The sequence below is a fragment of the Cydia splendana genome, chromosome 9, assembly GCF_910591565.1.
Source record: "Cydia splendana chromosome 9, ilCydSple1.2, whole genome shotgun sequence".
In the NCBI taxonomy this organism is placed as follows: Eukaryota; Metazoa; Arthropoda; class Insecta; order Lepidoptera; family Tortricidae; genus Cydia; species Cydia splendana.
In genome coordinates this window covers 12,239,494-12,355,217 of record NC_085968.1, presented here as the reverse complement: position 1 = coordinate 12,355,217, position 115,724 = coordinate 12,239,494, and the positions used below count along the sequence as shown (strand labels likewise).

General features: G+C 39.0%; 1 protein-coding gene across 1 annotated transcript; it reads left to right on the top strand.

The window, feature by feature from the left end:
• The first annotated feature begins 20,148 nt into the window (after positions 1-20,148).
• On the top strand, positions 20,149-94,111 carry LOC134793591 (rho GTPase-activating protein 100F). Its single transcript, XM_063765213.1, has 21 exons — positions 20,149-20,663; positions 63,701-63,820; positions 75,677-75,760; positions 76,355-76,453; positions 78,038-78,314; positions 79,236-79,371; positions 80,401-80,565; positions 81,388-81,528; positions 81,609-81,736; positions 81,828-82,290; positions 82,485-82,570; positions 83,068-83,219; positions 83,674-83,917; positions 84,321-84,580; positions 85,094-85,279; positions 85,900-86,122; positions 86,748-86,948; positions 87,542-87,823; positions 88,938-89,018; positions 90,650-90,762; positions 91,201-94,111. Exons 1-21 carry the CDS (start codon positions 20,577-20,579, stop codon positions 91,747-91,749), a joined length of 4,077 nt encoding a protein of 1,358 aa, XP_063621283.1. The 5' UTR covers positions 20,149-20,576; the 3' UTR covers positions 91,750-94,111.
• The last annotated feature ends 21,613 nt before the right edge of the window (positions 94,112-115,724 follow it).

Below are 115,724 nucleotides of genomic sequence, written 5' to 3'. Positions count from 1 at the left end.
TATACGTAGGTAAATTAGATAGATATGTAACATCTCAACCCAATGGGGAACTATAGGAAGTGGGTCAAAGTCGAATAAAAAAACATCCAGACCTTGTGATATTATACAGACAGACCCACTAAACTAAATAGATAAACCATACTGCTCATATTATGTTCCAATCCAGATAAATCATAATTTTGATAACCTCATCTGCAAATAGCGTCATACTGATTACTCATTTGCTTCACGCTTATTATAATAAGTAATCATGTAAATACGCACATATGTTTTCCAAACTAGGCTTTGTGACGAAGATAATAAGAGCCGTGGAAATCGCATCATGATCTTAAAACTGTACAAGGCTGTTATTCATTCTCACCTAGCGTACTCAAGCCACCCACTTTAAGTGTGAACTTTAACTCTGTAGAGTTGTTATCAATGTGGAGGTTAAATTATACTAGTTATTAGCGCGACAGACATTTTTTGTGAATTAGTTTGCAGTCCTAATAAGATCCGTACTTATTGAATAGGATGTGGAAAACATCGTCATTTACTTGTTAGTAACGCTCGTACATCTCACAAAGAACGTGGATTCATTAACGACGAAGATGAAGACCTGTGTTTTGGTGTTTGTGTTTTGTTTCAACTTGTGGTGTGCAAGTTTGGCAGCGCCTGCCGCCGAATCGAATGTTGTCGAAGGTACGTAGGTAATTAATGTGTTTTACTTATAAATGTTTAATGCAAATATCTTTATAAAATCAACTCTTAATTAATGATAGCAATTAACTTTGCTTTAGTTATTTGCTTCAATACGGCGTAACAGCTTTGTTTTTCTGTTGGGCAATTATTTGGGCAAACAAAGCGAAATAAATTGATACCTAGTTCAAATGTATTTATATGTTTATCTACCTACAGAGAAAGGGGGCGTAAATGGATTTTAAGTTGTAATGTGTAATATCACATTTTAGACACTAAAAGTCCCTAACTATTACTTTCATTATCACGGAATAAGTTAATAATTTAAACAGACGAATGAAGTAATTGTGCAGAATTAAATATTTTAATTGTACATAATTTATATTGTTTATTACCATTTTTACGCAGTTCTTTGGCCTCTTTGTACTCGTAAGTCTATCAGAGGACTTACCACAAAAAAAGGAAAATTCAAATTTTGTTATCTGCTTCTCTATCGCTCTTCCATATTCGTGCCATTAAGATCCAGATACTTAACGAAATTTCGATTTTAGTTTTTGCGGTAGGCCTTTATATAATTTTAGCGCGTTGTTCTATCTGTTACTATTCACGCTGACTGTACTTGACGGTTGCAGAACATATCTACACCGGCTACGGTTAGCTCATTAAAAAAATCGCACCTACAATAATTTATTGAGTCAATTAATATTATGATGCCTATAATATATACATTTAGTGTAATTCGTTATATAGCAGAGTAAATATATTTGAAGCTGATTTTTTTTCTCCAATTAAGTAAACCGGCTAGGTATAGCTAATACAATAGTCACGAATTGGTTACATCATAGCCGACATAGTAAACGACGTAGCAAATTGTAGGAAGTAGTTGGGTTCAGGTTGGGTTTCCCCGACCGGTATGGAAACATGAGTGTCCATCTTTCTCAGGGTGATCGCAAGGTTCATATATCCTAGTCGCGTTATTTAAATACCTGTAGGTATTATATACTATATACTATTATCCATAGGTATCCTCACATTCGCAGGTACCTATTTATAGTGTAGGTAAAGTTAGTGGCGCTTGCAAGTCGAAAGTCTAAAGATTATAAGTAGTAAGTAAACAAAATTAAATACTTATATCTTTATTACCTAAGTACAATTGAAAGTCAAAATGTTTAGCTATCTGAATACAGTCAATAACAAATATTTAAAATCTCTAACTACGACTACTTGGTAAACCTGTAGACCTACATACTCCATATGCCAACATTTGCTGAATTTCTGGCTGCATTCCTACTCATTAGGAGACATTACTAATTAAAGCGCTATTTGATAATTTAATAGATAAATCGAAGTCTAAGTCAAACATGTAAAAGTGCACTTGACTCCTACCTATAGAATTTTGAATCGTGAATGTAAATTCCAGATTCCGAGCAGTGCCCGCCAGGCGAGTACCACCCCGGCGGCCCCGGCTGCGGATTGGAGCCCACCTGTCCACCTCGGGGCTTCCATACCGCCACGTGGCACGCCAGTACAGAGTGCCAATGCTGGTGCAATCCCGGTTTATTAAGAGACTGGGATACTAAGCTGTGTATACCGAAATGCGACTAAACACGGTGTATTCTGATTGCCAGCCGAAGGGCATACTCACCACGTGGTACGCCACCACTGACTGTGAATACTGGTGCAACCTCGTATAAATGACTGGCATTAAAAGTGTAGTTAACTATTCAATACCTACTTGGTTACGACGTGACACTGTATAACACTTTCAGTTACCTATTATTGAAACCAAAAAGAAACTCGCGTGCACTTACTGTTATTATGCATCCTGGCGTTCCGAACGTGATATTACGTTCTTGGAGGCAGACTGGCGACTTCCAGTTATTTTAAAGAAGTTAAAAAGCCTGCTCTGAATACAAGGGTAGCAGATAGGTACTTTTGGCGCGTTGTTTTAGCCTCTGCTATTGATGCTTATGCTGTAGCTGTGCTGAGGTTAGGTATCTACTGTTATATAGGTAGGTACATATATTGTAAAGCCGATTATGTATGTAAAAGACAAAAGTAATAGGTTTTTGGCTCAGCAGGGCAGAATATTGCTGTAAAGTAAAAGATAATAAAACTTTTGATCATATAAGGCGAGCAATTAAAATTGAACAATGAATAGTAATTCGAAACTATGGCACATGCCTACGGAGATTTGTTCTCAGGATCAAGCCGATTTTAGAAAATAAAACTGCATTCAACGACAAAAAATTAAGCCGAGTTTCTGTCGGGAACAAATCTATAATAAAAACTCTAAACGCATGTTGTTTTGATCGTTGCTATAATCCATGACTAATTTCATGAAAAAACGAACCTTTAGGTACAGTTGCCCAGGGAGGCCAATTTTGATTTAACATTTTTGTTAATTTTGATATTTTTTTCATACGAACTTGAAGATTGCTTATTGGGACAATGAAAGTCGTGTGTGAAATTCACACCAATCACCAAGACTATCGTCAGGGTCGTATCATAACAAGCTCAAACCATAACAATTGGTAAATCAGGAATCGGCCCAGCGTCCCTTATATTAGGGGCTGTAGTCTGTATCTTTAGGTATTTAAATAAAAGTAAACAAACATTTTTTCGGGTAGTTATAAAATTTATTGGTTAACCAACCAAATACAAAAACCGCCTGGATCTGTCACTGAACGACCTGATTTAACCTACATTATTAGATCATGTAATGTTTTCATCTACTGGCTTAAGGAGCCATTTGAGGTTAGATTTTCTTTACTTTTATTTAAATACCTAAAGATACAGAGATAGTAAGAGGCTTTCATTAAAATTAAGTAGGTACTCCTTTGTACAAAATACCGTACCCAATTTTCTTTAGGTTGTTTTGGATTTAACTTCGTCCCATTTGGATTACTCTCCTTCATTAGAATTAATTCTTTCTTGGAACCAAAACGTTACCTAATCAAAACGATAGTTGCTAGACCGTAGATACCTACTCTAAGTAAGAATAAGTAAATTATGCTTAATGAATAAATTATTATTATTATAATTCTTTTAATTTATTTAACTAGGTTTTGTGTAGGTATATATACTTAATTGACTCATGTAAATGGCAAAACATCCAGTTTTATCTACTCATCACTTACTAGAGTTAGACCAAGACAAGTCTGCAACGATTTTGATAGCACACGCAGTGCAAGTGTTATCTATAAGTCATAATTTCATAGAAGTTTGACTTTTAAAATAACACTTGCACTGCGTGTGCTATCAAAGTCGTTGCAGACTTGTCTTGGTCTAACTCTAAAACGTTATGAAAGCTCGGTAAAATAAATTTTCAAACTCAAACTAAACGTAAAACGACTCGATCGTGTAAACTCAGCTGAAACGTCGGAATTAAAGGTAAAAGCAATGAAATTATATCGCGGTAGACCCGTTTGTGTAATTAAATATAAAATAAATTTTATTGATTCTGTCCAGTGTTTAGCTAACCTAAGTCAAGACCCTTTTTGCCCTAAAGATTTTAAATTCGTCCTAGAATCTAAGAGATGGATCTTACTTAATTTTAAGGTAGGGTCACAAATTCGCCATAATGTTCGAGATGTTCAGTGTTCAACATTACTGAAACTCCGATAGACTGACAGCGAAGTTTGACGATACGGGTCCTAAGCAAACTAAAGTTCTGTAGAATTTGTCAACTTGGTGTGTGTCTAACACTCCCGGCGCATAAGTAAGGGCGTTTATAGGAAGGATATACTGAAGTATACATTGGAGTTTGAACGTTTTGAAAAGTGTTAGCCCGGCACGGAAAATGGAGTAGGGCTGACCATGTCAGTAGCAATTGGTAGGGGTGACAATAAATTTGAATTAAAATTTAATTTAAACTTAAAAATTGGGTATGATCAGTGGGGGGACACTCCTCCCTTCGGTCATTCTCGGCTCCGTTCGGCTCAGCATTGCTCCGAGCAATTATTAGGGTGGGCACAACTTGACGTCCCTTTGCGTGCACGACCACAGGTAAGATAATGACTTGAATTTTGACAACCCTAAATAGCCGAAAGGGATAGTGCCATACATTTGAAAGGGACAGCATGATTCGACCCTGAATCGCTGTCAAACTTCGGTTTTGTAGGAAGTGTCCTTTCTGTACGTTAGTAGGTATAAATAATAGTATTTATTATGTGGCAGGATAAAAAATTACTTAGAATTGTGTTAGTGCTACATAATGTGATCGCCGTCGATGACTTAATTAGAAAAATTGGTTCCTGATTACCGATTAAAATTCACCGTGTAGTGAATAGAATCAGGCGTTACTTTGCGGAAATCCATATTAATTAAAACCAAAATATTACTTTGCTAATCCGCGAAAAGAAAACGTGCTAGTCAATCAGTGCTAACCCGTTATACTTACTTGCGTATTTTTACATGCAATTAATATTCCCACCGCAAAAATAAATACACAAATAAATATAACAAACCACCACCAAAAGAATAATCCTCGACACGTGTTTCGCCTCTCTACGAGGCATCCTCAGGAGTTGTTAACGGTCTGACGCCCGGCAACGGAATGACCTGTCTAGAATGGTCGGCCATATTTATACCTTGACCACTCCCCCTACTGTGCAAGTGTGAGTGAGATGGAAAAAATCGTAATAACGGCGAAAACATAACATTCAAGTGTTCGTTAAGAGTCATGCCCCTATTGTTGTACCTAATTATTTCCAGTTGTTCCAGAACACCCAAACGCAATCCCTGTTCGCAAACAAAAGCTTTTTGTTTTGCTTCTGGAATATTAATTGCATGTAAAAATACGCAAGTAAGTATAACGGGTTAGCACTGATTGGCTAGCACGTTTTCTTTTCGCGGATTAGCAAAGTAATATTTTGGTTTTAATTTTTTTAATTCACCGTGTACTTTATATTTGTTATTGCCGCGTTTCAGGCAGACCGAAAAGGAGATAGCGGGACGACTTGGACGCATTTTATCCGGATTGGCGGGAAAGTACAAACGACAGGGTTGAGTGGAGGAAAGGAGGGGAGGCCTTTGCCCAGCAGTGGGACACTAAACCTGGCTAACTAAAAAAAAAACTTATATTTGTGCAAGTGACGTCAAAGCTTCAAGCTTTAACAGAAAATATGTTAAGTCATCTGATAAAAATGCTTCCTGGTTCGACCCGAATTACTGTGTCACCATCACCATTGTAGATATTTGGCTGGGTGCACTGATTCGCTGCCAGCAACAGCTTAGGGTGTGCGTCCACCTGAGCTGTGCAAGGTTGCAGAGCGGAGCGAAGATGCCTATCGAAACTATGAAACGATGTGACATGTGTGCAAGTCTACTCGTGCCCGAGATGAACGAAGTTGAGCGGAACGAGTAGGTATGTGTAGAATCCTTCCACTTGTGTTTGACGTGAGTTTTCCACGGTTTACTATGCAATCGTGTTAGCAGGAGAAGTCTAGTGTAACATGTAACATATCCACCAGCACCAGCACATCACCGCCGCATCAGCACCGGAATGTGATGTATTTGCAAGTAGTTGGATGGATCTGTGTAAAGAATGTATGAAGTTCTGTGAGGCGTTGGATAAGCGTGAATCATCTGTCTTGTATTAGTTTTTCTTTCTGACATTTTGTTCTGTTTGTCCTTTCTAGACTGTATCATGTAATTCATGTACCTTGTTTGTATAAATACTGTCTATTATAAATTTCACAGTGTATTAGTCCGCTGTAATGCTGTGTAAATTTTATGAATCAACAAAAAAAAAATAGACGACGGAGGAAGATTGGTGGCCGCGAGAGGCAGGTGCTTGGATCGCACCATACGGAGTCGCACAGACTTCGCTCGCGTCGGGTTTGTTTTTTCATATATCATTCCCACGCATTTCTTACTTGTGAACTCTTAAGTACATAACCGCACTCTATTAAGCATGACTAAGCCCATGTAAGTACCGAGCTGCGTTATTCAAATTCAAAAAAATTCAAAATTATTTATTTCATGTGATTTAGGTACACACATAGCAATACACAACAATAAACAATAAACTTACAAGAATTACACATAAACACAACATATACACATTAAAATTGACACAAGATATACAGTGCTAGCCAAACTCTTAATTTTTGCTACCACTGTATCACACTTGTAGGGGAATGTAGTCCCTCACAGTGGAGCATTATGGGACAGTCTGGTTTTCCGCTATCATTCTCAAGATGGTGTTGGGACTGTCCAGTGGCGGTACTTCCATACAAGCCCAAAAGCCGGGCTTGCCTTAGTTGCCTTACCGAAATTACGTAGTGCTAAGATCAATAATCAATATGGATTATTTTTAAACCGCGCGCCAAATGAACCCGTATTATTAAAATCAAGCCACAGGCGCGCGGACCGCGGCGCCAGCGTGTTGCAAATATTTGCCGTGGTGGCGCCTCGTCCGCGCGAAAGAAATCAGGCGTAGGATGTTCTAGCTATCCTGCTCGCACTCGTCGGCTTGCAACCGGGCTTGCTTTTTCGTCCCGCTCTTGGCGATCTTAGCCTACAAACCGCCATATAACGATGTAACTATTTGTTGGTATGTATAGCAATTTTATAAGGCGATTTAAGCCTGGCTTTTGGTGTGAAGTTAGCTGCATAAGTTCGCACGGGCACGCGTTTACTTCAAGTGTATTATTATTTAGTTGAGTCAAAAATAACGAAAGCTCAATTTATTTAAATGAATTTGAATTAAGTAGTGAATGTGGATTTGTTTGTTTGTTGTGACGTTTATAAGTCCATTGTTAAATGGATGAAGTTGTTCCTTGTGACGGTATGAGATGCGTCCACGTATTACTCAACGAAGACAAGGTAAAATCGTTAAACTTTGTAGAAAAATGGGATATCATTTCCAACACCCGACTTGTGTATTCTCAGGTAAGTCAGTCGCATTAAGAGAAACTTTGTACGGCCGTTTACAAAACACAAGGATTGTTGGTTTACTCCAATTAAGGCGTAATTATAGTGACCGAGAAAGAAGCATACAATTTGCAAACTTCAGTGTTCGCGGTAGGCCCTCTGTTATGATTTTTAAGTAAAATTCTATCTAGTAGTTATAGTAGTACCTAGTATGCCCTGTGCGCTATGATAGCTCGCCGCGATACGCTAGCAAATTCATTTGAGTCCAAAGAGTGAGATTGGACATTTATTACGAAAACATATCTTTCGGCTTGCCTTACTCAGAAACCCTAGGCACGCCACTGGGACTGTCCCGCACCCGGCGCACCAGGGATGCGGCGCGCACACGCAAGGTCGCCTGAAAACAATCGACGCCCGCCTCAGCAAACATCCCTGATGCGCTACAGAAGCGAGGCAGTCCCATCATCACCCGGAACGCGTTATTATATTGGACTCGAAGGGCCCTATAAGCCCGTTGCGAATACTGAACCCAAAGGCTGCAGGTATACAGGGAAGTACAGAACGCTCTAAAGAGAGTGATCTTTACCCCCCTGGAGCAACCCGCGAACCTTCGTGCTATCATATTTGCCCGCACCGACAAGGCCCTTCGTTCCCTTTCAATATCTATATCGTCCTTGAGGTTATTGGTAGGTATGTAAAGTATGCATTTTTTTCCTAGCGTATTGACTGCTACCTCGCACAACTGCTTAGTGGATGCTTTCCTTATACATACATCGATGTAAATTGAATCCACAAATTGCTTACAACAGAGAAATATACTTGTGATGATGCTCTCCTGATCGATTTCGGCCACAGCGACTGTGTGCTCTGGAGTAGGCAATTTTTAACTCGTGTTATTAGAGTGTAGCTGATCCACTCTCTGGTGCGCCCTTAAGTGGCTATCTTCTTGCTAAATACTCGAGCGCATTTTGGGCACGTCAGCACACCACCTATTTAATTGTAGGAAATTGAGGCTGGCGGCCGAGCCCCAAGCTCATCTCGTTTTTTGTCGAGCTCACTGCGGCGTTCACCCTCAAAAACGCCAACTCGATCACGAATGAGGCGCCGCCATTCGGGCCGCTGCGCTGCCTTCCGCTCCCAGTCAGAGGGCTCTAGTTTGCATCTCTTCATATGTCTTTTCAGAACATCCTTATATCGTAAGTACTGGCCACCGCTTTTACGCTTACCATTCTGGAGTTCTGAAAAGAAGATACGCTTCGCCACTCTGTCTTCTGACATCCGAGACACGTGCCCACACCACCGCAGCTGCCGCCTCATCAGATACACCTCAATGCCTCCGACATTTGCGCGCCTCAGGACGTTTGTGTTTCTGACCCGGTCCGTCCATTTGATATTCATAATGTCTCGGAGGCATTTAAGGTGGAATCTGTCAAGTGTACGTATATGCTTACGGTAAAGGACCCATGTCTCAGATGAGTACAGCAGGTTCGGCAGCACTGCTGCCATGTATACACTAATTTTAGTGGAGATGAGCTTCAGGTCATGAGAGCGAAATACCTTTGACCGGAGTTTCCCAAACACACCACACCCACACCACACGCCACAGCTGCAGCACCAATTCTAGCATTTATTTCAGCATCTAGGTCGTACTTTGCTGTTATCGTGCTACCAAGATACCTGAACCTCTCCACCCGTTTCAACATCTCGTCACCGATACATACACTCGCAATTGGTCCGTTGTCAGGGACGTTGGCCATGACTTCCGTCTTTTTGACATTTATTTTAAGACCATTTATTTTTTAATATACTTGTACTTAGGTAATAATACGTATACCTACTCGTACCTGACAATAAAAGCCTAATACAAAATGTAGACCAACGATAAATCACTATGTAAAACCACCAACCATATTGTAAGTATCTACCATCAAGGCTACTTATTCTTTTATACCAAGTGAGTGCCGAGGCTCGTACATCTAATTTTAGCACTTTCCACCCCTTTGAGACACCGGGCGCGGGGCAATAGGTAATGAAACACCTCAGCCGATCGATTGGAAATAATGGATCCATAGATCGACATAATTACGTACGTAATTACAAAAACATTGTCCTTTTCAGGCGTATACAGCGTATACTCGTGGGTTGTTAACTAGGCAATCTAGGTATCGACATAGGCTAGGGTAGGTACCTACCATACCTACTATAGTTACGTAATAAATGGCTTAATAAGAACTGCGTTATGGTGGGAATGTAATATTCTTGATGGCTTAAAGTTACGTAGGTACCTAAGTAGTGTAAGTAAATACTACGAGTATTTGATTTTCACGGTTCTTCTTATCTAATTCTACTTACGTTTAAACTAATTATTATTTTTCACAATGCTGTCGAATACTCTACGTAGGTAATTCTCTTTAGTTCATTTTTAGTGTTCACCCAGTTCACCCTGAAAACGCAATAAGCTTTAAAAAGCTCTTTGACAATTACCTGAAGAAGTCATGGAACTGGTGGTTGAGAAAACATTTACGTATTTAACGGCATGTCTCGGCGCTAAGCGGATCAAGAGTGGCGGTTGACACGGTTTCAGTGGGCCTACCGCAAACCACGTTCGACGTGTTGCGTCTCTGTCGCACTTGTAAATTCGTACGTAAGTGTGACAGGGAGGCAACACGTCGAACGTGCTTCGCGGTAGGCCCTTTGAGCTTGCGGGGCTTTCACAAAACATACCGGGACTCTCGGTACCTCAAGCGAGAAACTCTAGTGACTCAAAACAATCGTGATCTCCTAGTTATTTCACAGATTTTCCGCAAATCTAGAGGCCGCCATACGCTAGGAACGAGCTCCAGATATAAAATGGTTTGCGAATTAAGTAATCAGACGTCCTGTGTTCTTAGGCATAGGTAAATATTGGTCTCACGACGCAGGTGAAATCACGTAGGTACCTAATGCTCGTATGTAAATCTTGTGCGATGACGCTGAATTAAGACAATTTAACAGGAACGAAAAAAGAAGACAGAGATGAATTATGAATACCTAATATGTACTTACTGAAAAATGTGATAAAATATAGAGTGGCTATATGTAGAGATAAGTTTATTAAACATTCGTGTGTTTGACTTACTTATATTTGTATATTTTACAGCAGAGATTTGTGCATCTGCTACTAAATCATAGAATTACTAATAATGTTTTAAATGCATGGAAAATGGCACATTAGGCTAAAGGCCTCCTAACAAGCATTTGCCCAATCCCAGTAGAGTAAGCTCGTAGAGACTGATGAAGGTGATTTTATTTTATTACTCTAATAAGTAACAAAGCAGTATAATAAAACCGAGGCATTGTGAAACTACAAAATAAAATACTATACAAAGAAACAATATACATACTTAAAAACAAAATACAAATGAAACATTAGATTTTGGGCAACGACGTTACAGCGTGACTCGGCGTGGGACTCTGCAGGTTGCCCCGGAACCGCCGAAATACCACACCCTTTTGATGTATTAATATTTTAAATGTTTATACTTAATAAAGACTTTCAAGTAAGCTAATTACTTTATAACTTTAGGTCATTAATATTACGCTGAATGGCCACAAGCTAAATTGAAATTTCCCCAGCAAAGAGCGTTGTCAACATGGCATAACCGTAATATTCCGGAACCAGCCAAATCGCTCCCTTGCCTGACAACTACGATTATATAGTAGGTATACATATTTAGCCTAACAACATCACGGAAAAAGTTTAAGAACAGGACCACACGTAAGAAAAGTTTTGTTATAATCTGAAGTCATAATGTCATAAATCTAAAATGATGTCGCTAACTTAACTACCTACATAGATTATTTACCTATGCATGAATAACGTATCTGGGTATGTTGTGCCCATGTCTAATCGAAATCAAGTTATGAATTATAAATAAATAAGGGCGTGACAATACCTACTACCGAAAAACTACTAACTAGACATAAACAAGTACGTGTAAATAGGTACTGAAAAACTGGTTTGATTTTATTTGTTTGTTTATTAGGATCACCAACAGAAGATACAATTTTACATACTATTTAAAAGGCCACATTTATTATTGATCCCCCACTTAAAGGCAATCACTGAATGCATTTAATTTGGACATTAAGTTAACACTCAGAAAAATACTTAGTATAATTTAAATTAATAAGATAAGATAAGATAAAAAATAGTTTATTCAAGTAGGCATATATATTACAATGCGCTTATGAACGTCAAATAAAGCTATACCGGCTCCAACCGTACACCTCTGCCTCGAGAAGATTTAAATCCCCCCTCAATTGGAGGAGGGTATCCCAATACGGGACCGGCAACAAACTCGGCGGGACACATCTTTTCAAAACATTATTACATCTTATAATTAACATGCATTACGAGTAAATAAGAAAAATACTAATCTAGAAGAAGTACTTTACCACCTATAAAATACTAATTAACAAAGCACCTACTTAATATTAACAATAAATTTTCCACACAACGTAACTAAGGTAAGATGAGCTAGCTGAGCCTCTACCATCAGTTTTAACATTGACATAACGCTCACGTCTACGTAATTTACTTTCTGTACATCTCGCTTGCACTATTGCTCGCATATGCGAGTACGAGCGAGATGCATAGAAAGTAAGTTACGTAAACGTGAGCGTTATGTCAATGTCAAAACTGGTGGTAGCCGTACTGAGGTTGTCAACAGATAATAAATAACTAGAATGCGAGACGTTCTCGTCTCGCATTCAAGTTATTATGAGGTTTATCGTAAAGTTCGTAAACAATTTAGGTACAAAAGCTGTTTCGGATTTTATCTGTGGTTTAGAAACTAGTAATCCTACAGTGAAAGTTGGTTTATTTGATATTTGTGTTGGAGTCCATTTAAGTTGACTCTTCACCGTCACGGCATGCGACAGAGTGTGGAAGCGCCAACATACTCGTAAGCGTAAGGCCGCGGCCTGAACGCACGAGACCAGCGGTGCGGCAGGCGGTAAATCAAGGCGATTCATACATTTGGTCCAGCGAAATATATTCATTAAGATCATGCAGTCCGCGGCCTAAAATTCGTATGAAAGTATGACGCTTATATTAAACTAGCTGTGCCCGCGGCTCCGCCCGCGTGGAATTCGGTCTGTGTCAGTAAGCGGCTAATTTCTAATCCTAATTTCTCTCCCTCTACCCTGGAGGCGGAACTTGAAGTAAAGTTGACAGATGGATATGCTAGAGTACTGTAGTCCAGATAATAGTAGTTTATGTGACTGCTACATAATGAAAGGCATTAAAATACGAGTGTGGGTTTATGAAACGAATGAAATGAGTTTCATAATAGTATCACACGAGTGTTTTAATGCCTAATTATGTACAGTTACATACACTGCTTTATCTACACACATATTATAAACTTTCTATGATATATTCACTAACCTCATATTACAGCCGACATTGGGGCACTTTCCTCTCTGGCGGAACTCGCGGATATGAGATGGCGTCTCCGAAATATCTTTATCGTACATTTTACACGAAACTTTTGTATAGTTACTTTAAAAACAACAAAACAAATTATTTTTTACTTACATACTAATTAAAAGATAAACTGTACGTCAAATGGCGGCAAATGAAAACTTTTTTCACGCATGTCACGCATCCGTAGTTTTTTTTTTAATTCAAAGACAAACTAGAGTCGGGGTCGATTACCATATCGTCCGATACCAACTTACAAGCGAGATTTGTCAATATTGTATGCAATTGTCATTTGATTTCGAATAAAACGTCATCTCGACTGATATTAGAATAGGGGTCAAATCAAATTGCTTTTTTTTTTCAGAGATGTTCGAAATTTGAATGTCATTACCAAATCGATTTTGATATAGTAATGAAGCTATTACCACATTTTCACAGATAAGAAATTTGCTGTAACAAAACAGTTTATCGTAATGTGGGCCATTATTTACGGATTTTGAAGGTATCATAGAGAGTTTATGATATGTGTGTAGATAAAATATTTTACAATTAGGTACCACTAAATAAAACTGTACACTCCAAAATCAATCGTTTTTTTCGCCCTTATTCAAATTTTACACGGACGATACAGTAAGGTAATAGCTAATAGCCATACACGTACGGATTTGCCCGCCGGATCTGCCTGAAAGATGTGTGAGATGTGTCTGACGGGCACATCCCGATCCGTTGGTTTTTAGCATGGACAGCGGACAGACATCCGGCGGACAAATCTGTGTCTATTTCTCGCCACACATTGACGGATGTGCCCGTCAGACACATCTTTCAGGCAGATCCGACGGGCAAATCCGTACGTGTATGGCTAGGTATACGCGCGCGAGCGAAAGCAAAGCGGCCTGCCTGACTAGAGCGCAACTCACCGTGGTCTTCTTCAGACTCCTGAGGAAGACCACGTGCCTCTTGTAACCTCAATGCGTTGCGAGACTTTCGCGAATGATTCGATTTTTTTCTGGAAGGCATGGTAATGCGTATAAAATGCGAGTCCCAAATCGTTTGACTCCGCCAACGACCAGTGCCGGATTAAGATATTTTGATGCCCTAAGCATTTCTAGACCATGGTGCCCCCTCTCCCTAGGGTCATCAAGATTACATTGAATATTTTTGGTAAATTGAGTGACGTTCATTGCCGCATTACAGCTGAGAATGGAAATCAGTCACATCATTTTATCACGAAAATTGACAGTGCCGCAGTAGTAACGTTGCAACAGAGAAATGCTGCTGCAGTCGCCACCCGAATGTCACCTTTATCATATGTCAGAAAGTTATTGAAAATGCGAGCGAAGCGAGTGCGAAAAAATTTCTATATAAAAAACGCAATTTGATAGACAGTTGTAGGTACATTTTTACTTTTAGTCCCAACCAGGCGCGAATCCAGGATTTCATACAGAGAAGGGATGGGACAGTTTTCAATCAGCCTAGCTTCGCATAGGGCTCGATATTTAAGGGTCTCAGCGAGGTTGTTTTCATACAGAAAAGATGAAAGAAAGCAGAGCTTGGAATTGACCAAGTGAATTAAATTGGCGAAGTGTGAGCAAGGCAGAAGGCCCAGCTGCGAAAGAGGAAAGCTTGGATTTGGATCCACGCCCAAGTGTAATAATTAAGGCAGAAGATCAACTTTGCCGTAAGGCAGAAGGCCTTGCATAAGACCTAACGCCGAACTGCAAAAGAGTCGCTTGAAATCGAATCTATGCATGTACTCGTAATCACGACTCTTCTACTGCTCGCTCTTGACAGTTTTAGGTCTCAGGATCGCGGCTAAGGAGCAACTCGGCAGCTAATAAACCTTCAGTCAGTCTCAGTCTTAATGGCGCAGCGACCCAAAATGAGTCTTGGCCTCCGATACAATTGGCGTGTACTCACACGCCAATTGTCTCGATCCTGAGCCATCTCCCGCCAGTTATCGGCATGCAGACCGCGCAAGTCCGCTTCAACCGCATCGCCCCAGCGATACCTGGGACGTCCGATCGGCCTCCGCCCTACCGAGCGTCCCAGGTATGCCCTTTTAGCGCCGCGATCCTCCTCCATTCTCAAACCAAACCTTCATTAATAAACCTTCCATACAAGTGATTTTAACGATTTAAGATTACGATTACTGACGGTTCAGTGCAAAAAACTGACACTACAGATGTCAGGAATTGGTACAGTCGCCTGCATTCTGCAATAATAGAATTAGGTATATACATATTGCACAATGACGCACGCAAAAATGCTTTTATAGCCCTACAAACAAGATCGTGTCAGATATTTCACGCGTTTCATAGTGCAAGAACATAGGCCTCCCCCTTCCCCCTTAAGGGGGAGGCCTATATGTTCAGCAGTGGACGTCTTATGGCTGAGATGATGATAGTGCAAGATACCCACAAACATACACGGTGGCTAAAAAATAACTGCATTCCCGTTGCTAATTTTTTTTCGCGATTTCGGGGTTGGTCCCTTAATAAAAGTTGCTCAGTATAATCCCAAAACCTCCCTGGCAACGGGAATGCAGTTATTTCTTAGCCACCCTGTAGTATATACCTATGTAGTAGTCATTTAGTAACGACACAATTGACTACTCAATCCATCAACCTTGTGATCAAGATAACGAATGGGCTGGTGCTGGGATTGTTCAATTATAAAAGAAACCGGTGTTGGCTTGTTTTTTTTAATTTTCCCAATTTCATTATGTTTCTGTTACATTAAGCATGGTTTTCTTTGTTTCTGGAAGAAATCCTTTCAATTACCTATGATTATTATTCGCCCTATATTTATCTTTCAGAATGTAATGTACCTACTTTACCTAGAAATAACCGAGAAAAGAGAAGATTTCAGAATAATATAATTTGTACGAGATAGGAATTTGTAGGATTAGGTATAGGGATAGGATAGTTAAAACGCTAATAATAAAAGTCAATTCCGAGTCAGCGATTAAATAAAATCGTTAAAAGTAAATCAAATATTCTCGACTTCAAGTTAAATAGCTGCGGATTGCTGTGTATATATATATATACTTGTTAAGAGCGCTCTTACAAGAAAAGTCGAAATAATGCAAAATTGATGATACTAGTCGACGAAATTCAGGACTTTGCGCTCATTATTAGAAACAATGAGTACTTGTTCCAGTAAAAGCGTCTTCTTATCTTTATAAATATCGTTGTAAATATTAGAAAAAGGACTTATTAAATTAGTAATGATTTTTTTTCTGATGGTCGTTTCCGAAAAACCCCGTGAAGCACTGAATGGCGAGCTCTTATTTGGAAATGTTGAGAATTTTACTCTGCTAAACCTGGCTATTTTGTATTACTAATACCCTGTACTTTAGGCATATCAAACTATATTTTTCCTACATACCTTTGAGAAAGAGAAAATCAAAGTAAAACGAACTCGATTTTCTCTCCGAAACAAGTGTCAATTCCTACGAAAATCTACTTAATATCGAAGTCATTTTCATACTCAAGCAATCTGCAACGTTTGCTTATACTGTTGGTATACATTAGTGTTTATGAAATTCTACTATAATTTTTTGGCAATTTTTTGAAAACTACTCTATATTACCGATGACGCGCGCTGCGCCAGCTCAGTGCCGCGGCAGAGCTTGTAGAGGCAGGACGTGTGTCGGTCGGCTCCGCACATTTTCAACGGCGACGACGAGGTTTTTTATCATTGTGTGCGGCGGGCGCCGTGTAAAACGCTATACTGTGTGCGTGTAAACCGCAACGAGAGACTTTGATCCTAGCACTGTTTTTATAGCATTATAATTTATAATGGTACAGTTTAATAAACTACCGGACAGGATTAAAAATATTTGAAACGACCTGACATTCTATATGTATTTATTTGACTCAAGATAGTACTCAGGGTCTGATGATGGAGCCGGAAGGTGGTCACCGGTACCAATCAACCATGCAACTAAACCACTTCGTGTTTAGGCTCGTTTTATTCATCTCAACAAGATCTTTGACACAAGATAGTACTCCGGGTCTGATGATGGAGCCGGAAGGTGGTCACCGGTACCAATCAATCATGCAACTAAACCACTTCGTGTTTGGGCTCGTTTGATTCGGCTCAACAAGATCTTTGACTTAAGATAGTACTCAGGGTCTGATGATGGAGCCGGAAGGTGGTCACCAGTACCAATCAACAATGCAACTAAACCACTTCGTGTTTAGGCTCGTTTTATTCGTCTCAACAAGATCTTTGACTTAAGATAGTACTCAGGGTCTGATGATGGAGCCGGAAGGTGGTCACCGGTACCAATCAACCATGCAACTAAACCACTTCGTGTTTGGGCTCGTTTGATTCGTCTCAACAAGATCTTTGGCACAAGATAATACTCAGGGTCTGATGATGGAGCCGGAAGGTGGTCACCGGTACCAATCAACCATGCAACTAAACCACTTCGTGTTTAGGCTCGTTTGATTCGTCTCAACAAGATCTTTGACACAAGATAGTACTCAGGGTCTGATGATGGAGCCGGCAGGTGGTCACCGGTACCAATCAACCATGCCACTTCGTTGGTTTAGTTGCATGGTTGATTGGTACCGGTGACCACCTTCCAGCTCCATCATCAGACTCTGAGTATCACCTAGTGTCAAAGATCTTGTTGAGACGAATCAAACGAGCCCAAACACGAAGTTGTTTAGTTACATGATAGACTGGTACCCGTGGCCACCTTCCAGCTCCATCATCAGACCCTGTGTATCTTCAGTGTCAAAGATCTTGTTGAGACGAATCAAACGAGCCTAATCATGTTACTACATGGTTGATTGGTATCCGTGACCACCTTAATCATCATCAGATCCTCAGTACCAGTTCGTTTTTAAACCCTCGTTGATACAAACTTTACAACCTATAGGTACCAAATGCAATGACGAAACATGTAAATAAGCAAGTAGGTACCTATAATTTCTTTCGAGTAATATACCTTCATAAGTACGAGTATGGGGCTATTCATAAATTACGTCGTTTCAAATGGGAGGAGTGGGGGGGGGGGGGTCTGGACATCGGATGATGGTAACATGACGTAGGAGGAAACAGATTCATCCGAAGCTTGATTTTTGGATGATTTAAGGGGTGGGGAAGGTCAAAAATCGTCAAAAATAGATGACGTAATTTATGAACAGCCCCTATGTACATTTGCACTGCATTTAGTATTTTCGTACTTACCAAATAACAGTTTTAGAACTTTAAAAGTTAAGTACAGTTAGTGTTGTTATGGTTGATTTCAATATGCTTCGCGAAGGATCAAGAATGTTTAATCCATCATTGTAGTGCGAGTGTGGCAGAAGGGATCGGCATACTGAGCTCGCACGGACTGCCGCAGCGCGTAAAATACCTAAACTCGCTCAACGCCGAAATGTAATAGCGCTCTTAAATCAAAATCAGCTGTCAAGTCCAATACTAGTATTAGTTTTATGGTTTTAAGTCTTATCTTAGTTTTATTTATTTTCGAACTTAAAGACCAATTAATTTATCACTATTTTCCGCCCATTATAACATTTGACATTTTTTTTTCGGCATGTCTTGATGAAACGGTAAAAATACTCTAATGGTAGAAATAATATAATTTCGGGACTTGCTACAAGTAATCCGGTCAACACACGGCGCACCACGCTATCCCCAAATTAAGGGCTTTGTCGTATTAGTTGGATCATTCATGATATCGTTTATTTTCTTTTGGAAATAAGTAGGTAGAAGCGGCTTTGGTATCATACCTGCTGTCAAACGAACAAAACGGAATTTCCATACCAAAAGTTGAATATCTATACATACTTGAACTTCATTACAATGATACATATTTAGCTATTCCCTATATTTCATACTCATACAACTAATAAGTAATTACTTTAAGTGGCAATTCCATAAAAAACATATTCACTTAGTTCACAGTTATTGCGCGGGTGATGGATGCAGCGTTTCTAAAAGTTTCAGGCTAAGGATTTTGTTTTTTACTGTGCACAGAGTGGTCGTTGAAATTCCATTAATCTGAGTAGAAAAGTGACGGGACGATCTCAAAGCGGCCGTGAATTTGATGAACGTCAGAGTGGCTGGACCATATTTATTTCAGTACGTTATTAAATCGTTTTCTTACCTAGCGGTAGCGAATAAGAAAAAATATTACAATTTAAGTAGCCAGCCATACAGCCTGACATAAGCTTGACGACTAGTTTAAATCTAGTAGTAATAATAGTAATCACTTTATTGTACACAACATAGGTTTACAAAAATATAAGGGATCTCTTCCAGCTAACCTTCGAGTAGATGAGTGGAAAACTCTAGTCAAAAATTCTAGTAAATTATTTACCGAATCTTATACCTTTAAACGAGCAATTCTTGTATATTTATTTATTTATTATATGTATTTCGGGGATCTCAGAAACGGCTCTAACGATTTCGATGAAATTTCCCATATGGTTTAGGGGGGCAAAAAAACGATCTAGCTAGGTCTTATCTCTGGGAAAACGCGCATTTTTGAGTTTTTATATGTTTTCCGAGCAAAGCTCGGTCTCCCAGATATTTAAATTTTAAACGAGCAATTCTTGTTTATTTATATGTATATAATATATTTCGGGGATCTCGAAAACGGCTTTAACGATTTCGATGGAATGTGCTATATGGGGGTTTTCGGGGGCGATAAATCGATCTAGCTAGGTCTTGAAGGAGAACATAGACTTAATATGTATGTATAGAATATAATTATACTTCAGTCTACATTGCAAATCTTACTGGTCCTACCATCTAGATGCTCTCCAAGTTCGGTTCCTTATGCGGTTTCCCCCGTCTGCGGGTCGGTCCTTTAATATGTACCTCATTATGAACACATTGAATCATTCTTTAATCATTATGTTCTTAAAGATAATTAAGCCTAATCACATTTGCAAGAATTACGTAGGTATGTGTGATGTTTGGGCGAGAAGTCCATTTAATCGTCATTTAAATTAATGCAAACCAATCAAAGGTATACATTACAAAAAAAAAGGTAGTCTTTCGTAAATATGTATGTACATAGTAAGTGTTATTAACTGGCCTCAACTGATATCTATCAGTGGTACCTATCTAGATAAATCTACGAGTTTGACTCAAGCTGGCAATTCATTGACATCACGTTTTACTCACATCTAATCAGAGTTAGCACTTTAACGTGATCCATGCATTCATCCCTACATTAACGGCACGGCGCTTATCGCCGGACGTAGGCAATTAAAAGGTCGTCTGCCTTCGTCTCGACTGCACCGCGACGGTCTAGCGACCGGAAGCGGCTCGCACCAAATAGCGGCATCGATCGCCAAAAAACTAACCCACATACGCACTGGCAGCGTAGCCGGAATTATTAATCGCAGAGGGAGTAGGAGGGTGGTGTGAGCGAGGGCGGTGTGGTCGGGCGGCTGGCGCGCACGCGCGGGCGGCCGGCGGGCACTCCGCGAGGAAGGCTCGCGCGCTCCGCCCGCGTCCCGGCCGCGATGCGCGAGTCCCCGGGCCCGCGGCCGCGCCGGCACGCGCCGCGCTAACAGCACCCATGCAGTGGCGAAAACTTACCAGGTTGAAGTCTTCGCCGGGCGGACAGTCGCGCGCTCGGAGGATGCTTTGCTGCGGCCGCAGGAAGGTATGCGATCCGATCGATAGCGCGCGCCGAAACCGTCGCCCCTCCCGGCCCGGACGCCGCCGCTTTATACCCGTTCGACGACCCCAGCGATATCGCTTCTAACTCGTGGATCCTCTCGTCCCGCCGGTCTGCCGTTCTCGCATCAGATTCTGACGTGGTCTAGCGAAACGTTAACTTTGAAACTGTCATCTTATTCAAGTTTCCGACCTCAATGTTCAAACAGAACCCAAGCATAGAATGGTGGTAGCACTGGCGGATGGGTCACGTAAACATGGTGCATGGTAGTAAATCGATCAAGTTTCAAGTCTCTGCGGGATACTATTTGTGCTTCACGTTAGATGTATTTTTGTAGAGAGAAATTCGTACAAAACTACGCATGCATAGAAACCGACAAATTAAGTATATTGAAAATGCTATAAATAAACTTCAAACTTACATTATAATCATCACTGAAACATTCAAGTAAGAGTTTAAGTTATCATTTAGCGAAAAACCTAATTTTAAAGTAGTTAGTGTTGATTTGATAATGGGTTGTGAGTAAGTAGGTTACTCCGGGATTTGCAGCATCTTTCGCCATCTTGTCTCAAGACTAACTTTAGCTACCTACAAGAAACTCTTCTATTAATATTTGCTTATGAGTATAACTCAAAGTGTCTATTACACTCTTATTGATTATTAGATAAACTTGACAATGTATGAAGAGTGACCAGGAACTTAAATTCTTCTTGCTGGCTTTTCAAATCTTTATATGAATGTTACCTTTCTAAGAAATAAAATTAGTAAGGTAAACGTGGTAAGGTAAGGGAGCGGTGGTGGCCGAGTGGATATGACGTCCGACTTTCAATCCGGAGGTCGCGGGTTCAAATCCTGGCTCGTACCAATGAGTTTTTCGGAACTTATGTACGAAATATCATTTGATATTTACCACTAGCTTTTCGGTGAAGGAAAACATCGTGAGGAAACCTGCATACATCAGCGAAGAAATTCAAAGGTGTATGTGAAGTCCCCAATCCGCATTGGGCTAAGCGTGGGGACTATAGCCCAAGCCCTCTCGCGCATGAAAGGAGGCCTGTGCCCATGATGATGATGAAGGTAAACGTACCAGTGCTCGACATGCTAATGCCCAATAGATGACACCCTGCTGTCACCTCTAATGACAATGACTTAAGTTTCAAGATGACATGTAGGTACTGGGACCGCGTCGAGCACCAGTACGTTTACCTTACAGGGGACATTTCAAGTTAGTGTCTCATTTCTTACATTTGTCTGCATTCGTAGTACCAAAGTAGCACCTACTGGCTTACATTTATTGAATTGTTCCATTAATCCATTTTAGTATCTTTAACACTGATTAATGATATTAATATATTTCGAATTCGCAGACGTCGTCGCTTAAGCGTTAATAATCTTAATTTTTTTTTAAATAACGTTAGTAACAGCTATGATTCCGGATCTATTCATCAAAATTCGCCACACATTGCACCAATTGCCCGTAAACAACATCCTATCGGTGGAAATGCATTGAATTTCCCGCCAGAGGCGTGGTTTTAGTTTTGATAGATAATGCGTTTGCGCAGAACCGCGTTGAAGTCTTCTCCGTATCCGGACTCAAAGTAGACGCTTTTAAAGCCATTGAATTTTACTATTTTTAATTGATAATAAAATATTGATGTGAGCCTTGATTTTCGAAGACGGCTGGATGACTCGACAATAAGATTTTTATTTTAAAATGCTTAACATAAATTCATATTTAGAGGAGAGTGGACCACCTTATTCTCCATACAAACGTAGTTCTCACTCTCCTCTCTTAATATTAACTAAATATTTTTAAACAGGTTAATGCTTATTAACTTCAGATGTTTATCGATTTTTTTTAATTATTATAAGTGACGAACTTTCACGCAATCAAAATTTTTCGCTTTTATTGAACATTCGATTTCACGGAGTAAACATATTTTACATTTCGTTTCCTCCTCTCACGCAGTTATTTACTACCGTAAAATGGGGTGAGTAGGTTTCGCGGGGAGAGGTGGGTTATGAATGGGGAGAGAAGGTTTGAGAGGGGGGTGAGAAGGGATTTTAAGGCTACTGCTACAAAAATAATGTATTCCAATTTAAAATGGAGCTATAGTAATACGCATAATAAAAAAAAATCGATCCAACAATCTTCCAAAATCACTTTTGTATGAAAACCCCTTCTCACCTCAAATACGAGGCACTAAGGGGTGAGGTGGGTTTTCCTCTTTATCGTCAAAGTTATGAAATGGAACTACCCAAACTAGAATACAAAGGTCCGGAACACTTATTATATACACCATTCAGTTTTCATATGTAAAAATAAAATGTTATCGAGGTTTGAATTTCAGTTTTGACCCTACTCACCCCATTTTACGGTACTAAACAACTTTCATGCTTTTCAGGCCCATTTGCATTACAATAGCCATGAAATTAGGTTACGTGATAAAAGTATCATTAGTGTACAGTGGTGAGTAACTGCCCGATTCGAAGTTTAAGAGCCCATCAACGTGCACACTAGCGCCACTGCTAAATAATCGTGATTATTTCAATTTAACGACAGGTATTTAAAAAAAGGGGGCCGCTACGTAGTGTAACTATTGTGTATTTAAGTACCTTTTGAATACATCAAACTAGTTTTTATGTTGCTGGATACATCGATCTAGGAACTCAAAACAAAAACGGCCGTTTTAACTTTGGACGCATAGATTGACGAATCCCGATTATTTAGCAGTGGCGCTAGTGTGCACGTTGATGGGCTCTCGATATGGATTACATGTGTCAGTGTCAAAAGTGACGTTTCCGTTTGAAGAAACGTCACATTTGACACTGACATATCTAATCCATATCGCTTCTAGATCTATTAACTGTCGTATCTTTAAGTTCGAATCGGGCCGTATAAAAATGTTGTATATCTTTTCACTGACAGGGTGCTTTATACATACATAGTTCGAAAATGGGAAAGAAAGGGCGGAATGTATTGAGAAACTTGAATTCCTTACATAAGGTAAACGTACTAGTGCTCGACATGCTAATGCATAATAGATGACACCTTGCTGTCAGCTGTCACCTCTATTGACAATGACTTAAGTTTCAAGATGACATGTACTGGGACCGCGTCGAGCACCAGTACGTTTACCTTAGTTATACTTTAATATCACTGCCTTGTGTCTGACACATTTGAATTTGTTTCAAGAGACGAAACTCACCCAACCAATACTTACGGTGCGATTCGGGAAATGAATTAGAGATTAACTAGATACGATATAGTAAACATATGTGACGTCCTACGGGTAAAGGTACCTTATAGCGGTTGGCGTTTACGCTATTATTAACGCCGCTCCAATATTAATGCGGCGCTATGCGACGTAAGCGCCAGCCGCCATAAGGTATCTTTTGCCGTGGAACGTCACATATCTTTACTGTTTCATATCTAGTGAATCTCTAATTCATTTCCCGAATCGCGGCGCCAGCCGCCATAAGGTACCTTTTGCCGTGGAACGTCACATATCTTTACTATATCGTATCTAGTTAATCTCTAATTCATTTCCCGAAACGAGCCGTTAGGCATGTTTTTCGATTTAATTTCGATATGCCAGATACATGTGAGTAGTAGAATAATTTGAGAATTGGTATCTAGAGAAAGGGGTGCAAAGTGTTAAAAAGCGTGAGACGATTCAATTTTAATTAAGGTCATTATGTTTATTTGTATTATTAAATATAAGCAAAACTTGATAAGGGATTATTATGTTATACAATCTTAATTTACCATCTTTACAAATGATATTTGTCCGTCAATGGCGAACAAAACCTATGGGCAAATTGTAAATTTGAAACATTATTTTGATTTAAATTATGTGTGAATCAGTATATAAAAGTATACCTAACTCATTTTCTTGCATACTTACTTACTTACACAAGCAGCTATTTAAAATATTCAACACTTCAAAGAGCGTCAGTAGGTACATAAGCACAACCTCGCCCTTGTTCAGACAGCCTAAACGAAAATTACAATATTCCCTTGCCGTACAAACTTCCTCCAGTGGTTTTGTTGGTACATAGTTGACTGTAATTTGGGTCTAGCGTTGTTGACATAACTAGCGAGGAACCTAGTTACAGCAAATTGAGTGGAGTTGTCGCCGCAGAACCCGTTATGATGGTCGGCCTAATGTGACTTCATAAAATCACAGATTGTTGATTTTCAGGCAACATAGTTGATTGTGCACATATTACTAGCAGAAGTTAAGCCAACGTAATTATTGGATTGTTATTATTACAGTGAACATTAATATGCCGTAATCCTGGACCCCTATTCGACAAGCGACGTTTGACGTATCGTGTTGATCTTCTGTTGATGTGGAAAAAATCATAAGTTCTCGAATACAAAATTTGACATTACGAGTAGTAATTCACAGTTAGGTGACAACTAAACCAAACCGAACCACCCCGAGTTCAGAGTTGAGTTTTGGTTGTACCAAATGTATTATCCACAGTTGATCTAATCAACACTTGATAGAATCAACATGCAATAAAATCAACTGTTGATTTTACGTGGATGCGAACGCTGACAGGTTGTACATGTCGAATTTGGCCCCTGTTACAAACCTAGGAACCTATTGAATAATATTATCCAAAACTTATTTCTTAATGTAAAAGTGCCACAAGGAAATTAGTTAAATACGTATAATTAGTCAGTCCCATCAATTTCTTGTCTAAATACAAGGTGCTCACGAGGAATGCGAAAGATTTTAACCACGCATTGCTGATGTCAAAAGAAGGAAAATATGTAATATGAGTTTAGGTAAAATTCGCAAAAAATATTTTTTTTGTGTTTGTTTTTATTTTTAAATTTTTTGAATGTATTTAAATGTTATCGGTAAACTTGTCACTTAAAATGGATTTTTTTTTGTAAAACTTAGGTTTTTGCAAAGTATTACTTGTCACTTTTTGACATCTATCAAAAAGGTTATTTAGACTTCGTCCCATAGTAGCAACATCACCATCAAAAAGGCGTTTTGCACTATGTAAAAATAAAAACTTTTTTTTAAATTGGTATTAACTCTGTAACTAGGCGAATTTCAAAAAAGTTTATGGGACATATTTGTCTCTAAATACGATCAGGAATACGCTGTTAAAATTATTCGGTTTCCTCATGTTACACCGTGTATAGAAGAATGAGATAATAGATAATTAGAGTGAGATAATATGAAAATCTACAGTCGATTTATCAAAAATGTGTCCACGTCATTCCCAATGGTTGAAGCCCTCAAATGATTATCTGAAACTTTGCACCACTCTATAGGAGTTATAAGTAGTTAACAGGGACAGACTAGTACACATTTCACAAACAGCCTTCCTATAATCGTATAATACACTTTTTGAGTCTATTATATTCTCGTAGCAACCACAATCTCGTTAGACGGTTATTATTGTGCACATTTACCACAGACGCCTGAATGCTACGTATTTTTAGCGACATTTTATTCGGGTTGCTTTTAATGTGTCATTTTAGAGGTCGTAGAGTATTTTTGAGGTTTTCAACACGTGTAAGCGGTTTAAATGATATTTTTTGGATTTCGTACTTTACAAATATTGCAGATTGTTTAGTTAGTGCAAGTACTTTAAAAACTGACTTAATTGTAAACGAAATCAAATAAGTAAGTAATTAACTATGTATGTATATCAATATGGATTGGTTAGAAAATATAAATGGAAAATTAATTGGTAGGTACTCATATTGCCGAAATAGAACAAAATAAATGATGGACTCTGTCAAATCTTAATATAACAATACATAACACTAAATATAACTTCTCTTAAAGTTTTGTTCTCGTTTTTAAGCACTAATATAGACTGTAGACCTTTAATTTGACTGACATACAGGTTGCGTGATTAGTTCATTTGTAGAGACAATGAAGTGTCAGCCAGGTGTTTTACTATGAACATTATTCATTAACACAGCGCTTAGTTGAGCTCCTTTTATCGCCCCTTAATAATAGGAAGTGTTGTTTTATGATAGTGTGCGCCTGATAATGTTGTGCACTCTTGTAATGACGTCAAAGCTGCGCTGCCTTAAACATTCAGCGCTAATCATGTTATCGTCAAGTCCTTATACACTGGATTTCCGCTCACGACACGGACATTTTAACAGGTCCCTACAGTTAGGTACCTACTACAGTTCAGCGCTATGTGCAAGTTAGTAAGTAGTATACCTGTGCACACAGAAATGAAAAAGAAAATCGGCCAAGTGTGTCCAACCACTCATAATGGAGGGTACCTTCATACGGTGTATTCCCATTTGTTCCCGGCCCGCTTGACCGCCGCCATACATAAGGTGGGGACAGATGGGAATGATTCATATTAAGCATCTATTCCTACCTGTGCCCGGCGGGGACAAATCAGAATTCACCCATCATACAATACAAAAAGGCATACATGCAAAAGGGCGTATTTTCGCTGCACTTACGTCGTTTTAATAAGAAGATAAGTTTTTCAGAAAAAACTCATTAATGGCTCAACCGATCATATTCAAAATGTTTCTTGTTTTTGTTTTTTTTTCTAATTTTTGCATGCCCGTTCCAAAAGATGACGTTCAGAGCGATTATTTCTAAAATATTCACTAAATCAATAAATGATTTTAGTAACCTTGACTTAATTTTGAAAGATCTATCAAATTATGCCACCCGTTGATTTTACTTAAAAAATAATTAAAAAGCAATTTTTATATATATTTTTTTAGTAGCGGCTCACAATATACCTACACCTACTTTTACAAAATGGCTGTGACATACAGACAGACGGCCATGACGAAACAATTTATTTTTGTCATTTTTGCTACGGTACCCTGAAAATGATACCAGTTTGATTAAGGTTTCAATGTATAGCACTCGCAGCAGTAAAATTCTAATAACGATTTCTTTCTGTCTAGAAAGCCTAGAAGATTTCTTGCAAACCGAACAAAACGTGAAAAAAACTTATTCCAGGTATAAAATGAAAGGCTTCTTAAAGGAAAACAAATTACAAGACAAATTCTTTTGTTTTGCATTTTGACAAAGGCTCTAAAAAGCTGATGTTTCACTTTTCTTTGTGATGTTTTTCGAACAATACGGTCCATTTAAATAACTTGTGGGAGATTATTGCTTTCGAATAAACTGAATAGAACCAGAAAATATATAACGTTGTTTTTAGAGTGAATAAGTGCTGATTCAATCATGCCTGAGTTTAAATACGTAGGTAGTGTCGCGGTATGTAAGTGAATGGGTTTTGTGTCGTAGGTGGTTGATAATAAAATGTAATTTGAAATAAGATTCGTTGGGACAAGTTCAGATCAGGGCAAGGAACGGTATTATTTATTATTAGGTATTATTATTTTCAAATAATAATACAATCTTAATGACACGTGTCACGTCTTCGAGCAACACGGAAGGGAGGCGGCATTCGCACTATTTCCCCTCTGCCGAGGTACAAGATTAGCGCGTCAATATAATCTAGCGCGGGTAATAAAACTAGTTGCACTCATAGTCTAATAAAACATGGTCTTCCATTCCCAGAGTGACACGGGCCTACGTCACAACAACATGGCCGCTATATATAGCGCTATCGCATATTATCATATAGCGCTGTCGCATGATGACGTAGGCCCGTGTCAGTTAGGTGACCTAGAAAAGACGGGAATGGAGTACCAGGCGGAGTATATTATTATACCATGGTTGCACTTGGATTTTTCACTAGACCGAGTCCAGACGCGCGCGTGAACACTGCTGCACAAAAATGCCTGTTTGCTCGGTTTTTTGTTATAAAAAGAGGTCGGGGACATCAAATTTACAAAAAGAAAGTGTTACATTTCACATGTAATATTTTTTTTTACATATCATACGTTTAATTACATTGAAACACAATTATTATATTTTAGTCTCATGTAATTGTTGGATTTATCGATTTTGCTCGCTCAGTACAAATTGCGGATCGGTCGAGCGACAAATCCGACTTCTCATCTCTCAGAATACAATAACATACTTCAACGAAAATGTGTTAGTGTGCGTGTTGTGACACTTGTCACTCGTCCGTACACAAAAAGAGATCGAGGTTTGCAAGATTTGTCTTTGACGTGTGTCATTTTCTATGTATTCGTGTCGTCATTACAGATTGGATTTTGTATGTAAGTGTGTGAGAAGTGCGACTGTGTGCACCTTTCCCCCCGCGAAAAATGGCAGAAAGATTTGTACGGTGAGATATCGCTTGGGCCCCTCCCTTCCGATGTGTCGGAAGCCGGTGTTGCTCGAAGTGTCACGTAGTTCTTCCAAAAAGAAATGAATGAAATGGTTCTCAAACACTATTTAATGCGACAGATTATTTTTACAGGCTTTTGGTATCAGCAGTTCGATTTGTCTCTTTAACTACTTACACAATTATAAATATCTGGGAGACCCACCCAAGTAGCATGGAAGTGTCGGCAACATCAATATACCAGCCAATTAAGAACTTAGAGTGATTTAAGGGACGTATAAGAGTGTCAGAAAAGATTTAAGCTGTATAAAAGGTACTTTACAGACATTATACAGCTCAAGCTGTATAAAATCATTATAAAGGATTCTGCGGAAGCATGGGGTGCTTTATCAGAATATAAAAAATCTACTATAAAACTAAAAGTGTTGTGAGAGACTACAAGCTAATTCTATCGTAAAAGCTGTATACAGGCTGTATTGTAGTAACACTTGGCACTTTTAGCTGTACAAAAGTATCTGTCAACTCCGTTTTAAAACATTAAGTGTTATGAAATACTACAAGCTAATTTTATCGTAAAAGCTGTATACAGGCTGTATTGTAGTATCACTTGGCACTTGTAGCTGTACAAATGTATCTGTCAACCCCGTTTTAAAGCTATTTCTTATGGCGTAATCTTACTCTCCTATAAGAATAGTAGTTGTATAACTTCTGTCTGTAAGGGTATTATAAAACCAAATGAATAAATGGCAGCTATAGTACAGCTTTTTTCTGTATTACTGATAGAGTCGCTTATAACAATCTTTTGGCGTAATTTTACACTCGTATAAGTATAGTAGTGTAATGATTTCTGAAAATAAGTGTATTATAAAACTAAAGGAATATATGACAGTTACAGTCTTCTTCTTCCTCGCGTTATCCCGGCATTTCGCCACGGCTCATGAGAGCCTGGGGTCCGCTTGACAACTAATCCCATGATTTGACGTAGGCACTAGTTTTAGTTTTTTAGTTATTACGAATGTTTTTAATGAATGACAGTTACAGTACAGGTTTTTTATTTGTTATACGGATCTCTAAAGAGAATTATAACTTATGTACGGAGAACCGAAATACAGCCAAACGAATACAAATATTCTATTATAAAGCTGTTTTAATTACAAAAGCTGTAAAAGACACTCCATTTATTACACAGCACAGCTACTAAGATTATAATGCTCTCCAACTATCCTGTAGGCTGTTTAAAAATTGTCGCCATTTTACAAGAAAAAAAAAACGTATTTGTAAATATAATTAAAGAAATACTTGCAAATATTTAGCACACTAACGCCGTGTTATGATTACCAGCTAAAATAAATTGTTTAGCCTTAGAATTAATATTTATAAATATTTTTGATACTCTAACCTTAAAAACAAACAGTAACTTTACCGATTTTTGATGTTTTCCTTATGGTTTCTCTTTGTTATTTTGCAGGCGCGTAAATATTTTGCCAGAAAAGATACACACTTACACAGGTTCACAATAAATAATAATCCGCACTTACCAATAATGTAAAATTCCATTCAAGTCCTGTATAATATTTACTTTTACTTTTACCATCCACTATACCACTTTATTGTCGCCATTACTATATTACGAATGAACAAGATTAAGACATTTTAGTTTCTTAAATGATTATTATTCTCTTGTAATTCTTTCTTATAACTCATTTAAAACTTATATTCTTATATCGTACTTATAAGAGATTATCTGTAGTGTTAAGGTTTCCTGTTACACCGAAATATAGCTGTAATGCAGCTATTATGCAGCTTATGTATTGCTTATACAGCTACTCTACAGCTCTAATAACGCCAAAGGCTGTATAATTTGGGCCCTTTTTTTACTTATAAGGGCTGTATAAGCGCTTATACAGCCTTTGTACAGCCTAACTGTACAGCTTATAGTATACAAATAAACTTTAATACAGCTTATATACAGCTTGCAATGCTACTTGGGCAGCTTTGCTCGGAAAACATATAAAAACTCAAAAGTGCGCCTTTTCCCAGAGACAAGACCTAGCTAGATCTATTTACGCCCCCAAAAACCCCCGTATAACAAATTTCATCGAAATCGTTAGAGCCGTTTCCGAGATCCCCGAAATATATATGTTGCAGTCAAAAGTGTGAACTGGTCAAAAGAACTTTTAACCGACAAAAACAGGCAAAACTGCTTTTGACAGAGCATGTTGGTCAAAAGTAGTTTTACCTGAAAATCATACCTATTTCTGGCAGCAGTTTCGTTTTTAGGGCGTAGCAAAAAAAAATAACCCTAACCTACCTATCACTGGGAACAGTTTCGTTTTTAGGGCGTAGCAAAAAAAAAAAACCCTAACCTACCTATTTCTGCGAGTACTTTTGACTGATAGTAACAGTCACAATTACTATTAACCAATGATTTTCAGGTAAAACTACTTTTGACCAACATGCTCAGTCAAAAGCAGTTTTGCCTGTTTTTGTCGGTTAAAAGTTCTTTTGACCAGTTCACACTTTTGACTGCGACTTAGCCGTATTTGCGTAAATTACTCGTAAAAAAAACAAACATTAACACCACATACTCGTATACTTACCTACAAACATCCAGACTTGTATTATTAGATGGATTTAAGTAGGTATAATTTTATTAATGGCTGTATGCATTCACACGACGTGTTATGATAATAACTGACTATTTATACCGTTTGCCTCTCTTATTATACTTACTAGACCTTATTGATATAATAGTGTTAAGGGTTATATAATGATAGTTGATGATTCCAGGGGTTGGTTATCAGAGGACTGCGGTCTCACAAATCGACTTATAATTGCGGAGAACTCCCATGTCTGGGTAAAAGAGTTTTAGATCCCACCAACGATAACGAAGTACCTAGGTAATTGATTTCCAACCACATTTTTTTTTAATTTGTTTATGTAGATATAGATCAATTTAGAAACAACGATAAGTGATAACTTTAAAACCCACAATTAATTAATATATGAAGAATATAAATTACTAAAGGACATAAACAGGAATATAAAACTAAAACTAACGACAATTAAAATAACTAAAACTAAAAATTAAAAATACCTGTCATAATTTGGTGCCCTCGGGAGGGTGTCCAACACGCAGGCAGCGTTCCCGCGCTGGAGTGCGAATTATTTATTTATTAAAATGTTAATTAATTAACTTGAATTATTTTTGTACGATAGAACAATTCCGTTTAGTAAGGAAGCGTAGCGCTACGCGTGCTACGAGTAGGTACACCTGCTAAGAAGCTACGAGGATCAGATAACGAACGATGTTAGGTAAGTACTTGTTATCTAATTATGATGACGGCATTGCATAATCCATTTTTTAATTATAGTTAATCCCGAAATCATGCATCTAGCCAACTTTGAGAATTGTCAAATGTGGTGAAAAACATCGCCAGATTCAGTACCGTAAAACCACCCAACTATATATATATCCAATATATATATATATATTGGATTATTCTAGTAGTACAACTATGATACAAGTTGAACACGTAATTAAGTATCAATACCAATCTTCTTTTTGGTGTTGACTAAGTTAAGGATGACTCACGTTAGACCGGGCCGTGTCGGGGCCGGAGCTTCCGGCGCTTACTTTTCTATGACATGGTTGACGATCACGTGATGCTTTCCATAGAAAACGACGCGCTGGAAGCTCCGGCCCGGACATGGCCCGGTCTAACGTGAGTCATGCTTTATTCTTTCCTTTAGGGAAAATACATATTTGGCGTTTGGACTATAGTTAGGTGGTTCTACGGTACTCATATAAATCTATATAATTTTACACTCAAAGGTGGTTGCAAGTGTTGAGCCCAGTTCATACTTATTACTTTAACTTCACCTTCGTCAAAGGGAAATCTTCCGATATCCTTCACAATTGAAAAATCGGGTTACAAGCGACATAAAAGCGATTCTTAAAAATAGAATCGTAAAAATTCTCTCAATACCGCCATTTGGCACCGAGCAAGTATAGATCGACAATCTTATTTGTTGCGTGCTCGGTCCCTCCTTCTGTGATCAGATAGGGTTTGAATTCGTTTGATTTTAATACAAGTGTCGCATGCCCCAGTTCCGAGTCCAGTCGTCCCGGCTCTCCACGTTCTAGAGTGCTTGAGAGTTCGAGTTGGCACCAAATTTTAGGTCTCGGCGCTTCTCATTAGGCTCTGTTCAAAGGAGACAGACGTGAACGTTGAACGCAGATGGGAGGGCCACCCCCCTCCCAGTATTGGAGCGACTGCAGAGCTATGAGCGACAACCATGCCTTGAGGCACTGCTGCGTCTAGCTGTTATTAAGATTGGTGAAAACCGGCAGTGATGCTTATGTTCATTCGATATTTAAAAGGAGTTTATAAATTATGCATTTCACAATCGCTCGTGGGCTCAATTCGACTCGGGATAGTGACATGTGGCTGAAAATGCCGGGATTTTCGGGGTTAGCATAGCAAGTCGCTAATTCATCACGACGACGACGACGACGACGACAACGACGAAATGACATGAATACTTAAGGCAACTTGCGGATTTGAACCACGTGTCATGTCACCTTTTGTCTCGTTTTCGAATCAAATTCGACAATCTTGTTATTATATTGCCGCACATCACAAAAATCAGGACAGGATATCATAGCCATGTTAGAATCAGCTACATTTCTTCGCTGTACTCGCGTCTCGCGCTCGTCAGGTGTTAGAGCGTGAGTTATGCATTGAGACGAAGCGTTTTGTTTCTCGGCTCTTTGTCTGCGGACAGTACTCGTCGCGAGTGACGCATGGGGTGTGTCACTTAGTGATATTAGCAACGCGCGTGGATGGTTGCGAAGCAATACAGCCTTTTATGGCTTCCATATTGTTTACACCTCACAATTGTCTGCACTTAATGTGAAAAAATAAGCTTAACACATTCACTGCCCCCGACAGACATGTGCTTCCACCGTCATACAAATTTGTTCCTAGGCCACGCCTCCTGGTAGTGAATGCGTTAATGTAGGCTGAGGCTGATCTTTGAAATGTTAAATTACATTTTATTTCTAGGGAACTTTATGTAACCTTTCAACCAATTAGTAATGTTCCTAGTCAGCCTATCAACCTATCAAGTCTTTGTTAATTCCTAAATACCTATGTAATGATTTTGCTTTAAACTTGTTTTTGGTACTTTCGTCATATTTTGTTAAATTTTCCTATTTCCTATTTTCTCAAGGGTCGACGCAGCATGTCTTTTTCTTCCATACTTCTCTGTTGTCCGTCATCTCATCCTACATCTGCTTTCTTCTCATATCATCTCTCACACAGTCCATCCACCCTTTCCCGGGTTTGCCTTTTCTCTTAAACCTATCCACATTCATTCCTAATTAGTAAGTTTTTTCCTGTTACAAACAAAAAATATTTTTACCGAAGTGTAAACTTCAAGCTTTTGGTGCTTCTCGGTAAAATAATATAAAATTCCTGGTACTGCAGTCACGTTTCAAGAACTTTAGAAAATATAGCACGGTCGGGAAGCTATAATAAGTTTTACAAGAAACCTTAGCTTAGGTTCTTGAACAGAAACTTAATTAGTTCAGTTCAACAGAACTTGGACAACAACCAACAAGTTACATGCAAAGGAAACGAACACTTACGGATGAGTGAGTACAGTAATAGGCAGAGTAACTATACTGGTTCAGATTGAGAAGAACATTGAGATGCATTAGAACTAGAGATGCACCGGATATTCGGTAACTATCCGGTATCTGGCCTTATCGGCCATTATTTTAATATCCGGCCGGATACCGGATAGTAACATTGCTTGATTTCGTAGTAAACAAAATTGGATTTAAGAAACAGTCACGGTCATAAATTCATAATCGTACTCGTTTATTAATATAAAAAATTTTAAACATTCCACTCACTTGCGCGCACACTCATTTCGAACCTAGAAATGAATCCATATCAAAACCTGCACAATGCGCACCTGAAATACCGAAATGTAGGTATAGTTCCGCCGGCCGAATATTCGGCGGTCGATACCGGATATCCGGCCGATGGGCAGGCCGGACATCCGGTATCCGGTATCCGGCCAAACTACTATCCGTTGCATCTCTAATAAGAACATTAATTTTTTTGGGAACAATATATATATAATGCATAAATAAAGAATAAATAAAGAAGATATAATGCAGCATTCTTCCTCGTACAGCAGCTGTAAGTACAAGCAGCAACACTCCTAACTGTACATCGGTGGACCTTATTACAAAAGGCCGATGTATAGTTAACAGTTTGAGCGATGGTACTTTACACAAAGCGATAGAGTTAGACCAAGAAAAGTCTACAACGATTTTGATACCATACGCCGTGCAAGTGTTATTTATACGTCATAATAGAAGTTTAAAATAACACTTGCATTACGTGTGCTATCAAACTCTAGTGTTATTTATAAAAGACTTTTCCTATATTAACGTAACTATCCTTTACTGTAATGAACATCTAATATATTGATGCCTAGTCTGCTCAGCGATGAAAACCCAGTGATTTTCACATCGTTAAATTTATCCGCCGACCGCGTGTAACGCAAAAGTAGGCGTGAGAAGTCTGGTTCGGACGGGGGCGTTCTTAATGAACTGTGACGTCATTAAGAGCCCCACGACGTGATCTTTATTACAAAGCCGTGAACACTGTTTCACGTTGACGATGAAGGATCTAACAGCTATAGACAGGCTTTTAGAACTTTAGAGTTTACTCGCCGGTCGTTGGTGGTTAAGCTACACTTTTCATGTAAAAAGTTAATGGTATTATACTAGACAGAATATTAATGTTGGCAAAGTCGGGTCGGGCTTAAATAAAATTTTAGAAATAAATCTGAAAGCGAGGCGTGTACACAACCTACGGGAGTGTTTGATGTTAACTTATTTTGGCTATACATCTATGAATAATCTAAGTATGTGTACATGTATGATGTTGTACTGTGTATTTATGCATGATACTATTGTTCTGTTTCTATCTGTTCTGTTTCTGTATTCGTTTTAAGTTTTCGTTTTTAATTTTGGGTGCCCTGAAAACCAGCGCCGTGTCTTACAGACACTGCTTATGCTGAGCGGCATCGTATTTGGTGTGCGTTTCTTTATTTAATTGGCTGTTGGTTGCTGTTGTACCTAATGTATGTTTTTACGCCAAATAAATATTTTCTATTTCTATTTCTATACCTCACTTAGCGCGAGCAGCGCCACTATTTGTAATAAATAAGTAAATAGTTACAAAAATACAATTTTATTTTATAATAATATGTATTAACTATTTAAGAGATATCCATCTCGAAAATTACGAGTAGTTATGGAAAGAAAATATATATTATGTATCGCAATAAAATTAACACAATTGCCACCCACGGCATCGTTTGACCTTCTTACATTGTGTGGGATGACTAAACGTGAGTTAATAATTATTAAAATAGCGCGTCCTTTGACGACATCTATTTAGCCCTTCAAGTGGCGCCAGCGAAAACGCGAAAAGTAGTCAAGTGGCGCCGCGGATTTGCGCAAAAGCAGTCACGTGGCGGGGCCCCGGTGGGTGGTCAGCGCAAATTAAAAGAATTTTACAAAATCGTCGATTTAAGCTTTTCTATGTTTGAAAGTATATGAAATCACATATCGTTATAATCAGCGTTAAATACGATATTTGAATATAGCAATTAAATTATTATAATGTTTATACATTTGGCCAAGACCTAATCAAACTCCGGATAAGGACAGTTTTCCAGTTTCCTTGTTAAAAATTAATAAAACAAATTGATGATTGGTGGTGATTGCTATTTAATTATCAAATTAAGACTTTTATATTTAAGATCATATCATTAAAAGGACCTAAAATACAATTTAAATTACAAAACAACCTCTTAAAAATCAAGACTGTACTTGGACTAGGCGGTCGTTCCCGAATGAATGGTCCTCACCAACAAATTTTATACCAAGTGTATTTGTTTTTCTTACGGTATGCTATCCTTGTCTAACTCGCTACCTAATTTTGGGCGCTACAAGAGCGTTACTATACTTAAATGCGTCCAATTTCAGCTCTAAATACGGCAACACATCATTAACCACTCACTGGTGGCCGACAGTTTACTGGTTTTCGCATCGACCATTAACGGGTTGACCGCCACTTGAAGGGATAATATATTTCCCTTAAGAATTATCACCGATGACATTAACAACCCACTTAGTTACATTAACCAACAAAAGCACCTTCATCCAAATACCAGACAAAAGAAGCGAAAATGTTGGTTTTAACCACAGTCTAGTAAATAAAGAAGACTAACAACCCCCACCCCCATACAACGCCGGGAGTATCGTCAATGTAGATAATATGACAATGAATATTATTTTTACGTTTTAATTATTTGTGTATAAAAACTGCCACCCTAATAAATAAAAAAACAACGGGTTGCACTCCGGGAGTGCCGACAGAAGTGAAAACTCAATGACTAGTCCAAAATGTCTGCAGCACTATGATAATTGACCCATCCTCCTTTCTATTGAAAAACGTTAGTTCCGAAATTGGCCACAGTGAGCTTAAATTTGTAGCGTTAATTGTTTAAAATTCGAATAGAAATTTTAAAGTTACCTTGCAGACCTCGCATCTAAATATATTTGGTCATGATATTTTGAGTTTTATTCACCAGTACTAGAGTTCACTTTTATTAGCGATTTCATCAAGATGTAGCTTTATTGAATTATATTGGAGTGATATAAAGTTAACTTGTAACTGTAAGTTGTAACTGTGAGATCCTCGTATTTCAGCCCGTACAAGATTAGAACATTGAGCTTTATTGCTTAATATAAAAGTCCAGTTTTAAATAATTGACCTGATTATGATACGTTATGACTAAAGTTCTTTGGTGAATAACATTGTCCGTCACACATGACGTCAGCGCGTTACGCGTTACGCGTTACGCTGTCTCGAGTTTATCATTTTTTCCCCACCTCAAAAAGTGCTCAGCGCCGCTAAAGAAGTTTTCACTTCAAAAACAATGGGTTGCACTCCGGGAGTGCCGACAGAAGTGAAAACTCAATGACTAATCCAAAATGTCTGCAGCACTATGTATAATTGACCCATCCTCCTTTGTATTGAAAAACTTTAGTTCCGAAATTACTGGTCAGTGAGCTTGTTTAAAATTCGAAATTCAAATTTGTAGCGTTAATTGTTTAAAATTCGAATAGAATTTGTAAAGTTACCTTGCAGACCTCGCATCTAGTAACTATATTTGGTCATGATATTTTGAGTTTTATTCACCAGTACTAGAGTTCAGTTTTATTAGCGATTTCATCAAGATGTAGCGTTATTGAATTATATTTGAGTGATATAAAGTTAGAATGTAACTGTGAGATCCTCGTATTTCAGCCCGTACAACTACACTATATTTGGTCATGATATTTTGAGTTTTATTCACCAGTACTAGAGTTCAGTTTTATTAGCGATTTCATCAAGATGTAGCTTTATTGAATTATATTTGAGTGATATAAAGTTAGAATGTAACTGTGAGATCCTCGTATTTCAGCCCGTACAAGATTAGAACATTAAGCTTTATTGCTTAATATAAAAGTCCAGTTTTAAATAATTGACCTGATTATGATACGTTATGACTAAACTTCTTTGGTGAATAAAAACGAAACAGCAGGCTCAGGCATACATTTTCGCCGCGCGGTAGAAAGAGAGGAGAGACGCCTTACGCGTTACGCGTTACGCCTTACGCTGTCTCGAGTTTATCATTTTTTCCCCACCTCAAAAAGTGCACAGCGCCGCTAAAGAAGTTTTCACTTAAAAATTTTACAACCCTATTATAAAAGATATTTAATTACACAAATGGGTCTACCGTGATATAATTTCATTGTTTTTACCAGCTGAAACATCGCAGCTGGTGCAACTCAGCTGAAACGTCGGAATTAAAGGTAAAAACAATGAAATTATATCGCGGTAGACCCGTTTGTGTAATTAAATATGCCTATTAGAAAAGGTTTGAAATGTTAAAACTATACGGCGCCGTTAAATAAGAATATGCCGAAAATACTTTTATTATGCTTAAATTATACCTTTGTGCGTATGAAAGCAGCCAGGAGAGTCGCATTTTATGTTTAGAAGTCATATATAGCAGTAGTCGACAGATTTTATACGTATAAAGCTAAAATGGAATAACAGTACGCGATGACCGCAGTGTTGTATGGAGGTTGTCCGTCTTGAACATTTACTAGTCTCTGGTTCTAACTGACCGCTTTGATCTAAACCCAAATAATAATACGGAAAGGGTTTTAACTGGGTTTAATCTATTTCTACTGGACAGTTTCAAAGAGCTTTGCTAGTGAACACAGTATTTGGGTTGGTACTTGGTAGCTATCGATGTAAGACAGGTAGGTAGTTAGAATTAACGATAGAGTTTACTAGTGTACATAAGCATTCACTAACATCATGCCAATCCTGTGAAAGGTTAAAATAATGCAGCAGTGGCAATAATATTTAATATGAAATATCTGGTTAATTTGAACTTCATGACTTCTCTTCTTCTTCTTCTGCGTTTTACTTGTGAATTCATTCAAATGTTGTCCATACAATCTTTCAAGTCACTGTTCCTGCATTATTCCGTATTGCTCGAAGCGAATACATTATTTGAAACTTTTACATTAATTACCGTAAACATTGACGCGACTATGTTCGTTCGAGGGATACTTAACACTACCACTACTTTAAAAACACCGTTCTATTGTACCATCACACTCTGCGATTTTAAGCCATTACGGGTCCCAGCTAATTGGTTGTTTAATACTTACGGCCCGATTCGGATTTTGAAATAGACATCTATTAGATATCTTTTAGACATCACCAAGATACGATAACGATATGTTTAAGATCTAACCTGTCAAATTTGACATTTGCGCGATTCTGGAGATACTGTTGAACGATTTCCACAGGATATGACTTAGAGATCCAGTTCACATCTAATAGATATCTTACTCTATCTAACGTAAAAGTGACATTGGTTGCCCGAATTGCGCTGCAAAAGAGAACTAGTTGATATCTTAACTATAACGTATCTAGAATGGATCTAGTACGATTCGTCTCTTGTGAATATCTTGAAGTTCGAATACGGCAGCTAAGCTATGGAATGTCCAATTTAGATAGAACCCTAAACGGTTCAGGCGGAGTATGTCACTTTCTTAGGACGTCACATTCTGAGGACGTCACATTCTGAGTTCGTCACTTTCTGAGTACGTCACTTTATGAGAACGCCACTTTTTGAGGACGTCACTTTCTGAGTTCGTCACTTTCTGAGTACGTCACTTTCTGAGTTCGTCACTTTCTGAGTACGTCACTTTCTGAGAACGCCACTTTCTGAGAACGCCACTTTCTGAGTACGTCACTTTCTGAGTACGTCACTTTCTGAGAACGCCACTTTCTGAGTACGTCACTTTCTGAGGACGTCACTTTCTGAGAGCGCCACTTTCTGAGGACGTCACTTTCTGAGTACGTCACGTTTTTTAGCATAGGTACGATATCATCATCATCATCATATTTCCAAGCAGATGAAGTCGCGGGTCGAACTTGCGCAACATATTATCTACAGTCCGTAGATATAAATCTCTCCATAACTCTCAGAATGACCTTCGGATTTTAGAAAGATACATCGGGTATCGGCGGTAGCACGCGAAGGTGATACTGTTGTTCTGCTTTCTTACTCACTCGCAAAAAGTTAGGGATACCTATTGTCTCAATGTAAAACAAGCCCTAATTTAATGACGTTATGCTTAATATTTGGTTGATGACTATATTGCGATTTGACTTTTTGTCATAATCTAAATAAAATAGAATCAGAATTTGAAAGCAGAACGTCACACCGTCATTTACTACTTCTCGCTGAAATTATACAGAGTGGTAATAATAACAGGCATATTTTTTTGTAGGTAAGTATATTTTTTATAGTTTGTGTTTGTTTTTATTTAATCTCTAGTTTTAATTAAAATTTACTTTAACATAAAAAAGTAAATTAAAACAAAAATTTTAAATTTAATTTGTAAATAATTTTACAGTATTAAAAGTCACATATTTTAATATGAATATAAATATTTACCTACTCTATACAGGTTGGTACAAACCTCGATGTCCAAAATTTTTAAGTGAAAACTTCTTTAGCGGTGCTGTGCACTTTTTGTGATGGGGAAAAAATGTTAAACTCGCGACAGGTCACGTGACCGTAAGATTCGTAAGACGTAAGACGGACACGTGACCTGATCGAAAAACTGTTACAATGTCATTGAGTTTTCACTTCTGCCGGCACTCCCGGAGTGCAACCCGTTGTTTTTTTTTTTTTTAGATTCTTCACTACGTGGGCTATCAGATTACTAATTTGGGAACTTTCCACCTCGATTCCTTTGAGCGGTGACTGTCAAATTATGACTATTGTCACTTTTTTTTACCTTTAAAAAAAACTTAGGGACTAGCAGTTTCTAAAATAACCAAAAGTCGTTGAACTCGCATGTTTTTTTTTAATTAGGTAAAATCTAAACTTGACCTGCTTGAACGTAAAACTTTGACTTTTGTCTTTTTTTCCAACTCGCAGCCAAGTGAGGATGCTGATTTTTTTAAGCAACTGCGTCATTTGTAAAGGATTATGTTATAAAAAGAAACATTCAAAAAAGTTCAATAATTTTTTTTAAATAAATTAATTGGTTCGGCCCGGAATTTCTTAACAAAAGTTAAAAGTTCAAAAATTCATAACTCGAAAGCTACGAAAAACCGGCTAACATATTCTATAATTGAATTGAGGAATCTAAAAAAAATTTGGACGTCGTGGTATAGACCACCCTGTATAGTTTTGAGTGTTGGATTGCAAGTTGCAACTAAATCAGTACGACGCTGTCATTTTCTATTACGCGAATACGTCCGATTTTACCCGAAAAACGAAGTTCATTCTGAGAGTTAACGGACTGTAAGTGGTCAAACAAATTTGTCATTAAATAAGAACAATAAAAACTACACTCATCCTTTTCTTTTGGGTGCTAGTACTAGTGTAAGACAAAGATAGTATGTTTATCTCTGTCTATGTTTGAAATGAGACAGTCCTTTGACAAACTTTATAACCTTTTTGTAGTTTCGGATTTTAAATAGAAAAAAATCAGCGATATCAAATCGGCGACATGATAGATTTTAATTGTCAGGCTAAAAGTACAATGTAATATTAATTTAAAAATTCATCGTGTAACCTATATAGGAAGAAAACAAACAAATAAATTACATTAAATATATGCAGAACATGAGAACTATGAGAGTATGGATCACTCCATACGCAGAAGTGATTGATGGCTGAACATATATATATTCTGAATATGCCGTTGCCGATATGAAGAAAAAATCCTTTGACGCCTATTCTCCACAGGTGACACGAGAAGAAATATTGTCTGAACCAAAACTGCAAGAGCTGATTTTTATACGCAGATATCCAAAATTTACACTATCATCAGAAAAAAAGACGTGAGTTTATGGAGACATGACAGAAGACGCGGTATGTTGAAGAATATGTTGTCACGAAAGGAGCGGCAGTTCGTTTAAATGGAAATATGTGGGAATGACCTTCTACTGGTGTCAGCGAGCTTGCCATGATACCTTCACCAGCTAATCACAGCGGCGAATGATAAAATCATGGTTCCTACTGTGCGAAACATTTATGTGTATTGAATCGAAGCTGTTGCCGGCCTAACTCCAATCTGTGGCTAAATGTTTTGGTGCTTGTAGTTTCTAAGTATTCTGAATTAAATAATGATTTAAACATAATTAGATTGTTTTTTTATTATTTATTTCTCTATTTTTCACTTTATTGCACGAAACATAGGACGTTTTGCCAAATGGAATTCTCTACCAGTCAGGCGTAAGGCAAACAGAGATTGGTATTGTTATGTAGGATATAAAAGCGACCGTATGTCGAACAGCTAATCTGGTTGCTGGCAGTATACATTTTTCGTGCAGGTATATTATACTGTTAAATCGTACCTATGCTAAAAAACGCGACGTACTCAGAAAGTGACGTCCTCAGAAAGTGGCGTTCTCAGAAAGTGACGTCCTCAGAAAGTGACGTACTCAGAAAGTGGCGTTCTCAGAAAGTGACGTACTCAGAAAGTGACGTACTCAGAAAGTGGCGTTCTCAGAAAGTGACGTACTCAGAAAGTGACGAACTCAGAAAGTGACGTCCTCAGAAAGTGGCGTTCTCAGAAAGTGACGTACTCAGAAAGTGACGAACTCAGAATGTGACGTCCTCAGAATGTGACGTCCTAAGAAAGTGACATACTCCGCCTGAACCCCCTAAACGGCTCAAAAATTACAGAGCGTGACTGTACATATTGCAGTGACGAAGTTCTGTAATGCATACCGTCACGTCATTTGAAAAACTCATTATGAACAACTGCAGGTGTGACTGCGTCTCGTTCATTCCCTGTAGCGTTGCGTTGCAAGTAATATCGTTGATTACAGACATGGCAACAGTAGTTAGGTACATAACATAATAATATTTTTTTCTCAAACATGCAATGAAATATTGATGTTATGTTCCTTATAATAGGCTGCGAAGTATGACGTTTCAGGTGCGGCTAGGACAAAAGGTCGTTAATGGAATTTCATACACATCTTGCAGGCCTAGGCCGGCAAAGTCCTCTTTTTTAATTTTCATTTCACAGATATTTGTGACACAGCATCGTGGCATTCATCCATAAAAAAAAAACTAGAGGCAGTATTTGCTTTATGGTTCGTAATGACACTCTGCCACTACGCCTATAAAAAAAAAACAAAAAACAATGTTTGCTATAATTTGCAGTTTTATTTGTATAAAATCAACATGAACTTAATAAATAATACATTCAATAATTTTATAATTTTAAATTATAAATTTAACTACACAAATAATAGTACATTATTGTCGAGGCTCGGAAGTAGCTACTTGCAGGCTGAGGATTCGTTTTAAACGGACGACCTTGGGAGTCCGTTTAATTGAATCCGAAGCCAGCAAGTAGCCTTCCAGCCGAGTCATATATAGTGCTTTTCTCAAAAATGGTGCAAGAAATATAAATATCATAGAAATATTTTACAAAAGCAACGTTCTTAGGTATATATTTTCACAGAGAAAAGTAGAAACAATTGAAAAAATTAGCTTTGCCGCCTTTTTATTTTTTTTAATAAAAAAGTAGAAGTGTATTTTTCTGCCGAAAATACGCCAACCTATTTGAGACAGGTAAATAGTCGCGGTACTAATCATCTGTTTGGCTGTTTAATGGGCCTGTGCCTTCATTTGATATGGCCATTTCAACTTTTAAAAAGTTTGGAACTCGACAAATAATGGAATTTGTATGCAACATTGCAGTCCCAAAATCGAGACTGCAATGTTTTTAACTTTTTAATTTTTGACTGACCATAAACTACGCGCTTCGCGACCTATTTTTTAAACGGCAAAGTCGACTTTGCCGTTCATTTTTGAGAAAAAACATTTAAAATATTTCATCTAAACGTTAGCGGTAAAAAGGTCTACTCAAACACGCGTAGTTATATTTTTTAAATTGTTATGGAGGTAAAGTTGAAAAATATTCATTCTGTTTTATTGGATTTATGGTGCGTTGTTGATTTTTTGACTTTAATATGAGTTCCGACGAAATAATGAAATTAATATTAATTGTAATCGTAAGTAGGTGTTGGAATTGGCAGCGTAAGCAGAATTGATTTTAATAACTTGCTGCCTCTGCCGCCAAGTCAAAGACGAAGTATGTATATGGTTGCTTATGGCAATTTTATTATTCGAGAAACTAAGAAAAATGCCTTACAGTTTATTAGAAACAGTTTTGTGGCATATTTTAAATGAATGTAACTACAAACTTGTCAACACTGTGGAAATTATACTTATTTACTTACTCCATGCATAAAGCAACGATGTATGTGAAACATGATATCAACATGAAAGACTATGTAAACTTATGTGACGAAAACGACAGTCAGACGGATACAAGGCGAAAAAATCAAAGATACATGAAAATATACGGGTAGTAAAAATACACGACTCGTGTAAAACATACGCGTGATAATGATATAGGTACGTGTTGGTTATATTTTGGGTGTAGTTTACTTTTAGTTTTGACATTGGAAATGTCTTTTCGTTCGCTCCAGTATACGGTCCGATTTCACGAAAAAGTGCGATCCCCTTATATCTCGGAAAGTTGTGAAGATATGATATTAAAAAATAGGCTCAAAAGACGCATAATCACGAGAGCTGTAAGGTGCAAAAATAATTATTCGAGAAAGTCAAAAACAAAAAAAGTTATGGTCGAAATAGTGAAAATGAAATTCAATTTTTTCCGAATTTTTGATTTTGGTGCTCGATAATTTGGAAACGAAGAATGATATCAAAAATTTGAGAAAAACGGCTCTGGACAATTTAGTCAGCTACAATTTGAGCCTAAAACAAAGACGATCGGGTTAAGGGTTTGCCCTGTAGCCTAACCTTAAAATAGTCAAAAAGTCAGAACGACATTTTTCACAGGACATTTATGACTTCATGTTTCGCAGAGTTCGTTATCGGTGTTTGTTGTGAATTATCGGGATTATGACGGCAGAATAACACTTGCACTGCGTGGGCTTTCAAAATCGCTGCAGATTTTTCTTGGTCTAACTCTATCTATCCTGTTTGAGACGGGCGTAGATAACGCACTATTCGACAATCTATGCATTCTTGTGGTGGTGGAAATAGAAATAGAGGCAGAGGTAGAGTGAGAGGGAGAGGGAGAGGGAGAGGGAGAGGGAGAGGGAGAGGGAGAGGGAGAGGGAGAGGGAGAGGCAGAGGCAGAGGGAGAGGGAGAGGGAGAGGGAGAGGCAGAGGGAGAGGGAGAGGGAGAGGGAGAGGGAGAGGGAGAGGGAGAGGGAGAGGGAGAGGGAGAGGGAGAGGGAGAGGGAGAGGGAGAGGGAGAGGGAGAGGGAGAGGGAGAGGGAGAGGGAGAGGGAGAGGGAGAGGGAGAGGGAGAGGGAGAGGGAGAGGGAGAGGGAGAGGGAGAGGGAGAGGGAGAGGGAGAGGGAGAGGGAGAGGGAGAGGGAGAGGGAGAGGGAGAGGGAGAGGGAGAGGGAGAGGGAGAGGGAGAGGGAGAGGGAGAGGGAGAGGGAGAGGGAGAGGGAGAGGGAGAGGGAGAGGGAGAGGGAGAGGGAGAGGGAGAGGGAGAGGGAGAGGGAGAGGGAGAGGGAGAGGGAGAGGGAGAGGGAGAGGGAGAGGGAGAGGGAGAGGGAGAGGGAGAGGGAGAGGGAGAGGGAGAGGGAGAGGGAGAGGGAGAGGGAGAGGGAGAGGGAGAGGGAGAGGGAGAGGGAGAGGGAGAGGGAGAGGGAGAGGGAGAGGGAGAGGGAGAGGGAGAGGGAGAGGGAGAGGGAGAGGGAGAGGGAGAGGAGAGGGAGAGGGAGAGGGAGAGGGAGAGGGAGAGGGAGAGGGAGAGGGAGAGGGAGAGGGAGAGGGAGAGGGAGAGGGAGAGGGAGAGGGAGAGGGAGAGGGAGAGGGAGAGGGAGAGGGAGAGGGAGAGGGAGAGGGAGAGGGAGAGGGAGAGGGAGAGGGAGAGGGAGAGGGAGAGGGAGAGGGAGAGGGAGAGGGAGAGGGAGAGGGAGAGGGAGAGGGAGAGGGAGAGGGAGAGGGAGAGGGAGAGGGAGAGGGAGAGGGAGAGGGAGAGGGAGAGGGAGAGGGAGAGGGAGAGGGAGAGGGAGAGGGAGAGGGAGAGGGAGAGGGAGAGGGAGAGGGAGAGGGAGAGGGAGAGGGAGAGGGAGAGGGAGAGGGAGAGGGAGAGGGAGAGGGAGAGGGAGAGGGAGAGGGAGAGGGAGAGGGAGAGGGAGAGGGAGAGGGAGAGGGAGAGGGAGAGGGAGAGGGAGAGGGAGAGGGAGAGGGAGAGGGAGAGGGAGAGGGAGAGGGAGAGGGAGAGGGAGAGGGAGAGGGAGAGGGAGAGGGAGAGGGAGAGGGAGAGGGAGAGGGAGAGGGAGAGGGAGAGGGAGAGGGAGAGGGAGAGGGAGATTAAACATAAACACACGCTGTTTTGGTCATCGGACTCGTCTCGATGAGCACTTAGGAGAGTAGTACCCAAGATAGAGCTGATGCTGAACCCTGGCTGTACCTAAAGGAACTCAGGTTTGTTGCAACATAGGCACACGCTGTTTTGGTCATCGGACTCGTCTCGATGAGCACTTAGGAGAGTAGTACCCAAGATAGAGCTGATGCTGAACCCTCGTTGTACCTAGCGGAACTCAGGTTTGGTGCAACATAGGCACACGCTGTTTTGGACACCCGACTCGTCATTAGCATTACCCAAGATAGCTGATGCTGAACCCTGGTAGTACCTATTGGAACTCAGGTTTGGTGCAACATACACAAACGCTGGTATGGTCATCTCTCGTCGCGTCAAACTGCTGTCAAGAAAATTTCATATCTTGCAGCAAATGGGCCGCTGCCGATCACCACTTCTCGAGTTGACTACGGATTTGCCGTGTAATAATTTTCTTGTACTTTGAACATTAATATATCCTGCTTATTAATCGAAAAATGAAATATGTACTTATACTTATGCGCCACGGCGACAATTATTCAAACTTGGATACGCGTGTGGAAATTTTGCAATTTGTTTGTTCACATGCATTATGTCCAGGATACTTGTGTTAGTCTAAGAATAAAATAATTATCATTCAACGTTGTAGTTTTATTTTGTAACTTTTTCCTTATCCAGACTTTCTCGTCGCTCAGCGACAATATTTTTTCGAATTCCGTAGATTCATTTCCAATGTGCTCGATAGTCGTGTGAGGCACGAAATCTGTGAATTTTTTCTATAAATAAAACTTGGGTTTCGTGGATTTTTTATTTTATTTATTTCATTGCATGTTTGAGAAAAGCACTATACATACCTCGGCGGGAAATGGGGTTGCCCGCGCTCAGACCTATCCGTCTTCTTCGTCTATATGTCTTCGGCCGGCAACCCCTTTCGTCCCGGCCTCTGTAGTAATGTACTATTATTAATTGCGAACATGTTTTTTTGTTTTAAGTACAAGCACTATTAAGAACGAGTATTTACCACGTAAATATGCTTTTGTGAGTTGAGAAACCGTCTCTTTTCAATTTGTGAACTTATATACTTATATAAGCATATATAGCTTACCAGAGAGGTAAGCTGGTGAGCTTACCTCTCTGGTGTCCACAGTTGAATCGTAGCTTCCCAGTTAAAGTTCTTATACCTACAAAAGGTCCTTGCAAAAGTTCCGAATTTGTTGGAATTGACAATAATAAATCCCTTTAGTTACAAACAAACTTCTTAGCAGTCAACTGTCTCTGAAGCTGACTGTACCTAAATGGTAAATACGAGTACGACGTTTTAAATAGTATTTTATACAATCGTGATATAATAGAGAGCTTTTCAGTCGAGTACCGTGTTTAGACAACGAAGGTTGCTGAGTTGTCTAAGTAAGGTACGAGATTGAAAAGCTTGATTATATCACTATTGTATACAATACTTTTTCTACGCGACAACAAAAATAATACTTTAAACTAGTAGAATCATAAAAACAAACCAAACCAAAAGCTATACGCGAGCAGCTGCGATACCTTCATACTGGTACGCGCCCCGGCGGGCTGGTCAACAACACCTCGTAACTCATGAGGCCCTGGTACTTGCTCCGCGCGCTAAATTCAATTTTTAGACAGTTGTTTTCTCGATTTCGGCCACCGTAGCCTATGGAGACTAACAAGCAACGCTAAGTGGTTTTCGTAGTCTATGGACGTTGCTATATCAAGGGTGTCACATGCGCGTTTCTGACTTATGAAGCAATTGTTTCTACTATACAACCTAAAATAAATAATTATTTTGAGCTATGGTTTTGTTTCGTCCTCATGATCGCGGCGAGCTGTGATTGGTCAATTTCATTATAGTTGACTAAACTGTATCGAAATGAATATTATAGTTGAGTTGGGAGCTCATACATTAAAAATACCCAATAGCAGTTTGGTATATGAAATCTTAATTCATTCTTAATACAGTCGACTAGTAGAAAAAGTACCTATTTGAATCAAACACATTTTAGAAAAAGTTCACTTCTGTGGAAAATACAATCAAAGCTAACGACTCTGGTACATAGATATCTCGTGTTTCTTATTAGTCTCAAGTACTGAAAATATGTAACTCGCCTGTAAAAGTGCCGAGTAAGAATTAGCTTTAGACAGGGGTGCGAAACTCCTGACTTCGGCCAAACTCGGCTCCGCTCGGCTCAGCATTGCTCCGAGCAATTATTAGGGTTGGCACCACTTGACTTCCTTTGGCGTGCACGACCACAGACAAGATAATCACTTGAATTTTGACAACCCTAAATAGCCGAAAGGGATAGTGCCATATATTAGAAAGGGATAGTATGATTCAACCCTGAACCGCTGTCAAACTTCGGTTTTGTAGGAAGTTTCCTTTCTGTACGGTAGTACTATTATTTATTCTGTGCTTTAGGTTCCCTTATATTTGCGATGTCTACAGGAAAGATGCGAACGAGTTTGCTAAAAAACGTGAATGACCATTTATACTGTGAATGATCATTGTTGGCTTGAAAGCGTAAATCTTTTTTGTTATATTAGGGGTATCTTCGCATAAAAACCATGGCACCTAAAATTCACGATCGGTATAAAATGTTGCATGATACTCTAGACCCAGCTTACGCTCCGACCGCCAACCAATTGGCCATAACCTATAAAATATACAAGATCAGTACGAACCCTTTTTAACGCCAGTGGCGTCTGAAATTCCCCGCTAAAGATGTAAGTCTCCTTGAAACTTTGTAATGGCATCGACGTGGAGCGTAAGTGAAGTAGCCTTAATGGCAACATTTTGAATATTTAAGATATTTAGTTTAAGGGATGCTTCGCATCAAGATGGTACTTATAGTAACCTACAATCCTAATGATGAGATATTTACTGTGATTCTTGGTTTCAACTAGCTTAGATAATGTAGATATACTTTTTAGAAGATGTGTTTACGATGTTTACGATTAGATGACACTTTTTTGCAATTCAACATATTCTGATGAATGGCAAAGATTGCACACATTATTCAACAGCTGTTAATTGAAATGAAAAGCTGAGGAATACCTATAATTCGAAGTATAATGAATCACAGTCTTGAATTCCTATCGTCTTCAATGTATGAGTCATGTTAAACTAACACGATAGCCGTTAAAGGCATAAAAAGAATACCTATGTCTATTCTAAACAAAAGAAAATTATTAAAATGTAAATAAATGATGTTTTAACAATAGAACATAGGTACCTACGACCTCTATATATTGTATGTAAGCTGGCGCGTTACTGCCATGAATTATAAATCTCTTATTCAATTATACACAATGAGCTAAACTAAATTATAAAAGTTTCGGTTTAACTTTGCAAGTAAAATAATCTACAAAACAATAAATACTTTATAATAATTATAAGAAGACGGTGAAGGAGGAGAGAGATTAAATAACATTTTTTTTTCTTTTCTTACATATTTATTTTGTTTGCGAGGTTGATACACGGCTGTATATACACATACCTACTTATATTTATCTGCCTTTAAAGCAATAGGATTATTCCGAGATAGCAAAGTATGGCAGCAATCTGTCTGGCTCTCGTTATATGTAAATAAGGATCCGTTCTGAATAAATTAAGTAGCTACGAGACAAAGAACTAGACTTTTTCATGGAAATCTAATATTACGAACTCTATTCATCTCTATATTTAATCCTGCCGCGAGGTAAAAGGCATTTTGTGAAATGGGGACATAAGGTACTGCCTAGGAATATTTGCAGTACTTAATAAATGTAATGCACAGCAAATCTTTATCTTAAGTGTACATCGTGAATAAAATACTGTGTAGGTATATTTTTGATACGACCACATATTCTAGGGTAGTTAGAACTATCATATCTACTATTTACTAAAAAAATATGACTTTTACTTTTTCCTTGTATTATAGTTCAGTATACAATGTATCATTTAATTTGTTTTTATTCGAAACGTCGTCGCACTTACTGATACGACGTCACAAGTGTCACAAATGATGACTATGTACGCAATAGGGGGCGTGCATGAACTATAGGGGGCAGCAAAGGAGCCGTAAGATTTTTGTCGCGAGGCATAGGTATAAATGTACGTTTATGCTTCCGATGTAGCCCACAAGATGGCAGAACCTACTATGCACAAGGAAACGTACCTACGAGAACGGTAGATGGTAACACTTGCTTTGGCAATGTACATGTGCACATATGTTTCCGATTCAGGCCACAAGATGGCAGACCCGCGTGACCGCGCACGGTCCCTATACTCGAAAATGTTTTGCACTCTGTTAGTTACCTAATGCTAAATTCAAATTTCCCATTAAATTAATTTCATACACTGAAACCCACGCCTCGTTTCGATTTACGGTTATATTAAAAATACACACTGGATGTCCTATCGCCTGTCACAAACAAACTTTCGGTGGTGAAGTACTTTACCTCGTACTTTATTAACTCGAGTTTCGTAAGTCATTATTTGATCGGGTTTGAGCTGGCTTAAATTAAATTAGATTAAACAAACGCTTAATTAGTCTTTGAGCGTGTCTGTCTTACTTCAAGTCCTAAAAGAAAGTTCGAAGTATTTAAGCTTCGAGAGTTTTCCAATAACAAATTACCAATATTGATTATACCTAATTTTATAGGGCCCCGTTTTGTTTATTCTTATAAAGTATTTTATTTAATAATTAGGATTTCTTGCTCGTAATGCTTGTTCATATTTATATGAACAAAAGCAGGTTTGTAAGAACAGTAATTTTTCATATAAATGCGTCTGCAATATTGTCTTCGGTTACCGCGATAGTTACTCATGAAATTAAAAACTATTGAAACGGATTATATCACGTTATTCATACAACATCCCGACGTTTCGAACCCTTTTACGGCGTTCGTGGTCAACGGGTGACTGAGGAAAAACTACACTGTGCAAAAACTCTCTGGTTTAGGAAATTGTTGTTCTGTGTTGAGTGGTCTTTTAATCTTTATTCGTATCCGTTATAACTAAAGAAATATGAAAACTTTTCCTTAAATTTAAGTGTTAAACTTTATGAGTGTCTGACTTCCATATTATGAGACAAAGATCATTAAAATCTTCTTGGGTCATACACATTTTATAGTACGATTAACTCGTTCACGTCTTTCCTGTAGACATCGCAAAGTTAAGGGAATTTAGAGCTAATTTTTACGCTGCACTGTTACTTATATTTTATTTCAGTACTTTAATAGTAAATTAGGATATTCATGAACCAGAGTCGTTAATTCTTAATATTATTCACAGAAGTGTCATTTTTGTAAACTGTATTTTATAAACTGCTTCTTTTAAATCTTATTATTAAATTGTACAACGGGACTTAATCGCGTATTTAGAATAGAATAGAATAGAATAGAATAGATTTATTCGTAAGCACAAACAATCGGAACAGTACATAGTAATAAAGAAAACACAAAATAAGATTAAAGTGCCACGAAATGGCCCCATCTCAGCATGTTGCTGGTGGCTTCCAGCGCTGATCTTCCGATGAGACCATCAAGTGAGAAGAAACACGGAAGGTAAAAGGTATTTAAGTTTTAAGATCAGACAGAGTAACATCACTAGTGCGAAAAACGTTCATACTGATAAACAAGACCAAGTGCGGGTAGTTCGAAAAACTCGCGCGGCTAGAAGATGTCGATGTCAACTTTAGCCAGTCTCATGGTATAATAATATACTCCGCCTGGTACTCTCTTCCCGTCTTTTCGTGGTCACGTGACTGACACAAGGCTACGTCATCATTGGACAGCGCTATATGATAATAGGCGATAGCGCTATATAAAGTGGCAATGTTATTGTGACGTAGGCTTGTGTTACTCTGGGAAGAGAAGGCCATGTTTTATTAGACTATGGCCAGTCTTCTCCGAGACCACGGGGACAATGCCGTCCTCGAAACGTCGGAGGTAAATCTTAAAACTTAAAGCGTTGTACAATAAGTCCTAAGTCCCGTTGAACAATTCAATAATGTGGAAATATCGAGATAGTTTACATCAGTGTTTTGCATTAAATCTATAGGAGCATTCTTATCTTACGCCAGTGATATGGAGTACTAAATAATGACGTCACTACCACCTACACTACAGCAAATACCAGTGCACCGCAAATATCAATAAGCCGACGTCATCCCGTGAATGACAAGTTAATAACGGTTGCCGGTCGGCTGTCGCCGTCTAGACGTTAGCCTTGGCGTCCATATTGCACCATTACGAGGCTGACTGTACTCCGCTGTATTACAATAATCCTATTCTTAGCAGTGCCTTCTTACTTGGACGGGGATTGCATTTTAAATTACTTTGCGTATTACGGTTTAGTTTCAGTCTTCGGAGTTAGTCATATTGACATGTAGTTTCTTACCTAGTCTATGCATATGTATCTACCTTCCAATATGTTTTATCATTTTTGTTTAAATTCACGTTGGTATTTATTAACAGATTTTTCGATCTGCGGGCGCATCATGGTTCCAATTTTATCGCCTATCACTATGCCCGTCACTTTCGCACTTACATACTTGTTAGAACGTGACAGCCATGGTGACAAGCGACAAAAATGCGACCGTGCTACCGCCGCTGGATTAGATAAGGGATCCTGATCTAATTCTATTATATATTAAATATATATATATATTATTATAGGACATTTTTTACACAAATCGACTAAGCCCCACGGTAAGCTCAAGAAGGCTTGTGTTGTGGGTACTTAGACAACGATATATATAATATATAAATACTTAAATACATAGAAAACAACCATGACTCAGGAACAAATATCTGTATCATCATACAAATAAATGCCCTTACCGGGATTCGAACCCGGTACCATCGGCTTCGTAGGCAGGGTCACTACCCACTAGGCCAGACCGGTCGTCATAAAACTACTGTAAAACGTTGTACATTACACATGCGAAAAGGTAATTCGCAACGAGTGGCGATAAATTGAAACACGACCGAAGGTAGTGTTTTAAATCGACACGAGTTCCTAATTTTCGTAACTGTACACTTGTATCGTAATGTACTATTAAAATCAGAATAAACCCGTAACTCATCTAGCGCGAGGTAGCGCTACGCCGTAGCACACCGTAGCACATACTCTTAGCAGGTTATTTTACAAGTAAATAGGTACCTAGAAGAAAATCTACCTAGACATTGTAATATCTATAGAAATACCATGGTTGGAATAAATAAATATGATATGATATGATATGAAATTAGTCGTAGCCCCACCGTAGCTCCATGAGCCTATTAGATTAGATAGGTCAGTGTCAAAAGTACCTTTTTAGGGTTCCGTACCCAAAGGGTAAAACGGGACCCTATTACTAAGACTCCGCTCTCCGTCCGTCCGTCCGTCTGTCACCAGGCTGTATCTCACGAACCGTGATAGCTAGACAGTTGAAATTTTCACAGATGATGTATTTTTGTCGCCGCTATAACAACAAATACTAAAAACAGAATAAAATAAAGATTTAAGTAGGGCTACCATACTACAAACGTGATTTTTGACCGAAGTTAAGCAACGTCGGGCGGGGTCAGTACTTGGATGGGTGACCGTTTTTATAGATAATGGTACGGAACCCTTCGTGTGCGAGTCGGACTCGCACTTGGTTTTTTTGGTTTGAAGAAACGTCATCAAATATTTGACGTACCTAAAAGTTCGAATCGAGCCGTGAGTCTTGAACGCTGAAAGAGCTTCCTCAGTAACAGCCGTACGTTTAAAAATATACCATCATGTCAGTTTAAGGTTACCTTACTTATTCATTGGCTGCGGTTGTAAATGTCAAATTTGTCTGTACCGCCCATTTAATCACAGGTTTTAGGTCTGTTACTTGGAGGTCGTCTGTGATCTCGGAGTAATTAACAATGGAGCCGCCATTAACAGGCGTTCCCCTCTGTCGAAAATAGGCGGCCAATGGTCAACAACTTGTCAACCATATGTATGGACTGACGTTTATCTGACATGACGTACCTATACATTTGATGTGCCCCTCCCCCGCAAAAAACGGCAGACTATTTTGTACCGAAAATTTTAGACATGGCGTCTCCGTTGGTTATATCCTCTAAGTCTGTGATAATCACTGTTGTTAAGACTACTAGTTACATACCCAAGCCAGTATAATATACGGGTAGGTATCCGTCTATTATTATACATATATTGATTCTAGTCTGATGTAATAACGATCTATGGAGGAATTGGGTCAGTAAAATTAAATGAATGCGAACTATGTCGGTTGGGGTCTAAAAAGGGTTTTGTCGAGTTTGATTAATCGGACTACGGATTATTGGAAGGTTTGATTAAATAGTTATTTATCTTAGAGAATATAACCAAACGGAGTGGTCATTAACAGGCGTTCCCCTCTGTCGAAAATAGGCGGCCAATGGTCAACGACATGTCAACCACATGTATGGACTGACGTTTATCTGACATGGCTATGTTTACGTTACGTATACATTTGATGTGCCCCTCCCCCGCAAAAAAACGGCAGACTATTTTGTACCGAAAATTATAGACATGGCGTCTCCGTTGGTTATATCCTCTAAGTTATTTATAGATAGATTTCCTTTTTACAAATGAACGCTTAAATATTTTCTAGTTATGAAAGTCAGCGGTCGGTATCTTTTTAACTTTCGCCATTACGAAAACGGTAATGATAATGTCAATAACGAATAACTTCTTGCAGTACTTTCTGTTATTTTTAATGGAGTTCTTACAGACATTTATTTTTTAGATAGATACTTGTCTTACCTACACTAATACAATAAGCCTATGAACTACTTACGGCCCGATTCGAACTTTAAGATACGTCAATTAATAGATCTAGAAACGATATGGATTAGATGTGTCAGTGGCAAATGTGACGTTTCTTCAAACATAAACGTCACTTTTGACACTCAGTTCAGTCACAAGTCAGTTCGAATCGGGCAGTTAGATTAACCTATAGCCGCCCAGAGGCCTATTAAAAGGTCTCCCGTTCCATTCCAATTTGAATCTTTATCTTGACAGATCAAAATTGCATTTGACTTGGCACGTTTTGACGTCTGGGCGGCTAGAGGTTATGAATTTGTTTCTTAATTTCTAGTCTAAACTGTAACTATTTAATACTGCTTAATGCAACAAAGTTATTCCAAAACTTTTATAAGCGTAAATACGAATGGTTACTGCCTGCAATCACCTAGCAATCTAGGAGCAAGTTTTAAATTTAAGTACCTACTCTGATTTTTATGCATTTATGCCTGGATTGGATCATAATCTGGCCAGCTGGCAATTTTATAGATATTAGACACCATAAAATTTGATATATTAAAGCGGCCGAGTTGGGTAATGGCGTTTCCTTGCTTATTTACTTAGTAGCGATTTGCAGAATGCCCGCAGTAACTTGGCCGTCGGCGTGGGTTTTGTCCTTAATTCGGATTTCAAATTTAGATCTTTTCGTTATTCGGATTTATTTTTACTAGTAAATTTTCATGATGCCATATTATTTAACGGACAAAATTCTATATCAATGCGGACAAAAGATAAATATTACAGTGAAAAAAAAAAACACGATAAGGACAAAGTTTGGTAAGATGTTTGGAGAGATATTTATTTATTATGAGAGATAAATATTTATTTTATTTATTATGAAACAAACAGACATGCAAATAATATGATTACAATAATGTAGCACGAGAAAAACAATGTATCTCAAATCTTAGTCTACCCAAATCTTATCTAAGATATATTTAGTTTAAATAATAAATAGAATCCGTTTTAAAATTGTTTCAATAAAGCCCAAATCTTAGTTACCTATTAAAGTCTTGCGAAAAGTTAAAGTTAAAGCGTTTCATAAAACAATACGCATCCCTTCATTATAACCGCCCAATATGCTAATGAAGATCATTATCGTTTTTCTACACTACTATGCACCCTTGAGTGCAGCGAAGGTTGCTGTGGTGCATTGACTCCGAACAACCGGCCAAATCCAGTTCCCCCCAACATAAACGCTAGTAAAACTGGCGGGAATCTTTTCGATTTAGCTAGGTTATAAATGGGTGGTAGTACTAAGCAACAGGTGTTGGTGTTGCGCGTTACGTAAGGCCACCGGCGCGCGCATTCCATTGAGGCGGTTGTACGGCGCTATCGATTAGGAGTACGGACCATGCCCATCGACCCGGCAGCCGGTGTATGCCGCCCTAAAGCGACTTGCTCAGTCTTAGACTAACTTGTTTTTAAAGTTGTTCTAAAATGTTAACTCTTTATAGTTGAATTTGTTTCCAAGTAATTTGTTTAAATAAAATGTTATGACATGATCTCACCATACATTTATTGTGACTGTGTAAGTTTGTTTAACATGCTCTCTGCTTTATAGTTGCACACAATGCACACGAGCTGCTCTAGCACCGTATTTTTAGTTAGTATCTAAGCTTGGCGCTCCTGACAGCCGACCGCGTGGGGCGCACGAGGCGCGGGGGCGACCGCGACATCCGTTACGATACATTGAGTTGAATATTGAAGTCACGGTGACTTCAAGGTTTCTTCAAAAACTTTTCATAACGGGGTATTAACGCATTCACTACCAGCATTAGCTACGCGGTACGATTTTCCGCTTTGTAGGGAAAAGCGCCTATTACGAACAGAGAACTCGCCTAGAAAGTCACTGGCAGTGAATGTGAACTACCTGACAGTTCTAATTAATTAAATTATGAATAAGATAATTAGCAAGTCAGCTTGAACGCTAAGCAATCTCATACTAATTATCCATAAGAATGCTACTTAAGAGCACAATATTTTTTTTCTTTGCATGCTATGACAAGCGTGAAGAAAAGTTAAATAATTATGATTTTTTCCACGATCATTTATAAGGATGCTTGCTTATAAAACCCCTTTGTGTAAGGTTTCTCAAGAGTCCATTGAAGTCTTCCGCAGGAAGATGTCCTCATAATTTATTTGTTATTTAATTTCGTTTGATAATTTTGAGGTCCTACTCTTCTTCTTTTCTATGTTAGCTTGGTGGTCGTCGAAAAGTTGACACTTTTCACCGTTCACTAACCCGGGGTTAACCGGTTAAACCTGAAGTTACCATGGTTACCAATTCAATTTGACACTGGGTTAGCGTTTTAACTGGTTAACCCCGGGTTAGCGGGATGGTGCAAGTGGCGCTTAAAAAAGCAAGTTTAACTAATTCCTTTCAGTTTGGCATATATAATTCTGTGATTATATTTTATCGTATTTTATACAATCGTGTGAAATTAGTAGATTGTAAAACAAGATCATAAAACAACCCATTTCACGGTACATTTATCGGTAGGCAACGAATAAAACCGCGTGCTGGGGCGACGACTTCTGTCACTACAATTTTTTCGATAACTTTTATTTACTTGCTTATGTATTTATTAAGTAATTTTGTTTGTAAACAAAACTGAAGCAATCCAAGGTCATTGGCAAATTGACAACTCAAATAATTTTGATCAATTCCATTTGCGATTATATTGCCGTGCCGTATTGCTGCCGGCTTTATCGCTCAATCGTAATGTTTTTGATAAATGACATATCCTTATAGGAAACATATTCAACAATTAATAAAACATTTATTTACATACAATATATATACAGTGGTACTACTAAACGAAATTAGTAACTAGCTTAAATCTAAAATAGGCCCTTGAGGCATTGTACCAAGGATGCTGGCGGCATTTCCTCGCTGTATCGCAATGCTGATACGTTGTGCGAGGTAGCCGCCAGCTCTTCGGTCACCAGTTACGTCAACCAGACGCTTCGCGATTTCTGCGAACAACTTATGCGCGCTGGGACCCCATGGACCTAGAGTTTCAACACCAAATGGTACAAAATGGTACTCTCTACCGAGGCTCTTATATTTGTTACGTTTTAGAATTTCGGCGCTTTCCGCCGCTCCGCCCGCTTTTACAGTAGTCCGTTGGAGGTGGGACGGTGCCAGTGTGTCTACGCAGGTAGCATCCCACACCAACATCCGTCCCAAGCTCCAAGGAACTAAGGACACTCCATCGGGCCTCTTGCCATCATCTCTGATAATGCCAGTCGGCTCAAGAAGAGCAGGCACATTGATGGTGGCAAGAGACCGACGGACTATGTCATTAAGCGACGCATGTCTCGAAAAACGGCCTGCACTTTTTTGACAAGATAATCCGTGGTGTCCCAGTCGGTCCACGTCCGTGCCACAAGAGCATATGTGTGGCGTACACACCGAAGATAAAGCACCATTAATAAATATGTTCATTGTTCCATTAAAAATATAGTTTTGCAAAGTATACCAGACTGCTAGTTGTTGAGTTTAAGAGTAGATACCTACCCTATTTTTTACCGGAGTGGCATGTAACATAACAACATCAATTTTAATGACATTATTCTTGTGACGAAGAGCCTTTGTACGGTAATTATATTCCGAATATAGACTCCATTTGGGCCAAATTTAATTTTCACGTAGGTTGGCGGTGTACGGAGTATATAACCGGATCTTTTTGTTAGATAAAAATAAACGAACGAATTTTTAGACTCTGAAAGAGTGTTAGGGAAAGCAATATTGTGCGTCATTTAGTATTAAATGTACTTTTCTCAAAAATGGACGGCAAAGTCGACTTTGCCGTTTAAAAAATAGGTCGCGAAGTACGTAGTTTATGGTCAGTCAAAAATTAAAAAGTTAAAAACATTGCAGTCTCGATTTTGGGACTGCAATGTTGCATACAAATTCCATTATTTGTCGAGTTCCAAACTTTTTAAAAGTTGAAATGGCCATATCAAATGAAGGCACAGGCCCATTAAACAGCCAAACGGATGATTAGTACCGCGACTATTTAGCTGTCTCAAATAGGTTGACGTATTTTCGGCAGAAAAATACACTTCTATTTTTTTATAAAAAAAATAAAAAGGCGGCAAAGCTAATTTTTTCAATTGTTTCTACTTTTTTCTGTGAAAATATATACGTAAGAACGTTGCTTTTGTAAAATATTCCTATTATATTTATATTTCTTGCACCATTTTTGAGAAAAGCACTATATATGACTCGGCTGGAAGGCTACTTGCTGGCTTCGGATTCAATTAAACGGACTCCCAAGGTCGTCCGTTTAAAACGAATCCTCAGCCTGCAAGTAGCTACTTCCGAGCCTCGACAATAATGTACTATACCTACTTATAGAATTTCTCGTCGAGTTGAATTCCAAGCTAGGTCCGGTCCTAGCGACGGACATTCCCGGCGATCAAACTGGTTGGTATTTATATAGGTAAGTAATTATACAAAAGGGCCTGACAATCATATCTATTATTTCCTTCGAGCTGGAATAGGAGCTAAGCTGTTTCTACTTTTAAATGAATGGATGCTATTGATTAAACCTCATCGGCGTGACCGCTATCAATATTTTTTTCCGGAAGTGTTGTTATCGTGCGTAATGTTCATATCTTAAGTTTGTGGACTTAGTTTGTAGTCAGTAGACCTCTTATAATAAAAACATTAATGACCTTATGAAATACTTTTTTGAGTATTAGTGTTTAAAAAGAACTGGAATATTTGGCTCAGTAAGCAATTTATATTTGAAACCATACAGGAAGATAATTTACCATTTCCGACTGCATATTCAGATTGCAATCTGCGACTGAGATATAGCGTGATGAATAGTACCTGCACGGTATTTCAATTGTTGTGACGTCCTGGTAACAATAAAGTTGGATTTTTAATCAGAACGGTTCGCTTATTTGAAAGTGTGTCGTTCTGCATCGTAATAAGTCTTAATTTAGAATGAGCGGGGGCCGGTTAATGCGCTGTTACTGAATGCACATGTGGTTGTTCGTTACATGGGGAGGGTCACGTAATTGCTTTGTAAACAGAAAAGGTTGAAAAAGTCCAGTGGAACGTAAATACAAGTCGCGGCTCGGATTTTTCCAGTTGTTTGTCTATTTTTCGTTACGTGCACGGTTAGGGCGGTTCTGTTGGAATGAATCAACAAATCGAATGAGTTGGCGTGTCTATTAACGTTACGATTTTATTAATTCACTGCCTTTAGAAGCAATAAATATTTAAGTTGTTTTTCTAATTAACCTTTAAAATAAGCTTCGTTAAATAAGTGTATGATTAGGAACTGTTTAGACTACGACCTTTGCTATCATGCGTGCAGGGCCCAATTTTTATGAAACAACAATGGCGATAGTAGCATAGGTTAGCTACGAGACGATTCACGTTGTGGGACAGTCCAGTCACCTCTGCCTTGTTCGGAGGCTTGCAACTGCAGTACAGTGACCTCGTGTGTACGACCGGGGCGGGTCGGAACTGGGTCAGGGCCCCTTGCGCCTCCCCTCACCCCCGCACTCGATCGACCGCCAAATTCCTAACGCATTCGCGGGGAAACAAAATACTCTCGAGTCGAAGGAACGGATTATGGGCCATAAAATCCAGAACGTAAAAACGGAACTAGGCCGTGTGTTGAATTATTTAAAATAACGGTTACATTTTTAAACATGTCACGTTTGCGTACTCCGGGATCCCATTCGTGGGAGATTTTCCACCTAGACACTATCTATAGCCATTCTTATTATTTAGGTTATCTACAAAAACAATCGGTGTTTTATTTTAAATCATCTGCAATTTGACCCTTTTCCTATAACATAGTTTTTCATACAAATTCAAGTCTGGAAGGATTTATATTTAACATACTTGCATTTATTTTGTCGAGTGCAAGAGATACAGTATAATAGTTTACATAATTATTCGATACTCACGGGAAATCCCGAATTGATCTTGAATATTTTGTTTTCTTCATCAAAGTAGGTAGGTACTTGTATGAAAAGGTTCTATAACAAAAAATGTAAATATAAAAATACCCACATAAACTTTATAAATACATGGGTATAATAAATCTATAATAGTCTTCATTCATAATTAAGTATTCCATAATAGCCTATAAGGAAAAAAATACAAAGAATCCTTAAAAATTTTCCATGCACACTGCCGGTGAAGGTGGCACGACTTCCGTAAGCCAAGTTAATCGTACTAATTAGGACTTTTTCGCTTTGACACGACATTATTAAGCAGGAAAGTTCAGCGCTTTTGGTTTATACATTTCTTTGTGTTTTTACGCAAAACGAAGATCGATGGGGATACTAGCATGTAAAAAAGCATAGGTACCTACATTATTATTCGCTTAATGTTTTTCGTATGCAATTGTAATTCACTTTATCATTATAGTAACAGCACGCGACAAGATAATTCACGATTAATTATTTAAGCTAAATGATTAGCCTCTGTTTCAGTTTTTGAGGGGAAAGCAATAACCTTAATTTCAACTTTAGGATATGTCTTTAAAAGCATCTTCAATATTTAAATGCAGCTAATATTTCTTAATAAATCGAGGGGTGAGCAGTCAAACCCGATAAGTCGAGATATTTTGTTATTTAAACTCCACGCACGTCACATATTGTTCTATTAGAATGAAACAATATCTTGACTTATCGGGTTTGACCGCTCCCCCTCGAAATAATATGTAGGTATTAGCACAAGTTAGTACCTAATACCCATATATACCATATACATAATCGATGAATCTTTGCGATCTAAGACTTGTGCCAAGTTAACTCGCAACACATTCAATTGGTAGCATGTGGTCGCGATCACATTGCCAAATAGGTCATCATGTAACAGCATTCTGCTTATCCCCTATTTTTCCTGTCACTTCTTTATACAAACATAAATCGTGACTAGGAAAGCAGCTCATGAATAATAATTTATGTGTTTTTATTTGATTAATGTTAAACATGTCATTTTAGATAAAACTTCGACGTGCACCCATTATCAGATTGTAAGTGATTCTACAAAATTAAGCACAAATGTTAGTTTTGAAGGTGAACAATAAGTTAAGCGGGGCTAATTGCTAATTTAAAATTTTAGTTTTTATCCCACGAAATACATTTTCATGTAATATTTTCCCAAGATGAGACCATATGGCTCGCACTGTCAAAAAGTTATCAGATCTCATGGAGGGCCAAGCTTCTAGCTCTACAAACTTGGCGGTTTCGTTACTACAAGAACTATTGTATAAGAGAAAAGTAACGAACAATGAATTTATCACCTTACGCCAGCTGTGTCAAATACACAATATTTAACTATGTATGTAACTATACAATCAAAAGGCAAAGATGTCGAAGCCAAAGACGACCAAAGGCCAACTTGCCAATAGGCCTTTCAACATAATAATATTTTCTTTAAGTCATATCTTGATGTTAAGACTTACAGGCCTATTCGGATTTCGAGATAATCACAAGATCTTGAGACGATTTAGAGGTCAACTAGATCTACATTAGATATCAACTGGATGTGACTTCGATATCTAAGTCATAACTTGTCGAAATCGTTCAAGAGGACCTCCAGAATCGCGGAAACGTCAAATTTGACATATCTATCTTACAAATATCTTTAAATTATCCGTATCGTAACTTGTTGAAGCACTCGAGCCGTTATATACCAGGTTTCTTCGTTTGTTCCAATAGTTTCATATATGTATGATACGTACGTTGATACTGCCAAATAGGTTATCATGTAAAAACATTAAGCGTTTGGCGTGGATACGATCTAGTGGATCTACTGTGACCTTTCCTGTTTTTGCTAGTAAAAATTCTACTCTATTTTTTTCTCAATAAATACCTCAATTATTTCCTTTTTATCTACAGGAGAACGGCCGCGCGGCGCCGGACCTGACGGCGTCGCCGGGCCGCGCGCCGCCCGGCCCGCCGCAGCCGCCGCGCGCCAACCATGCGCCGCCCTGCGTGCTGCAGCCCGATTTTAGAAAGGTGACCTTTCTTTTAAGGGTTGCGTTTAAAAGCGGGAGTCTATTACTAAGACTCCACTGTCCGTCTATCCGTCCGTCTGTCTGTCACCAGGCTGTATCACATGAACCGTGTTAGTGGAACAGTTTGAAACTTTCACAGATGACGTATTTGTGTTGCCACTATCACAACAAATACTAATAACTGAATAAAATAAATATTTAAGTAAGTAAGGGGCTCCCATACAAAAAACGTGATTTTGTTTGCAGTTTTTGCATAAAGGTACGGGCGCGAGTCCCACTCGCACTTGGCCGGTTTTTTTATTTATAAGATAATGTTATCTTTTCCTTTTATACTCGTAGTTTACATTATTCGACTCTAATATGAGTCCAAACCAGGATTGAAAATGGAAACTTAATCTTAATCACATTAACATGATTGCGAATTCAATCATGCGCTCACCAGTCAGTCGAATTCGATATGATTAAATCTTATTATTTTAATTATCAGTCAAGATTTTGAATAGTTATTCAATCAATCAATCAAAATATACTTTATTCATGTAGGCCTAGCAACAAGCTCTTATGAATCGTAATTAATCTTAATCTAATTATCAGAGCAATTTATTGATGTTAATATTATTCCATAATAAAATTGGATTATTATACATATCAAATTTAACACTAAGAATTTCACAAAAGGATCGTCAAACATTAAAAAGATTGTATAAAAAAATACTAGTCTAGAATTTCTAGAATAAAATCTAAATGTCAAAAAAAAAGCATAAGTAACAAAAGAAGTAGACAGTATTACATCGGAATATCCATTTCCTCATCAATAATCAAATATACCTAATAAATAAATAATCATTTCGAATAACAATTAATCCCACGTTGTAATATCATTCATGTAGTCTTGTGTGGTATAATAAGCTTTAGAAATAAGTTTACGCTTTACATAATTCTTAAATTTATTAATAGATAATTCAGTAATATGGTTTGGAAGTTTATTATAAAATCTTACACAATTACCCATGAATGATTTTTTAATTTTATGGAGCCGAGTGAAGGGCACTGCGAGCTTATGTTTATTTCTAGTATTAATATTATGAATTTCACAATTTTTCCTAAAATTTACAATATTTTTATGTACATACAGAATATTCTCATAAATGTATTGACAGTGCACTGTCATTATGTCAATTTCCTTAAATTTATCTCTAAGTGAGTCTCTATGGTTCATTTTGTATATTGCTCGAATAGCCCTCTTCTGCAGAACAAAAATGGTATTTATCTCTGAAGCACCGCCTCACAGTAAAATACCATATGCCATAATGCTATGGAAGTAACTAAAATATACTAATCGAGCTGTTTTCACGTCAGTTAACTGACGGATTTTGCTCACTGCAAAAGCTGCAGAGCTCAGTCTATTCGAAAGAGTAGCAATATGGGGACCCCACTGGAGTTTAGAATCTAAAGTTATACCAAGAAAAACTGTACTATCAACTAATTCCAATTCCTCATCCTTCACAATGACACTTGTTTGCACATGCCTTACGTTACTACTAGTGACAAACTTAATACATTTAGTCTTTTTCTCATTTAACAATAAATTATTAACATTGAACCAATTTACTACTTTTGAAATGGCATTGTTTACATCATTGTAAGCTTGTTGCTGTCGTTTGACTTTGAAAATAAGTGAGGTGTCGTCTGCAAACAATACTATATCATGGTGGGTCTTAACAAGGAATGGCAAGTCATTTATGTAGATAAGGAACAGGAAAGGCCCCAATATTGACCCCTGTGGTACACCCATAGAGACCAATGACCCAGGTGATCGCTGTCCATTCACATCGACCTTTTATTCTACCATTTAAGTAGGACTTAAGTAAATTCAGTGCCGATCCTCTAACTCCGTAATAATGAAGTTTTCTGATTAATGTTTCATGACAAACACAGTCGAAGGCCTTAGATAAATCACAGAAGACACCTAAAGCATCTCGTGACTCCTCCCAGGCATCGAAAATATGCCTAATTAGCTCAACACCGGCATCGGTTGTTGAGCGACCCCGTGTAAAACCAAACTGCTTATTATGCATCAAATTATTAACGTTAAAATGTCGTACTAATTGAGAAAGAACTAATTTTTCAAAAATCTTGCTAAATGTTGGTAGCACAGATATCGGTCTAAAGTTAGTGGGGTCAGAGCTGCTACCAGATTTAAATAAAGGAATTACTTTACTATATTTCATTAGATCTGGAAACTCGCCGCAATCAACACTGTTGTTAAATATAACTACCAAGTCAGGCGCTACAATTTCTACTAAGGATTTGACAGCATGGACAGAGACTCCCCAGAGGTCATTAGTTTTTTTGACATTAATTGATTTAAACGCCTTTATTACATCTGAGGTACAAACATGTTCAAAATGAAGGTCTCCACAACACTCTGGAGCGTTATGTTTTAATAATGTAACAGCAGATGAGGGTGATGAATTTAAATCCTTAGTTGTGGATACTGGTACCTCGGTGAAAAATTTTTCAAATTCTGTAGCTACTTCTAAATTGGAATCTATAATTTTGTTATCAATGTTTAGTTTAAGCTCTTTAATTGTGTGTTTAGAGCGACCAGTCTCCACATTTATAACTTTCCAGGTTGCTTTAACAATGTTGGAACTACTTTTTATTTTCTGACTTAGATAATTTCGCTTAGCTATATGACAATCTACTTTAAACTTCTTCGAATACTCCTTCACATGTTCTTTAAATTCATCACTCTGATTAAACCGCCGTTCCTCATATAAGGCATACAGTTCACGTCTTCTTTGATGTAAGTCCGCAGTAGCCCACTCACTAAAAACTGATGCACCACTAACTACGACCGATTTTGAGGTGAATATCGCATTATAATGATCCATAAAAGTGTGAAAGAATGAATTATACATACTATTAGGACTCATATCGGAAGACAAAAAGGGTAGCGCCTGAACTAAACTTAGCTTCATTCTTTCCACGCGGTCCGAGGTTATTGGTACAAAAGTTATTTGTTTTCTCATGGTATTTTTCCTTAATGCCTCAAATACCATTAATTGACCTAAGTGGTCTGATTCTAAATTGCTGATAACTTTTTTAGCAATAGGAAAAATATCTGTGAAAATATTATCTATACAGGTTGCACTAGTAGCAGTCACTCTAGTGGGCTCCATAAACATGTGGTTGAGATTACAAGATTTAAAAAGATTCAATAATCTACAAGACATTGTTGAATTTTCCATAATATTTACATTAAAGTCGCCGCATATAAGCAATTTCTTACTAGAAGATGATATTTTAAGTAGGGCAGATTCCATTATGTTTTCAAATAATTCAAAATTACTTAATGGCGGCCTATACACACAGACAACAATAAATTGCTCTAATTCTACTGCACTTAGTTCTATAGTCCGTTCAACAGACATGGATACAATGTCCTTACGTTCCTTAAATTTTAACTGACTATTTAATATAATTAATGACCCACCATGTATGGAACTAAGTCTGGTGAACGAACTTCCCGCCTGGTGATTATTAAATTGGGGCATTAATTCATTATTATTTAACCAATGTTCAGTAACACATAAAATATCAATATTAAAATCATTCAAAAATAGTTCTATCTGTAAATTTTTTCCTCTAATACATTGAATATTTTGATGCACCAGGTGGATATACTTTCCATGTTTGCAGTATTTTTCATTATATTTATTTAAAACTGAATTGCCAGAGACAGAATCTTTTGTCTTAACACCTAGTGTTGGTTGTAATAAGGTTCACTTTAACTATTTTGGATTTTTGTATTTAAATAAATGAGAAAGACGTGTGATCTTGTACGGGTTTATTAAGCGACTAAAGGACAGATATAAATAGAAAGAGAAGGCGGGAATATACTTAAACAGGCATGCATAAGGTTCAAATTTAACACAACATACCGCCCACCAAAAGGACACTTACGTCCTTTTCATAACTTCACAATAGTACAATTTAACTTCAATCAAATTGACATTACAAAGTTTCAGTATCAACGGGCAACGCACATAATTTTGATATAGATCGTTTCACTACAGCACTACCAGATTTAACACTGTACACTCTAGTAAAACCGTCTTCAGCAGGATGTTTGTCCATGATGCGGCCCAGTGACCATTTTCCTGGAGGTAAGTTATCAGTTTTGATAAGTACTATGTCCCCTATTTTAAACTCTTTTTCTTTTTTCAGCCATTTAGGTCTTTGTTGCAGTCTGGATAGGTACTCATCTTGCCATCGACGCCAAAAATCTGCCAACAGTTTCTGCGTGAGCTGCCAGCGTGACAAGGTATGTATTTTACATTCTTTATAATCTGCTGCTGGAACAACGATAGGGGCTTCACCTATTAAGAAATGTCCTGGGGTGAGTATTTCAGCGTTTTCAGGGTCTGAGTTATCGATAGGACATAGGGGCCGGGAATTCAGGCAAGCCTCGGTCTCGGAAAGTACGGTCGTCATCTCTTCGAACGTCAAATTTGTTGTCAGAACTCTCTTTAGATGGTATTTTACGGATTTGACGCCGGCTTCCCAAAGGCCACCAAAGTTAGGGCTGTAAGCTGGAATGAAATGCCACTGTGTGCCTTCGATAGCAAGTGTCTCTACTATTGGTCCGGTAAATTTCAATTTAGCTTCATTCCAGGCTTCTACAAGTTCTTTGTTAGCGCCTACGAAGTTTCTACCCTGGTCGCTCCACAGGTGAGTACATTTTCCTCTTCTAGCGACAAAGCGTTTGAATGCTGCTATGAAAGCTTCTGAGGTAAGGTCTCCAACCAGTTCAATATGAATTGCTTTGACGGCCATGCAGATGAAAATAGCTATGTACGCCTTCACAGTTTTTCCTCCTCGGCCTTTGGACGTCAATATCTGGTATGGCCCTGCAAAGTCTACTCCACTGTGTAGGAATGGTCTCGAAGGAGTGACTCTCGTCTCCGGTAAATCTCCCATGAATTGCGGTTTCGACGTAGCATTTTGTTTTGCACAAGTAAGGCATTTCTGTATGTGTCTTTTGACTAAGGACTTTGCTCGTAATATCCAGTACTTAGGACGTAAGTAGCATAGCATTTCAGCCAAAGTGCCATGAAGCGTTCTTGTATGTGCATCAGCAATTATAAGTGGCACTAAAGAGTTCTTGTTTCCCAGAATGATTGGATGCTTTCTGTCTTCATCTATATTTGCATATCTGAGGCGACCGCCCACCCTGAGGAATTTGTTTTCATCTACGTATGGGGCTAGGGATGTTAGGGAGCTCTTTCTTTTTACTTGTTTATTTGATGTCAAGCGTTCTATTTCTTCTTGATACTCTTCTTGCTGTACCTTTTTTATGCAAATATTCATGGCGTTTTGTAATTCCATTGTAGTTATATCCTTATCAGTATCATCTGGATATGTCTTGTACTTTATGAATCTGAGGCAATAGACAATACTTTTAAGTAGTTCAGTTAGGTTATCAAAATCTCCAAATTGTGTAGTCAATGCCTTTTCTTGTTTTTCCAGGTCTTCAATATTCAGGTAAGTTTGAATTTTCTGTACTTTTATTTCTTCATCTGTTGTGAAATCTTCTTGTGTACTAATATTTATTTCTTTTTCAGATAACCAGCTCGGGCCGTTCCACCACAGATTGCAGTTCTTAAGTGTGGTCAGCTTCATCCCTCTTGAAGCGATATCTGCAGGATTATCTTTAGATTGCACATGGTACCAGTGTTTGTTGTTCAGGTTCTCGACGATTTCTACGACGCGGTTGGCTACAAACGGTTTCCATCTATTAGGTTCTCCACAAAGCCAAGCGATTACTATCGAAGAGTCTGTCCATGCGAACATGTTTGTTGTTGGTATTCTCATCGCTTGTCCAATCTGTTTCATTAGCTTAGACAGGAGTAAAGCGCCACATAATTCTAAGCGTGGGAGGGAGATAGTTTTCAAAGGCGCTATTCTCGTTCGTGCAGCGATGATTTTGGTTGTTATTTTGTTCGTGCTTTCAACTCTTATATATACGACGGCAGCGTATGCGCGCATAGATGCGTCGCTAAATCCGTGTATCTGTATCTTTTCTTCTTCCGAGTCTGTTGTGCTAATCCATCTATCCATCTTTATATCTTTGACATTTTCAAAATCATCTCTTATCTGTTTCCATTCTTCTTCGAGCTCAGGGCTGACGCATTCGTCCCACGACACCTTTTCAAGCCATAACCTTTGCATTAGCATCTTCGCCATGACAGTACTCGGTGCGATCCAGCCTAGTGGATCGAATAGCTTTTGTACATCTGATAATATCCCACGTTTAGTTGTAGTCTTTGGCATTGGTGATAGTGACAAGTTGTATTGAAATTGATCTGCACCAAGGTTCCATACAATTCCAAGCGCCTTTATAGTTCCATCAAGGTTCAGTTCCATCTGTGCATTCGCTGATCTTTTATCTTCATCAATAGATTTCATAAATTCCATGTTATTAGAGGACCATTTCATGAGTTGAAATCCCCCTTGTTTCAGAATGCGTGTTACTTCTTTAGCTATTGCAATAGCTTCCTCAGCGGTTGCTGCCCCTGACAGCATATCGTCCATATAAAAGTCTTCTTTTATTGTTTTGATTGCCACTTCGTTGTGGTTGTTTGTTTGTTTATCGAGTTGTTTCTCTTCTTCATCGATAGCAATCTTCTGAAGTGTCTTGACCGCTAAGTATGGAGCTGGAGCGGTACCGAAAGTGACTCGAAGCATACGATATTCTTTTAACTCTTCAGACTCGTCTTGTCGCCAAAGAATGCGTTGGTAATTTGCGTCCTCTTTTGTTACCAATATTTGGCGGTACATCTTCTGGACATCTGCCACGAAGCAAACTCGTTTCAGTCTCCATCTCATTAAAAGATTTCTTAAGTCATCTTGTAGTTGTGGGCCAATCATCAGTTCATCATTTAATGAGACGTTGTTTGATCCTTTGCAGGAAGCGTCAAATACGATCCGCGTGCGCGTGGTTTCTTTGTCTTCGCGAATTACAGCGTGGTGTGGTAGGTATACTGATTTATCTTCTTTTTCCCTTTCAGGTACTTCTTCTAGATGTCCTTCTTCAAGGTAATCATTAATACCTTTTATGTATTCTGTTTTCAGGTTCGGCGAACGCTTAAACCTTCTTTCTAGTTGTATGAATCTCTTTGTAGCTATTTCTTTTGTATTGCCATCAAGTACTTTAGGATTCTCAGTCTTAAATGGCAGCTTCACAATGTATCTTCCTTCTTGGTTTCGAGTGACTGTTTTTTCATATATTTCTTCACATAGCTGTTCTTCCTTGGTGTATTTTCTTTTAGTGTCTGGATCTATTTCCCATAGAGACTTCAGTGTATCTTCTATATCGACTTGATGGTGCATGACGAGGTAAGAATCTTCTTGTGGTGTGCTATCACTCTCTCCAAAAAGAATCCAGCCCAGGTCAGTTCTTTGTGCGCATGGTGTACCTGGTGGACCTTTGACTAGGTCTGCTTGCAGAATTCTAGCGTATACTCGGACCCCTAGCAAGAGATCTATGGGTCCCGAGTTGTTGTAGTTAGGATCCGCTAGCTGTAATCCTTGTAGATGAGGCCATGGTTGTTGAACAATATGCTTTTTGGGTAACTTCTTGGTCAGCTGTTTCGACATTACATAAGCTTTAACCGGTAGGATAAATGTTTTATCCCACTGTGATTTTATTTGTAGCTCACAGACGTGGTTGATTTCTGTTTTCATGGGACCCAAGCCCGTGATGCTTCCTCTTACATGTCATCGGTCAAGCTTTAGTAGTTGAGCTGCTTTCTCGCTTATAAATGATTCTTCGGAACCCTGGTCTATTAGCGCGCGCAGTGGAATGATGTGACCTTGATTGCTTCTTGCTTCCACCACAGCAGTCGCTAGTAGTGCTGATTTCTGTCTAGTATTGAGATGTAACGCGATCACTGTGTTTGCTTGCACTTCTTCTATGTCTTCTACAACATGTAATGATGAAGCCAGTGGTTGTGAGGGACTCGTAGGGGCCACAGGCTCAGGCTGCTTTAGTTGATGTAGAAGGGAGTGATGACGTCGGTGACATATTCTACAGGACACAGGTACTCGACATTTTGATGCTGAATGCCCTGGTACTAGACAGTTGTAACATAAGTTGTTATTCTTGACATATTCGCTTCTCTCCGTAGGTTCCATCTTGGTAAACTCCTTGCAGTGACATAATGTATGACTTTCTTTACACATTACACAATTCCTGTTCTCAAAGGTAGGTGTGGCAACATGGCATGTACTTCGCTCCTTGTTTGACTTCACTTCCTTTGTATTATTCGTCAGTAGTTCCAGCGTACGAAACTTGGCCTCTAAAAACTCCTTAAAATCGTTCCACTTCGGTAAGGGTTCAGAGTCACTCTTATACGCATGCTCTTCCCAGTCTTTATGCGTCTCTGGGTCCAATTTCTGAACAAGCAAAAATATCACAAGTGGATCCCAAGAGTCAACAGAAACATTCAGGTTTTGAATGTTATGTAGACACTCTGACGTTGTATCTAAGAGTACTTTCAGTTGAGCAGCTGATTGTGTGGTCATTTTACGCTGGTTAACCAGTTTCTTTAAATTATTGTTCAAAATTAATCGTTTGTTGCCATACCTTGTTTTCAGGATCAGCCATGCTTGTGAATAATTATCAGACGTAATTTGAATGTGCCTCAGTAACGACGACGCTTCGGCAGTAACACTTGTCTTCAAATAATGTAGCCTTTGTACGTCACTTAACATCTTGTTGTTATGCACGAGTGAAATGAATAAATCCTTGAACGCGGGCCACTCTTCATAACTTCCACTAAAAGTAGGTAACTCGATCCGCGGTAAACGTACAAAGTTGTTTTGTGTTCCTGCCATAGCATAGCTTGAGTTAGCAACAGAAGTTTCCATCAAAGTCTCTTGCACTAAACTTGAAAGTTTATCCGACAAATCTCCTCTGAGTACGTTGTACAAATCTTCGTAAATAAAAAACTCTTCGTTCAAAAAATACGGCAAAACACCCCTTTGCTCCGTAGGTGTAGCCTTGACTAACTCTTGGTGGCTGTTGTTAAACGTAGCCCAGTATTCGTCAATCATTTTAATCCGAGACTCGATGTAACCCTTGGTTAATCTCTCTTTAGGGCATTTCTTTAGGTTAACTTGTGTTTTCCGAAGCACTGTAGCACTATCTTCAAGCAGGGCGAGTAATTGTTTTTGTTTTTCAGTCATTGTTAACGATAAAACACTGCAATTTCACGTACAAGTCTATAAAACGTCGTTATAACTTTTTGCAATAAAACTTGTTAATAATCAAATAAACTCATTAGGTTTGAGGTGCAATTCGTTAGCATCTGGCGGCTCCTTATCTCTGGAATGCGGCTCGCTATTGTTCTCGTTGCCGGGCGGCCGGTGTCCGATGCACTTATTGATCCGGTTCGATTGCGACCATATGTTGGTTGTAATAAGGTTCACTTTAACTATTTTGGATTTTTGTATTTAAATAAATGAGAAAGACGTGTGATCTTGTACGGGTTTATTAAGCGACTAAAGGACAGATATAAATAGAAAGAGAAGGCGGGAATATACTTAAACAGGCATGCATAAGGTTCAAATTTAACACAACACCTAGTTTAAATCTATTAAATCATTGGTTATGACTGGAACCAATTCCATGTTCATACTGGGCTGCTCAATAGGAGCAGAATTGTCTGCCAAATTCTTGGCAAACATGTCAAGTAAATATGATAGCGATAAAGCTATTTGTCTTTTGTAATAATTTGAAAGGCAACACTTGCCTTTAGTCAAAAACACCATAGGCATATGGTATTTACTAACAAAATTGTTAGTGTCAATTATGCTAAACTTACTACTATATGTACAAAGATTATATAGAGATATATTTAACTTATGTCTAGTGGTATTTTCTGCCTCTGACATTTGCTCACAATAGGGGAAAATTATGTAAAGTATTCGAGTAGATGGTTATTTTTCTCATCTGTAGAGTAATACATAAAAACTAAGTGAATTTTGTACGAGTATACTCTGCAGAACCCTTTAGGTATATAAGTACTAAAAAAAAAGGAAATACATATTAGACTCTTTTGCCGACGCATGCCCGAGGCAGGCAATAACATATAAATATAATACATATTTCAAGTTTTCGAAGAACTATTCCTTACAAAGGCGTTGAGTTGAGGTAGCTTAATATTTATATCGGATTAATATAATTTTAGATTTAAGCTAGTTATTAATTTCTTTTAGTAATATCACTGTATATATCTTGTTTGTAAATAAATGATTGCCTTATAAAAATATTACGCTTCTTTGTAATTGTTCAGTCATTTTATGGCTTATATGAAAGTGGCGCCCCCGTGTCTAATGTAAGGTATAAAAGAAGTAACTGTACATAAAATACATCGTCTGGAATGAAACTTTACGTAGTGCATTGCGCCATTCAGTAATGTACTTTAAGGCCATAATTTTAAGGTGCAAATTACTGTGAAGATTTATTTTGCGCAACGATGCACCTGAGCGTGTAGTTGCGATTCCTGAAAATGTTAGATACATTTTCCGACTTACACGACTTCACGCTTGCAGCTAATATATACTCTATGTAGACGTAAGTAGGTACTCGTACGTGTTTACTTCACCATTGTTGTAAGTATAATGAACATAACAAGCTTCTATGTTGAAAATATAGATAAATGTACAAAGAAACATACCTAGATAGAGAAATGGAGAATATTATATATTTAAATAACTGAGTAGATCTCATCTAAACCATAACGATTCTCATTCCGCGGTCTTTTTTTAATTTGTAAGCTCCTAATTAATTAGGTTCAATATTTTTACTAGGTATTAAATATAAATTTATTTGTGATTAGATTATATTAGGCCCTAGATGCAGTTTAAGATCTTAATAAAATATCTAAATTTGATGATTGTAAATTGTAACATTATTTGTAAGTATCTATCTCACTCTCGATCGCGAGTGAGATACACTGAGAGTATTGTCACCACGGTAACAATTTGTAAATTTCCTATAAGTACCCCGTTTTTTTTCAGATTAGAAATTATAAAACCTTAAAAGAAGTGATAATTTTAAATAATATTTTTTTTTTTTATTGGAAAAAGGTAAACATTTGACCACAATCTCACCTGATGGTAAGTGCCGATGCAGTCTAGGATGGAACATGCTTACCTAAAAGATGTCTATTCACTCTCGATTTAAAGAGATCAAAAATATTAATAAATAAAATAAAATATTATGAATAATAATAATTTCAGCCTATATTCGTCCCACTACTGGGCACTGAATTATAGTGTCGTTTACATATTATTGTACCTACCGCAATATTAGATACTATGATAACCCCATTTTGGAAGAAAAAGTTAATTATCATAACTTTATAAGTTAGAAAAATTCTAATCTTAAAAAATGGAGTAGGTTAGTCATTATGTTCATTGTACGCCACGGTTAAGCTTATACTGCCCGATTCGAACTTTAAGATACGTCAAATATTACGTCTCGATACGATATGGATTAGATACCTACGTAAGTGTCAAAAGTGACGTTATTGTTTGAAGAAACGTTACTTTTGACACTGACATATCTAATCCATATCGTATCTAGACGTAATATTAGACGTTTCTTAAAGTTAGAATCGGGCCGATAGTTAGGTACGTGATTAAATCTTAAAACTATTAAATATTGCTGACTTATCCTACCTTATTACTACCGCTACGCCATATTTTGCTACGGCGTAGCACCCTCTACACCTCTACGACTTCGGGTTATAATGCGATTACAAAGTCTGCTTTCACGTTCCAGGTCTCGGGGGTTAGCAATGAGATATTCAGGCAAATTGAGATGGTCGAGAACGACCACGACGCGACCACAGCCGCGGCGCTCGAGGTTGGTATTTTCGATTATTTAATTTTATGTTAAGGTTGTACTCATTAATTACCTAAAGCCAAGTAAAACAAAAACTCTATAGATGACGTACAAACTACTAGACTCCTTGTTCATTGTTACTGCCAAGTCAGTGCAAAGTAATCGTGGTTGGAGTGTGGTGAAATACACAACAACATCAGTTTGACCCTATTTTTGTATTGTTTTCAGATTTATTATTGTCTTATGTTTTTCTAAAACAACTTTTTTAATATAACACTTTAAACTCTCGCGTTTTGTACACATATTTAATTACACAAACGGGTCTACCGCGATATAATTTCATTGTTTTTACCTTTAATTCCGACGTTTCAGCTGAGTTGCACCAGCTGTGGTCACGGAAAGACACCCGTCTTGGTGGTTGGTTGGTCTTTCCGTGACCACAGCTGCTGCAACTCAGCTGAAACGTCGGAATTAAAGGTAAAAACAATGAAATTATATCGCGGTAGACCCGTTTGTGTAATTAACTTTTTTAATATACGTTCCCACAATTAGACTACACGTGATTTACATTGGTAATAATTCATTTTGACATATCATTTCAAAACTGTGTTGCAGGCGGTGGAGCGCCGCGGCGAGATGATCGTTCGAATACTGGAAATACGACAAGTCGGCCGGAACAATATTGAAGCCGCCAAGAAATTCTTCTCGCTACAGGTAAACTTATACTTAAACCTATTTAGATAACTCCCAATTCACCCTGAAGCAATTTATTCGATTGATCTGTATTACTCAAGTACTACATATTTTCTACTGTGCCCACGATTTAGTACCTTTCAGGAGCATTCTAATCATATAACTGTTATGGCTATTTCGCTTTTTAATTTGCCGGGAGTTTGCCGTCATTTCGAGTTTCCTGGCAACTAACTACTAGTCATTGAACAAGACAAAGTTTATGTATTTGAGAATAATATTAAAAGAGTTAATTTTGCTAACCTCTCGTTTGCTGAAAAATTAGATTATCTATGCTGGAATTTGGTAGGAGTTCTTCTTCTTCCTCGCGTTATCCCGGCATTTTGCCACGGCTCATGGGAGCCTGGGGTCCGCTTGACAACTAATCCCAAGAATTGACGTAGGCACTAGTTTTTAGGAAAGCGACTGCCATCTGACCATCTAACCCAGAGGGGAAACTAAGCCGTATTGGTATTAGTCCGGTTTCCTCACGATGTTTTTCTTCACCGAAAAGCAACTGATAAATATCAAATTCGGTAGGAGTTGCTGGTAGGATGCTCTACAGCAACCCCAGCTTCATTTGGCTCGTGCTTTCAAACTAAAGATGTACAATTTTTTTCAAGCGTGTACAAATTAAGTATCAATTGTATTCTAAATCCTCAAATAATAAAAAAACCAAAATGCAAAGTGGAGTTGCCAGAGAGCATGACTTGATAATCTACCGCGGCGAGCTTGTTTAAACAGTTTTCCCGTATACGTTAGTTCAGCGAGGGATTAACCTTAAAACGTCACCCTTCATTGACCTGATTGCTCGACTCGTAACCTAGCACAGAACCCCGTGAAAGAACGGTACTCTAGTGATCCGTATTGTTCCCGGCGGTGCCCTAGATAACGGGAATGCCTCGCACTGCGAACGCAATCTAGACCGCACAGGTTGTTCACAAAACATTATCTACTACCGAAGCCAGCACGACTAGAACCCCCGATTCATAAGTACTATGCAGAATCCTTGTAGAGAGTTATACTGGTCTACATCTGGCGTACGCGGTCGATATGCTATGTGAACAGCCCTGCATTGTCGGGAGGTACTCGCGTTTGCGGTGGAGCGGTTTGATTGTACGCCCATTTGAATGCGAGAGATAGATTGGGGCTCGATTGGACAGATCAATTCGATAAATAGCTTCAGACTGAATTGAGAGTTTACGTTTCCGTGAATAAGATTTGCCGAATTTATTTGCAGCTTGACTTAACTTTGTTAAACTTTAGGCACCATTATGTCTGATAAGACTGATGCTCTGTGGGCGCAGCACGGTTCCATTTTTATCGTCTATCACTATGCGCGTCCCTTTCGCACTTACGTACTTGTTAGAACGTGACAGGCATGGTGACAAGGGATAAAAACGCGACCGTGCTAAGCCGCCTGGTTAGACCAGTATTGTACTTGCCATTGATTATCTACGAATCACTATTCTTTTAACGGTTGTTTTAGCGTTCTCAGTAGTAATACTGCCTATGAAGCTAGTTTAAGTCAAATTTTATTGAAAAGAAATGTTTTATTGTCCAACCCAGGACGCCCGCCACATAGTCCAACTAGTGGAAATTGTGAAGCGGCCAGGCCAGACCCTTGGTCTGTACATAAGAGAAGGCGACGGAGGCACGCGGACGGACGGCGTGTTCATCTCGCGGATAGCTCTCGAGTCGGCCGTGTACAACAGCGGCTGTCTCAAGGTCGGAGACGAGATCCTCGCGGTCAACCTCGTCGACGTGAGGCGGATGTCGTTGGATGACGTGGTCATCATCATGTCGATACCCAGGCGGTTGCTGCTCTGTACGAGGCAGAGAAAAGGTAAACAAATTACCAATAAGAAAATTTGTTTTTCGTTAATTTTCATATGAGTACGTAACTTTGAAAGAACTTTGAAAATATAGTTTATTCTGATCTTATAATAAAATTGCATGAGAATTGCTTAAAACATTATTTTTTTACCAATGACAAGACCTCAGAAAATGCTCTGGACTAGACGAGAACATAATTATGCATCGAAGCTCGTAGTTAAGCCAAATTAACATGTCCGTGGATCAATGTACCGTAAAATGAGGTGAGTAGGCGCAAAACGACATTCAAACCTCGATAACATTTTATTTTTACATATGCAAACTGAGGTGTATATACATAATAAGCAGAGATCGGCGGGGGTGAATTTGACATGTCTTACGTCATATTACGTCATATTATAAGGCAAATAGCTCACCCCCGCCGATCTCTGATAATACGTGTTCCGGACGTTTGTATTTTAGTTTTTATTTTATTTTGGGTAGTTCCATTTCATAACTTTGCCGATAAACAGGAAATCCCACCTCACCCCGTAGTCCCTTGTAATTGGGGTGAGATGGATTTTCATACAAAGGTGATTTTGGAAGATTGTTGGATCGATTTTTTTTTATTATGAATATTACTATTATATAGCTCCATTTTGAATTGGAATACATTATTTTTGTAACAGTCGCCTTAAAATCCCATCTCACCCCCATTTCATCCCTTCTCTCCCCTTTCATAACCCAACTCTCCCCGCGAACCCTACTCATCACCCCATTTTACGGTATGAGCAAAAGTTTTTATGTTTTTTGATCATATTAAATTTATTAAGTTTAAGTAATATACTCCTACGTACATAAATCACCCCACCATACCTATGGCAACCGGTACAACATCTTCTTTCTTTTATGATTTAATTTAATAACATAAGATACCTAATCTTGTCACCAGGTAAATCAGGGCCAGGCTCGCCGTCCCTGCCTCGTTCGGAGCACAAGCCGCCGCCGGTAGTCGTCCTGAAGCGGGACTGCCGGGACGACGACGACCGGGACCGGGACCGGGATCGAGTTGATGGACTTTACTCGCAGTAAGTGATAAATACTGGTAAATCAGGGCCAGGCTCGCCGTCCCTGCCTCGTTCGGAGCACAAGCCGCCGCCGGTGGTCGTCCTGAAGCGGGACTGCCGGGACGACGACGACCGGGACCGGGACCGAGACCGGGAACGAGTCGATGGACTTTACTCGCAGTAAGTCATAAATACTGGTAAATCAGGACCAGGCTCGCCGTCCCTGCCTCGTTCGGAGCACAAGCCGCCGCCGGTGGTCGTCCTCAAGCGGGACTGCCGGGACGATGACGACCGGGACCGAGACCGAGACCGGGATCGAGTTGATGGACTTTACTCGCAGTAAGTCATAAATACTGGTAAATCAGGGCCAGGCTCGCCGTCCCTGCCTCGCTCGGAGCGGACCGAGACCGAGACCGGGATCGAGTTGATGGACTTTACTTGCAGTAATAAATACTGCGAGTAAGTCCATCAAATCGATCCCGGTCAGAAATACTGGTAAATCAGGGCCAGGATCGCCGTCTCTGCCTCGTTCAGAGCACAAGCCAGACCGGTCGTCAAAATGTAACAGTTGTTTGTAAGAGGTTGTATTAGGGTATGAAGAAGTGAGGTCAGCTGCACTAGTTGTCAATTTAATCGTATCAGTACTACTTGTTTCGTTACCATTCGGGAAAATTAAAAATTTTAAAAGGCTTTATCTCGAAAATTATTAGATGCACAGAGACAATTCTAGTTTCGTACTGTAGCAAATTTAGTCTACTTTAAAATCGTCTTGAGAAGGTACTATCAAAAACTAGGCTTTTAGGCTTATAATCGCCCAAATCTAAAAGAAAACCGAAATTTTCGCGGTTTTTTAGATTTTTGACAAAGTTGCGTTCGGCGCTCGAGGTTACAAACTTGGATTATTCATTGGGCCAACATCATAAATAAGTCTGCAAAAAATCAGAACTACCGTATTTGACGCAAAAGAGCCACATTATTAAATTCGACAAAGTTACTGGATTGAAATAATGATATATTATTAAAAGACCGAATTATTCCCAGGTCCTACAGCCACGGCACGTTGCGCTCGGCGGTGGGTCCGGGCGGTGGCGTGAGGCCGGTGGGTGACGGGCGCGAAGAGCGCAGTCGACTGCAACTGGGCGCGCTCTCGCCGGACTCCAACGCACTGGACTTGTACTACAATTCACGACCGCCTTCCGATCACTCGACGTGGAGGTACCTGGAAACTAGTTACTAACCTTAGTTGCTCAGTCATGGCCTTTGCGTTTGACGGTGGGTCAGGGCAGTAGCGAGGAGCTCGAGAAGCGCAGTCGACAGCAACTTGATGGGCATGACCACCTTCTGACCACTTTACGTGGAGGCAATGGAAAAATAGTTCCTCACGTAGGTGTCATTCAATCACGGCACCTTGAACCCTAATTAGGAAAGGTCTCTTGTTATACTTACATATGTAGTGGCTGCTTCAAAACATTGAGTTGTCAATGGTCAATTTCTCAGTAGTTAAATACTGTTTTGATTATGCATGCATGCATCATGCATTGTAGGTATATATATGACGGGGAGTAGATACATTAAAGATACTCCATGAATGGCACAGCTAAAACGATAGAATTCATAAAATATTAATTATAGGAATGCAGCGAGGTTGACTGCGACACTTTTCCCATTCAAATCTGACTGACGGTTCCACTCAGGATGTCATCTCATTTCGGGCTGTCCTCAGAATCAGCCAGGAACCAAACCATCAAAGAAGCTGTTCGGGTCATTCAAATAAAAGTCACTGTATCGCAGTGAAACACACTCAAGCATAGACTATTTCAATACTTGACATTCCATCAAACGCAGCCGTCATACATTCATTGTAGACGGTCTGCGACACGGCCATTCTGACCTTTCACACGTCCTCGTGGGAAGAGTACTATGCAAGTCTAAACTCCACAGGAACAACAAGTCCACTTATATATTTATTATTCCAGAGGTTAGAAATACGTTTCATAATAATTATTTATTTACTTACCCTATTTTGTCTGCTCCCAGCTATCGCCCGCCACCACCAGTAATCACGGAACAACCCAAATCAGCTGCAACGCATTTCGTGCCGTATGAGCGGTCATATCCAAACACCTTGGAAAGTCTCGCTGAGAAGGTGCATTCGTACTATCCATCTGATAGTGGAAGGTAAAATTAATACAATCATCATCGTCTGACCCGCTCGTTATTAATTTAACTATGAGACTGACGTTTTGAATTGTTTCCAGTTCGCGATTTAATCCACGAGTTCCAAGATCTGGTTCAGAACAACAGTTACCTAGAGCCGAAACTCACTCTGATTTTGGCCGGCATTCGTTGCTAAGGTCTAGCTTAAAGGCTTCTGCCGCTACTGGTGGTAAGTTTCTATTCGCTTTAAAGGTTTTAAGTTTCATGGAGTTACGGATTGTTACCACGCAATTGCATTAAATTGTGTTCGTTGTTTTCAGCTTCAAGTTTATCGAGATATAATCAAAGATATGGAGTTGGAATGGGAGTATCAGGATTACCAGGCAGTGGCGTGACAGGCAGTGGTTTAACTAGCTCAGGTTATGGAGGCCCCGGGCTTCCCTCTGGTCTGTCCACCACTGGTCTTAGTGGGTTAACTGGATCAAGCCTAGTAGGATCTGGCCTAACGAGTTCCGGCCTTGGTGGAGGCTTGACGGGATCCGGTTTGGGCACACTTGGAGGGACTTATGGAACGACTGGCTTAGGACTACCGTCGTATAGCACGAAGTTTGGAACGAGCAGAAGAAATAGGAGTTTGGATTATTCGTCGGACACAGAGGCGACCGCTCCTACTAGAACTCCATATTATTCTGGACTAAGTGGATATCGGAGCAGTACGCTGGGAAGAGATATTAGTTCGAAGTTCAATTCACTACCAAGGGACGTCAGGAACACGGGTCAGAGGTAAGAATGTTTGTTATATCATCATTATTTATCAGTACTAAAGTCATAAAATATTTTTCAAATTATGCATTTACGTTTTGAAAAAAAAAAATTACTGTAGGTACTTTTAAATTAGGTATTTAAAAATGGTTAGAAGTAGATATGATTTTTAAACGTCAAGACGCCGAATTTAAAGCCTATGTTTTTTGTACCAGGTTAGGGCTATCGAGGCGCGCAGGAAGCGTACTTCAAGATGAACCGGAACCATTGTCTTCACGTTTAGATCTACGTTCTTCCAGAGGTAATGTCTATACTATAGGAATTATTTCATTTTTGATTGATTGAGACGGAATTATTTTGCTCTAAAGATATTTGTTTAATAATGCAGAAAACTCTGTCACTGCATGAATTTAACGCTGTTACCTGAATGAACACTTAACCTTTCTTAAAAAAAAAAAGTATTCGCTAGATTATATAAGCGATACTTACTACAAGGCAAGTCTACCGAGCGGTTGGTATTTAAGAAGTTGTCATGGTCAGTTATGAACTGGTTGAATTGGATTGCCTTGGCTGCACGAATCAGATTTGTTTTATAAATGTAAATATAAGTTATAGTTCCAAAACTCAGACCTTCTTTTAGAAAATCACTGCGCAATTTCTTTACCAACCGCCTGAGATAATTGGTAGACCTAAAGACCTAGTATAGTCTGGCTATCAACAGTTGAACCTACAAGATTCAACTGTCAATGACCAGTCTCACAGTAGCCTCAAGTACATTGGTCTGGAGCCTCACCACAGGTCGTTTAACATCTTCGTCGTCAGTGTTCACGTCGGACGAGTACCGCGCGTGGCTGTCGCGCGCGCCGTCCACCAGCGCGCTCTACGAGACGCTGCGCCCGCGCCTGCCCACGCACTACTCCGCTGAGAACATACACGACGCGCTCAAGAATGTGAGTGGTCAAGACATATTATAAATGTATCATAGCTCGCCGAGGAGCTTATAAAAAAATTCGTAAGCCAAAGCTAATATAGCTTTCTTTTTCTTCGTGAGCTGTACAGAAAGTGCCCAACTGTCTGAACCATATTATAGCTTGTAATTTACGAGTTACGAACGATTGTGAATGCTTAACTTGGACTATTATGTGTGAAGCATATATGATTTGACTCGCGGTCATCGCGCTGAGTGCGCCCACTCAGCTAAATTGCTCAAGTTGTATCCTACACCAATAACTCATTATTGTTCTTATTTATTTATAACTTATTATAATAAAGTTCGTTAATATGGACTCGATTGAAATGAGCGCTTGCGAGTAACAATGAGTAGTGACCGCGAGTCGTCTTACATGCTCCATCTAGTACACGAGTGATCTTTGATGCTGAAAGAACTACATTACCTACTCTCAGATGGAAAGCGGCAGTCGTTTCGGGTCTTCCCTCGGCTTGGCGAACCGGCGCGTAGAGCGGCCGCGACACCTCCCCGCGCGCTCGCTCTCGTCTCAGCAGCTCGGACCGACGGCCGGCGGCTCGCCGTCGGCGCGCCGCGTGCGGCAGCTGTTGGAGCTGGGCTCCAGGTTCAACTGCCCGAACCCCAGCCCCGTGCCGACGCCCGGCTCGAGACATCATCGCCATCTAGATATAAATCCCAATGGTGAGTGTTGCGTTCTTTACTAGGTTATAGAATATTTGTTAGTTAATTTATTTACATTGAGACATTTTTTGTATTCTAAGTCCATGGCGCCCTTAGGTACCACGGGTCCAACGACGATGGACATTTGGATGGATATAAATTTATTTATTATAACTTGGTTACGAGTTGGTCTTGAAGGAATGATAAATTGTGGTATGAATTACTTGGATTACACCACGCACAATTAACGAACAGATCAACGTTAAATAGGTATTGGCGGCAGTCCTCAAGTAGAAAACTGAACTGACTTATTGTAAAATAAAACTATAGGTAACGAACTACGATAACGTTGACAGATGGTTTGGTGCAACTAAGTACCACTTTTAATCGGTTAAAATACACTCAACAACTTTCTCTATTCCAGAGTTCCTAAAATACAAAGTGGAGAAGCCAGGCTCAGGTGGCCTGTCGGCTTCCATGACCGGCCTATCTCGCCTGTCGGGCGGTGTATCAGGCATGCTATGGGTGCACTTGCTGGCCGGCCGGAACCTGCGGCCGGCGCCCACGGGCTCGTCACCCGGCTCGCCGCCGTCGGGGCCGCTGGCGCCCGCGCAGCCGCCTGTGGCGCCTAGGGACCTGTATTGCGTGCTTGAGTGTGATCGGGTGCATAAAGCGAGGACAGTGGTAAGTCACTATTAAGTTTTTCGGTACCTACTTACTTTCTTTTTCACCGTCGATAATAGTGATCGTGCTTATTATTTCAGTCGAGGTAGGCGCCAAAAACCTTGTCACCGAAATCTATGGTTATTAAGACCACCAGAATCTGCCAAACACTTTTTCTGTATAGCTGCTTTCTGGTTAATTCTTGTTTTTGTTATACATTACATTATTGACATTGACGGCGCATATCAGTTATCTCATAGGTGGAATAGGTCGAAGGAAATTTGCACTACTTTCAACTTTTCTAAATTATTTTCAAGCTTTTTTATTGTCAATTCAGTCATTCTTATATGGTCAATAACAGTTGTGTCAAAAGATTAGCACGGTCCATATCCCGGTCGATGTAAGTTTTTCTTATGGTCAGTAAAAAAAATTGAAAATTTGATAACTGTCCAAAATACCCCATCTTTCTGGTCTCATTCGTTATAAAGTTTATGTTTTGGCTATAACTACAAATCTGTAAATCTTTGTCATCAGGTCCGTACAGGAGAGCTTCAGTTCGACTGGGACGAATCCTTCGAGCTGGAGCTAGTGGACAACCGGCAGTTGGACGTGCTGGTGTACTCGTGGGACCCGCAGCATCGGCACAAGCTGTGCTACCGCGGTGCCGTAACGCTGCCCGACCTGTTGGCGAGGTCGCCTCATCATCAGTTGGCCATTAAGGTACGAGTCAATCTGATTTATAAAACAAGTAACTGTCAATTTTATTGCTGACTGTACTTTTTCTCACATGCTTGTCTATCGAGTACTTCTTTAGACCTTTCTACTTAATAAGCCTAAGCTGGATGTGTTTGTGTCATGTTTGTGTTTTTCCATCCAGAAGTTCCTTTTGGCTACCTACCGACTGCATCATCAGATCAGCTCCATGTTAGCATATTATTGCATTAATTGTCACTGGAATTACGATACTACAGACCTACTCCAAATTCCAACTGGATAAGTGGCTCAAATTTTATTGAAGCACTATAAATATATACTCGTACAAAGGTATTTATACGCAGTGCAGCTAAATAAAAGTGTGTAAAAAAACATGTCTGTTCTTTAGAAATGTAGCTGCCGGTGGTCTGATCACCAGAACATGTAGTTAAAGATCACACCAGTCCAAAAAACTTTGTAAGTGCTGACCTGTGGTAGTCACGTCAATTACTGAAGTCACGTCTACGAAAAATTTACAGACTACGGCGTAGCGAGGGCGTAGCATATGTACATTAGCTTAGCCTCGTGAGGTTTTGGGCCTGCAAGCAATGTAGGAGGTACATAGTATAGCTTCACTTCTATTACAGATGGAGCCCCGCGGCACGCTATACGTGCGCGTCCGTCACACGGAACCTCACGAGCTGTTCCGACGACGGCCGGCCGCGCCGCGCCTCTCGCCCCCGCCACTGTTCGGGGCCGAGCTCGACACGGTGGTGGCACGAGAGGTGCGGCCGGCACACGCGCCGCCAGTACCTCTCATCGTGCGACGTTGCGTTGAGGAGATTGAGCGGAGAGGGTTGGATATCATAGGTGAGAATTTTCACCCTATCTATTTCTGATGAGCGATAGGGGTAAGTCCCATTCTAAGCCGATGCGCAGGACACTTAAATATGCACGTTATTAGTTCAAACACTTTTTACTGGTTTCCTTAAGTAGGTAGTTAACCTTCAACGAAAAATTTGTACCTTTAAAGTTCTGAAAATATCCTAACCCATAACTGTCTATTTGAATGTTGTATGCCATACATAACCATTCAAACCACCGCGCTATAATATATATGTTTATGCCGAGGTGTAAATGCACACATGAAATAAGAGTGCCATAGGTATCTCCTTTTGGTAACAATATCTGGGAGACCGAGCTTTGTTCGGAAAACATAATATAAAAACTCAAAGATGCGCGTTTTCCCAGAGTTAAGACCTAATTGGATCCATTTATCGCCCCCGAAAACCCCCATATAGCAAATTTCATCGAAATCGTTAGAGCCGTTTCCGAGATCCCCGAAATATATATATAAATAAATAAATAAATATACAAGAATTGCTCGTTTAAAGGTATAAGATATATAATGGGGTTCTTTTTATCGTAGCTTAGCGACTTACAATCAATCGACAAAGTTGTGTTAAAATCCTTCTTAAGAAAAATATTCTTGCAGGCCTGTATCGATTATGCGGTTCAGCCAACAAGAAGCGCATTCTCCGCGAATCGTTCGAGAGGAACGCGCGCGGAGTAGAGTTGGCACCAGACTCGGTGCCCGACATCAACGTCATCACGGGCCTGCTCAAGGACTACCTGCGGGAGCTGCCGCAGCCGCTGTTCAGCCGGTGTTTGTACCAGATGACGCTTGATGCTCTAGGTTAGTACTCGGTAGTAGTAGTAGTAGACAAAGAATGCCTTCGCCAGACAAAGAATGAAGGATATCTGGAACCAAAGGACTTTAAAACGCTACCCATGAGCTCCATCATCCGACACATGGATATGGTGGGAAAAGCTCTTGAGTAGTTGACGTATCTTCTCTAGGGGGTAATTGCACAAAAGCTCCCTATGGGTCGAAGTGTATCCGCAAGGGCCCCCGAAAACAATAAGATGAGATAAGTAGAAGTAGCATTACAGTCGGTCACAGAGATGTTTTATTCATTCCTATAGAAGTGTTTAATGCAGAGGAGATCTGGCATCACTGCAGCTGTTTGTACAACTTTTCTTGTAAGAAACATTCATTTAGAAAACGTTCAGACTTTAAGGACTAATTTGAAACTTGGCAATATGCATTGCACACTTACACTGGTACTGCTATCATAAGTCGTTGGTACTTCTGTTATTAAAAATCGTCGAGTCGTCGTCGAGAAGAAAATACGCTAGTATTTGATGACGTCTTCTGATTGTTTACCCTAACTTTACGATAAGCCATACAATATATTCTCCATTTCTTAATGTATTAATTATATTTAGGAGTATGTCTTCCGGATGACCGAGAAGGCAACGCCCGTCTGATGGCCTCGATAGTAGAATGTCTGCCCCGCGCCGCGCGCGCCACCCTGGTCTTCCTACTCGACCACTTGGCGTTAGTCGTGGCAGCTCAAGACCGGAATAAAATGTCACCCCAGCATCTAGCGGTGGCCTTAGCGCCCCCATTAATGCTGCACTCTCAACCGCCTACGGACCTGGATTACCAGAGACCAATTCATGTCCTACAATGTCTTCTTCAAATATGGCCTGCGCCTAAACGTTCAGGTAATGTCATTTCGCATATTACTTGTTTAGTTTCTACACTGAAGCATTAGATTTGACCGCATTGTAGACAAATTACAAGTACTAGGTACTTACATATAGTTAGCTTTTGACGACCGGTCTGGCCTAGTGGATAGTGACCCTGCCTATGAAGCCGATGGTCCCGGGTTCGAATCCTGGTAAGGGCATTTATTTGTATGATGATACAGATATTTGTTCCTGAGTCATGGTTGTTTTCTATGTATTTAAGTATTTATATATTATATATATCGTTGTCTGAGTACCCACAACACAAGCCTTCTTGAGCTTACCGTGGGGCTTAGTCAATTTGTGTAAGAAATGTCCTATAATATTTATTTATTTAATATTTATTTATTTATTTATAGTTAGCAAAAGCATTTACATAACATGATACAAATCATTTTCTTAAGTACAAAATTGAACATTTGCATTTACAATTTTACAAACAACGTGCATGCACAAATCATAACTAACCAAATCCCAGGGGAAATCTGGCGCTACTTTCAATAATTACTTTCGCTTTACTCAAACTCCGTTCAGAAATCGAAGAATACCAAGTACCTAATTGAATCTTAATACCCTATTTATACGTAGATTATTTTACATTTACTAAGACTGGTTGTTCGCAGTCTTGTTCCGATTTCATGCAGGCATGATCATTACCTTTTTACAAGCTTTTATTTACTTTCACCTGACCGTTGTCTGTCTGTAATCAAATTTTGCATGCATGTATAAATCAGATGACAATGCAATATTATGGTACCATCGAGCTGATCTGATGCCATGGAGACAGGAGGTGGCCATAGGAACTCTGTGATGAAACAGCGCAACCTAATTGTGTTAGGGGTTTTTAGAATTGTCTCGATGAGTATTAGTTGCCTGTCGTAAGAAAAGTACAGTCAGCGATAAAAGCTTGTACCAAAAATGAAATTTTTGCCAAAAACTTATTATAACACTTTAACATATCTGTCATTCCTTGTCTACCGGATTTCCTGAATTTCTGAACTGAAACGTAGCTTACACTTATAACACAATCAAGTGAACACATTGTGTGCCGGGCTAAGCGGTACCTTAACGCATGTATGTTTGTAGACAGTTCGGCGCGGCGAGCCAGCAACCGGGCTGCGTGGAAACAGAGTCAGTGCGTCGCAAGCGGCCTCACTCATCCTACCCCAAGGTAACTCACGATAACGACTAATTACAGTAGCTTCTGAAAATGCACTTTTAAGAGGAAAGTATATAGCACGTGATCGTCCATACAACAAGAGAAAACGTTTTTCCACTTGTAAATATTTTCCATTCTCCATGATTTTTTTGTATGTCATTGACACAATGAAAAACTAGGTTTATAGGATTTCCTTTTATCAAAATTTGTAATGCATAATTTTTGTTTTTCAAAAAAGCGAAACTGAGACCTAGAATATATTATGCTGAAGCGATCGACATCAAAATCAAAGAGATATGTTAAGATTTAGTTACTGGAAAATATTTTCTCCCGTAATGGAAATTGTATGAAAAAAGTTACTTTTGTCAGTAGCTACGAGTATACTTCCTTCTTAACGAAACTTTTTCTTCCTTCTTAAAGTTTTGCGGCAGTTGACTTGAAGTTGAGAGTTTCTTGGCAAAGTTTCGACAAATGTGATTTTGTTATCCGTTTTGGAACAACTACAGTCTGAGGGATCCATTGGGTAGCAATAGATACACCTAATATTAAATTGACAAGGCAGCTGCAATTATAATAAAAACCATGTTGGAAATAAGTAAAATACATATCTAGATATAATAAGTTACAAGAAATCTATAATATTTTAAGTAGTATTTAAGTTCTGCACTGTCGTAAAGTAGAGCACGTAGCAATTAATTCGTAAGTTCATAATTAAGTAATTAATGGCACGGTCATTATATCAATACATTTTAGAAATACCTTTAACAACCCACAATAATTCGGAAACTTATAATTATATCTACCACTAAATTGTATGGTAGTTATCGCATCAATTATTGAAAACGAATATCGTATTGAAGCAAAAATGCTTTAGCTATTTTGTAATAGTTTAATAATTGTAGTTAGTTATGTAATTCAATAAGCTTAAATAGAGCCATTAAGTGAATATTCTATTTTTCTGTTCACAGATAACTTCGTATGTAACTAGTTTTTACAAACGAACAATTAAAATGTTACCAACAGATTTATTACTTCAAGTATCGAACTTGTCAAAATAGAATTTGGTCCTTCAATCCTTAAGAGTATTTATTGCGAGAATAGTTAGATACCTATAGTAAAACCACAATAGTGGCTGAAAAACAAAATTATTTATTAATATAAATTATTAAAGGACATAAACAGGAATATAAAACTAAAACTAACTACAATTATAATAACTAAAACTAACTAACTAATGTTGGTTATATTATAGGTACATCTCAGTAGATTTTGTAAATACATATCATCAGTTGACAACCTAATACTAGCTACTGGAAGCTGGATATGGTAAAACTCGTATCTTATCACCTGTTCGGGTCAAAAACGTTTTTATATGAGTTAAGGATACGCACCTTTCCTGCGGACCTCATAAAACAAATGAACTTTAAAGCCTTATTCTCATGATGGACCCACATAATTATGTTGAACATCTTCTATTTCTTAAAAGCTGTACGATAAAAGCTCTAGTAAAATGTACCAAAATCGTGAACTTTTATATAATGTGCAAATGACGCCCGTTTTCCGGAACGATTTCTATCCATTCGTTTCTGAGATACGAGGTTTTAGTATCGGTTGTGAACTGAGGAATCATGCTTGTTCGGCAGGCCGAGTTCCGCCCTCAGTCAGTCCATATCGGCCTCAAGTGGGAGCATCAGCAGCATCTCCGCCGCCAGCTCTCTCGGCTCGGCCCGCGCCCGACCGCTCGCCGCCCGCACATGTTTGTATTTACTAAAGGGGGCCCACTGATTACCAGTTCGCCGGACGATATCGCCTGTCAGTTGTTCGGAGCTGTCAAATTTTGCGTATAACCGACAGGCTGATATCGTCCGGCGAACTGGTAATCAGTGGGCCCCTTAACACTACTGCTACACTGATTTTATGCTTGAATATTCAGGCTTGAAATTTACATAGGCGACGTTACACCACGAATATTCAAAAACCAGCAACGAAATGTGATGTCATGAAGTTTATTTTAAATATAAATTATATTTAAATGCTTCTGCTTTATGCTTGCAAGCACTCATTTAGGAACCCATCCACAATTCATGAGCACAATATGAAGCTAGTTTTAATTATCTTTGTTTTCTAAAGCGTTGGGGCCTTCTTTGTTGATGACCTACAAATATATGTATTAATTAATTGTGTTTCGGTGTAGGTTCTCTCATCAGTCAGGGCCGGCCAATATCGTCCGCAGTCGCCTCTCCGCGGGCCTCTGCCCGCTCCGCCTCGCTCCCGTCAGGTGACGGTATCCTCTCCCGGTTCGCCCAGCAGTAGCTCCGGCAGCCACAGCCCGGCGGACACAATTAAACACGGTGGCTCCGTGTCGTCAATCTTACGGCAACCTGACCGAGCCGCCTCTCCGAGAGCCTCCCCAAGGCACTCGCCCCGGGCCTCTCCTCGGGATTCACCTCGGACGAGTACGCCTAGGGATGGCACGCCTAGAGAAAGTACTCCGCGGGATTTGACCCCGAGGGATCTGACGCCAGGCCGCGAGCCGGGCTCTCGGGACTCGCCGCGGTTCGCCATCCCGGGCACGTCGGCGGGGCTAGCTGTGACCCTGAACTCGGGCGGCGGTGGCGGCGCCCTGAGCCCTCGTTACTGCAGCGCCACCAACCCGTTCCTGCAGCAGTATGACGCGGAGGAGGAGGCGGAGGCGTGGCGCGCCACCGACATCTTCTCCCCTCCCTCATCCACGCACACATAGTGCTCATAGCGAATTGAGATTTTCTAGTCAATTTTTTTATCGAATCGAAAGAGTGCTACGATTCTGCTGTATATTATGTTATTTAACGAGCGTGGTGCGCGTTCGTAATGTTTGTTATATATAGAGCGAGTTACGATGTATATTATTGTGAGAATGTACACTGACGCGCGAGGCACCCGCCTCGCCGGCCGCCGACGCTCCGCCCCGTAGCCTCTATAGTGTTTATCGTATTGTAATGTACATTGTATATAATTATATACGTATATGTAGGTACGCTCCAGTTTTGTACCCTTCGGTCGGATCTGCGGCGGGCGGCCCGAGGCGCTACACACATCATCCCACATATCAGACGCTTGTGCGCGCTTTCGGCGCGGGCTTTACGAAGATTCCTAACGAACTTACTAAAACATCATTAATAAAAAGTTACTGTCCCATGGCGTCGACAGAACGTACAAGCCAGTAGCTCGAGTAGGGAGAGAGTATCATAGAGATCAGACGTACGGACTGTCTTGAGACTGAGACCATATCAGAGTGAGTAGTTAGGGGCTGCGAGCCACACGCGGGGACCCCTCGGAGAATGAGCGATCGACTTATAGTATAAAGTTTGAATTTTGCTATATTCAGTTACCCGATGCAGAGTTTAATCATAAAGCCAAACATTAAAATTAATAATTATCTACTCAAATATTGACAAGTAACAATAAAGTTTTTAATATAATAGTGTTAAGAAAACATTTACACAAATCGCTTTTTCTGCGAGGGAATGGGTATAAATTAGGTTGAGTTCGGTCGCAATCTCAAGATCAGAGGAGCTATGTTTAAATTCCGAAGTCATGATCACCGATCAACGACCTTGAGAGGTCTATGTCCAATCTAGGACAATCTAGAACCTGGCCACTGTCAGATATTACAAGCCGGCTATCGAAATCGATGTTTCGGTATTTGAAAATAGAATCTCAGTTCAATTATATTACAGGAGCGTCTGCTAGACATATAAGAGTGGGAGAAATCGACCAATGACTGCACTGATTCAGTTAATCATCACTGCCATGATTGGTCCATTTTTGATAGAAACCATAATATTGTATACACTTGTTTATATGTCTGTCGGAAGCTACATGGTTACCAGACACTTTTGAGCAACACTTCAAGACAAAATTTTGTTGTTGATAACTGTTTTATAAACCATTTGCACAAATAACACGACTGATATGGGACACAAAAACATTTTGATACTTGTTTTTTTACCTGCCCCTCGTTTATAATGATACGTTACTTTGGAACCTCGCTTATAGTAATAACGTAGCTCTTACATATTCGTCCACGAATTTCAATCGCTCTAAGGATGGGGTTTTATAATAAAATACACAAACACACGGTGGATAGTTTTTTTTATATGGAATACCTATCTGGTTACTATTCAGTATTCCACGGGCATAGTTGCAATGATGTGCAAAATTGCAGTTTGGAACAACATCACTACACCTTATAAAACAAAGTCCCCCGCCGCGTTTGTCTGTTTGTATGTGTGTTCGCGATAAACTCAAAAACTACTGAACAGATGTTCATGCGGTTTTCACCTATCAATAAGTGATTTTTAAGGAAGGTTTAGGTGTATAATTTGTTAAGATTTTGAATGTCCCGTGCGAAGCCGGGGCGGGTCGCTAGTAAAAAATAATTCTAATATTGTCAATTGATTGATTCTACCACCTATTGTTAATAGTGAAATACGAATATTTATGTACGTAATATTTTTTACGTCATCGTACAACAAGATCTTTGTAATTCTGGCCTCATCCTTAATATTCTGACGTGAATTATCAGGGTTTCTTGGTGATAGTATTCGAGGAAAATTGTAGTACTAGCATCCAATGCTTAAGGGAAACGATTCAATTGATTTGCATATTAAGTACTGCCTACCTACTAGCAGTGACTAGTCGCTTATTGACTGACAGACTATATAATCGGCCAATAATATTTATAAGGGGATGTCTGAGGTTATGTATATAGAGGTGCTCGTTTGTAGATGATGGCTTTAAGATTTGGATGAAAATAATGTCAAACTGTCTGTCATTGTCATGCCGTGGCCTTCACCTCTATGTATGTACCCTCAAACAAATGACATAATGAAGTTAATCAGCAATGTTTAAAGTTCCTGGGGCTTCTTTATGAAACAACGTTATGAGATTCGTGCACGGAATAAACTACTACAATAATATTAAAATGGTACGAGTAATATACCAATGTTTATCTATCTCTGTATACTGTAGACATGATTGTAAATAAACTTAAAGCCGTCATATTTACTCTTTGTACGTCGGTACATTTTGTTGGATATTGGACGTGTTATTGCAATTTATATTAGACTGACGATGCAAATGACATACTTACTGTAAGGTAAACGTATTGGTGCTCGACTCGGTCCCAGTACATGTCATCTTGAAACTTAAGTCATTGTCAATAGAGGCGACAGCAAGGTGTCATCTATTGGGCATTAGCATGTCGAGCACTAGTACGTTTACCTTAATTAGGTAATTCATTATGTACTTATGCTGAAACAATGATCATGTTCCACAAATAAATGTTAATAATTGATATTTTTCTGATACCTAATTGGTCGACAGCACTGTTTTTGACCAATTGTTTTATTAAAGAATAACTACATAAGTTTTTTCTGCTAAATATCATACAATAACCTAATTTAAATATAGGATTCATAACAAAGTGGGCTTATGAGATAAATTATAGAACCAATGCTCGTGCAAACATGTGTCCAACGTCCACCAACACGCACTGATGAATAACTATACGATAAACGTAGCTTTAACATTTGTGATTGGCTTGAAGTGTCGCTCGACAGACCGTAGCCGGCCGCCGCGGCGGCAGTAGTGTGTAGTGACTACGGCGCACAGCTTCAGTTGGCTTCAGAGCGGCGGTCGCTTTGAGAGCAACTACCAGATAACTTTATGACACTAATTGTAGTTCAAAAGGTTAGCTTATATATCCTTGCCCTATAATTTACGTTCCGGTTGTGAAAGCATTTCAGCGCGGGAACGGGAAACGAACGATCTCTAATCCAATTGCTGCAATTGCTTCCAATTGTGCTGCTGTCGATGCTGCATTGCAGTTGAGTTTGGAACCTTCAACTGCTATCTCATTTTTAAACAGATGGACAGTGATATCGCCAGTTAACTGTTGTAACACTGTGCAGCAATGCTTACACATCCGGATATAACCTTAAGGCTTGCTTTAAAGCAACCACGGGACAATGCAAAGAGACGCGAATACGACGCCATAGGAAAACGTAATGAGTAGTCTCGCGTTATGATGTCCCACATAGCTATAGGCAAATACAGACCGATGACAGTCAATCAAAAAAGCTTAGTATAAAGGGAACATAGAAAATTATCAATGGCTTATGTTTACCCGCTTTTATAAACGTGACTGACAAAAAAGAAATGACACGAGGTCTGTTTTTACGTCCCTTAAATTAAATTGCTAATTCCAATGCCAAATTTTGGTTAATTATCTTACGGGGTATAAAACGAACTGTCATTTTAGTATTTAGGATAAAAAACAAAGTGTACTAAGTAGTATTAAAAATCTAAAAGACGATTTCCTATTCAGTTTTCTTCATAGATGACCATAACTTGTGAAAATATTACTTGGAGGTGTTTTCTGTTGGCTATTTCTATTACGCGGTCTACGAAATTAACCTTTTGAACTATTATTATGTGCTTAACTGTATATTAGAATAATTATTAAAGTGACATTCTTTTGCCACCATACTTTATCACCTGAAAGTAAAGGAGTTGAAGTCAATTTGTATAGGGTTGGTAAAACAATATATTTAAATGAACTACATTTTTTTAATTACTTGGATAAATATATTAAATGGCAGAACAGATTATGGAATAAATTTCTACATAACAGTGCCACAAAGCCTTAAACACTGATTTAAATATATGATTTTACTTGCATAGTTCAAACAAAATAGAAAGTAGTAGGTATAATATGATTTGGGACCGTTGTTATAAAAATAACGAGTGTATAAGAAATGTAACTATGTTCTGTTCACTGTAATCTTGATGATATTTATTAAAATCAATTAAAGAACTAAAAAATGTAAAAGGTGTAGTTTTTGGCCGAAAGTACCACTTCGTTCGTTGTCAATTAGCAGCAATTGAAAATTGCTATTAAATATTGACAATTAGCGAAAAGGTGTCACCGCCAGGCAATTAAAATGGAACTTACAACGTGCTCACAAATATCTAAACAAGACTCAATAGTAATCATATTAAGTAGAGTTCAGATATTTTTGGACAGATCTGTTCTATAGCGGCTGTAGCGTATACTAGAAAAGACCATAAATAATTATGATACTTTGAACGGACTATAGGTGTTGGATTAAGTATGGGTGATGAAAGTAAACGTTAACTCATTAAATCTTTCAATAATATTTATAGGAAGAATTATTAAGTCGTTTTTAAATAGTGAAATTTTATTTGTAATATAATAAAATATTTATATCAAATGCATTGTAGATAATCAGTGATTATAAAGTGTCTCTCTTAGCGACGACCGCTGTACGTTTGTGTTGCGGGGCCCGCCCCGATAATATCAGTATTTCGACTTGGTAAAGTAGCGTTACTACGTGTACTTAAGGTAACGAAACGCCGCTCGTATCTGTACCGAGCGGCTGGAACACAGACGAAATAAATAATACGACGTTAAATGGCTTTTATTTCCCCCATTTATAAGTATTTATAAGTACTTACAGGGGCACACTCACACTTTGAATATCAACAATATTTAAAGTGTGCCCCTGTAGATAATAGATTGGAAATTCATCGACGGTCGAACTAAGTGGAATAGAGTTCCTCGTGGTTGGGTGGTGGAACTAAGTGGAATTTAAGAGTTCCGCGTGTTTCGGTGGTCGAAATAAGTAATATTTTTTATCGTAGTTCCTTCTGATTCGATGATCAATACCAAAGACATATGTAACTCCGTATAAGATGAATAAAGTCTAAGGAAAAAACGTGCCTCGGAAATCAAGAAAAAAAGTCATTCTCGGATAGATGGCGCACACACCTTTGGCCTATGGTCGGTTAGATGACGTGACGACACCGTTTCATATTTAACAATTTTAACACATAGATATCAGTGAATGAACATGGGTCAAAATGATATAAAAATAATAAAATCATTTATCCATATATATACCTATACATTTTTTTGATAATTTAATACGTTTTCATTTTGAGTTTTAGTCGTGTGTCGATAGATGGCAGTAAATTTACTGTGACTACAAAACTTACTATGACAGGACCCCTCTATAGTATCTATTCTCTTTGTCAATACTAAGTAAGTAAGTAAAACTCCTTATAGTCCGACAGGTCGAACAGCGAGGACGAGGACTTAAATTTGTCTTGCGCCATGCCGGACAAGTCTGCCAGACCACGTGGTTGGAGCGGTCATTTCACGAGATCATTCCTAAGCATTTTCACCGTCAACTTGAAATTTTGGTTTTTATAAAACGTTCTATCAAAGAGAATTTTGACTAGATGAATATTGTTAAAGTTGGTTAAAGTAAATTATGTAGTCAGTACATTTACTGCCATCTTTCGACACAAATGATTAACACTTTTAGAACGCCATTTGACTATGATCCTTATTTATTCACTGATATGTGTTAAATTTGTTAAATATCAAAAAGTATCGCTATCTAGGTACCTTTGGCCTATCCTCGAGTATCCTCTATTTCAAATTCACTTTGGTCGTAGTGATTGGTCTATGACTCTATGTGGTAGTACTAGTAAAGCGCGATAGAGTAAGATGGCGCTACTAGTAACGTAGGTAGTAGTATTTCTATAACATGAAAGAAGAATAAGTATTGCACTGTAAGGAGAGACCACATCGTTGTACCGACATGAAACAGCCAGAGTCATTTTAAAAAATATTATTTCGAATAGGTATCTAATCATATTACCCGAGTTTGTAAACTCATTGATTTATCATTCGTTCCATGCTCCTCTCTCTCTAGACTGTCTTAAACGGATCTTGGTAAAAGGGACAAATGATGAATGACTGAAACTACACACTAGTAATTAAAACTTCACCGAAAGATATGTTTGCATAACAGTATCAAGATATTTTGCAAATACTTCCAAAAAAATGGAGAATTGCGTAGTACCTTTGTGTTACACGGGCCAACTGGTTGATTTGTAACAACAAAATTTTACATTGAATTGCTGCCTGCCGGAATGCTGGCAATTCACAGCCGATTTTTCACAAATTGCTAAGTTAAACAAGTAACAGCGTTGAACCCTTTATCTCAGTACGGTTACCATCAGTTTGTCACTGACATAAACGCCGTCGAGAACGTAATTGTTGGTAGGTTGCTATGAAACCGTTGTTGTTGTAATGTCTGTACAATCAACCGTCAGTCATCTGATTTTATGTATCAAATATATTCCTCGATATTCCACTGCGACTTATTATCATACATCGTTATCGCGGGAGCAAATATAAATTTATTAAAGAAGTGGTAAAACAGACTGCCCGTTTAGTAAAAACAGACCTTTCTGCCTACACATTATAAGCCTCTAAGAAGTTCATCATACATAGCACGAAGTTTTTGTTGCATAATGTTCATAAATCTTGCTTTACACTCTGTTAGTAAATAATGACCCGGAATCGACATATCAAATAAATATACATGATTTATTTTGTACAACATTATTTAATTTTTGTTGATCTTAAGTGATTTTCGTAATATACGACATAAATTTTCTCTATGTTTTCTACTCTTAATCTGCGGCGTCGTGCAGTAAATATCCATTTTAATTGGCTAAATGATCTTTCGACTGCTACTGTTGTAATGGGTGCGTTTTTAAAACGACGGAAGTAATCAAATGTAGAACGATATATCGTTGAATCTAGTACTACTCGTATCTCCTTCTCCGATATCAGTTCACACATTTTTTTCATAACTTCATATCCGGCATTTTTCTGCAAAACCACTTTGAACTTTTTTAAAATCTGTTTTCCATCTTTATTCAAAATTAATTTGGATATATGTTTGTATGTATTTTGTACTATGGTCAAACTTTCACTAAGAGATAGATTTTGGCACTGCAGTTTATTTATAGCATCTGGTATTACTTGCAGATACTTTGCTATGAAATTTACATCTTTTCGAACTTTTGCACTGAGTAAAGATTTTTTTGCTTTGACGATGCACTGTGCGTCTGAATTACGAAATGTGTCTATAACGCTTTTTATTTCATCAAAATACTTGTTGTAGTAAGTGGTAGCCTCGATCCATGTTCCCCAGCGAATAATTGTTGGGTTTGGAGGCAAAGGAATTCCATTAAACATTTCTCTTAATGCTTTTACTCTTTTCGGAGATTTGCGAAATACTTTCTTTACATTTGAAATTAATAGGTTAACTTCTGGAAAAAGAACACGAACTTGATCGGCAACTCTGTTAAGAGCATGGGCTAAACATGTAACATGGACAATGTTCGGAAAAAGTGTTTTCAAATTTCTGCCAGCTTTCAACATATACCCCACACCATCAGTCAATAACAACAACACCTTGTCATGCTTATTGTGACCAGGGCCCCACAAATCATCCAGGGCATTTTTTACAGTATTATCAGGGCAGTTATCGCGGGAGCAAATACGATTTGACAATACTGAAAGATTATAAAAAACAGTCAAAAACAGAAATGACATTCGTATAGAGAAACGTTTATACCTACGACCTTAAAATGTATAATTATTTTATTGAATATCAATGCTATCTTACCTCCATACTTGACTTGATTGGTACTTAAAAAGATTACCTATTAGGTACGCAACCTTATCAGTCAATTTAGACATTTGTCAATCTTGACTGATCTTTATTTGTAACAACATAATCAAATAGAAGTTGCCTTTAAAATGCCTCGAAGGAAAATAACATGTGATGAATTTGTGGGGTTGTTTATACAAGATTATCCTGAGCTAGAGGCTCGCGATACAAATCTATTTTGCTCGAAGTGCAATATTAGTTTTTGTAAAACTAAATCTTCCGTGAAACGTCATTTTAACTCTGAAAGACACACTTCTCTCAAAAAAGATTTTAGGTTGGAACTGACAAAATTTCTAGTAAGCTGTAACATACCGTGGTCTCAAATAGAGAACCCTGTATTTAAAAATTTCATTGAAGATTGTGTATCTGGAAAATTTGAAAAAACTGTTCAGGTCCCTTCAGAATGTTTGCTGAGGCAGACTTGCGTGAATGAATTATACGACAAAGAGATGGATATAATTAGAGACGAATTAAAAGACGCGTATATATATGTAAGTGTTGATGAAACCACAGATGCTATAGGTCGTCAAATCGCTAACGTTATAGTAGGTGCTATGCTTGAAGATGATGTTGGAACTCCACACGTGCTGTCAAGCAAATGTTTAAATGAAACGAACAATATCAGTATAACTAATACTGTAAAAAATGCCCTGGATGATTTGTGGGGCCCTGGTCACAATAAGCATGACAAGGTGTTGTTGTTATTGACTGATGGTGAAAGTTAAAGTGGTTTTGCAGAAAAATGCCGGATATGAAGTTATGAAAAAAATGTGTGAACTGATATCGGAGAAGGAGATAGTACTAGATTCAACGATATATCGTTCTACATTTGATTACTTCCGTCGTTTTAAAAACGCACCCATTACAACAGTAGCAGTCGAAAGATCATTTAGCCAATTAAAATGGATATTTACTGCACGACGCCGCAGATTAAGAGTAGAAAACATAGAGAAAATTTATGTCGTATATTACGAAAATCACTTAAGATCAACGATTCCGGGTCATTATTTACTAACAGAGTGTAAAGCAAGATTTATGAACATTATGCAACAAAAACTTCGTGCTATGTATGATGAACTTCTTGGAGGCTTATAATGTGTAGGCAGAAAGGTCTGTTTTTACTAAACGGGCAGTCTGTTTTACCACTTCTTTAATAAATTTATATTTGCTCCCGCGATAACGATGTATGGTCATGTCCCAGTTTACAAAATTTTCTGTTACCAAATTAAACGGATTAGAAGATTATACGTCATGGAAGTTCGCAATTAAAATGCTACTCGTTCGCGAAAAATGTTTCAAGTACACGTCAACGCTACCGAAGCAACTAGATACTGCAGAAATAGAAAAGGATCAGGAGGCTTTCACGTTAATATGTCTACACCTGGAGCCGCATCTGTACCCGTATGTGCAAAATCTATCGAACGCTAAGGAGGTGTGGGACGCGTTGGCAGCTATATTCGAAGATAAAGGTATTAACCGGCGGATATCTTTGATGAATAATCTCTTGGATGAAAAGCTAGAAAATCACAAGTCTATGCATGAATATGTTGCATCCGTGATGAGCCACGCTCAAAAGCTGAAAGAGATTAATCAGAGCTTTGATGACGATCTGATAGCCGTAGTGTTATTGAGAGGTCTACCTGATGAGTATAGACCATTGCGAATGGCATTAGAACACTCAGGTATGAAGCTTACCTCTGAAAATGTCCGTCAGAAGCTGTTACAAGAGGATTCCGGCCAGAGTTCTTCGAATGATTCCTCAGTTGCGAATTCGGCGTTAGTAGCAAAGAAACAAGGTCAACATTCAGTATTAAAGCTCAAATGCTTCAGATGTGGCAAGAAAGGTCATAAGAAGTCAGATTGCCCGAAGCTGGTAAAGGAAATGGATGGCGAAGGCGTATCAACGGTTTCTTCAAAGTCGAAGAAAGTTGCTTTACACTGTTCACTGTCGGTACACGATTCCTTCAGCCCCTCGTCATTTTATCTGGACAGCGGTGCGTCGAACCACATGAGTTTTAAGAAGCACTGGTTTAGAGACTTTATGATAACTGATAAGAATGTTGTGACATGTGCGAATGATGACAAAATGTCAAGTGAGGGTAAGGGTGACATTATGGTAAGTCTAAAAGGAGTATTGTTTCCCGTAAAAGATTGTTACCATGTACCCGACTTGAAAGTTAATCTTTTATCGATTTCGAAGTTGGTAAAGAATGGGTGGAAGGTTATATTTGATTATAATGGTTGTAGGATGATTCACCAGTCGATAGGCCAAATTACGAGTAAACTTGTGGTGACTGCTAGTGAAGTCTCAGGTATCTATAAGTTGGATGATTGTTTTCCTGTTGTAGAAGGGGCTTTGGCTACAGTTCAAGTTGAGGACTCGTTGGCGCTTTGGCATCGGAGGCTTGGGCACGTGAATCTGAGCGATTTACGGAAGCTTCCACAGATCGAGCTTGGAGGTAAAAGCGTAATGGAACCTTGTGTCGCTTGTATAAGAGGTAAGGCACATAGATTACCTTTTCCAAAGGGTGAAGCAGGACGAGCTGATGACAAACTCGGCTTATTACACGCCGATTTGTGTGGACCAATGTCGGAACGTTCTTACGGGGGTGCTCATTACATGTTTGTCATTGTGGATGATTTCACTAGGAAAATGTTTGCTTATTTTCTTAAGGAAAAGTCGCAAACTTTAAGCTTCTTTAAGGATTTTGTGACGCATGTGGAGAATGAGACAGGTTTGACAGTTAAACAACTGAGAACGGACAATGGTACCGAATTCGTTAATAAAGATTTTAATGCATTTCTTTCCAGCAAGGGAATAAGGCACCAGTTGACAGTTCCCTACACGGCAGAACAGAACGGAGTCGCGGAAAGGTCCCTGCGTTCGATTACGGAGATGGCACGGACCATGCTTATGGACAAAGGCTTAAATAAAAAGTTTTGGGCGGAAGCTTGTAACACAGCGGTATACGTCAAAAATAGACTGCCTCATAGCGCTAACAATGGGAAGATTCCGGAAGAACTGTGGACAGGGAAAGTGCAGAAGTTGGATCATTTGAGAGTATTCGGTTCAACGGCCTATGTGCATATTCCGAAGGAGAAGAGAAAGAAATGGGACGCCAAGGCAAAGCAATATATTTTCGTCGGCTATTGCGAAGATACTAAAGGTTATCGCTTTGCGGATCTTAGCAATCCTAGACAGATTATAACAGGTCGAGACGTTACATTTATTGAAGGTTCTGATTTAAAGGCGTCAGAAACTGGTTCAAATGTAGAGTTGTTATCGTCTCAGACGACTGTTCAAGATGAAGACAATGCTGTTGTATGGGAAATCGGTCATTCCTCAAAGACGGTTCCGAATATGTCAATGGCAGAAGAGTTCTATGAAGATGCGGTAGAGAGCTCGGACACAGTCGATGTACCCGTAGAAGCTTGCGCGGACACTACTCGTACAGCTGAGCCCGATGTACTCAATGAAGTTTCTAGACAAGAACCCACCATTGAAGATCGTAACGAAGAACCAAGAGCGGCTGATGTGCATAATGAGGCAGAACCTAGGTATCCTCTACGGAATAGGTTACGTAGTGCACATAGCGGTCTGTATTGCTATAATAGTACCTGCAATATAGAGGAAGAGCCCCGGTCATACAAGGAAGCATTACAGAGACCTAACAGTCATGAGTGGCAAGCAGCAATGGAACGTGAGTTGGAGTCCATGAAGGAGCACGACGTTTGGAAGGTTGTTGATAAACCGTCAGAAGCCAAAGTAGTGGGAAACAAGTGGGTCTACAAGTACAAGTATGACGCCGATGGAAACCTGACATACAAAGCCAGACTTGTCGCAAAAGGCTTCACGCAGTCATACGGTGTGGATTATTTTGAAACGTTTTCACCCGTAGTAAGAAGATCAACTCTAAGGTTATTGCTAGCGTTGGCTGCAGAAAATGATTTACAGGTACATCATTTTGATGTAAATACCGCATTTCTGAATGGGGATTTACAAGAAATAGTTTATATGCGACTACCGGAAGGATTTGACAGCGAAGGTCAGTATAAAAAGGTTTGTCTATTGAAAAAGGCAATATATGGCCTCAAACAAGCAAGTCGTTCGTGGTATGAAAAAGTCAATGATGTTTTGCTGTCAACAATGTCATTTCAACGTTCTGAATATGATAATTGTCTATATTTCAAAGATGATATTTTCATATGCTTGTATGTAGATGATTTCATAATATTTTTTAAAAATATGAAAAGCAAAGTGGCATTGTTGAATGGGTTGCGAAAATTCTTCAAAGTTAAGGATTTGGAACAAGCGCGCCAATGTTTAGGCATGAATTTAGAACGAGGAAAAGAAGGTACGTGTTTCCTACATCAGAGGAAGTTTATAGAAACCGTTCTAAAGGATCATGGTATGGATCAATGCAAACCAGCGAAAACTCCGCTAGAACTGGATCTGCATAAGGTTTTGGCAGATGGGGGTGGTGAGGAGATGAATCGTCAAGAACAATTACGATACCAGTCTTTGGTTGGTGCATTGAATTACCTAGCCTGCAACACGAGGCCCGATATCTCGGCGGCCGTGAGCTTCTTGGCTCAATATAATTCATGTTACGTTGATGCTGACTGGGGAGGCGACATTAGAGACAGAAAGTCTTATTCGGGGTACATGTTCAAAGTTGGACCGAATATGATATCCTGGGAGTGCAGAAAGCAGAGCTGCGTGTCACTTTCTTCAAGTGAATCAGAATTTGTCGCATTGTCTGAAGCATCCAAGGAAGCTGTATACCTCCAGAGGTTAGTGAGTCACGTATTCAAAAAGGGGAACTCTAAGGATGTCAAGTTGTTTGTAGACAACCAGAGCGCCATGGCGTTGGCGAACAATCCTGTTTCTCACCGGCGAACGAAGCATATCGACATTAGGTACAATTTCGTTCGTCATTGCGTCAATGAGGGGTTGATTCAGTTGGAGTACATCCCGACTGAAGACAACTTGGCCGATGTCTTAACTAAGCCATTGCCCCGCGTTAAGTTTGAAAGGTGTGTGACTGGTTTAGGTTTAGACTTGAGTGCTTGATGATGCTGTGAGTGTTCACATGATGATGGATGGTTGCTTGAGAGGAAGTGTTGGTAGGTTGCTATGAAACCGTTGTTGTTGTAATGTCTGTACAATCAACCGTCAGTCATCTGATTTTATGTATCAAATATATTCCTCGATATTCCACTGCGACTTATTATTCTTCAGTAATTTACTTTCTATACATCCCGTTTGCACTAATATGCGAGTGCGAGCGAGATGTATAGAAAGTAAATTACGTTCTCGACGGCGTTTATGTCAGTGACAAACTGATGGTAACCGTACTGTTCAGTAGAGCGCCGGCACGCCGCTCGCTACGGAATGAAAATAACTTCAGCTTGGATTACACGGACAGAGTATACCTATACCTACCTTTTATATTAACCTATATTACAAAATCTAGCAGTCTTATTTCAACTATTTTGGATTTATTTAGTGTTTTTCTTTCTGCTTCATTACCTATACGAGTTGACGAAATGATGAGATAATACCTGTAGGTATACATTTTACTGCAGGTATAATACGAATAGGTCACACACAATAAAAACTTAAATGAAAAAAATACTGTGCTACCAAAATGCCGTTGGATTGAAAAATAATAATATCTAAAAATGTAGTATATATTGGAAATCTGAGTTAGTAGTATTTATTTAAGTATGTGATATTGGTTTAATTCGTATTCCTTCATGAATCCTCGGGCTATGTACTCGTGTAAACCCGGCTTTTAAGTCGAATAACGAGAGCGTGGAATTCGCGATTTAGAAAAAACCGGCCAAGTGCGAGTCGGACTCGCCCACCGAGGGCTCCCAAGTTTTTTTTTACAAATTTATAGTTTTCAGATTTTTCCCTGTAGTAGGTACCTATTTGTAGTGTAAGACGATATTATGATATCACTTACCAAATTTCGTAGTTCTAGGTCAACGGGAAGTATTCCTATAAATTGAGATTCCCTTGAGAGTGTCGAATTAATTATATACGTTTTTTGCGGCATAAATGACAGTATCGTTTACGTTAACTTAGAAGTTAGATTTTTTTCACTGCTTCTAGGGACTATAGACTTGAGTATATATGTTCTTAATTTCAACCTGATACCTCCACGCGTTCCCGAGATAAAGGGTCTTGACAGACAGACAGACAAACGAAGTGAACCTGTAAGGATTCTGTTTCCTTTTATGTACGGCACCCTAAAAATAATAAAATGAAAAAAAAAAAAGGAAATCCACATTTCGGTAGGAAGCTTATCTGGATTATGTAAAGTATTGACTACCTTTTATGGAGTTTAATGTTTTACTTTTGTTGGAATATTAAAAAGAGATAAAGTCGCACCAAACAAAGTCTGTAGCGGATTTGATAGCCCACGCAGTGTAAGTGTTACGTATACGTCATAATTTCATAGAAGTTTGACGTTTAAAATGACACTTTCACTGCGTGGGCTATCAAAATCGCTGCAGACTTTTTACGGTCTGACTATATATTCTGATGCTCTATGTTGATTTACCTATAAACATCTCACCATGATAAATCTTTCAACTGTAATGTACTTACTTACCTATTTAATTATATCGTAAGTTATTGCCATTTGAAAAAAGTTCCACTGTATTGAGGAACAGCTTTTATGTAGTAAATCGCTATGAAATTGTTTGACAGTAACTGGGTTAGCCATTTCGTTGCACTTCTAGAGCGCCACCAAGTTTTAGGTACCTAAGCAGACATACGGCCCTATTCGAACTTTAAGTTACGTCAAATATTGCGTCAAGAAACGATATGGAATAGATAAGATATGTCATATCTATCCGTAATATTTGACGTAATTTAAAGTTCGAATCGGGCCGCTAGTGTAAGTTTTAGTTCAACTACACAGAGCGATACCTAATCCGCTCCTCTGAGTCAGATTTTGATTCTTTAAACTTGTTCAGCAGAGACCAACTGCGGTCATAATCTCGACACAACAAAATTATATAGCAATGTATTAGTTGGGTTGTGCTTGATGCTCACTGCCAAACCCACCCCCCATATGTGAGGACACGATGAATTGGTATTACATTGGTGTGGATTTTTGTTTCTAAATACAACTCCTGGGAGACTACTCTGTAAGGAATATTGAAAATATTTCAGAGTAAACCAAATAGCTTTTACATTTCTTGCGTTTTGAAGGCTTCAGTTTTGAAACTGGAATCGAAGGAATTTAATTTGACGCTCATTTTCACTGTTGGGTTATTTAATTTCTCTTTGAACGAAAATGAAATACAGCTGTAGTGCATAATTGTTTTTCATCGTATTTTCCCGGAAACTATAGTATTTGTCATGCAGGTCATGCTACTTCACTCAAACTCAGTACTTTTTGTACCGACACTGACTGAAATAGCAAGACATGCTCGTAGGTTTCCGTGAACTAACGAAATAATTATGCACGTAGCCACTAAAATATAGGTACGGTACCTATGTACCATGCAACTGGGTGACTTTCATAAATTTTATAATTAAAATGTATTTTCTTCCATAACGCGATACCAAAAAAGAAATAAAGTGCTACAAACGGTTCAGATCAATATTATAAAAGGACTGAGGTTTAATTTTATGTTTATAATTAAATAAGTTATATAGAAAGATATGGCCAAAATCTCGAAGCGATGGCTACGTATTGAGAATATTATGCAAGAGGTTTGGTGATTATAATATTCATATGTATGAATGGAAGAAAGCTTAATAAGGAACAAAACACACAAAGATTTGATACTCATCTGTATATATTTGTACTCAGAGCCGATTTCTCTGATGTTGGATTTACTTTGATCTGGAAAAAAGAAGACAAGTCATTGCAGCTTCTATTTTACCCCCTTGGAGGATATATTCCGGGATAAAAAGTACCTATTCTATCCTACGAATTCGTAATAAAAATTAACAAACTTTTGTTAAATTCTGCCCTTCCTAATAAACACCAATTCGTAATCTCCTTAATACCACGGTAATCATACGGTAATAAGTGCCATTACCTTATACCCTCGTGGGTGTGTACTGTGTAGCCAAGAAGCCAATCGTTTACGATCCGTAGCGAACGAAACGAAACTGTCACTGTCGCAGTAATATGGAAGAGTGATAGAAAGACACAAAGCGTTTCGTTACCGTAGCGCAAACGATTGTCACCTTGACTAGGCACCCATCGCTCTGAAAATTCAGACTTATAGCTTTATCCATGTATGGCCTCGAGAAAAGAGGGCACGGATGTGCCTGCTTTGTTTGCTTTGCGCAACTTGGCGGATCGGTGGTCTTTAAAATACCTAGCGGATTAAGTAAAGCAAGTGCTGAACAATAAATAGTTTACGTAAGCAGTAACGTATTATAAGTTTATGATGGTTCATTATTTTGGAAGTGGGTAGTTTTTGCACAGTGTAGTTTTTCCTCAGTCACCCGTTGACGACGAACGTTGTAAAGGGTTCGAAACGTCGGGATGTAGTATGAATTCAATATACGCGGTATATAATCCGTTTCAATAGTTTTATTTCATCAGTAACGTATTGTCATGAATGAACAGTAGGTATATCTAATTTGGATGAAATACGCTACTATTTAACCTACCTAAATAGAGAACTCATTATAAAGTTCAATCGATGCTCTTATCTAGTTACCCTCTCAATTGTTTTTCTCAGAGCCACCGAGAAATTGCGTCTTGTTTCATGGTATTTTGAGAAAGTTTTTCAATTTAGCAACCCGCTATCGTGTCTCGTGAACTCATTTTAAAGTTTTTACTTACGGCTGTCAGGCTAGTTTCCGACGTCAAATGCTGGCGAACTGCGGAGTTTTCATCAATTTTATTTATTTTCCTTTGCTTTGAGTTATGCAATTAAACGTATAGGTACTTATGTTTCAGTTTCGTTTATTTATTTTAACGTTAAAATAATTAATTTAGTAGTAACCAACGAAAAAAAAAGAAAATAAAAAGCTTAATTTGATCTAACTACCAATTCCAATGGTCGTCCCAGGGGCAATCGGTGTAAAATTAATTCATATTGGTTCCCAGTCCATTCGATACTTGCCCGTGGCGGGGATGAATTGGAATGATTATTTCCATTTATTTTCTATCATATACAGGGTGAAATTTAAATCACTGGCCATATTCATTCCCGGCACTAGGTTACACTTAAGGAATCTATTTAGCAAACAAAAAGAGTACATTTTTTTTAATTTTCATTTTTCAATTTTTAAATATTTTCCACGAGTCGTGGTCACCCTATTACCACAAATGTAAACAAACCTAATAGTAAGTTTTAACAACAACATCAGCAAAACCCTTATCTGACCTTCACTAAACCTTATAATCGTTGCAATGGGGTCCACCCAGTTAGTGTTGGCGATGGTAGGCAGGTTTATCAATTTCGAGGGTAGTCTAAACCATTCCGCGCTAGCGGTAAACATAACGGTAAGCATAAATGATTAGTCACTCGTCACTCGCCAACCTTAAAATAATAATCGCGCGCGTACTAAGGTTTAAAAAAATGTTTTCGAACCGGGAATATTACGAAATGGTTAGTGTCCGACCGAAACATGTTTTTTTGCCGAAACCGAAACCGAAACCGAATGTTCGGCTTTGGCTCTAGTTTCGGCCGAAACCGAAACCGAAACCGAACCTTTTGTAGATTTGTTAAAATCGTTGAAAAAAATGTCATAAAACCGCTTTTACACACATATTATGGGGCTGTCAACACCCAATGTCCTTGAAATTGATGTTACTTAAGTTTTTTAAGAAAATTACTAGAGTTAGACCAAGATAATTCTGCAACGATTTTGATAACACACGCAGTGCAAGTGTTATTTTAACGTCAAAACTTCTATTAAATTATGATGTATAAATAACATTTGCACTAGTTGCACTGCTATCAAAATCATTGTAGAATTTTCTTGGTCTAACTCTTATTCATTCACCAGTCAAACTAACATGTAGATATAGGGTCAACTAAAAAACCAACCATAAACGCGAGCGCAGCGAGCGCGAAATTTTTTGTTGACAAATATCGCAGGGCCGGGTACCGATCTTCAACTGGGCCTAATAGTCCGAAGTTCCCCAGTCAGGCGAACTTTCATGCGAAGTTAAAGCCGTGCTTCAGGCTTCAGGATAAGTAGTTGAGCACAGACTCCAACCAATGTCCATTGTATTAAAACGCGAGACCGCAGGCTGAGCATGGCGCAGCGAGGCTAAATGCTAAGCTGATGTAGATGACATGTGGAACACAAACCAATGGTAAATTGAGGTAAAAAGTGAGGCTAACTAAGGTCGAGCATTCGTATGATAAACTGTACTAGGGACACTTTTAAGAGTTTTTTCTTCGTTTTAATCAATTGTCAGCTGTTCAGCCTCGCAAAATATAAACTATTGAGAAAATCAACTTTGCAGCACTAGTTGAGCGTAGCCTTTAGCCTCGCTTAAAATTTGCCATTAGAGGTATGTAGGAAAATGACTGAATAAGTGAGTGAATAAGAGCGAAAAAGACATCGTTCGACTCGGGCCGACCTGATACTGGGGGCCCCGACATGCTTAATCCGGCCCTGCTTAAAATCACCATTAAACGGTTCTAATGTCGTGAGTACTCGTGAGGAAGCCGGACTAGTCCCGATAAGGCCTAGTTTACTCTCTGGGTTAGAATATCAGTCTGATGGCAGTCGCTTTCTTAAAAACTAGTGCCTACGCCAATTCTTGGGATTAGTTGTCAATTGGACCCCAGGCTCCCATTCCCATTGCCACGACTCGGCAAAAATTCCGGTATCACGCGAGGAAGATGATGAGTTTTCTTATTATTCTCTTGCCCAGGGCCCAGTAACATGCGACAGTGCTATCTCATTCACTCCGATACAATTAGACAGTGTGCGCGTTATAGGTATTGACAGCCTCTTAAGACTGCGTCGACCGTCCAGTGGAACGTCGACCGGAATTGTATTTTATAATAAACCAATTAATTTCTGTACCTATACATGAATCAGTATATGTAGGTATTCATATTGTTGTCCTACTTATTCCCCAACTTTTGGTCTTTGTCCGAAGTACCATTTCGTAAGTTTCGGCCCGGCCGAAAGGTTCGGCCGGTTTTTGGCCGAAACCGAAACTCCAGCCGAAACATGATTTTTTGGCCGAAACTGGCCGAAACCGAAACCGAAACCGAACCTTCGGTCGGACACTAGAAATGGTACGGTGTTATTTATTAAGTGGTGAGTGTTTACGTGGTGCACAAAGATTATACGAAATGGAATCAGTTCCACGCCTTCGCAGACAAGGATTGAATCCAAGAGTAAGTACCATCTCGTGGGACTTTCGTTGATTGCATCGATTTTTAATCAAATGTACATAAGTTGATTCAATTTTTTAAATACGCCTGAATGCAAAGATTCCTGACCTAGTTTTTACTCATTGTTTTTAAGCCACGGACGTTTTGTTAATAATCATTAGTCAGAAATAACATTTTAGATTAAAAATGGGTTGCCTTTGCATTTTGACGGTTCTAAGCCCGTTAAAGTATGAAGGAAAAATTAGCAACTTATGTAGGTAGGCGTCTTATCTCGCTGCAATAGGGTTCATAATTGGTGACGCGATTGCAAACAGCGGGAGGGGCGGGGTGTCAATGACCTTAACTGATAAGAGAGAAGCGGGTGTAGTGGGTAGTTGTCGGTTCACCATAACGTACGAGGTTTTTAGGACAACTTGATGATGAGTTATTTCGAAAAAAATGTACTGAGCGGTATTAAAAGAAAAAACACGTGTTTAATATTTTTTCGAGTTCTTTCGGGTGTTTCAATTTGGCCAGTGAATTAAATTTCACCCTGTATACGGAGTCGCGGGGTGTATACCTAGTCTATATTATAACGTTATTTATTGCCAATTTTAATTATCTAAACTATCTTAAATTGTTTGAAATTCCATTGAGCACTTAATAGGAAAGTTTGAGTAGGTAATTATTGGCTGCTCCGTCATTTGTAGAAAGTGTATGTAGAGACACCACGGGGTCCTTAGGAATTAGTGTAGCTCCAACTGCCACGATTCCCTAATAATTCTACGCTGCAGAGCCGATTAAAATTCAACGTCCAAAATGGCGAAATGAACGTTCCGACCTAAATCGAGCCGTGGATTTAAATAAAAAGTTGCCTCGAGAATAAAGGGAATTCGAATGAGACTGGGGGACTCAAAGAAATTACTTTTAGATTTTTACCTTTAAAATAGGAGGGTTGAGAAAAATGAGCGATAGGTATTATTTTGTATACTTGGCAATTTTAGGTATTTAAGTATGTTCGATAACAGTTACAATATTGTCAAGACGGCCATAATTTTTGTTTATCTACATCCTGAGGGATATACTCGTATTATAACTATGAACATAGTTGTACAAAAGCTGTTTATACTTAGCCTTGCCTGCCTTGCTGGAGAGGAGAACTAACTGGGACACAGTAATTCAATTAAAGTAGGTAATATAATTATAAACTAGAGTTGAGACATTGTGCAGTGTAAGTACTTGAAGGGTATTACGTGTGGTTCCAAAGAACTTAATGTTAATGTGAACCAAAGCGGTAACTCTGTAGATCACTTAAAATAGCAGAAAGAAGTTGACGCTGTTATGAATAGAGATATGTACCTATACATTCTTTAATTCTCAAATTATAGGTACCTTAGGTATTTATTTGTAATGGAGTGTTTGTGTGGAGATATTTAATAACGTAAACAGGAATATAAAACTAAAATTAACTACAATTAAAATAACTAAAATTAAAAATACCTATCAAAATTTGGTGCCCGCGGGAGGAGTGTTACGAAGATTTAGAAATCTTATTCATTTAATTGTAATTTCAAGATAAAACTCAGATAGTCCAAGAATATTAACATTTGTAAGTATTTTCCATAGGTACGAGTATACTTATGTAACGGACACGGTGGTGTCGGCGTTACATGGTGTTGTCGGATATTAGAAAGCGTGCGCGGAGCCGAAGCTAATAGGGAGAGATCCTGTCGACAATATAATGAAATGTAAAGGGCACACCGAGTGGTATCAAGAACACCGGTCAAAGACTATTGAGGGTTGATGGAAATAATAAATGTAGGTAGTAGGCTATTGGGTTAAAGCGATGGATAAACAGGGATTCCAGGGCTATTTATTAGGTACTTATTATTCCTTTATTTATTTTTCTTCTTTGTTAGAATAGTTAGGTTATGTTATAATATGGATACTTATAAAAATAAAATACAAAAAAAAACATTCGAAAACATTACAAAATACTTATAAACATATTATAAAAAACCTAACCTAGGGTGCCGCGCCAGCAGCGGGGCAAGGCCTAAGCTGCCGGTGATCAGGGCCGCAGAGAGAGGAAGCGCCGACTATTCACGCCTTGTACAAAACTACCGCTTTCTGTATCTGACCCTTGATCCAGCAACTTAGCGAGAGTCTCTCTAGGTGTTCCTCGAGACTCTTTGTTATGAGACCGTTCGCTGAAACGACTATCGGGACAATGATGAGCCAAGTCTAATAGGAACTTACTGGACTTATCCTTCTCGGCTTTCATGAGATTCTCATAATAAGAAACGGTGTCGTCGATGATCAGGGCCTGGCGCTGCAATTGATGTATCAGCACACAATGTCAGCATTTTGACATTGGAAATGTCTTTTCGTTCGCTCCAGTATACGGTCCGATTTCACGAAAAAGTGCGATCCCCTTATATCTCGGAAAGTTGTGAAGATATGATATTAAAAAATAGGCTCAAAAGACGCATAATCACGAGAGCTGTAAGGTGCAAAAATAATTATTCGAGAAAGTCAAAAACAAAAAAAGTTATGGTCGAAATAGTGAAAATAAAATTCAATTTTTTCCGAATTTTTGATTTTGGTGCTCGATAATTTGGAAACGAAGAATGATATCAAAAATTTGAGAAAAACGGCTCTGGACAATTTAGTCAGCTACAATTTGAGCCTAAAACAAAGACGATCGGGTTAAGGGTTTGCCCTGTAGCCTAACCTTAAAATAGTCAAAAAGTCAGAACGACATTTTTCACAGGACATTTATGACTTCATGTTTCGCAGAGTTCGTTATCGGTGTTTGTTGTGAATTATCGGGATTATGACGGCAGAATAACACTTACACTGCGTGGGCTTTCAAAATCGCTGCAGATTTTTCTTGGTCTAACTCTATCTATCCTGTTTGAGACGGGCGTAGATAATGCACTATTCGACAATCTATGCATTCTTGTGGTGGTGGAAATAGAAATAGAGATAGAGGCAGAGGTAGAGGCAGAGGGAGAGGGAGAGGGAGAGGGAGAGGGAGAGGGAGAGGGAGAGGGAGAGGGAGAGGGAGAGGGAGAGGGAGAGGGAGAGGGAGAGGGAGAGGGAGAGGGAGAGGGAGAGGGAGAGGGAGAGGGAGAGGGAGAGGGAGAGGGAGAGGGAGAGGGAGAGGGAGAGGGAGAGGGAGAGGGAGAGGGAGAGGGAGAGGGAGAGGGAGAGGGAGAGGGAGAGGGAGAGGGAGAGGGAGAGGGAGAGGGAGAGGGAGAGGGAGAGGGAGAGGGAGAGGGAGAGGGAGAGGGAGAGGGAGAGGGAGAGGGAGAGGGAGAGGGAGAGGGAGAGGGAGAGGGAGAGGGAGAGGGAGAGGGAGAGGGAGAGGGAGAGGGAGAGGGAGAGGGAGAGGGAGAGGGAGAGGGAGAGGGAGAGGGAGAGGGAGAGGGAGAGGGAGAGGGAGAGGGAGAGGGAGAGGGAGAGGGAGAGGGAGAGGGAGAGGGAGAGGGAGAGGGAGAGGGAGAGGGAGAGGGAGAGGGAGAGGGAGAGGGAGAGGGAGAGGGAGAGGGAGAGGGAGAGGGAGAGGGAGAGGGAGAGGGAGAGGGAGAGGGAGAGGGAGAGGGAGAGGGAGAGGGAGAGGGAGAGGGAGAGGGAGAGGGAGAGGGAGAGGGAGAGGGAGAGGGAGAGGGAGAGGGAGAGGGAGAGGGAGAGGGAGAGGGAGAGGGAGAGGGAGAGGGGAGAGGGAGAGGGAGAGGGAGAGGGAGAGGGAGAGGGAGAGGGAGAGGGAGAGGGAGAGGGAGAGGGAGAGGGAGAGGGAGAGGGAGAGGGAGACACCCGATTCGTCATGATGAGCACATGGTAGAGCATTACCCAAGATAGCTGATGCTGAACCCTGGTAGTACCTATTGGAACTCAGGTTTGGTGCAACATAGACAAACGCTGTTATGATCATCTCTCGTCGCGTCAAACTGCTGTCAAGAAAATTTCATATCTTGCAGCAAATGGGCCGCTGCCGATCACCACTTCTCGAGTTGACTACGGATTTGCCGTGTAATAATTTTCTTGTACTTTGAACATTAATATATCCTGCTTATTAATCGAAACATGAAATATGTACCTATACTTATGCGCCACGGCGACAATTATTCAAACTTGGATACGCGTGTGGAAATTTTGCAATTTGTTTGTTCGACATGCGTTATGTCCAGGATACTTGTGTTAGTCTAAGAATAAAATAATTATCATTCAACGTTGTAGTTTTATTTTGTAACTTTTTCCTTATCCAGACTTTCTCGTCGCTCAGCGACAATATTTTTTCGAATTCCGTAGATTCATTTCCAATGTGCTCGATAGTCGTGTGAGGCACGAAATCTGTGAATTTTTGAGAACTGGCGCAGGTAAGTACCTAGGTACTTATTATATGTATATAGTACAGTAGGTACTTCGCGGGCCACAAGGCCGTATAGAAGAGCAAATTGCTGTTGAATTTATTATTTTACTATGGTGTAACATTTAATTAATGTCCCACAAAGTTTCCCCTAATAACCGAAATTATCAATTTGCTTTTTTTCTTGTAGGTAAATAATTGAACAACCAAATCGAGACACTAACACATGTTCTGCAGGTATTTTTATCAAAAGCTGAATAAAGAAAGTCATTAATTAGATGTCGTCATTTCGAACCGGTCTCAATTGTCACGAAGACTAAATTAAAATTTGACGCATCGTGATTCCATTGAATTATACACGGTACTTGAAATAGGCAGCCCATTAAGGCAAATTCTACCTTTCCGCCAATTAATCCA

Coding starts and splice junctions, on each gene's coding strand:
- LOC134793591 (XM_063765213.1), top strand. CDS start 20,577: ATGCAGTGGCGAAAACTTACCAGGTTGAAGTCTTCGCCGGGCGGACAG. Junction 75,761..76,354: donor CCACAGCCGCGGCGCTCGAG/GTTGGTATTTTC, acceptor ACTGTGTTGCAG/GCGGTGGAGCGCCGCGGCGA. Junction 81,529..81,608: donor TATCCATCTGATAGTGGAAG/GTAAAATTAATA, acceptor AATTGTTTCCAG/TTCGCGATTTAATCCACGAG.